The sequence below is a fragment of the Clytia hemisphaerica genome, unplaced genomic scaffold (genome assembly GCF_902728285.1).
Source record: "Clytia hemisphaerica strain Z4C2 unplaced genomic scaffold, Clytia hemisphaerica genome assembly, whole genome shotgun sequence".
Taxonomy (NCBI): Eukaryota; Metazoa; Cnidaria; class Hydrozoa; order Leptothecata; family Clytiidae; genus Clytia; species Clytia hemisphaerica.
Genome location: NW_027103794.1, coordinates 407,346 through 517,279, shown reverse-complemented (window position 1 = coordinate 517,279; position 109,934 = coordinate 407,346). Strand labels below are relative to the sequence as shown.

The 109,934-nt window shown below is 34.8% G+C and overlaps 8 protein-coding genes and 3 long non-coding RNA genes across 12 annotated transcripts in view; 7 read left to right on the top strand and 4 right to left on the bottom strand.

Annotated features, from left to right (window-relative positions):
- Positions 1-9,928: 9,928 nt before the first annotated feature.
- On the bottom strand, positions 9,929-68,568 carry LOC136806299 (uncharacterized). The gene is made up of 4 exons (XR_010846550.1): positions 68,497-68,568; positions 22,542-22,614; positions 10,804-10,846; positions 9,929-10,144 (listed from the first exon to the last, which is right to left on the bottom strand). It is a non-coding gene; the product is annotated as an uncharacterized lncRNA (long non-coding RNA).
- Positions 9,934-14,040, top strand: LOC136806297 (uncharacterized). Its single transcript, XM_067062853.1, has 5 exons — positions 9,934-10,237; positions 10,922-11,047; positions 11,807-11,872; positions 12,485-12,589; positions 13,338-14,040. The coding sequence occupies exons 1-5, from the start codon at positions 9,934-9,936 to the stop codon at positions 13,379-13,381; spliced, it is 645 nt and encodes a 214-aa protein (XP_066918954.1). The 3' UTR covers positions 13,382-14,040.
- Positions 15,351-17,812, top strand: LOC136806298 (uncharacterized). Its single transcript, XR_010846549.1, has 3 exons — positions 15,351-15,416; positions 15,730-15,834; positions 16,932-17,812. It is a non-coding gene; the product is annotated as an uncharacterized lncRNA (long non-coding RNA).
- Positions 35,674-36,840, bottom strand: LOC136806309 (uncharacterized). The gene is made up of 3 exons (XR_010846553.1): positions 36,773-36,840; positions 36,441-36,543; positions 35,674-35,909 (listed from the first exon to the last, which is right to left on the bottom strand). It is a non-coding gene; the product is annotated as an uncharacterized lncRNA (long non-coding RNA).
- On the top strand, positions 38,131-41,865 carry LOC136806308 (uncharacterized). Its single transcript, XM_067062862.1, has 3 exons — positions 38,131-38,215; positions 38,938-38,995; positions 41,536-41,865. The coding sequence occupies exons 1-3, from the start codon at positions 38,147-38,149 to the stop codon at positions 41,817-41,819; spliced, it is 411 nt and encodes a 136-aa protein (XP_066918963.1). The 5' UTR covers positions 38,131-38,146; the 3' UTR covers positions 41,820-41,865.
- On the top strand, positions 51,303-57,806 carry LOC136806296 (M protein, serotype 6-like). Its single transcript, XM_067062852.1, has 7 exons — positions 51,303-51,493; positions 52,071-52,208; positions 53,198-53,281; positions 53,916-54,014; positions 54,387-54,512; positions 55,586-56,404; positions 57,093-57,806. The coding sequence occupies exons 1-7, from the start codon at positions 51,358-51,360 to the stop codon at positions 57,560-57,562; spliced, it is 1,872 nt and encodes a 623-aa protein (XP_066918953.1). The 5' UTR covers positions 51,303-51,357; the 3' UTR covers positions 57,563-57,806.
- LOC136806295 (uncharacterized) lies at positions 59,923-67,406 on the top strand. The gene is made up of 7 exons (XM_067062851.1): positions 59,923-59,988; positions 61,062-61,107; positions 62,169-62,426; positions 62,921-63,132; positions 64,485-64,608; positions 66,469-66,631; positions 67,134-67,406. The coding sequence occupies exons 2-7, from the start codon at positions 61,065-61,067 to the stop codon at positions 67,333-67,335; spliced, it is 1,002 nt and encodes a 333-aa protein (XP_066918952.1). The 5' UTR covers positions 59,923-59,988; positions 61,062-61,064; the 3' UTR covers positions 67,336-67,406.
- Positions 68,569-69,279: 711 nt separating the features above from the next.
- LOC136806319 (uncharacterized) lies at positions 69,280-70,014 on the bottom strand. The gene has a single exon (XM_067062873.1). The coding sequence runs from the start codon at positions 70,012-70,014 to the stop codon at positions 69,280-69,282; it is 735 nt and encodes a 244-aa protein (XP_066918974.1).
- A 7,317-nt stretch (positions 70,015-77,331) lies between these two features.
- Positions 77,332-93,885, bottom strand: LOC136806292 (synaptic vesicle 2-related protein-like). 2 transcript variants are annotated; one of them, XM_067062848.1, is made up of 15 exons: positions 93,618-93,885; positions 85,685-85,776; positions 85,171-85,269; positions 84,783-84,854; positions 84,386-84,510; positions 84,066-84,129; positions 83,664-83,789; positions 82,956-83,087; positions 82,620-82,693; positions 82,063-82,154; positions 81,212-81,298; positions 80,896-81,007; positions 80,149-80,230; positions 78,938-79,141; positions 77,332-78,521 (listed from the first exon to the last, which is right to left on the bottom strand). In XM_067062848.1, the coding sequence occupies exons 1-15, from the start codon at positions 93,700-93,702 to the stop codon at positions 78,456-78,458; spliced, it is 1,512 nt and encodes a 503-aa protein (XP_066918949.1). In that variant the 5' UTR covers positions 93,703-93,885; the 3' UTR covers positions 77,332-78,455. The 2 variants fall into 2 exon arrangements, with proteins under 2 accessions (XP_066918949.1, XP_066918950.1); XM_067062849.1 differs by lacking the exon at positions 93,618-93,885 and adding an exon at positions 86,435-86,690.
- A 3,112-nt stretch (positions 93,886-96,997) lies between these two features.
- LOC136806293 (uncharacterized protein PF3D7_1120000-like) lies at positions 96,998-103,662 on the top strand. Its single transcript, XM_067062850.1, has 9 exons — positions 96,998-97,156; positions 98,410-98,558; positions 98,732-99,116; positions 99,338-99,454; positions 100,691-100,817; positions 101,060-101,111; positions 101,424-101,597; positions 101,944-102,048; positions 102,425-103,662. The coding sequence occupies exons 1-9, from the start codon at positions 97,111-97,113 to the stop codon at positions 102,518-102,520; spliced, it is 1,251 nt and encodes a 416-aa protein (XP_066918951.1). The 5' UTR covers positions 96,998-97,110; the 3' UTR covers positions 102,521-103,662.
- Positions 103,663-106,483: 2,821 nt separating this feature from the next.
- Positions 106,484-109,934, top strand: part of LOC136806318 (anaphase-promoting complex subunit 7-like) — a 24,144-nt gene continuing 20,693 nt past the window's right edge. Inside the window, exon 1 of the mRNA XM_067062872.1 lies at positions 106,484-106,659. Coding sequence (XP_066918973.1) covers positions 106,591-106,659 — 69 coding nt within the window. The 5' untranslated portion in view covers positions 106,484-106,590. The remainder of the gene's footprint in view (positions 106,660-109,934) is intronic.

Below are 109,934 nucleotides of genomic sequence, written 5' to 3'. Positions count from 1 at the left end.
ACTCCGTTTAAGTCATTTTCAATCTATGTTTTTTCCGACGTCTTATGACATTCCTGTTTTATATGACCCTGACTAGGACCCATTTATGATTGTGGTATCTTCCAACATCTGACACATCTTAAGCCTTTGGATGTTCTTAACTTTTTGAGTTTCAAGCCTAAAAATGTTCTTAAATTTTTATATCTTTCACCATTCTGAGAGTATTTAAATGCGAAGTTAGATGTTTTAGAATCTGCCAAGCCTTAAAAATATTCTTAACTATTGGCCGTTCTGTCAACAGCAGCTGTTCAAGCAACAGGCCTGATTTTTTACACATGAATTTTCAGACAGTTAATCAAAGTTTGTCTGATCCCCCGGGGCCCGGGTCTGATCAGTGGTTATGAGTGAATCCCCAGCTGGCACACAACGTTGTTTTAACGTTCAAATAACGTTATTTGGACGTTATGAATGTCAAATGGACGTTGTTTTGACGTTGTGTGCCGGCTGGGTGAGAAACTAAAGGGATAAAATATAGAATGAAGAAGTAAACACTTTGAAAACATATAAAGGGGATTTACTGCTTTGGTAGTCCCTGGTAACTCAAAGTAAATTGGGATTTCTGAGTATTTCGTCGTCAAAATTTCAAGTTTTGATGAGTATCGCAATTTTAGCCATGCCACTTTATGTATCATTAGTTTTTTTCGATTTGGGAGGGGTTTATCAGCTTCCAGGCTATATTCTAAGCCCCCAACGGATCACTGAGACAGGGGTGTTTTACCAATCTATATCTTATCAATGTTAAATGTTAAGATTGCTCTACAATACATAGCATCCTGGTAAGATAAAATTAGCTTGCAGCCAGACGTCCTCAATTTTGCAGGTCAAAACTGCGCGGGTTATTTCACAACGCCTCAGTCACCCCGCTGTTCTCAAAAGTTCAAATACATAAAGCCACTAAGAGGATTGCTTGCCCTGCCGGCACACAACGTCAAAACAACGTCCATTTGACATTCATAACGTCCAAATAACGTTATTTGAACGTTAAAACAACGTTGTGTGCCAGCTGGGTGGTCACAATTTAAAAAAAGACCAAGTGTCAAGGAGTGTAAGCCCCTTCCTTTAATGTACAAAATCAAAAGTACTTAACCCTCGTACGTTGAATTTCTACACGTGCAAAGTCTCTCAAATATTTTAAGACTCTTTTAAAAAAAATGTCTGATATCTGCTGATTTGCCTATTTTTATAGGCTATGATTACGAAACGGGCTCTTTATATGTTATGAGCATCTTTAAGCTTAAAACACTTAAATGATTAACTATATCTTACTAAATACTATCAAGGAAGGGAAAGCGCCTTAACATAACTCTTATAGGGGAATTAATAATTTATCATTCAAGTTACAAGGGGGTACTCATTGCAATGACTTAATCAGCCTTAAAATGGTAATATGATGCCATTTCATACAGATTAATTAATGGAATAGGGCATTTTAGATGCAAAGGCATAGCAAAGCTCTAAAGAATGATCAGTTGCGAAAGTTAACTGCTTGTATTGGCATTATGGAAAGACTTGTTTGACATCGGCCTCAAAAACTTTTTCCATGTCCAGTTGACGCTCTCTAATTCGATTTACAGGGGAGTGGACTTTCATCGAATAAGCCCAATTGGCACACAACGTTGTTTCAACGTTTATTTAACGTTCAGAACGTCCATATAACGTTAAATGGACGTTGAAACAACGTTGTGTGCCAGCTGGGAGAGAGCTTATCGTAGAATTGAATTTTCGAATTGAATTTGGTTTTTAAAATATTTTATAGGAGAATTCTTCTCGCGACTTGTTTTTTTCCTGGACTGTCTTTATTACCATCTTTAATGATTGTCTAGTTCAAGGAAAACTGTTTGCATGTCATTTTTTGTCGCTTGAGTTCAATATCAAGCTCTCACGGTGCAAAAGAATGATGATATAGGACTACCGGTTTGCTTTAGGAAAGGTGTCAAAATAATCATGAGGGGCGGTCTAATCAAACATCAAGGAAATTTGTCTGATAAACTATAAAAATAGGAGCGTACCAGCCTCTTAAAAGTACAAAAAGGTTGACCTTTAACGTCAAATTCCACACATACGTCAATAGGTCAATGAAGAACCCAGAATTATGAAAATTGCGAAGGTTTAACGTTTTTCTGTAAATAGACGAGGAAAACAGAATTTGGATGATATGAATGTGTAAGCAAATTCTCTTGTGCGTGAAGTATGGTTTCTTGGTTATTCAATTGATTAGAGTTTTGTAATTAATTGGGTTACAGCAACTCAAGGGTTTTTTTTGTAATAGGAAAATTGCTCTCTAAAAGGGAAAATGAGATTTTCATGTTACGTCATGTTTCAGTACTGGTTGAAATATAAAGCTTCCTCTCTGCGTAATTCGATCTTCAAGCAACCATGAGTTCTCTTTGAATAATAGAACGATTCGGATTGCGGAGATTATTTTATTCGATTTTCCAGGTTGAGGTGACCAATCTTTTAGTTCGAATTACAGAAAAATTTGATTAGTAGAGGTTCGAATTAGAGAGAGTCCACTGTATTGTAAATTGACGTTTTTTCAAAATTCAAAATTCGGACGAGAAAGGCGATCTGAGTAATTTATTTATTTGGATATTTCGTTTTGGGTGAGGGTTTATTATATTATCTTACAGCCTGATATGATGACCATCTTTTGAACAATCAGATCCTGAGATAAAAGTTAAGGCACTTAGGAACCACTTGCGATTTTAAAATTTCGTGAGAAATTCCCCTTTTTTCCCAAATACTGTGCCCCATTGTAGGCTGTTAGGTCTATGGAAATTAAAGAAAATAGTTTGAACCCTTTCTAAGTTCCAATGCTCTTGCCGACGTGGATTTCAAATTGTTGCTTGGATATTTATTTATCGTGTGCTATGTATTGTTTTTAACCGGTTTGCTTTTTGACGCGGTGTGCACGAGTTTTCACCCAATGTATTTGGTTCTTTTCGCACAATGACAGGCTTACATATAGCGAGCACCTCACTAAAAATCGGGATTTTTTATCTCAAAACATTCGAAAAAGTCGCAAAGTGGAATAGACGTTAATTGCGTAAAAAAAGGGGGTGACGTCTAGTATAGGCTAGCTTACATAGCACAGAGTTGCCCGTCGTCAAGAAAATTCATTGTGACGTTAGTTACATATTTGGGTCAACGCAAGACCTCACAAGCTCGATCGTTACTTGACCTTGGGCAATATTTCTCAGTACAGCCCTCACTAACCGGTCATTATAGTATTGTATTAGAGTAGCATTGCTGATATATTGCAACATGTGACTTTTTCTTGTGGTTGGTTGTTGTTTATTTTTGTTTATGCTAGCTAATTCATCACTGAGGCAACTTTAGTAATCTAAGCTCATTAAAATGCCAATTAATTTGTAATGAATATTGTTTCAAATATTTCATTAACGAGAGATCTTTATTGGATCTTACCCCAATTAGTCTCTTGCGAACTTAAAGCTCTGTTAAAAGAACATCCAAAGCCTTAGAATGTTCTTAATCTTGAATATTAAGCCTTAAAATGTTCTTGAAATGTTCTTATTTTTTCAGCGTTTTTGTGCGTATTTTTGCGTCAATTTACTAACAACATATTGGGTGTTTTAGAGTCGGGAAGTCTTAAAATGTTCTTAAATTGATCTTAATATTTTGACCATCGAAGCCTTATATTCTTAGATAGTTTATCCTTATAAAAAACGTCTGCCTGGGAGGGCACTTGTATTAATTTCCTTTACTAGATTTTATTGCTCATGTCTACAAACGTCTAAGATGGATATCTAGCAGGGGCGTAGTCTTAGGTTCCAAACACCCCCCGCTTGTTAATTTTTCGAAAATTTTCCAACCCCCCGGACCTTATTAGGACTTCCCCGTTTATTAATCTCTAAGAATATTTTCAGCTGTCAAAGAGAAGGCCACTTATTTTGCTCTAAATAGCGTGATTTTAGCCTATTTTTACCTTATTTTTGGGTTTCAGAAGTACAATTTCTAACCCCCCGGCAATTAGGCCCCCCCGTTTATTTGGAACCTAAGAGTACTCTGACTGCCAAGAATCATATAGAAGGGGTAGAGACGCGCTTTAATTGAAATTACTAACTAATTCGTTTGCAACTGACGCTTTTTGGATTACAAAGCTGTAAGAAGACGTCCCCTATAGCTGTGGGCTATTGGCTCCTTCAAAAAAGTCTGCATGACTAACGAGATAGAAGGTTTTATCTTTCGAGCTACTTTTAGGCGAGTGTCAAGCAGACATTGTTTTCTCACGTTTGTACATAACGGCGTTGACAATATGATTTTTTATGTAATACGGAAAGTGTCCCTCTTATCACTTCGTTATCTACGGAAAATTTTAAAATGCGTGATCGACGAAGTCAAGACATTTTCTTTCTTGTGTTATTAAATTGTTTTTTCGAAAGCATTTCATGAGCCAAAAAAAATTGTATCATGTTGAAGAACTTATCTACACACTTTTAACTACGTCGGTCTAACCATCATGTGGTTGCTATGAAAGGATCTTAAACAAACCAAAAGCTAGACGATACTATTGTCCTCTAGGAGGGGGATAGTAAACACAGGGAAAAGCGCAAACGCTTACATCCTTAATGGGTGGTAGACGGATAAAAATAGGTTCAGCATTGTCTTCTTTGATTATTATTTTTCGGCATTTTAAGCCTGAATAATCTCATAAAATTATTCTCATGAAAAAGAGCGTAATATCGAGTGCTTCGCGTCTCTCATGACTAGACATCGCTCAGGTAAAGCAATGTATCAGACCCGGGGGGAGGCACTCAGGCAAAATTAAGTACGGGGGCGTCCCGCTGATTTTCAGACTCTATATCTGACAGGGCCCCAAATTTACTAATTTTCAAGATTGGACCACGTCCCCGTCGGTCGCCAAGGTCATTCCCCTCCCTGGGTTTCAGATTTATGGGTTTGTAAAAAAGCCCTACATTATTTCTTAAAAAGTTTTCAGATTTGAATCGATGTTGATCTTTCGAATTTGAATTAATAAAAGACTATAACGTTTAAAATCGAGATATGAATTTCCGATTAAATTTTTTTTATCATTCATCAACATTTCTTACGTAGGTCAATTAAAAATATATATCAATATGCAATGCAATGGAAGTTCTTTTTTATCCCAATACCGAAAATGTTCAGAATCTGTATTCAAAAATTTGTTAACTCTGCATCCTTATCAGTCACTATCCACGCTAGAAATAGACCTTTTAATGACGTCCATAGGCCGTTCTGTGTCCACGGGTAACCTCGTATCCTTATAATCGGTTTACGACTACGTCAATTTGACGAAACGAAACAATTAAAATAATTTTACAGTATCTCGTATATAGAATATAAAGGGGAGGTAAAATTTTGCTTACTCAGACAATTGGATTACTTCTGGGATAATGTGTTACTTATAGAATGAAATGGGCAAAACGAAGAAGTCACTTTGACCAGTTTTTACACCCCTTCTCATAGATCCGGTGGGATTTCATCAGCCGGTGGGGGTGTAAAAGATAACGAACCAAAAATCGATAGGGATTGATATTCCTATGTTTTTTCATGGCTAGGGATTTGAATTCCATTGTTTTCAAGCCAGAAAATTCGGTGGAGATGGGAAAAATAGCCCATTATTTCGCAGTGAGGGTTTGCTTATCTGAATATTTTCAGCGGTAACAAAAATTAAATAACGGTATAATTCTTTTAGTATAATTTTCCACTGGCGACGATATTTTGGCCAATTTTTCCAGTGGGAAGGGTGAGGAGGTGTGTTTTTCATATGTCTAAGAACACCATTTATAAAAGGCTTCCCCAGGGCTGGTGTGTAACGGCTGTCTTTTGAAATAATGGTATTAATTCACATGAGAAGTTATGAAGACCCAATAAATGCCTCTCCGTTTGGTTAAGTCTGTAATTTTCTTAATTTGTTTATCAAAAACCTATAGACAGATATCAGGTCGATAATGAAATTTCATTTGAACTTAATTCAACATTAATGACTCTTAATTTCTTGGGCAGTACACAACCAATTAGCCTTCGTTCTTATCTATAATCAGTTTTTCTCTGACGTAAGAAGGAAATTTCTGCAAGGGAAGGTACATTACTTAGAAGTTTCGCCATACCTTTTTCTCCTCATTTGGAATTTTGGTCTTGACTTGAAAAGTAAAAAAGAAAAATCAGCTTGGACATCAAGATTCAAATATAAATTTGATTTGATTGGTCAAAAATGACTGGATAGAACCAGTATTATAATAGTATAAAATTGACTCAGGTTTTGTACAATTTCAGTTCACAGTGACGACTTGCTTTTGTGCAACTATTGCGCTTGGTTTTTGAGTTGACAAAAATGCTGGTTGTCAAATTTATTTAATAAAGTATTTTTTTAAGTATTATGATTTTGATGGGTATCATAAATCTGACATAGAGAAGTTTGTTTGGACAGAAGTTTGACAGGAATTTATATCATTGAAAATATTTACTTGGAAAGTTAGGGTGCGTTTACATGACATTGATCCAGGAAGTATCTTGGTCTTTAAATTATACGGTAAGAAAGAATACGAGAGAGATAGAGAGAGTCCTTCCGATGAAGGGAGCAGGTCCTATCAAGGATATAGCACTCACTATCGTTTGATAGAGAAATCACTCCGCCAACTCATGCTTGCGACACACAGAGCTGCGAATGTAAAGTAACTTTACTTGAACGAATCGGGTGGATATACCTTCCCACACTCTTGTATAAGAGTAATGCATGTGTTGACCCGGGCGAAGGCGTTCACTGGCCAAGTGAATCACAGCACAAAGTGGGAATCGAACCCAGACCTCCTGTACCGAAATAAGACTTTTACACTACTGCGCCTATAAAAAATTAATCTAGCGAACAAATCATTGTTAAATTTAATAATTTTCGATGATTTCCTGGGTAAATTTACTTAATTTCAAGCAATATAATTGGACACACATTATCAATGAGCGGATACATTTCAAAATGGGTAACGGAAGGGGTTGTTTTATCATACAGTTTTTTTCTAATTTTGAACGGATTTTATATTCGAGGAAAATAGTAGCACTGTTAACCAGAGTGGCTCCCACTGACTTTTTTTATGTATTAGTAATCATATCATGGCAAGAGAATCTTTTAATATGGCTTATTTGAATGGGACGAAGTAGGAGAAAAACCTTGGTAAATTAAATGTTCTGGTCAAATGGAAAGAAAGGTGGCAATGATATAACTGCAACACGCACGGGGGGGGGGCACAAATTTGTTCGAGATCTATGGAAATTTTGAGTTATGAAGACTGTTTTATAAGGTATTGGTACTTATGAAGGGGACAGCTTGCTCGAGTTTAGGAGATATTCAAGTTGTAGACGTTCGAGTTCTACAGAAACTCCATTGCTCAATATAAAAAGTTTTATTTTAAACTAAAAAATCAACATTTTTTTTTTTGGCAAATAGACACGAGTGAGTACCTTCATGGTAAAAAGGTTGGTACAGTTGTCTACAACTATAGAGAGCTTCAGCTTCAGCAATTACTCTGACTTTGTTCTCAGTGGCCAATTTCTTTTTAACTTTCGTTAAGATAACTTATGATACGATACGATCTTAGGAATTTTCTTTTAAAGTTCACGGTAGTTTTTTTTCAATTTTTCTGGATATTTTGTGTTTTTTGGTAAGGTTTACCCACTCTATGGTAGACACAAGACCTTTTTCTGGATTTTTTAACATACTTAGAAAAATAGCTAGGGCTCACTCCGCTTTTCGCGACAATAACTAAAAAGGTAATAACAAGTTAAGCTGTTTTGTTGATACGACGTTTGATTTACCGATGAAATAGTTTTTAATCAGGTTAAAATACTTTAAAATTAATAATCTTAATGTTTTTCCTGTAGATCCAACCCCCGGTTTTTGTTTGAAATCGATGTATCTTATACTGAATTTTCACATTAAATCAGGGGGTTCTATGTACGAATTATCATTTCTCGTTTAAATTCTTTTCACACGGTCTTATGCAAAAATACTTGAGTGTAAAAAAGAGCGGCAAAAATTTTAATGGGTTTTTGAGGACGCCATGTGAGGGCATGGAAATTAGATGGTTTCTATTCTTATGCACGTGAGGATTGAAAGATAGTGTTAGCGCTCTCTAACTCAATTTTTAAGGCGAATTAACTTTTTATCGATTAAGTGAGCGTACCGAATAGTAGTGCTTCATTTCTGATAGTTTCTCTTTGACGGTAACTATCAATATTTTTGAATAATTGAGACTATCGAATAGTAGCACGTTGAATTAGAACTGTTTTTTTTTCATCTAGAAACCGTACGGTTCAAATAGAAGAGAGGGTAGGTCTGACGAACTTAGCATAAAAAAGGTTTTCTTTAGATCTGGTTGAAAATTTCTGTTACTAAAACAGCCGTGATACTCATGGTGAATTATCATATACAGAAGCACCCGAAAAACCGGGTGTTTGCCAACAATTTTGAATTTAAACAATAAAACAAGTGGCAAACACCCGGACAATTTTGGGTGCTTCCGTATAAAACATTACGTAACAGTGCCGTAGCAACTGGGGTGGGGGGCAAGGGGGGCTATGCCCCCCCAATAATTTCTTCAAAAATGGTTATTTTGCAAGATGCAAAGTTTTTCTTGTTTTTTCTTGAAAGCATTTTGTTTTGAGTGCATTTTCAAACAATCTAGAGCTTAAATTTTGAAAATTTCCCCCTCGGGCCAAACCATGGTTGGCCCTCGCGGTGTCACTAAACTTCAGCCCCCCCCCCAATAAGAAAATGCTTCCTACGGCACTGCGTAATGAATATCATGAATCTTAGTGCAAACGCGCCTGCGTGTTTTGCTATCAGGAATAGTTTATGTATCTTCTTTAAGATAATACAGGAAGTTCTTACTTTCCATATGCCGCAGTTCCTCACATGGGGCATTTTCTGCGAATAAGGTACTTATTGTTGAAATTTGATTCGTAAGCAAATTATTTAAATCTCAATTTTTTAGAATTTTATATCTAGACAAGTTCACGCGCGAAGGTCAGACGAAAGTAAAGATAGACGCCTCATTGAATTTCCAAACAAATAAAATATATAGAAATATGATTGTATTTGAAAACATTTTGACCTTACCTTTGAAGGAAAGCCAATTTGCAGAGGCTCGTGACCAAAGACTTTAGTACATGTGGACAAAAAATATTTGTCATTTCGTTTATAACTTTAATCTTTAAAAGTGGGGTAATCTCATTTCTTTTCCTAAAATACTAATTTCGAAATTTTTTCTTGTCATGCAACTGGAAATTTTTAATCGAATTTTCTTATCGAAACTTTTTACTAGACTACGTGGGAGTTTTTTTCAAAATCTTTCTTAGATTAAAATTTTGATAGCAAATCTTAAGCCCAATGAAAAGAATATTTCACTTTGACATTTGACCACTCCCCTTGAAGGGTTTTTTTCAGAGTGTGTGCGTGTTTTCTATTTGTGTTATACCTGGGGGATTGAATGCTGAATTGGAGCACCAACATGGTCGGGTAGCTCATTTGGTAGAGTCTTACAATATGTATAAGACTTGTAAATTTAATCCCAGTCACTGTCAACCCACTCACGAATGAGTAGCTTAAATTGGGTAATCTGATCTGGATATAATAAGTTATTGGGAGATAAACTAAAACTGGTAGAACCCAGTGCAGAATGGCTAAGAAGGTAATGACACCACAAGTGGGCTAAAGGGTGGTGTGCTGAAATAATAGAAACTTAAATACTGAAATCGAACTATAGTAACTTATCTTCATATATTGTTCTTTAGGAAGGTAATTCAATTTCTAGGCAATAAAGTACCAATCAGAGATATCTAAACAAAGTTCAAAAGTATCAATATCGTCAAAGTCATTTTAAATTTGAGCATACCAATATGAATCTCAATCATCTTTATATCCTCCTCATCAATTTGATGACATTGCATCTTGCATCGACCGTTTTCGTATCTACTTTTCGATCGAAGCCCGACGCTTGCCGATCAATGGTTTGCCCGATCGGGCATAAATGCGTAAGCTCGGGAGAAGTTGCCGATTGCGTTTGCGATCATCAATGTTCCCAAACAAAAGACACTGGTCCAGTTTGTGCTGATGGAAAAACGTATAAGAATTTGTGTCAATTGAATATGAAAGTTTGTCAAGAACAAAGAAATATATTGGTTCAACATTATGGGAAATGTAGTAAGTAAATTTCTCAAACTCGAATACAGTCCCTTTACCACGGGGGTACTAGGGTTGTGAGCTGACGGGGAGGGGGGTCTTTTGATCATCGGACCCTTACCGGAACTAAAAAGGAGAAAACAAAGGAAAATTTTGTGAATTTTACGACGAGTTTTACGACCCTTACCGGGACAAATTTGACCAAATTTCGATCTTTCTTGGGGTAAAAAGTTGAAATTTTCCTATTTCTCCTACCCTTAGTGGGACTGAAATTTGATTTTCTGATTTTTCCGACCCTTAGCGGAACTTCAATCCAAAAAATGTACCCTTAAGGGCGGCACATACCGTACCCTCCATTTGCCTTAGTACCTTCGGGCCCTTTACTCACTTTTCGGATAGCTTACGAAAGATTGTATCACGTCTATCAGTAAAATCAAAAAGTGATGCAAGTGACTCTTGGTACGAGATTGTAAATTCTAACTTAGCCTGCACCAAATTTTCCTTTACAGAAACGAAAGACACAGTTCAGGCTGTTAAGATATCTGAATGCTTCAAAAATTTTGGATGTTCTCATAAAAAACGTGTACCTTTGAGACGTATCTAATCCCAGGGAAGACATTGCATAGATACCTGAAAAATAAAAATTATGGTATTTCTTCTTCTTCTTGGAATGAAAAACTAACTTCGACTTTTCAATTATAACAGGACAATGCGCAGACGCCGAGCGTGAATCAAAAAATGGCTTGTGTAAAATGTGGCAGAAGATGAGATTGTGTGAAATCAGACCAAAAATTATGAGCATTTACTGCAAGAAGACTTGTGGATATTGTAGTAAGTTATTATTATGTTGTTGACGGCAAGAGGTTCTAGATCCATTTGTGTTCTAAAATTCTTGCTCCGAGGTACATTTTGTACTAGAATTGATACAGCAACTTTGAAAAATCCCAACAAAATCAAAGCTACTACAAGCTTGTTAGGCCTGTAGATTTATAAAAGACATGGTTATCGAACTTCTAATCACAACATTGTCCGACGGGACGAGGTCTAGTTAGGATCTGAACTCTTGAGTCAATGTCATAGAAACTCAAACACAGACTCATATTCATTCATATTATGATTTGATTTTAAGCTTAAAATTTCAAGATGAAATTTTTTCTCTTCCCTCCTCTTAGCAACAAAGTTGTGGTTCCTAAAAGTTAGAAAAAAACATGATTCGAAATGTAACAATTCCCACCGTAATATTTGGCGCAAAAGGGGAATTCTCTCAAAATTTGAAAACCGCAAGTGCTTTAAAGTACGGTTGAGTTTTAGCTCTGAGTTTTTAACATGAGATTTAATTTAGAAATTAGGATCTCAGGATCTAAAAGCTCAAAAATGTTCCAATAAGGCTGAGAATATAGCCTTGAAGCCAAAAACCGAATGAAACAAAGTGGAAGTACTAAAATCGAAATTCTCGTCCGAGCTTTAAATTCTGACAAATATTAAAACACTCAAAAATGTCAATACATGTCAGTGTTGATTGAATGCATGCTGAGTATTTAGGCTGACATGAACAAATATTGGAATTTCGTTTCTTCTTCTCTCGTGTAGAATTGGATGCACCAGCACGTCACAGATGCGGACGACAAGTTCTTTCTTCATTTGGATGCAGTAAAAGTAAGAACATTTATTCTCAAGAAGTAACAAACCATATAAGAATATGAGACTTAGCAAAATATTAAGAACAAGTTAGTAAAATATTTAGGATTTTTAGATTCTAAAACCCCAATTTCTTAGGAAATTGGTCAAAAATACTCAGAAAAAGGTGAGAACCCGGGGGGGGGGGGGGGGCAGCTGGGCAAAAGGACCGACGGGTATGTGCGGGTCCTAAGGGTACCTTTTCCAATATGTTTAAAATGCACTGTAAGGGTCGGAAAAACTAGAGATGCACTGTAAGGGTAGAAATTTCAGAAAATTCTTGAAAAATCTAGATATTTTGACCAAAAATGCTAGAATTTTGACCATTTTTTGCACGAAAGGGATCAAAAATTTGGGGGAAAATGCACTCTAAGGGTATGATTTTCACTGATTTTTGCTGCACTGTAAGGGTGCAATTTTAAAAGCCAGTTTTTGGCCCGCACATACCGTCAGTCCGCAAACCCAGTGCCCCCCCCGGGGGTGAGAATAAGAACATTTCCATAACATTTTCAGGCTGAAAACTCAAAAAGGATGTCCTTTTAAAAAAACGTGTATGTATTTTAATATCCAATTTTTGTTCCACATTTTTAGAATGTCACGACCTTCGTTTCTGTAAACATTTCGCAAATTCATGTGGTGATGTTTTGAATCAAGGAATTATGAAATTACATTGTCCTCAAAGGTGTGGATATTGTGGTAAGTTGCGTTTGAACGTAGTTTGAACCCTTCTTTTACGTCCGATTTTACTCCCCGGACTAAGGATCGAAAGACCTTTTTAAGATTCTACATTCTAGACTAAGGGTCCAAAAACCTTTCTAATATTCCACTCTCCGGGCGAAGGCTCCAAAGACCTTTGTAATATTCCACTTACCTGGCGATGGTTCCAATGATTTTCCGAAAAAGATTCCTATCCTGGACTTAGCTTCTGAGGACTTTTCTGGGGATAACAATATTTTAAAAGAGCCCTTCACGGGGGGGGGGGGGTTCAGGGGGTACCCGATTCCGCGATTCCGTCAATCTTTTGTCCAATGACCGTCACACCGTGAAAATAAAGACTGAATTTCAATCAATGAAAATTTCTCGGAAATTGAAAATTCCGGAATTTTGACTTTTTGGTGTCAATTCCAAAATTCCAGCCCATTTTCCGTCTCCGGCAGCGGACCTAAATTCCGCAAATCCGTCCAAACTTTTGACGTATTCCGCGATTCCATACGAAAAGAAAGAACATTTCCACCACTTCGTTAACCTTGATAACCCTCCCTTCAAATTTTTGTTTAGATAATCTAACCCAAGCAAACGAAAGCCCTTCACCAAATAAGCATATATAGTATAATGTCAGTAGTTGTCAAAGCAAATCTTTCAAAAAATGAGCAATAATGCTAAACCCCAGAACTGATCTGAAAATCTGAGTTAATAAAAAAAATTGTATTCTTTTCTTTTACAGTGACACAAATTCTTCCCACATTCAACGTACCCTACAAACAGTAAAGAAACTCTGACTAATGCTGAAGCTTGAAAAAAAAACACAAAAATTCAAAATGGTAAAAGGAGACCTGAAACAGATGGAAAAGCACATGGTTGTGCGTGATACTAATCACAATAGCAATAAAATTGTTGCCGGGGGTAACGGTGACGTTGCTGAAAGTCGTTTTTCCCGCCAATTGTTGGGAATCATCATTTATATTTTGAACAATTACCTGCAGAAAGGAGAAACAATGTAAATATTGAATTTAGAAAGGCGGTGAAAATGATGTTGGATATATGCAAACCTCTTAAACACCACAATGTCTATACTGCTGCGAATTAGAATATCAGACAATATCAAACATTTCTTCGGGACACCGTGTCTAGTTGAACTGAATATATACTAGCTGGCACATAACGTCACACACCCTTCTCACAGACCCGGTACCCAGTGGATCTGTGAGAGGGGGTGTATTGTCTAATGTTCACAACGTCCATAAAACGTTAGATGAACATTGAAACAACGTTGTGTGTTAGGTGGGCTCAAACTTTTGAATGTATGTTTAATATCATACATCAGTTTTTTAAAGGACTAGGATCTAGTTGTGTTCGTCAAAATAATATGTTTCAAAAACAACTTACCTCAATGAAGTAAATCATTTCTTAGGTTTTATTCGTTTGAAATATTTTCAGTTTTTTTCCGGACAAACTGCATAGCCCGCGAAGAAAAAATGTTTCATTGACACAACTAAAACCTAGACCTAGAAATGTGAAACGCATTCTCTACTTTCAAAATGTTAATTCTACTAGTTTTAGATATTTTTTACTTATTTAACGAAACCATTTTATATATCATATACATAAAGTCGTGTAAAACTAAAATTAAATTTTGTAAATATATTATGAAAATAAAACTCTCTTGAATATAGTTCTGATAATTGAAATTTTAATTTTTCCTTCCCAGGCCTTTTCCTTTGTCTTGGATACACGCAAAAGTAGTTTGTACACAGACTCGATTTCTTCGGCTAATTTTAAAATTCATTGTCGTAGAGGTACTACGAACGATATACGTGAGTGAGATCTCTGGTACAGACTACACGCTTTTTTTATGAGAATGGTGTAAATCCATTTCATCATGGATATTCTTAACTTTTTTGGGAAAATCATCCTAAAATATTCTTACAGCATTCTTACGTTAAGATCCTTATTGACAATTTATAATTTAAAATGGTCTAAAAATAGCATTCTTAGCTTGAGTAGCAAAATTCTATGATGTGATATTCTTAGCATATTCTTAATTGTTGGCCATTTTCATCATGGACATTCTTATAAAGTGTATTCTTATAAAAAATAGCATTAGTCAGGAGGAGACACTGAAGAGAATATGGGTGCGGAATAGCCTGGAAATATAAGCCAGTTTGATTGAGCCATTAGGATAAATCTAATGGTCATATACCTTATCGGCCCTTTTTTTCGCCGGCCCTTATTGGCGTTATTTTTAGGCTCGTGGCGTAATAAGAGCCGGTGTTAAAAGGGCCGGACCCATATTCATTCATATTATGATTTGATTTTAAGCTTTCAAATTTCAAGATGAAAAGTTTTCTCTTCCCTCGAAATGGAACAATGCCCACCGTAATATTTGGCGCAAAAAGGGAATTCTCTAAAAATCTGAAAACCGCAAGTGCTTTAAAGTACGGTCGAGTTTTAACTCTGAGTTTTTAACATGAGATTTAATTTAAACATTAGGATCTCAGGATTTAAAAGCTCAAAAATGTTCCAATAAGGCTGAGAATATAGCCTTGAAGCCACTTAAAGAAAAACCGAACGAAACAAAGTGGAAGTACTAAAATCGAAATTTTTGTCCGAGCTTTAAATTCTGACAAATATTAAAATTACTCGAAAGTGTCAATACATGTCAGTGTTGATTGAATGTATGCTGAGTATTTTGGCTGACATGAAGAAATAGTGGAATTTAATTTCTTCTCTCGTTTAGAATTGGATGCACCAGCACGTCACAGATGCGGACGACAAGTTCTTTCTTCATTTGGATGCAGTAAAAGTAAGAACATTTATTCTCAAGAAATGACCAAATGATATTTCTATTATATGGAACCCCTTTACACGTCTTTTATAAGAACAAACTATAGAAGAACATAAGGCTTTCGTTGCCAAATTATTAAGAGGTAAAAACATATTAAGGATTTGCGCACTCTAAAACCCGCCAATTTCTTAGGAAATTGCACAAAAATACTCAGAAAAAGGTGGAAATAAGAACATTTCCATAACATTTTCAGGCTGAAAACTCAAAAAGGATATCCTTATAAAAAACTGTAAATGTATTTTAACATCCAATTTTTGTTCCACATTTTTAGAATGTCATGACCTTCGTTTCTGTAAACATTTCGCAAATTCATGTGGTGATGTTTTGAATCAAGGAATTATGAAATTACATTGTCCTCAAAGGTGTGGATATTGTGGTAAGTTGCGTTTGAACGTATTTTGAACCTCTTCTTTTACGTCCGATTTTACTCCCCGGACTAAGGATCGAAAGACCTTTTTTAAGATTCTACATTCTAGACTAAGGGTCCAAAAACCTTTCTAATATTCCACTCTCCGGGCGAAGGCTCCAAAGACCTTTGTAATATTCCACTTACCTGGCGATGGTTCCAATGATTTTCCGAAAAAGATTCCTATCCCGGACTTAGCTTCTGAGGACTTTTCTGGGGATAACAATATTTCAAAAGAGCCCTTCACGGGGGGGTTCAGGGGGTACCCGATTCCGCGATTCCGTCAATCTTTTGTCCAATGACCGTCACACCGTGAAAATAAAGACTGAATTTCAATCAATGAAAATTTCTCTGAAATTAACCTAAATTGATTGCGGACCTAAATTCCACAAATCCGTCCAAACTTTTGACGTATTCCGCGATTCCATACGAAAAAAGAGCACATTTCCGCCAATCCGATAACCTCCGATAACTATCTCGTAAATTTAATTTCTGTTTAGTTGATCTAACCAAAGCAAACGAAAGCCCTTCACTAGTCTAGCAAGCTAGACGACTAATTTATACATAGTAGAAATAAAGCAAAAAGTAATGAATGGAACAATTTTAGTCGTCTAGAAACCTTTGTGCACTAACTCCAAACAAAAGAAAAATGTCAATATTGCAATTATAATTTTTTCCTGCTCAAAATAATTCTTGAGAAAAAAGAATATGTGTGGATTTGTGTATTGAAAGTTTTTCATTTGAGTAGATTTCGTTTTGAGAGTTTGTTGTTGCTTGATAAATTGTTTTCTCGCTACGCAAGTTTCTGCGTAGCTAGCCCCTGTATCTATAAGGCTGGAACACCGGATTCTTCCAGTCGTTTATACAAACTAAATCCCGTATTATTATTATTAGTATTACACGCGTTATAAACGACTCCAGTCTAGCCCTTCACCAAATAAGCATATATAGTATAATGTCAGGAATTGTCAAAGCAAATCTTTCAAAAAATGAGCTAGAATGCTAAACCCCAGAACTGATCTGAAAATCTAAGTTAATAAAAAAAATTGTATTCTTTTCTTTTACAGTGACACAAATTCTTCCCACATTCAACGTACCCTACAAACAGTAAAGAAAATCGGACTAATGCTGAAACTTCGATAATTCAAAATGGTGAAAGGAGACCTGAAACAGATGGAAAAGCACATGGTTGTGAGACTAATCACAATAGCAACAAAATTGTTGCCGGGGGTAACGGTGACGTTGCTGAAAGTCGGTTTCCCGCCAATTGTTGGGAATCATCATTAATATTTTGAACAATTACCTGCAGAAAGGAGAAAAACAATGTAAATACTGAATTTAATAAGACGGTGAAAATGATGTTGGATATATGCAAACCTCTTAAACACCACAATGTCTATACTGCTGCGAATTAGAATATCAGACAATATCAAACATTTCTTCGGGACACCGTGTCTAGTTGAACTGAATATATACTACATGTCCCTTCCCAGCTGGCACATAACGTTGTCACACACCCTTCTCACAGACCAGGTACCCAGTGGCTCTGTGAGAGGGGGTGTATTGTCTAATGTTCACAACGTCCATAAAACGTTAGATGAACATTGAAACAACGTTGTGTGGTAGGTGGGCTGAAACTTTTGGATGTATGTTTAATATCATACATCAGCTTTTTAAAGGACTAGGCTCTAGTTGTGTTCGTCAAAACAACATGTTTCAAAAACAACGAAGTAAATCATTTCCTAGGTTTTATTCGTTTAAAATATTTTCAGTTTTTTCCGGACAAACTGCATAGCCCGCGAAAAAAAAATGATTCATTGACACAACTAAAACCTAGACCTAGAAATCTGAAACGCATTCTCTACTTTCAAAACGTTATTCTACTAGTTTTAGATATTTTTTACTTATTTAACGAAACCATTTTATATATCATATACATAAAGTCGTGTAAGACTAAAATTAAATTTTGTAAATAGATTATGAAAATAAAACTCTCTTGAATATAGTTCTGATAATTGAAATTTTAATTTTTCCTTCCCAGGCCTTTTCCTTTGTCTTGGATACACGCAAAAGTAGTTTGTACACAGACCCGATTTCTTCGGCTAATTTTAAAATTCATTGTCGTAGAGGTACTACCAACGATATACGTGAGTGAGATCTCTGGTACAGACTACACGCTTTTTATATTTATAAGAATGGTGTAAATCCATTTCATCATGGATATTCTTAACTTTTTTGGGAAAATCATCCTAAAATATTCTTACAGCATTCTTACGTTAAGATCCTAATTGACAATTTATAATTTAAAATTGTCTAAAAATAGCATTCTTAGCTTGAGTAGCAAAATTCTATGATGTGATATTCTTAGCATATTCTTAATTGTTGGCCATTTTCATCATGGACATTCTTATAAAGTGTATTCTTATAAAAAAAAAGCATGTAGTCAGGAGGAGACACTGAAGAGAATATGGGTGCGGAATAGCCTGGAAATATAAGCCAGTTTGATTGAGCCATTAGGATAAATCTAATGGTCATACCTTATCGGCCCTTTTTTCGCCGGCCCTTATTGGCGTTATTTTTGGGCTCGTGGCGTAATAAGAGCCGGTGTTAAAAGGGCCGGCGTAAAAAGGGCAAAAATTTTGCAATTTTTACCTAAACGCAGCGTTAATTTTTGAACATTTCTTCTCAATTTAAAGGATTTTAGGCATGAAATTTTTAAGGATGAAAACTATCCATTTTTTTACTCTATATCCAAAACTTCACGAAATTCAATGATTTTCAATAGAACTTTTGACAGTTTAATACTGAAAAATGACATTTTAATGTAAATTTTAGTTAATACTTACTGTTTTGAAGCCTGAAGAGCGATTTTCACAAGTTTTGGCGTTATTTACGGCCCTAATTGGCGTAAGCCCAAAATTAGGCTGTGGCGGAAAAAGAGCCGGCGTAAAAGGAGCCGTAAAAAGGGCCGATAAGGTATGTGATAAGACTGAAAAACCAAAGCAAACTTCAAAATCCGTAAATGTAAAAAAATACTTTAAAGCACTGAAAACGCTATATTACCGTAAGCCGAGTGTCTTAGCTTTGTGAATACAGGCTTAGCTCACTAGGCTAGGTGCGGAGAACGCGGCAGATTATAATGATCGGTTTTCTCATCTTCAAAGTCGTTTGAAGGGCACCCATTTCATTCTTTTAAGTCTTTTAAGTGTAGGAAATTTTTCAAAAAGTGTCTTCTTAAGTCTCATTTTGTCAACTTTTTTTCCAAGGGTCAACTTTTTGCTTAAATTCTATGCAAATTTTATGCTTACATCAGCATTTTTGAGAAAATTTTTGACAAAAAAATTACACTTGACAGATGCGTTTCGAAGAGTACTATCGATTAGAAATATAGTTTATAGGGGTTTCCAGGGCTAGATTTTGAGTGAAAGTCAACTCTCTCTAATCCGAACTTCAATTATTTGAGTCTTTCTGTAATTCGAACTATTACATTCCCCTCAGCTAGGGAGTAGTGTAAATTAGTCCCCATAACTCGAACTTTCTCTAATTTGAATAGAATTTTTGGTCTCTTGAAGATCGAATTAGAAAGAGTCAACTGTATTTGAGTTTGAAATTCTGCTGATTCGGCAGAAAAGGGCCAAGAACGCCGAAAGACGTCTCTAAACTTCAACTCAATTATTCCTCGCAAATTTATCCGCACACCATTTCAATTTTGGGCTTAGAAAGGTTCGTCCACCCCCTTTATGAATTCTAAATGGAACAATTTAAATTCAATTACTGGGTTGCTTAAACAGAAATAGAGAGAAGCAAAATGAAATTCGAAAAAAAAAATATTTAATTTATGCGAATGATAACTTAGCAAAACTACTGGAAACACACGGGAACTAATTGAGAATTATGTAAACAAAAATTATTCCTCAACATAGTAAATATTATATGGAAAATAATTTATCTTTCTAATCAGCATTTACTAACAATGATTAATTTTGATTGTACAAACTGTGCAAAAAGATTTTCGGTTTATAGAAAGATCAGAACAATCTGGCACAGTACGAATTACGCGCTTTTTTTAATAAGAACATCCAAATTTTTGAAACCTTCGGATGTTCTTAACTTTTTAAGTTTAGCCTTAAAATGTTCTTTAAAACATGTTTTTATTTTCACCATTTTTTGTGTATTTTGGCCATTTTTTTTTGGGCTAAAGAAAAAGGGTGTTCTAGTATCCGCAAAGCCTTAAAATGTTAATTTGTTGAATTTAATTTTGGCCATCGAAGCGTTAAGTTCTTATATAGTTTTTGTTCTTATAAAAAACACGCGAAATCTAAATCATGTGCGTAGAATATTTGTAGTATAAAATAAGGGAGAAAATAATTAAATATTTTTTGAATTAAATATTTCAGCAGTAAAAATTCCATGGACAGATAGAGTTGATAATTGGAGTGGGTAGCACAGTAATCTATGATTTCTTAGACAGTCTTTCGGTTAGGCTATTTATGAATTAAACGAGACATTGCAATGAGATGGAGTTTTTATAAGATACTTTAATCATTGGTCATTTGAAGTAATAAAAATGACGCGTTCTTTAGAAAAAGTAAGAAAATTGTTTTATTACTGGTTAACGACCAACCAAATCAAATAAGAGCTTGTAAAAACTCCATCTCGCCTCGGACATTGGATCGGTAATTTTACGGGCATTTTCAGTTTATGACGTCATCAAAACAGAAAAAACACGATATCTCGAGATAGGAAAAGGGTTTGGAGATGGTTAACCCCTCTTTGGATAGTAAGATTTATTGAGAATACAATGAGAGGGGTTATGAGGCTTCAGGACGACTATTGGTTGAAATTTTGAGTATTTAGAGTCCAATGGCGTCTTTTTTATCAATTTTGCTCGATTTATAATCGTATCTTTATAGCAATTTCTTACAATCCATTTTTGGAGTTTGTTAATTTTATGTGTGTCCCAAAAAAAATTGGACAAATTTTTGTATAAAGTAAAATCCTGATACATTATTCCAAACTTTATGACTTGTTTATTGGGAGTTTCTAAACATCGACTAGACGATCCTATCGTCTACACAAGACCACTAAAAAAGGGAATAGTTTAGGAGAGGCGTGATAAATTCGGGTGGACTAAGCAGTGGCGGAGATGTTTACAGTGTTCCAAAACTCTACCGCCACTTTTTTCCCGTAAACGGCCCTGACGCCCTAACTCTTTCTCGCATTTACTTTAAACGGACGATAGCATCGTCTAAACATCGACCAGAAATGGCGACCACGACCAGCGACCACGACCGGCGACAAGATAAATTTGGAAAATCGAGTTTATCTGCTCTCTCCACCGTAGAGAATGTTTAAATCAAGTCCTCAGAATACTAAAAAAGTGACCTTTGAAGTAACCAGTCATTTTCTTGACAAAGTGACACTATTTGACAAAAATATTGACAGGGTCATTAACATCATTATGATGTTTGTAAGCTTTGTTACACCAAATATTTTAATTATGCTGAATGAGATGCCTTTAGTATGAATAGATCTTGTCAGTAGGAAAAAATTGGGAAGGCCAGTTTTAGAGATATGAATCTAATCAATTATTCTATTGTCTTTATGCTAACAAAATGACTAATTTTGACACTGAGAAATAACAATTTGATGATGAAATACAAAGCTTCTCAAACCCTTTTCAAAAGATCTTGTGCCACTATATATTTTGATGCTGATAATACAAAAGGATAGAAATTGACACCATAATCAAGGGTCGAAATGGTTGTTTTACGCATTGGGCACGTGGCTTCAAATAGATGAGACAGCGGGTGAGCTTACTCTTCAATATGGTCAAATGATAAGGAGAGACACTCTACGTTGGAGAAAGGGAAAAAACTCGATAACCCAAATTTATCTGGTCGCTGGTCGTGGTCGCCGGTCGCGGTCGCCATTTCTGGTCGACGTTTAGAAACTCCCTTGTTTATTTAATATTTCAATCTCCAAAACCTATTCAATCATCTCGAAAATTGAATATCTACTTATTGAATGGAAAATTGTAATAAATAACTTTTATTATTCTAAGCACAGTTTACATTATGAGTTTTAAGGATTTGTTTTTATATGAAAATTGACCATCTTTAGGACACACTGTATACATAGTAACCGTCATTTTGTTGAATATGTATTTCCGTTGGATATTGCTGGTCTTGAGAATGTTCACCTTGTGTTGTTCTCATAAAATTCATATCCAAGGTGAGAATAACGATTGATTTTTACAATCTGAAGTCTTTCTTAACTTAGATTTAGTTCTACTTCTTTTACATGGCACTAAAATAAACGGACCGTTCTGTAAAATACCAGCCATTTTCACATGTTCTTAGATGGTCAATATCTATCACTGGTGTAAAATTCAATTCAAAAGACCCAGTATTTCCTGAGTTATATTGGGGGTCGATGTGTAAGTCTGCAAAGTATCTTAAGTGGATTAATTTTCGCGAGGATTATATTTTGGTACCAACTTTAATTTTTTCCCTTACCAGCCTCCAAGAACAAATTTCAGTCAAATCGGGCAATTACGCGAGTTTAGCCAAATTTATATTCTGGTCTGTAAAATACCAACCAGACAGGTTGCGGAACCAAAATTTGGTTCCGAGAAAACGGGGTAAATTTAAACAAGAAAAAATACTACTACTTACTCACGTTTGTTGAACCCATTTTGTCTTGTATTGATTGTTATCGTCATCAAATCGTTTGCATAATTTTACACAGCTAGAGATAAAAAGATAATCTACCTTATCGGGGAAAGAAATGTCGGGGGAAAGTGACGAAAATTTTGAGGGGGTGACGAAATTTCCCCCCTACAAACTTTTCCCGAAATTTTATCACCCGACCAAAACCTTTACCCGATTTTTTCATCCCCGACCAAAACTTTTACCCGATTTTTTAAACCCCAACCAAAATTAAAATCTGAATTTTTTGCACCTTTATTAACCAAAATTAGTGCTTTAAACGTCGAATTACAATATCAATTTCCGAGCTAGTGAAGGAAACTATTTCATTTGGACAATTTAGTTGGGTGAAAATGACTAAATTGTAAATTTCGTCGGGGAAAAGTGACGAATTTGAAATTTTGGTCGGGGGAAAGTGACGAAAATGATTCTAGGTGACGAAATTTTTCCCCGACGAAAAAAAAACCCGACTAAATAAAACTCTGATATTTTTTTACCCTATAAGGAATATACACTCTGTTTTTATAGGAACAATTTTATAAGAGCAATGAGGCTCAAATCGCCAAAAAGAACAATTTAACAACAATTTTTTATTTTATTTTATTATTTTATTAAAGGATTTACAGTACAGGCACACTATAGGGCCTCTAAACCGGTCTATCTACATAATGATTACAAAAGTGATCTTGAATCGTAACGTAACGGGTGCTTTATCCATGCCTGAGTCAGTTCTTCTTTAAATGCTTTGATTGACTTAGCATTAACAACATTTTTTGGGAGCTGGTTCCACGCCGGTATGCATCGATAATAAAATGATTTTGTTTGCACACCCTTTAATCCATCATCTGAGAAATTAGGGATCAATTCGTAATCATGTTTACGATGGGGACGAGTTCGGCGAGAAAACTTTTTGACGATGGTATTTTTGTCATAGAAGTGAAGGTGTTTGTATATTTGAACCATGTCGCCAAATTGTCTCCTAAATTCAAGAGATGGTAAGTCCAGTTTTCGCAGGCGCTGCTCGTATGTTAAATTTCGTAGACGACGTACCATTCTTGTTGCACGCCTTTGAACCCCTTCAAGTAGGTTGACGTGCTTATGCAATCTAGGTGACCATACAGATTGAGCATATTCCAGATGAGGTCGAACAAAGGTGTGTAAAGTGTCCTGGGACATAATTCCTTGAAGCCTCTTCTGATCACACCGAGAATTGAGTTTGCTTTCTTGACCTGTTTCGATATGTGCTCTTCAAAGGTAATATCGGAGTCGATCAGCACACCTAGATCCTTTTCAAGGGAAACGTGTTCAAGTTGGTTTCCATCTAACGAGTATGGGTGTGCATAGATGATGTTCTCGAATTTCCCGAGAGTTAGTACATGGCATTTATCTGGATGGAATTTTAAAAGCCATTTTCTCGACCAATTTTCCAGTTCATTGACGTCCTGTTGGATTGTCAAAGAATCCTCGAATGAGTTGATCTCTTTGACTATCTTCATATCATCGGCAAATAGGAAAATAGATGAGATGACGTTGTCCGGGAGGTCATTGATATAGATAACAAAAAGAAGTGGTCCAAGGTCCAATACCACTTACAACGGAGTTTGTACTTAATCGAGCTTCATCGACCTTTACGAGTTGCTTTCTGTCTGTCAAGAAAGACTCTATCCATCGTAGACAGTTTACCTGATATTCCATATCCTTCAAGTTTCTTCAGCAAGCGACGGTAGGGAACAGTATCGAAGGCTTTAGCAAAATCGAAATATATCGTATCAACTACTTTACCATTAGCAATGCTTTCGCAGCACTTATCCAAGTAGTTCAGGAGTTGAGTAACTGTTGATCGGTGACTGATGGAGCCGTATTGTTTATTTGACAATAGTTTTTGATCTTGTAGATGATTCATGATATGCCTCCTAAGAAATGATTCCATCAATTTACAAACAACTGATGTCAGGCTGACTGGTCTATAGTTTATTGCTAGATTTTGAGCACCCTTGTTCTTGTAAATTGGTGAAACGTAAGCCATCTTCCATTCTTTCGGTATGATTCCACGCGACAAGGTTTTATTCATTATGATCGCCAAAGGCTCGGCTACGTGGTCGACCAATTCTACCAACATTTTGGGATGAATTTCATCTGGACCAAAGGATTTGTTGGTGTCAATCAGTTTTATCTGTTTCTTCATCATCTCCTCGGTGACGAGTAGATCACTAATCTTCTTATCTGTTCGTGCAGGGAAATCTGGTAATTCACCCTCTGGCTCATCAGTAAAGACACTACAAAACTGCTTTTGCAAGATGTTTGCCTTCTCGTGGTCGTCATGTTTAAGAGACGATTTATCGTCAGGGTTCTGAAGAAGTGGCGAAACTCCAATTGTTGATTTGAGTTTACTTCTTACGTGAGACCAAAAGATCTTGGGTTTCTCTTTGGATTTGTCACAGATACTCTTCTCATATGCCCGATGTGCCTTCACCAGCATTCGATTTACTCTATTCCTTGCGAGTACATAGTTGGCGCGTTGATGATCTCGGTAGAGAGGTGAAGATCTTAACCACCTTCTATTCAGCAATTTCTTTCTCTTGATTTCATCTCGCAGGTCCTTTTTGATAGGGATTTTGCCTTTATTCTTCCAAAAGCTGTTACCTACTTCTTTCAGTGGTACAAACCTATTTCTGAGGTCGAGTATAGCTTCTTTGAAAGTTTCCCAAAGATCATCCACTGATGTTTCCACGGATGCTTTCTTGTAACTTTGTTTCCAGTCTCTTAAGCAAATTTGAACGCTAACGAGCTATGATCACTTTTACCAAGTGGACTTAAGTAATCTAGATTCACTATTTGATTTCCTTCCCCTGCTGAGCCTTACTCAATATCAAACAATTTAGGGGTCAAAGTAGCACCCTTTCACCCTATAAATAAGAACACGATAAGAACAATTTGAGACTCAAAGTGTCAAAAGAAATAAGAACAGTCGAGCCTCAACAAAAAATATTCTTGTTGTTATAAAAAAAGTGTACGATTTCTTTATCTAGATTTGGTCGATCATGATGGATTTCAGTATTACTTTTCACTTTATACTGAAACATGGTACAGTGCAAAGGATTTTTGTCGAAAATTTGATGGTTTTCTTGCCAGTATCCATAAGAAAGAAGAAAGTATATTCATCACACAAGAATTAATCAAAAGGTATTAATTCATTACTCCTCTTTCCAATAACCTATCAATCTTTAGTGGCGCGGTCGGCGTCGCGATCAGCTTTTACGGAAACTAGTAATGAGCTTACAAGAAAAAATTTTCGACAACGGTATCAAAAGCCAAAATGGTGTAAGGTATGTGCAACCTATAAGGGTCCCATGCATTTGAGTATTACGTCAAATACTTTTTTGCATCAAGACGTCTTTTTTTAAGTTGGTGAATCTCGCAAGGAAAATGGAGGAAAAAATCGATGAAAATGACCAAGAATTGCCGCTTGAAAATGAGGTTTGCACCCCAACAAAATGCATTATTAGAGAAGAAACGACACCAAAAGACACTCTGACCTGCAGGAAGTACCACCGAGATGTTCATTATAACTGTTCCCAGCTACCAATCTACCAAATACATATTTGCTTAACGTTTAAATCTCGAAGTTTCCAATGTCAAAGTTGCGTTTAGATCTCACCAGAGCTGATGGAACGAGTTGAAACATGCAAAAACACCAAAATCGAAGGACTTCAAAAGGAAATTAAAGCATGTGAAAACGTCATGAAAGTACAAAATGAAGAAATCTCCCAACTGAGATCAAAAGACGTTAACGTTATTACAAAAGAAATCAAAGAAAGCATCGAAGCAAAGATGAGCATACTCGAGAAGAAGATAGAAACAAAGATCGAGAACATCATAATCGAAAAGAAGCACGAGCTGAAAGAGGTTAGTTATGCTGAAGCTGTATCCAAACATATGAATCAACAATCGAATAAGGTGGAGAAAATAACTCGAAGTAAAACAGTCGGCAAACAACAATCCACAGCGTGCAACCTAATTTTCCATGGAATCAAAGAACATTTGGAGGATCCCGAGAATACAACGAAAATTTACGACGAGAAATTTATCAAGCACAGAATCCTTGGATTACAACGGGTATCAAGGACATAAAAATTGTAAACACACAGAGGATTGGAGTATTCACGGAAGAGAGAGAGGAGGAAGGGAGGTATCGACCAATCAAGGTAGTGTTTGAAAATGAAGAAGACAAGAACAAAGTCTTGAGAACCATCACGACATACAAAGGCCATCCTTCACCCTATAGAGCAACAGAAGACCTCACGATTTTGGAACGATTGACAATCAAAGAATTTTGCAAGAGAGCACGCGAGCTCAATGCTCAAATGAAAGACAAAACTATTCAATTTAAAGTCAGGAGAAGCCCCAGAACAAAACTATACCTAAAGAAAATTATAACAACAAGCATTTGTAAAAAAGATAGGTTCTTAGAGGCCCACGGCGCGCCTTGAACCTCAATCCTTTAATAAATAAATAAATAAATTTTCACACCCCGGAAAGTAATTTGTTTTTTTCATCTATTTTCGTTTTTTGAAAAGTGTTTGTGAGATGGGGGAGACGACGAAAGAAGTGTTTCTATTTATAAATCATACTTCATCACAGAGGTCTCCGTACGGCAATTTTTTTATCAAACAGACAATGCGCACAGAGTGTACTACGAAGCTTTAAACGCGAGACACACCCTGGTACAGAGTACTACATTACTTGTATGTATAATGTTAAAAAAATCTAACAGTTTTCAAAAACACCCTTTTTGTCTTTTTAATTTTTCAGAAAAATTGGAACCGCCTTTATTGGAGGTACTGACGAACCGCATGAAGGGAAATGGGTGTGGTTAGATGGCACACCTTGGTCTTTTGAGGCCTGGGCCGGAATAGAACCAAACAATAACAAAGGAGCTGAACATTGTCTTGCAGTAACTAACAGACATGAAATATATAATTGGGATGATATACTATGCAATCAAAATGGATATTTCATCTGCAAATTCAAAGATTTTAAAGGTACAACTAAAATGGAGCTACATGTTTTTTTTATGATAACAAACTATATAAGAACATAAGGCGTCGATGGCCTAAATATTAAGAACAAGTTAAGAACATTATAAAGCTTTATATTCTAATACACTCAGTCTCTTTGAAATCGCACAAAAATACTTACTTTGGTGAAATACACTCTTCTCGAGATGTATAAATTTATTGTTGTCCTCGTTTTCAAACAGATTTCATTGCTATAAAATTACATATTCACAATGATAGTTGTGTTGTTTACACCTCATGAGACATTTTGAATTTCAAGTACTTTTGTTTTAGAGTTAATGTTTGCCTTTTGGGAATTTAAATTGGTTTAAATGTATAATTTTATAGCAATGAAATCTGTTTGAAAACGAGGACAACAATAAATTTATGCATCTCGAGAAGAGTGTATTAAGAACATTTTAAAACCCTTCTTAGGATTAAAACTCAAAATGTTAAGAACCGGAGGCTTCAAAGATTTCGTTTTGACCTGCTCATATAGTTTCGTGTTTGTTTTTATTTTGTAGGTGATATTCATGTCAGTTAGGAACAGCTGCAGCTTGCTAGAGATTTGGTTTAAGATTCCTAAGTAGATTAATCCGAATCTGTGTATACAATAAACTCTCTCTAATTCGAATCTCTCTGTAGTTCGAACTAAAATTTTGGTCCCCTTAGATTGTAGTTTAAATTGCCCTCTGCAATTCGAATCTTTCTCTAATCCGAATAAATTTTTTGGTCCCTTGAAGATCGAATAAGAGAAAGTCGACGTTATATATACCTTAAAGGAAGAAATTTTGGCGGAAAGAAAATTTGGCCAAAATTTCTTCCTTTAAGGTAGTTTTGGATATCCGATATCCTCAACAGGGGGGGGGGCACGGAATATATCTGGAAAAGCCCATTTTAGTTGAAGACTATGGAAGAGTATCACATTTATGTTTTTATATTTCAGGTGATGGTTATATCATGGAAAGCCAATTACACCAACGGCTCTCTTACCCAATACAAATGAACGGCTGGAATAAAACGTTTGGTAAAATACCGTTAGTTGAATGTTATGATAAATGTTTCGAAGATCGATGCAAAATGCTTTACCATACAACCTTAAAGAAATGCACGATTTTTGAAAAGAAGTTTTTGGACAACGAGTTGTTGGAATCACCTTACAAGGAAAATGATCCCGAAGAGATTGTTTTTATCTATTGGCTGAAGCCCTGAACTCACCGAGAGACCCTAAACTCACCAAGAGGCCCTTGACTCGCCAAGAGGCTCTGAATTCAACAATATTATCGATCAATTACATTTGGGTGCAGTTCCAACAAAGAAAACGCTTGGTCTAAGCGATAGGAGTAAATCACTCAAAAAATTCTCTTACGCCGTTCCAAAAAAGTTAAGAAAAAGTCATCAAAAAAGTCAATAAAAAGTAAAAAAAAGTCTGGAAAAGTTCCATCCATCTCTTGAGTCAGTGGTTGGGTGGAGGGATATAGGGCGGTAATCGTTTTTGAGCCTTGTTGGGCGGATTATTAAAGTGCTTGAGGCAGTTGGTATCTTTTTTGAGTAGTTTACATAGGAAGGATTTCATTAAATGATGACGTGAAGTTTGGATCCAATGAAAGGGTCTCCTGCTGAAAGGTCGGGTGGAAAAAGTACGTTCTACGGCAAATCATTTTTGTGACTTTGTTTATAATATTTTTATTTAGTCGCATAAAGTTTTTATTTTAAGCATTATTTAAGGTCATTTTGTAAGTGCACGCTTTTTTTGTAATGATATAAGTACTCTCCAAAAATATTTATAATGAAATTTATGATAGTTGAAGTAGTGAAAATTATTGTATCAATACTGACAGTTTCATGTCTTTTCAAACAATCTGAAACAATCTTCACTTGAAAATAAAATTTCCGTTGCTCTTACAAAAAATAACATTGCGGGGTATTCGTCAAAAAATTTATTCAAAAATATTTCTTTAAAAATTTTATTCAAAAATATTTCTTTAAAGATTTTATTTAAAAATTATTATTTATTTAAAAAAATTTATTTATAAAGAATTAGGAATGGTCAAAAAGTATTAAAAACTTATTTAATTTCTTCTGCATAGTTTAGATAGTAATTTGGATAAATTGAAGAACTGAGAAAAACTAAACTTTTTTTGATCATAAAAAAAATAAATTAACACTGCTTCAAAGCTAAAGCAAATGTATCTGTCCAGAACAGTTACAGGGATAATAAGATGGTTTGATATTTTCGATTGCAGATTCACCTTATGGTTCTGGGCAAAACCTCAATTTTTTTTGTTTGACTATTTTTTTAATTGAGATGATCAAGTTTTGAAAGAGTTAGGAAATATATTTTCTAAAAGTAAACTTCATTATTATATGTCAGAGTTCAAAAAATTTCATAGTTGAATTAAACTAAAACTTTGCCCAAAAAAACAATTTAAGAGCACTATTTACCCAAAATATCTCAATGGTCCGCTATTTACCCAAAATATGTCACTGGTCCATCGTTTACCCAAAATATGTCACTGGTCCACTGGTCACTATCCAAATAAGCCTATATCTAGGCGTATGCCAAAAACTCTTGAACCTTTCCGAGCTTGATTTAAGGAGACTGATTGTTTGTAATTTTTATCTCTAAGTAATTTGGGCCAACACGCGGTGGCTTAGAATTGACTCAGAGGTTTTATTGTCCGTATACTTATACAAATGCTTCGTGGAAAGGCCAAAAGAGTTCGAAAATTTGATGTTTAAAAATAGATTTTATAGTGGCGTTGAAGGTTTAATCGGAAAGAAATGGATGAATCAAGCTTTAGCAAATAACAGTAATAATTATCTTTTTTGTTTAACAGAAATCAAAAGAACAATGAAAAGTACAAACTGGGTTACCTATTTACATAAACTTATCCTTCTTAAGAACACACATCAGGAGGATCACGACACAATTTTGACAAATAAAAGCTCTCGATTTGTATGTTAGACATAACTGGATTTGATAGACGGGGAGCTTTATACAAATTTAGTGTACGATTCGGTTGCACTTCTTATTTATGTTACAATAAAATTTGTTTTGTGCTTTGCTGATTTTGCAAGAAAGTGGAAGGCCATGCTCCCGGTCCTGAATAGTCAACATCATCCTTGCTTTTGTTCAATGAAAGAAATTAAAACATGGTTTGGGCCGACGGACGAAGAAAATGGTCTCTAATTGTATTGCAGCGAAAGTCTATTATGAAAAGGTTTAGTATCAGGCCATAGGACCTATGGTATAATTTTTCACGATCACGCTGAACGGTAAATTTTATGCCATCACGCCTCAACCTCGATCCCATGACCATTAGCTTTTTTATATTGATAGACGCTAATGGACGTTTCTCGCTTCCATCAGATTACACGATCACGCCACGACTCTATTTAACGCCATCACGCCGAATTCTTTGAATTTTCACGCTGTCACGCTGTAAAAAACCCTTGATCATGCCACGCCAATCGCGGGGGGGGGAGGGGCTTCTCTGAACACTAATTTAAATGCAAGTAGGCGAGAGAAAAAAAGATTCTCTCAGAGCTTCACTAGCTTCTGTATCGGTGTCATCTTATATCCAGTCACATTTTCAGCATCCTGTTAAGGATGATGAATATTTTTGGTGTAGTCGAGTTGACAGGCTTTATATTTTACGATTCTGTCAATATCTATGTCAATATACAACATCATTTTGTCAAATTACGCTACTTTTGTCACAGTTCATATCAGATCTTAGTTAAACGCTTACGTACCATTTCCGATACATTTTAGATTATTCATTGAAACAGATTTGATTATAGTCATTTTTCATGTCTCGATTATTCAATTCCGAATAAAAGAAGTTCAGTGAAAAAAATGAAACACCTGAATAATCTAGTTAAAGTAAATGGTAGAAGGAGCCTAGGCAAAACAAGATTAGCGTACGTATTAAAGAAACCGCCTCCGGCGGTCTAAAATTAGAATCATAAAAGACTAATCTTGAATTTTGTAATTTTCAAAGATTTTCTCACACCTTTTTATTTTCACCTAAGGAAATCATATGGGATTTGTTTGATTAATTTAGATAAAGTAATTATCTCTATAATTGTGGAAGTAAATTTCAAACACTAACAAACATGTCCTTTTTTAGAGGTGTTGATTAAACAAAATTCGTTAAAGAAGTGATCAATAATTATCACTTGATTGATTGATGTTTGAAACTTCAGGAGTGCCGCGCGCTGAGCCGTCCAATGTTCAAACCTTTTGATCTTGGGTATATAATGGACCAGTGAGACAATTTGGGTAAATAGTGGACCAGTGACATATTTTGGGTAAATAGTGGACCAGTGAGATATTTTGGGTAAATAGTGGACCAGTGAGACAATTTGGGTAAATAGTGGACCAGTGACATATTTTGGGTAAATAGTGGACCAGTGAGATATTTTGGGTAAATAGTGGACCAGTGAGACATTTTGGGTAAATAGTGGACCATGATAGTGGACATGACCAGTGAGATATTTTGGGTAAATAGTGGACCATTGAGATATTTTGGGTAAATAGTGGACCAGTGAGACATTTTGGGTAAATAGTGGACCAGTGAGACTTTTTAGGTAAATAATGGACCAGTGAGACATTTTGGGTAAATAGTGGACCAGTGAGATATTTTGGGTAAATAGTGGACCAGTGAGATATTTTGGGTAAATAGTGGACCAGTGAGATATTTTGGGTAAATAGTGGACCAGTGAGATATTTTTGGCAAATAGTGGACCAGTGAGATATTTTTTTAGTGGACCATGGAGATATTTTGGGTAAATAGTGGACCAGTCGAGGATTTGGGGTAAATAGTGGACCAGTCGGGGATTTGGGGCAGATAGTGGACCAGTCGGGGATTTGGGGCAGATAGTGGACCAGTCGAGGATTTGGGGCAAATAGTGGACTAGTCGAGGATTTGGGGCAAATAGTGGACCAGTCAAGGATTTGGTGCAAATAGTGGACCAGTGGTAGTCTCTGGTCTGTAAAAAAAAATTTGGTCAAAATAAGTTATTTGGATTACAAATGGACCAGTGAAACCCACTGGTCCACAATTTAACCAATGATACCGTCAACTGCATATGATCCCTTAATTTCGCAATTTTTTAAGTCAAATTTCGCGAAATTAAATCCACGCGAAAAATTTTCAAAAAAGGCCGAAAATCGAAAATACTTATTTGATACACTTAGTTACTATTTTTGTCACTAGTTTTGTTACTATTTTTGGTATGTTTACACCCAATACGTTGTGTTTCAAGCGAAATCAGTCAATATCTTGCTTTATCCCCACTTTTTGAAAATGCCCAATTTAGCGAATCGCGAAATTTAATACACGCAAAAATTTCCAAAAACTGGCAATCGCGAAATTTTGTAACCCGCGAAATTTAATACCAATAAGGTACCCTGACATTGTTATCGGGAAAGGAGATAAGCGTTCTCGTGAAAGAATTTACCAAGTCATGTAATCAAATTAGTTTCAGTTTTCAAATCTATCAATTTTTAATTATTATCATAATAAAAAAATCTAATAATTATTAAATATTATCAAATAATGTTTACATTATAATTGAATGATATTTTCATTAAAGGTGTAGATCTTTACATACTGATTGCTACATTTTTTAATTAAAAATAGTCAAAATTTTCCAATATTTTTAAATGATACAAATGATACGATGTGAATTTAGCTCAAAATAGGAAAGATTTTTCTTACAGACTTTTATTTAGCCAGCAATCTAATTTCGATCTCAATTTTGATAATCAGTTGAAATAAAAATATATCTTAAAATGATTTTCTTTTGAGTTTTGGAGACTACTAAGACTTAAGTCACTTCAAAACAACATTAGTGAGTTTATGTATGCGTGTTTTTCTGCGACGGAGACGGTTAGCTTCTGATTTGACTAAATCCTGATCAACTAAGGACGACGATAAATCAGCACTTTTACCGTCCTCGATTTTGCGGGTCAGTGCAAATACATGAACCCGCTATTATCATTTCTAGAGCTGTCTAGAGAGGGTTAAGACGGGACTGAAACCATCTAACTGATGTCTGACTCATAGTTAACTTGCGAGAATAATTGACAGCAATCCGAAAGCTTCCTTTTCTTCAGCTGTAAATTTTTTGGACTAACTTTCTTTTCAATTATAATTGGGCAAATAAAGGCTTGGAAATTAAGAAATTAAGTCCAAATTGAGTCCAAAATTATCATTTTATTGACATTGAATTATACCTTGGAAAGGCTAAACATTCTCATTCCCGGTTAAACATTCCTGGCAAATTTCCGGGGTCTATCAGCCAACCGGTACACCGGCAAAAAAGATACGGCCTCGGACTTATCGCCTAGCAGGTAGAATATACTTTTTTTTACCTACCCAGAGTCTCGGTCTTTTTCTGTTGGAAACTTGCAATCCAGGGTGGCACTGGGCGAAATCATAGATTTCTAATGTAGGAAATATATAGGAAATCTAACATTTTCTATATATTTCATACGTTTTGAAAGACCATATTTCCTACGAAATGTAAAGATGGAGAATTCCTATTCAGACATTTCCTGACACATGGAATTATCATATTTACTAACTTTACATATAATGAAATTTCAAGTTTAGAAGTTTTCAACAAGGGAAATATTACATTTACTAACTTTCCATGGAATGTAATGTCAAGTTTAGAACATTTCCCAAAGGAAAATTTTCATAATTATTATCTTTACACAAGGATGAAACATAAAGTTTAAAAGATTTCCAAATTGCAAATGTTAAGTTTCGATGTATCAAAATAGAGCTAAAAAGGAAGGAAGACACAGGTTACTTTTTAGTTTACATTTCATTTTACTGATCTATTACATCTTTATTATTTTATTATTATTATACAGTATACAAGTTCACAGGCCCGAGGTGGGCCTCTACGAACCGGTTTGATTACAATTCTAATTTGTTAAATATCTAAGTTTGTGTCTTTTCCACGCTTCATTAAGGTTTTGTTTAAACAAGTGAATGGAGGTCGACTCGACGACAAATCGTGGCAATGCATTCCATGTAGGGATTGTTCTATAGTAGAATGACTTTGTTTGCGCTCCTCGAAGACCATCAGCAGCAAAGTTTGGAACGAATTCGTGATCGTGAAATCTGGCTGGACGAGTTCTTTTAACTAGCTTGTCCCGAGTTGTTTTTGGATCATAAAAATGGATATGCTTATACATTTGGACCATATCGCAGAAAAGTCTTCTAAACTCAAGAGATGGAAGCTTGAGTCTTTGTAAACGCTCCTCATAGTGGAGATTACGATACTGCGGAATCAGTCTTGTTGCCCGTCTTTGGACCCCTTCAATCAGATTAACGCTGCGGCGTAATTTCGGCTGCCATACTGATTGTGCATATTCTAGATGCGGTCTGACAAAGGTCGTATACAATGTGCAAAATGCCGAAGGACTCAGGTCACTGAAGCTTCTTTGGATGACTCCTAAGATAGAATTTGCTTTATTGACTTGTCTAGAGATATGTTCCTCAAAAGATAATTCAGAGTCAATCAAGATGCCTAGGTCTTTTTCTTCAAAAACATGTTCAAGTTCGTTACCTCCAAGTTGGTATCTGTGTGCATGCTTAATATTAGCAAATTTACCTATAGTCAAGACATGGCATTTGTCAGGATGAAACTTTAGTAACCAATCTCGGGACCACTTTTCCAATTCACAGATATCTTTTTGAACAACTAGAGAGTCTCTAATAGAATTGATTATTTTCACTATCTTCGTATCGTCGGCAAAGAGAAATGCATCGGAGACTACCTTTTCTGGCAAATCGTTTATGTAGATAACAAAGAGCAGAGGCCCAAGTACGCTTCCTTGAGGAATTCCACTTATGACATGGTCAGTAGTTGATTTAGCTGAGTTAACCTTGACTAGTTGCTTGCGGTCTGATAGAGATTAGAAGAACTAAAAATTCATATTAAATAAGATAAAGTAAATTTAATATTTAGATAACATAAATTACAAGGTAAAAAAATACAGAAAAATACAAATGCTTTGTATACAATGTATGAGGGCAAAAACTTAAGAGTATTAGTCAAATAAGTTAAACTTTGGTCAAACTTTCTTTATTAAAATTCCAAGATCAGTATCCTATTTCAAGCAACTTTTAGCTCTTGAAACAAACACTCAAAACATCAAAGAAATCAGTAACCGTCACTTGCCAAATAACTCGATTTCAGGATCATAAGTCAATCAGCTTTCTTCAAAGATCGTGTCAGTTCATGGTGTTCTCTGAAGAAAAATTGAAAATCGATAATAATATGGTCAAACTATCAAAAGTAAAAATATGAATCTTATCACGAAATTAACCCAAGGGCTCTGACCTTGACGGTCAACGGGGAAGTACCACTGGAGACTGAAAAGTTGATCCTATCAGATGTGAACTTTTGGCAAAATTGGAACCCTGTCAGAATAAAAAATTAAAAGATCTCTCATTTTCACCCTGGAATGGCAAAAATTAATAAAAGTAGCCGAAAAACTTTCAAATTTTCTCATTTCCACCCTGAAAAGTGTCCAAAATAATCAAAACATTCGACCCTATAAGAAACTCATCTTGAAAATTGGAAAATTTTGCACCCTGTTAGATATAGTATAAAAAAGGGACCCTGCCCAGCAAAACGTCCCCATACCCAATTTTGACTAAGTGCCCCCCCCCCTCCGGGAAATTTTATTTTATCTCTAGTTTCGAGAGAAAAGGTTACCTTGTAAAGCAAATGGACTAAGAATTGTTGAAAAAAATTAATTTAATTCTGTGATAAATACCTTTCTCGTTTTGTCTGTCAGATCATGTGGTGTAGGCTATCTGGATTTTTCCTTTATGGTGCAGAGAGTTGTACAGTTTCAGTGATTGATTAAGTCATTTAACCTGCGTAAAAAGAAACAAAACTGATGTATATTGCTCCATCATTCATTCACAAACAAAGATAATCATTTTAATCATATCTCAGAATAGTCAAAAATTGAGAAGAAAGCTTTGCCAAAATCATTTCATTGCTCAAAAAAAATTGAAATACCTACATATATAACAAATTATCTAGCTTATAGTTCTTTTAAAAAAAGTAGAATACAAATAAGCAGATAATTTCCTTACTTACCCTTGATTTACTTGACGAGAAATGGTTTCGTGGAGTTTATGTTATGATATACAGCATCACGTCACGACCTGTAGTGTAGAAAGACAAAAGAGTCAAACATTTTGACAACAATAACAAATGAACAGCAAAGGAAAACAACATTTACAAAAAAGTAAAAAAAAAGTAGAAAATATACCCCTGATCTGGGTGAATGACATGACAAATCGCAAAGGCAAATTAAAGAAACAAAATGCAAAAAGATGCAAAAAAATCCTTAAATGAGTGTTGTCTGATCGACCCTTAGTTTAGGATATATAGAAATAGCAAAAACTAGATATAAATCGGTGAAGTAATACTTACACATCATGATTTTGTGGTTGAATTAAGTTTCTCCTTTCCATTTTTCTTACACCAGACTCCAGATCAGCTTATCACTTCCACCACTCCAACTTTTTAACACTCAAATCAAAGAAACCACAAAATTGAAAACTTGTTTTGAATGTTTTGATTTCGTAAAGCGAATCTGGCATCTGGTCAGGGGGTTACATTATTAAATTTTGCTTAAGATACTCTCAAAAATATAACATAGACACCATACAATTAGGCGTTCTTCGAATTAAAATTATTCGAGTGAATTCAAAACTAAACTGGAGTAATCTTCTAAAACATATTTACATTGTAAATACTGATATCATACGAATCATATTGGTTTTCTATTGACCCCCGGTTTAAGATCTATGCCGCCATTTTAGATTGGCGCTCTCATATTTCAAAAATTGTAAATTTAGTGAAATTCATATTTCAAGAGATTTTAACGACATGAAAATTTCATATTTTCAAAATATTGAAATATAGTAAAGATCATCTTTCAAATAGATGGAAATCCTTGAATTATCATATTTTTTCAATATATTTCAGATATTTACACGTTCGAAAGGTGGACTTTCAAAGTCCGCTTGAAATTCATTGAAATACTGTTTTTTATATACAGTTTTACTATATTTACAATTTGGGAAATCTATGATTTCGCCCAGTGGGGGGGGGTACTTAGGCAAGAATTGGTGCTGGGTATGTGCGGACGGTAAGGGTAAGTTTTTTCACCTTTCAAAGTCTCTCTAAGGGTCGGAAAATTCACGAAATTTTTTTATTTAGAGTGAAAAAATTGTAAAAAATTCTCTCTAAGGGTAGAGAATTTTTCAAAAGTCAAAGTAAATTTTTCAAAAAATTCTTTCTAAGTGTCACAAAAATCATTTTCTCTAAGGGTCGGTTTTTGGAGGCCCCATCCCCACATATACCCCTCATCTGCCAAGCCCCGCCAGGCTTCCAATAGGAAATTTTAGCCAGGAATTAAAAAATTAAACCATCCTACGGTACCTCTTAGAGAATTTATTGACAATGGATTTACATGATTATTATTGGTTATTATTGGTCACGTGTTTAATTCCCACGGTAGCAATCGGAGATGTAAGAATTGTTTTTCTTGTTATGTATGTTTTTATCAATGCTTCAATTCTAACACATAATATACCGTTGAAAAGATAATTCAGAAAACTACAATACCTTAAGTGGATAAATTTTGGCGGGGATTAAATTTGGCGAATTTGGCGAATTGTGCCAAAATTCGCAAAATTAAATCCTCGCTAAAATTTCCAAATTCGGCAATTCTCCAACTTAAATCCCCGCCAAATTTAACAAAAAGAGAATTATGTGAAAAATCACAACTTTTATATTTTTGAGTAATTTTTACCCATTTCAGTGTCACAAAATTTCCAATTCGCCAAATGGTTAAATCCCCGCCAAAAATCCTATTTTGGCCAATCGCCAAATTAAATCCACGCCAAAATTTATCCAGTTAAGGTATCTTGTCGTTAACCTGATAAAAGAAAAAAATCATCTTAACCCCTAGTAATTTTAGAATAACTTTAACTCATCGAAAATTAAATCAGATCCCTGGAAAAGTTGAAAAACTTTCCTTAAATCACTTAGAAATGTTCGTCTACCCTCTTGTATGGATGAAAACTAATATGACCCATTACGCGTCCGTTGTTGATATTTTGACCCTAAGTTAAGCATATCTATACCGGTAAAATGTGTTCCTGGAATGAAAAGAAAGAAAGCTACAATAATTAACTTGGGTTAAGAGCACGAAATTTCACAATAAAAAATTATTTTATTTTTCTGTTTAGGATGAAATACCTGCTGGTACAATAGGAACACTTCCCCGCTTCAACAGCGGAACAAAAGGTAGTTTTTCACTACAGTATACAATCATGGTCGTAATATTTGAGAAAAAAGGGAAATCCACCGGGGTGTTTTGAAACCACAATCGATTTGTAAGTGCTCTAAAGTAGGTTTGAAGGGTAAAGTTTTAACTCTGAGTTTTAACACTAGACTTAAGACTTACGACCTTAGGATCTCAGGATCCAAAAGTTCAAAAATAGTCCAATAAGGCTCAGAATATAGCCTGGAAGTCTGCCAACCCCTCCCAAATTGAAATATTCGATTAAGTTAAAGAGACTTAAAGTTAAAATCGACTTTCTCGCCAGAACTTTAAATCTTGAAAAACGTTAAAATAACCGGAATTCTCATTCTATTTCGACCATGATTGTAGTCTCCATAATTCGAGACCTCTACAACTCGAATGTCATCTTAACTCAAGCAAGTTTAATGGTCCCTACGGTTAAGGCCATAGAAACCATACTCCTTAACTTGAACAAATTTTTAAAAGTTAAGGAATCTGACTACAGTCAAAAAATTTGTTTAGGGATTTGAAGATAAAACCTTTGTTTTGGGTTCCTTGGTACTTTTAACCAAAAATTGCTTTTACAAGTTGTTTGGAAATTTATTCTATCGAGAGTAAATAAGAATTTAACTACAAAAATGACGTTATGTACTTTAAAATAACGTTAATCAAATGTTATATTACACTCTTATACAAAAAATGTTAAGCTTCAATGAGCAATTAACGTTTTTCTTTCGAGTTTTTTTTCAATTATCCGCAAAAAAATGAACTAATTGAATATTCGGAAACATTTTCTAAATTGATGTATCAAAAGTTATGATGACTCTTTTTGAACGAAAAATTGGGATGAAGAATTGGTCAAAGACTGCTGATTTTCAAGATTTTGAGACGAAGAAGCTTTAACAAAAATTTTCCGAAAATCTTTTTTTAGTTCGGTTAACGACACACCTTCTAACGCAAAAATCTTTTCGAAATGTTTTTTCTTCGCCGAAAATAAGGTCTTCAAAGTTGAAATACTGATCTTCGCAAAAGTCTTCATTTTCTTCTTCATCAAAGTTTTTCATTGTGATTCTTAAATTTTCAGACTAAAGGATGGTTGGTCTAACAGAAAATGTATAACATACCACAGCTTTGTTTGCTACATCAAGTAGAAATTTATATTTTGTACGTGGCAAATATTAAAAACTCACTATGGTCGGAGCCCTTAAAGAGACTCCAATATGCAAAAAATAGCGTAACAAAGTCACGCATCACGCCTTTTCCTTCCCCAGGTTCCAGAAAAGGCACTTATCCGTACCATTCACTTGCCTAGATAGCCCTTTCCGATAAAAGGCAAATCTTTTTGGACGGTGAGATTACTACCTTGAGGGAAATAATTTTCGCGGTAACTGATTTTCACGGGAACTAATTTTCGCGTTTTTTGGGTGTCAATCGCAAAAATTAGTTTCGCAAAAATTAGTCTCATACCCTTGCAACGCGAAAATTAGTTCCACAAAAATTAGTTAAAGTCTGTGTCAATATAAATTGCAGCGGAGACAAAAAAGGCTGTAACTTTTATAAGATAGAATTCAAATTAGAAAACGGTTTTGTGCTCGTTTAAAAGATAATCCAGAGTGGAATATTATCAAAAAAGAAAAAACTTTAAAAAATAGAAAAATGAAAATGAAAATGAAGAAGAAAAAAATCAACTACTTATAAAGATCCTATGATCTTCATTTTTATTTCAGAGATTCTTCAATCTTAGAAGGTCATAAATGGGAAAAAAATTCAAAAAATATCTATTCAGTCAAAAAATACAGCTTAAAACTTTGCCTTGGTCGACTTAAAAATAGACTTTTTTTTGTTGCTTTTTGGTGGATCTTTTTCACATGTACGTAAAATTTTACTTAAGACCTTGAAGAGTGTTTTAATCTGAAAAAGCTAATTAAAATTCAGAAAACGCGTGTCAAACTAAAAATCAAAAACATTCAAACAGAGCGAGAAATCATTTTCACCAACTTAACGCAACAAGGACAAAAGTTGAAAACCAACAAAACAAAACAGCGACAAACCTTAAAACCAACAACAATAACAAAATAAAAACAAAGGCCTTATGTAGAGTTTGCTTACGTTCAAAAAGTTTTGAACGGAAGGAAAAGTATAAAATACTTGAACGGAAGGAAAAGTCACTGGGACAAAAACTGTACGTAAGGGCGGGGAAATTCCCAAAAGACAACCTTAAGAACGATTTTCTGTAAGGTCTAAAGTAAGATTTTACGTACATGTGAAAAAAGCTTTAGTGATAAACTTTCGACTATATCTTTTGATTGAAAATTTTTTTTTAATTTTTTTGACATTGCTGATGTTCAAAGATCAAAGAGTCACTCGTGTGGAAATGATGATTATTGCACAATTTGTCTTTACAACAAGCACAAAACTGCTATCTAATTCGAATTTTATATCAAAAGTTAGTCTTTTTTGTCTCCGCTGCAAATTATATTAAGAGAGACTTTACCACAGTAATTAGTTCCTCTAAGGTACTTTACTTATTTATACCTTTAAGATCACCACTTCATGGACAGCAACTTGATACAGTACAAACATTACCCTATCCAAACCATTGGTTGGAATATAACATTCGATAGAGGAGCATATACCCTCATGCAATGTTATGATGATTGTTTTGCCAAAGGCTGTCGCATGTTTTATCATACACATTTAAACAAATGCTGGGTGTTTGAATTCAAGATTCACCCATCAACGCCCGAGCATATTGAAGAATTACCGCGACAAGAAATTGTAGAAGCAGGGGAGAGTGTTTTTATCTACGTTAAACGTTATTTGTAAAGTTTATAAAACACAGCTTTTTTCAGTAAAATTTTACTTTAGTGTCTTAGGGGAATTCCCCCGACATTTTGTAGAGTTTTTGTTGACGTGACTTTTCCTTCCGTTCAAAACTTTTTGAGTCTCGTTTTGAGTAACAGAGAGGGGTCAAATAATCCCGGCTTTTTTGGGGGTGTTTTCGTTAGAAAAAGGATTTACGCATGGCAAGAATTGAAAGACTGGGCTGAGTATGAATTTCAGTGGAAAGAATTAAGACGGCTCACTTTTCGACATGCCTATATTGTGAAATTAAGTCGGCAAAAAGTTGGCTGTTTAAAGTACATATATTGCCCTATTTCCCCCCTATTTTGACAATGCAATGAATTCTTTGAATCTTTGAATCTTTCTCGAACAAAGACTTTATAGGTTTTGTTTTTAAATAAGAGTGATATCGTTTGCATACTCATCAATTTCAATTTACAAGCTTTTTCACATTGAATTTACACGGATGTGGAGCAAGATTGGTCAGAAAGAGGAAATAAAAACATTTTTTTATTATATCAGCACAATATAACAATAAGGAGACACCATCCTTATATAAAATGTGTCTGGTATGAAACGGAACCTTTAACTGCCAACTATTTATTTGCCCGCTCTAAAGGCCTGTCTCCACTTACGCGCGCTGCCGGGGGGGGGGGGGGGCACTGGGTTTGCGGACTGACGGTATGTGCGGGCCAAAAATTGGCTTTTAAAATTGCACCCTTACAGTGCAGCAAAAATCAGTGAAAATCATACCCTTAGAGTGCATTTTCCCCAAAATTTTCGATCCTTTTCGTGCAAAAGATGGTCAAAATTCTAGCATTTTTGGTCAAAATATCTAGATTTTTCAAAAATTTTCTGAAATTTCTACCCTTACAGTGCATCTCTAGTTTTTCCGACCCTTACAGCGCATTTTAAACATATTGGAAAAGGTACCCTTAGGACCCGCACATACCCGTCGGTCTTTTTGCCCAGCTGCCCCCCCCGGGGCGCGCTGCGATCGCACCTTTTGGCTTCAATCCTTTTTGCTTGGAAAAAAGACTACGTCATAAAAATGTAGCGCGTGCTTGAAAAAAAAGTTGAACACATTTCAACTTTTTTCCACCGTTACCTCAGATCGCACCAATGGAGTTGCTTCGATAGCGTGGAAGCTTTGCTCGAAGAAGTGCGATCGAAGCGCGCGCAAGTGGAGACCGGCCTTGATAGCTAACTTTTTTTTCAATATATCATCAATATATATTATTTTAATATTTGAAAAAACTAATTAAGCAATTCCAACCGAATCCCCTTTTTAGGCACTTTTTAGCCCAAATTTACCCATCACTGGTGAAAATTTCAAGACTAAAACTCCAAAAGCTCCTGAGTTCCGTACTTTACAGCCCTGTAAATCAAGTTTTTTTTGCGTAGTTACTCTCGGGTACCTAATAATAGCCGTCCCCCCCGCTAATTAATTTTTCGAAAATTTTCCACCCAGGACATTCTTATTCCAGCCCCCCCCCCCGCTTATTAATTTTTGGGAAAATGTTTTTGAAAGTTCCCTCTTTTGTCAGCTTTCGTCCTAATTCTGCTGTATTAGCCTCCGTTTCAAAAATTTTCAACCCAGGACATTTTTATTCCAACCCCCCCCCGCTTATTAAGTTTCGAGAGTTTTTCCAATCCCCCCGCTTATTCCAATCCCTCCCGGCTATTTACCCGAGAGTGCGTTAAGTTGACTAATCCTAAATCTAAATCCGTTTTAGGGAAAGCAAAGGCGGGAAAATATACATGCCCGGAATTTACAGTTAAGAACAGACTAAGAACATTAAGTCTTCACAGACTCGGAAACACCCTTTCTTAAAGGCTATAAAAATAACAAAACAAAATGGTAAAAATAAGAATATTTTTAGGCTTAAAACTCAAAAAGTTTAGTCAAAAATTTTGGAGGTTCTTTTAAAAAACGTATCCTTTCGGTGACTCTTATCTCCGAAAAGAAAAATCAGATAAGAAATATGAATCAATGTTTGAATCTTTCTTCTGACACTACATATCACGTCAATACTTTGTTGCATTTGGTATTCTAAAATCCGATTTGATGATGATTAAGCTGAAGAGAATTTACGTTATAACCGTCTGGCTAGACGTTGTTATCGTCCGTTACAGTGATAGTAAAAGGCGGGAAAATATGGCGGTATACGGAAAAAATCGGCGGGAGAGTTTCGAAGAAACGACTGGCAATTCTAATTGAGACAGATTCATAATTTTGTTACCCGTTTTGTTATCAATAGAATCTTGATACATGAAATTATGCGGTAAAATACATCAACAGACAAATCGAATTATAAAATACCATAAGTTGCGTATTATGATATGACGTAAAATGATGCGTCATGTATAATACGACTGTGTACTATAAAAAGTTTGTACTTTCAACCAGGAAGTACTTGGTCGGAAGTTCATGTTTTTTTGACAGTAAGTTCTCTGATTTGGTTGGAGTTTCTTTTAGAGATCCAACATTGGAGATTTTTTTGTTGTGGTGGATGGTGATTACAGTTTACAGTTTACGGGACCGTAGTGCAGTGGTAGAGCATCCGGCTATATTGTGCAAGATCGTTGGTTTAATCCCCTTGGTTTAATCCATGGCTGGGTCATACCAAAGACTTCGTACTTAGTACACAAATGGTATTTTATGCTTCTCAGCTTGATGCTCAGAAATTAAGGGTATGTGGAGAAATCCAGGGAGAAAGAGTGGCCCCTCCCTTTACCTTCGGGTAGATAGCTATCGAAAGAGGAGCCTTCGAGTGGCCTCCGACTACGGCCTCCGACTTACTGATTTACAGTTTACATCATTTTTCCTTTTAGAGAAAGGTAAGAAAGTTCAAGATAATATATCATTGTAAATCACTGTTCATTGTAAATTGTTATGAAAATGAAAAAAAACATTTATGAAGACTCCCCTTTTAAGTTAGTCTTTAAGGGTCCACATTTGCCTTTGAAACAAAATGTTTTCCTGGGAACAAAATACATTGTACAGCCCTATCTGGCCCTATAGCTAACCTTAAAAGATTCATGTAATGCAAACTAGAGGAACTATAATAAGCTATAAAAAGATGACGCTGCCATATCAACACCTTAGACTAAAAGGATATTTTCCCTATTTATAGCTACAGATCATCCTAAAATTAGATTTATAGTTTTTTTAAGATTTATGCAGAATCAATTCATCCTTTTTTGTGTACAGTACTCTATAATTCTATACTATGGTAATTCTCGGTAAGAAACTAATCTATAATATTTAAAGATGCTTGAATACCTCGTGAGACACTCCATTGCAAAGGGTTGGACCCATTGAAGTCCAGCGAAGGGGACAGAATCGATGATTTTTTACTACAATTTGCAGAATGTCTGAAATAGAAAATTAATCGATTTCTTATTAAAATATTTTTAGATTTTCCTATTAAGATATTTTCAGATTCGATTGGTTCGATTTTAGGCATCGAACACCGTTGACGGATATTGATATGATAATGTTCGATAGGTTTGATACATTCCATATTCCATTCCCTTTGATTAAGATCAACTATACGTGTCCTATCAGCTCTGGAATCGTGATTTACCAGTAGTAGGTCTTGTTTATCAATTTCAAACAAAAGACCATTGGCATGACTGGTCAATTATTACAGCTTTACTCAAATTAATCGCATTTCGTGAAGCGCTTAAGAATTTGCGCCTCCTTCTAGCAGTCAGGCGCTTGTTGATATTATTATGGCTTCAACACATAAGGCACTTTAAATTTTGTTTTCGTTTTGAACCAGAAATGACATAAATAGCTAAGAATGTTTTATGTTTTTCCATTCATTACGTCTAAAGAATTTCTAAATTTATTTCAAATCATCGAATTTAAATAGCCTATTATAGACATTGCATATTGCTTATTTATACCACTGTGCCCAGAAACATATAGGTAATTCTGTCATATAGGAAGATAGGTAGTTAAAACTTGCTCAGGTTAAACTGTTAAGAAGCACTGGTTGGCTGTGAAGCTGTATATAGTATCAGTGATTTTCTTATTTGGATTTCGTGATTTTTTGAAAAATATTTTTTACTGTCGACGCATGAGATTTTATGACGTAGTCATTTGACGATTTTGTTTGGTTATTTTTTAGGACCCCTGCTTGACTTAATTATGATGGTAAAATATTCCACACATATAGTTCTTTGGACTCTCCACAACTCGAACACACAAGGGAACGCAAGTTTATTCGAGTTACGGAAATTTCGAGATATGGAGTAAGGTTTATGAGGCGTTGTTAAAGAGACAAGAACACTTGTTCGATTTAAAGGAGACATTCGAGTTATAGAAGTTCGAGTTAACGAGACTCCACTGTTTGTAGTTTGGAGCCAACTTTGAAGCCTAGAACTAAAACCTTGCCCTAAAGTCCGGTAACTTATCGTGAATACCCTTTTTTAATAAGAACCAGTAAAATTTTGCTAATGCTCGGCTGTTCTTATTTTTTTTGGCACTTTTAGCCTCAAATTGTTCTTATCCTTTTCTTATTTATAGCGTGTAGTTAAGGTTTTTTAGACGTTATACCCAATCGTTACTACTTTGACCCCTAAATTGCTTGAAATTGAGTAATTTCAGGATCAGCATTGTTCTCAAATTGTTCTTATTATTTGATAATTTTGAGCTTCATTGTTCTTATAAAATTGTTCTTATAAAAGAAAAAAGTGCATCCCCTCTCCAAGGCTGCTCCTTATCAAGTCTGGGGTACTCCTAAGGCTTTTTGATACTGGATGGCACAATTATTACTTAGTTGGACTCAAGGAACTCAACAAAAGTTCAGCTTTTTCGTGCTACTATACCATCATCTCATGAATGACTCAAAATGTATCTTTATAATATTTTGTAATATTGAAGAAATGATTGAAGCTCTGTGATACCCTCACAGCTGTGAAACATTCAAGTTCAACCACAAACGTGACCACAATCTCAGTTAACTAACAACATTAGCGGAAATGAAATTTTAAGTACCCATCTATAATTTCAAACAGGAAATAGTCTACAAAAAAAATCTCAAGTTATTCCCATATCACGATACTTTGAACATATCTTCAAACCATTAATATCAGACAGACGAAGGATCTACAATAGATCTTATCGGAGTTTTTGATTTTTCTAAAAAAGCGATGCATTGTGGGATTGTTTCGGGGGTATTACAATAGAATTCTCTTAGGAATTCCTCCAGGGAATTCTATTATAATACCCCCAAAACAATCCCACAATGCATCACTGTTTTAGAAAAACCAAAAACTCCGATAAGGTCAATTGGCAGAAAAGGTAATGCTCTTTTTACGTCAAGTCTTACAAGCTTATGACACATTGTCAGATAAATTCAAACAGGATACAGTCTACATAAAATCACAGCTTTGTCAATATGAATTGGTATGTTTTCCTCATGATTCAACCAATAAGTCAAAGGTAAGAGAAATTTGTTGGCGATGAAGGACATTGGTTCAAAGCCTAGATTGAGCTAGGAGCCCAGCTGGCACACTACGTTGTTTGGGGCCGTCCACATAGTACGTACGCACTAAGGGGGGGGGGAGGAGGAGTCTTCTCAAAAGCGTATGCTTGCGTACAGGGGGAGGGGAGGGGTCAAAGGAAAATGTACGTATGAAATAAAGATCAGAACTAAACGATTTAAATTCAAAATTTTCTTCAACTGAGGAGGGGGGGGGGGGGTGAATGAAAAAGTACGTACTTACCAGAGGGGGTATAGCCATTTGCGTACGCTTGTGTACAGGGGGGAGGGGGTACTCGATTTTCGACATTTTAGTGCGTACGTGCTATGTGGACGGCCCCTTTCAACGTTCATCTATAAAGTTATATGGATGTTGTGAACGTCAGATAAATGTTGAAACAACGATGTGTGCCAGCTGGGAGAGATTCTCTATTCGTAATATTCATGACAAAATGTTTTATCAATAAAACTAGTGGCAAACGCCCTGACATTAAGTGTCACCAATATCATTAATTAGAGAAATGTTACACTCTTAAACAAACGAATCAACTAGATTCAATCCGTCATAAGGATTGCGGCGCAAATCTTAAGACATCCCCTTCTCACAGACCCGGTAGGATTTTTTCAGCCAGTGGGGGTAAAAATAACGGATGCAAAGTCGATGGGGATTGGTATTCTCATGTATTTAATGACCGCGTATTTGAATTCCAGAAAATTCAGTGGGAATGGGAAAAATAGCATAATATTTTGCAGTGGGGATTGGCTTATTCGGTTACTCTCAGTGGGGACAAAAATTGGATTATACTTTCCCACTGGGGACGATATTTTGGTCAATCTTTCCAGTGGGAAGGGTTCCCAGTGGGTCTGTGAGAAGGGGGTGTCTTAAGATTTTCCTTTCTTGCAAGGAAAATATTTGTTTCAATGGGGCGAGACGATCAACGTGCAACAGCCTTACAATGTAAGTTTTCATTCTCATTTGATTTTACGTACCTTATCGGCCCTTTTTACACCGGCCCTAATTCTGCCACAGCCTAATTTTGGGCTTACGCCAATTAGGGCCGTAAATAACGCCAAAACTTGTAAAAATAGCTGCTCAGGCTTCAAAACAGTAAGTATCAACTAAAATTTACATTAAAATGTCATCTTTCAGTATTAAACTGTTGAAAATTCATTGATTTTCGTGAAGTTTTGGATACAGAGTAAAAAATGGATAGTTTTCATCCTTTAATCATGCCTAAAATCCTTTAAACGGAGAAAAAATCGTAAAAAATTAACGCCTCTTTTAGGTAAAAATTGCAAAATTTTGGCCCGTTGTACGTCGGCCCTCATTACGCCACAAGCCCAAAAAGAACAACAATAAGGGCCGGCGTAAAAAGGGCCGATAAGGTATCTAATCAACTCAGCCCAATCCACGCTACCCAAAGTTAGTTCCAAATCGATTTTTTCATGTCATGACTTTCGAAGATATATATAAACTGTATGTATATGTATATAAACTTAACATGTTAAATTGCGGGTTGTAATCCCTTAAAATGCAGGCTGAGTTTTAGGGGGTACAGTATGTGGTTTTAGGGGGTATTTACCTAATTTTCTAAGCCTTATTTTTGCGGTTGACATCCTATTTCTGCTGAAACTCTTTCTTTCACTGGAGGGTTTTAATGTAAGTTATAATTCACGGAAATAATTTTCGCTGTAGAGACTCAAAAACACCCAAATTATTAGCCAATTTAGTTAAAAACAATAACAATTCCTTTGAGGTGATAGCCTAACGTTTTGAAAACGGCGTTTTGTGAAATGTTAGACCAATAGGATTATTATAAGCTAGTGCTTGTGATTTTGAATAGAGAAGCACATAAACATACCATTGTAAGAGGTGCTTCACTGAGAAGTGGCATCAATTAGAAATGCAAAAAAAAATCCAATATTTTCACAAAGTATGTTTAGTATGGTTAGTTTTTGATGTTCTTTGAAAGGTTTTAGTAAAGAGCCTCTGATGGAGTTATGTAAATGCTACTCAGTTTTGTTAGAAACCTCCTCGATGTTGGACGGAGCAGCAGCCTATGATATTCTCTGAGTCTTCAGAGACACCCCTGACTCACAGGTCCGGTTGAAATTCTCTATTGTTTCTATTGTTCTTAGGTCAACACAGTGGGATGGTTTTTGTAATTCTTCATAAATGAGAATGAAAAGTGGGGCATGGGTACCACCGGGTCTGCGACACAGGGGTGTATAACGCTGGTTTATAATTTTAATGAAGACCAGTAAAAAAATAGCTACAAGCAGTTTAATATACACGTTTTTTTATAAGAGCAAACTTTGACGGCCAAAATGTCAAGAACAAGTTAAGAACATCTTAAGGCTTTCGGACTCAAACAACACAAAACACCTGATTGCTTAGGAAAAAGGACAAAGATAATCACAAAATGGTGTAAATAAGAACATTTTTAGGCTTAAAGCTCAAAAAAGTTAAGAACAACCGAAGACCCAATAAATTTTGCTAAGACATGTAAGTATAATTTTATTGAAATAACTAATCAATTATCACTCCAAAACTTTCACAAACAAACAAACAAACAAACAAATAGGTATTTAAAGTCAAAATAGGCTAATTGAAAGTACGTGAGATTTTTTTGTTCATTTTGGTATACTCATGGGTATAAGAACCGACCCCTAGCTGTGCAATCGCTATACCTTAAGGATATACAAGCGAGTCAGTAGGGCTTATTGAGAAAGTTAAGAGAAAAGAAAAACTCAGTAATAGACTGTGTTATTGTGTGTTTTAATTAGTTTTATCTTTATTTAATACCCTCGACTATTTCTTTTTAAATCTTATATATTTTATTGTCCATAATGGTTTCAAGTCAATTAAAATACATGTCAAAAGAGATTTCTATTCTGTCTTTTTTATGGGGAGCTTTACTTGATTTTTCTTATCAATTTTTTTTTTACTTTTTAAATGAGCTCAAGTGTGATAAGTATGCTTTCTGTCGTAATTTTTGTTGTGCTTGATGAAATACTCTTTGTGTGACGAGTTTTTTTGATAAGTGTTTGTTATTGATGATGATAATGATGATTCACATATCATGCTTAACTTGAGTGTTGATTTCAAAACCTAGATAAAACTTATAGAAGAATTGTTGCTTGACGATTTTTTTGATAAATATTTGTTAATGATGATAATGATGATGATTTATGTATCATGCTTAATTTGGTTGTTAATTAGAATTTTAAAGTAAAAACTAGTAAATTAAACTTATAGAAGAGTTGTTGCTTGACGATTTTTGTTAGTGATGATGATAGTGATGATGATTTGTATATCATATCATACTTAATTTGAGGGTTGATATAAATTTCAAAGTAAAAACTAGTAAATAAAAACACCCCTGTGTCACAGACCCGGTGGACCCCCCACCCCGGTGGAAAAATAGGCCAAAAAATTGTCCCCGGTGGAAAAAATACCCTACATTTTCAACCCCACTGGGAAATTGCCCTATGATTCTATCCCCATTGAAAATTGAATGGAAAAAATTGGACTCCAAAATCATCCCCACTGGAATTTTTGAGCTGGAAACAATAGATTTTCTATCCCCATTGGGATTTCGATAGAAATTTTCACCCCCACTGTGGGAAAAGGTTCCACCGGGGCACTGAGACAGGGGTGTATAAAACTTATAGAAGAGTTGTTGTTTGACGAGATTTTTTGTGATAAATATCTGTCAATCTTGAATGGGTGACTTTTCATACATGACACAAACCACAGATAGCCCTTGACAAAGATCTTATGACAAAACAAATGGAAAATAAGTTAGATCTTTTGTTTGATAATGGCCATTTGATTGGCCATCTTTCCTGAATTTGAAAATTTAGAATTTCGAGAGAATAAGCATTAGGACTTCCTAGGATTCACGGATGATTGGATGTTATTGGTAATAATTGAATAATAATATTTTCAAAATAATTCCTCTAGATAGAAAACAATCAAAATATCACAATATACTCAAATTCTAAACAAACACAATCACAGTATGTTGGGCAAATTGATATTATTTGGCTTGGTGTTCACCACAGCTTACGGATGGAGTACTTTCGACAAAACTGATAAATCCTACGTTAAAAATAAACTGGAAAATTCTGTTGATTATGCATACTACAAAAATGCTGGTAAGTTTCTTTTCTTTCAGACCACGTTCACACAATACGGTTCGTTTTTCGCTCCGAAACGAAATGAAGCCATTCTATTGGTTAGAAGTGACGTAATATCTGAACTTAACCAATGGAATGACTTCATTTCGTTTCGGGGCGAAGCAGAACCTTAACGTCTGTCTGAACATGGTCTCAATCTTTACATCGAGAATAGACAATGACATCAAGGGGATTGACCTATAGCCAAAAAAGGGGAAATGTTTGTTTAAGTGAGGCTAACCTCGCTTAAGTCTCCTAAACTACATAGGGTTGAAAGTGATTTTGAGAAATCGAAAATTCCAAATGAAGATAAACAAAACCATACAATTGAAGGGGCGTTAACACCATGGGGTTGGAATCCATCCAATGTTTGAATCACAGAAATCTAAAAGTCAAAGATACACACATTAAGTTTCAAAAGGGCAAATTTGTAAAGGAGCCTGCACGCAATCTACATTATTCCTATTTCAATTAGATATCTTGGACGAGCGAATTTGGATTCTGGTGTTGGTTTCATGACAACAACGATAATAAATTTTCGTTTTTTTCTTTTCAGCCAAGCCTTTCAAAGAATGCAAGGATAAATATGCTTCAATTTGTCAGAAAGCTTTGGAGATTGGTTACGACAAATTTTGTTATACACAAGAGTTTGAAGGATATAATGTTTATTGTAAACGAACTTGTGGACATTGTCGTAAGTCTTATCTCTTTTAACTACAGATGACTCTTTAATTTGGTCTTCCAAATCATGGTCGATATTGAAATTTTTGTGCATTTTAACGGTTTTTCAGAATTTAAAGTTCGAGCGAGAATTGTGATTTTAGCACTTCCACTTTCTTTCATTGAATATTTCGATTTTGGAGGGGTTTGATGGGTTCTAGGCTATATTCCAAGCCTCGTTCGAGCAAATTAGAGCTTTTAAATCTTGAGATCCTAAGGTCCTTTTAAGTCTAATGTTAAAACTTTGAGTTAAAACTCTACTTTCCAACTGTAGTTTAAGGCGCTTAAAAGTCACTTTGTGGTGCTTAAAATTTCGCAGGGAAATCCCCTTTGTCTCAAATATTTTGTCCATGATTGTAGATAAGGATCAAAGTTTTTACAGAGAGTCTGTGTAATGTGAAGTCTGTGTTTTTGACGTTTTAACATTTTTTTTTTCATGAAAGTAACACCACCATTAGGTTACACCAAAGCTTAGAAATTATACCATAACCCTACATTTCTGTAGACCAATGCGATCTACGATCTTAAAATTATGGTAATTTTAAGATATGCCATAGCTGCTATCCGAGTATTTCCCCCCGAGTATTTCCCCATAAAATACAATAGACCAAATATTTCTGCCATTTAAGGCTAATCCTGGAAAGAATTTTATCTCCGCAATGCGTCATCATTAGGGAAGGATCGATTTTGATTGGATTACGTAGATAATCATTCGTTAAAAAATGTCAAAAATAATCCCTGAAACGCATTTTCCTGATATATTTTAAATGAGAGTGGATTAAGTTCTGCTATGTGTAAGAATTTTGAAATGACCTTTTTGTTGTGAACTTTTCTTCATTTATATTAAAATTGCTATAATTGTGACCTACCTAAATCATTTAAATCCTAAATCATACCCCTAGTTCCACCGGATGTTGTGTGCCCGTTCGGTCTAAGAGATATATTTTCGAATTTCATATTTAGCGGCTGTGTCTCCACTATCATGCCATGCAAGCACAAAGGGGTGTTGTTGGGACAATATCACTAAAGTCTCTTCTGGATGCCCTGGTAAGTTACAATTCATTCTGATTGGTCAAAAATACTTTGGTTTGATTGGGTCAAATTATTGTATGGACTGATAGGAATAAAAAAATAAGACCTCCGCTATTTAATGTCTTTTGGTCATAGTCTACTACTTTCTATGACTATGGTGAATTAAATTGGCGGATCTGAGGAGGCTCAGCATAATTCGAAAGAAGTAAAAAAGTAAAACTTTGCTTAGCGATTCCTCTCATGGTCCTGCCAGTAACGCCACCAAATATTTTTATGGAAAAAAACATATATGTATATGAAAATTTAAGATTTAAAAATTGAGATTTTCGTACCTCATACGTACCTCACGTTGAAATTATATTATTCTATTTTATTATGAGAAACTAAAAATTATAAACCTAAAAGTCTTTAAAATGTGGAGATTCTGCTAAGAACTATGGTAAGAATATTTTGGTTGAATTTTATATTTTACCTGGTTATCCCTTTAAGTTTAAGTTGAGTTATTTTAGGCCTTATTTGATTGAAAGACTTGAAACTTAGCCATTCGGAGCTTTCTTTTTCAAACGATTCTTAGTTTTTGGCGTTTTTGAGGCTGTTTGTTATTGTAAAATTTCTCTTGTAAAAAATGTCTTATTTTTGTTCAATTCAGATTGTATGGATCGCACATCAACATGTCGTAAAATAGCATCCATGTGTAATCAAGCTCATTTAGCACGCGCATGCCCACAAACCTGCAAAATTTGCCCAGGTAAATGAATATACTTCCTCTAGAAAGAATATGACCTGCTACCATCGATGTCCTTCCATCACAGGAAAATTTAAAATAAGCTACTGTAAATTTTAGGTAATTCAGGGCAGCAATTCCTTTTCGAAGACTTTAGCTTTTTATAAAGGCTTTTTTAATGCAACGACTTTATAGAAATAGAAATTCTGGCAACCTTGAACCCGACCCCTTTTATAATTTGGTGAGCATAATAAATAATCCAGCTTGATACAAAGCATAGTTGGCTCAGTTGGTTAATACCTTGCGATCTGAGAAAACCAATATTTTAGTTCGAATTATAGAAAGATTTAGATTGTAGAGGTTTGAATTGACTGTATATGTTTTCTCACCAAACAGCTAACCCTTACTGCAATGATGATCCACATCAAGCTGAATGGTGCCCATACTGGAAAGAAGCTGACATGTGCCAAATTGATAAGGAACTAATGACTCAATATTGTCCAAAGACTTGCAACCTTTGTCGTAAGTTGTAATTTAGGGGTAATCCATATAGTACGTAAGCAAAATTTTCCGAATATTGGACATTCCCTCCCTCTTGTATACAGAGAATAGACGCGCATGAATGGATTAACGAGATTCCCACTGTCCCTATCTACTATCTAGCGAAACCATAGCCAAGGGAACGGGCTTGGCAAAATCAGCGGGGAAAAGACCCTGTTGAGCTTGAAAATAGGACGTCTTTCAAACAATAGACGTATACTTTTCTAAACCCTCTCACCCGCTTTACTGTGCGTACGTACTATATGGATGCCTCCTTATTGAAAAGTTCGTTCTAGTTTTAATCTATAAATGGTACTTCAATTGATATAACTCAGTAATATTGAGTCCAGAAAAAGCATTGAAAATTTATTGAGATCGACCGTGCTTTATGGGCCTTGTGATATTGCCTGGTTAAGTTTTTTACAAAAAAAAGTCATAAACTCAAAATTCACAAGTTATTATTGAGTTTTCTTTTCAACAGACTTGGCATAAAAAAGATATCGCGAACCCGAACGCTTCCGTAACGTTTCTTCAATCTATTGTTTTCAGTCGCAGAGGTGGATCTGAGGGAGGAAATTTATGGCGGAGGGTTTTTCATTTAGCTATATCCCTTATAAGGAAATGAAGACTCTCCATTATAAATTCTGCACCCGCTTAGATCTGCCCCACTACTAACAATTATCATGAATTCATACTTCATAGACAGATAAATAAGACAAGGTAGCCTTGCACCCAAACATATGCTGCGCCCATCCCGGAAATTGATCTTGATATAGGGGACGCGATCGTGTATAAAATTCTCGTCTGAGAGTTACCTCAAATTTTAATAATTGCCTCTGCGATGAAGTCTTTTTATTTTATTTTTACTAAAATCAAAATGGCAAACAAATATACTGTACCGCTCAAAATCATAATGACGGGGGTAAATCTCGGGTTGGAATTTCACACGCGATACGCATCCCCTATATCAAAACATATTAAAGGGACGCGCACATCAAAATACTAATGAACGATCAAATTTTCATAAAGTATTAAATTAATTTCTTTTTTTCCAGCACCGCTCAGTGGCAAAGCTCTTGGCAACAAGGTGGTTGAAGTTTTCCGTAAAGGAACTGCTGAAATGTTGGACCTTCCAAAAGACAAACGCCTTGAATCTGAAGCTGAACTCCTTAATATCTTATTGAAAGACGATGAGAAACGAAAGACTATTGATAGTCAATCAAACCAGATTTTAGTTCACCAGAAAAAATCAATTGATGATGCAGAAGATGAGGATGAGGACAAGATTCGAGTTGTCGAGAAGGATTCAATGTCAAATGAAGCTTTTGATGCATTGGCTAAACTCATAACTGCCAAATCCAGTGGTGAAAAACGAAGCATTACTGGTTCAGAAAGTTCAGACGCTCTTGCAAAGCTTGTAACCGAGGAAATGGCTATTAAGAAAAGCCAGTTAAAAAAGAAGGATGTTGCCAACAAAATGTCGGAGGAATCTTTCAAAGCTTTGGTGAAATTGATGGTTTCTGACAGTACTAACCAAAAACGTGAAGTAGCTAAAACTAAGAAGGTTATGAGTTCTGAATCCTTTAATGCTCTTAACCGTCTTTTGACGAAACAACGTGACTCCAAGAAAACCGAGACGAAGAAAGAATATACTGCAGCTCAGTCCCTAGATGCATTGAACCGCCTGTTGCATCAGAACAGTAAAAAGGAAGCTAGCCAACAGACCCCTCCGGCTACAACGCAAACACTTGAGGCTTTGTTGGAGGCTGTCAATAAGAAAGAAGTTTCTGAGAAGAAGAAAACTGTCACCGACAACGAGATCGACCAATTAATCAAATTGCTCACTGCCGATTCAAAAATTGCCAAAAAATCAGGTAAACGAAGATTTATTTCTATATGTTATTGAACCCAGTCTGAGCGGTGTAATGTTTTCAGTAAGGTGACAAAATGAGCAATTTCGGTACATATCAATACCCAGTAGCGTGGTGGCAGAGGCGACAGTGCCCTCAGCGGCAGATTGTTTTGGTAGCGCCGAAAAAAAAAGAGCGCATAAAGGCGCCCCTGATTACTAATTTTGGCGCCCTTTACTCTTTTACACCTTAGATATGGCAGTTTTTGGGCCTAAAAGAGAGAAAATACCCCCAAAGTTTCCGTGTTCGCTTCGCTCGCATAATCTTTACAAAAGTATTTACTTTTCAAAGGGGGCGCCAAAATCATTCTATCGAAATCTAAATATGGGAATAGAAATTCTATTGTTCCCAGCTCAAAAAATGAAGTGGTGATGGTTTTGGAGCGCAATTTTTAAACATGGAATTTCGAATGGAAACGAAATAATAGTCCATTTTTCAGTGAGACTGAAATTGTAGGATATTTTTCCCATCGGAGACGCATTTTTGACCATATTTGTCAGTTGGATTTGTCGCACCCCCATGGGTGCGATCGGGTCTATGACACAGAGGTGTCTTCTGTAACACAGAGGTGTCTTCTGTGAAACAGAGGTGTCTTCTGTGACACAGAGGTGTCTTAGTTAAATTCTATAAACTTTAAATTTTACTCTTATAGTGAATGACGTTGACCAACAGAAAAAGGAGGCAGACAAAGTTCTTATCCAGCTTATATTCAAAGATGTTACTGAAAAGGATTCTGGTGATGAAAACAAAAAATCTTTCCAAGTTAAAAACCAAGATGAAAAGAAGAAACGAGACCAAAAAACCATCGATGATGTTTTATTCAAGATGATACAAGCTGAAGGATTAAACGCTAAAACCCATATTGAGGTCGTGCCAGCAGTAGCAGAGCCTGTGAAAAAAGAAAATGCTGACTCAGCAAAAACAGCTAAAAGTGCTGAATCAGCTGAAAATAGGAAAGAGATGACAATAGCTAAGAAGCAAGAAGCAATGGATCATTTAGTTGACTTGGTGAAGAAGAATAAGCGAGAGAAAGAGTTACTGGATGGTGGAAGTACAGCTGTTGAAGAACAATTGATTCGTTTGCTGAAAGAGCGATCACTGATCAAGGACAAGAAAGCATAATTAATGATGTTTTTTAGACTTAATGAACAAAAGGCTGACCTTTTAGTGAGCGGATGTTCTGGTAAAATAATCTTTTTCGCAAAAAGGTTCTATATTAGAAAGTCTTGTAAAAAAAGCCCTACCCGAAAAAAGATTTTTAAGACCATGTTTAAAATATGACGCGATCTTTTAAAACATAGCTGATTCAAAAAAATACCTTCTCTATAACATGACCTTTGTACTAAATATTCTCAGATTCTCAGAACTACGTAATCTTCCATTGATGTTTCCCAGGTTCTTAATCCCGTCCCCTAACTCAATCTCTGGTCACTGGTCTGATCATTCCCTTAGGTAGGCTCCAGTACAAATATACTCCCAAGTACCAATTCTCAACTTTTTTCCAATCACCGGACCTGAATAAACTATTGCAAATATTATCAGCTTTCAAAGAAACCTTTCATGGGTTGCTAGACTGGAGTCGTTTATAATGCGTGTAATACTAATAATACCAATACTAATAATAATAATACGGGATTTAGTTTGTATAAACGACTGGAAGAATCCGGTGTTCCAGCCTTATAGACCCTAGATACAGGGGCTAGCTACGCAGAAACTTGCGTAGCGAGAAAACAATTTATCAAGCAACAACAAACTCTCAAAACGAAATCAACTCAAATGAAAAACTTTCAATACACAAATCCACACATATTTTTTTTCTCAAGAATTATTTTGAGCAGGAAAAAATTATAATTGCAATATTGACACTTTTCTTTTGTTTGGAGTTAGTGCACAAAGGTTTCTAGACGACTAAAATTGTTCCATTCATTACTTTTTGCTTTATTTCTACTATGTATAAATTAGTCGTCTAGCTTGCTAGACTAATGGGTTTCTCTTCGTATCAAAGACTAAACATTTTGCAATATATTTGGAGAAAGGTACTAACTGACTGGCTGGTATTTAACAGGAATGATGATTCTGGTTTAAGGGAGATAAACTTACAGCAATATACACGCTTTTTTATGAGAACAATTTTATAAAACCACTTTGCTGAAAATTGGCCCAAACCTAAGAACAAATTAAGAACAATCTGAGTCTCAGAATTCTAAATTACTGAACAAAGAACATATTTATACAGATTTTAACAGATTTAAATTTTTAATGGATTTAAATTTGATTGTTATAAAAAAGCGTGTAAGGGTTCGAAGTTGTGCTATTATTTTAAACGAAACGAATATATTTTGAAATGACACTGAAAAAACGAATGTAAATAAATAAGTTATGTTATGCTTTAATATTTTTATGTTTTAAAACTGTTATAGGTGTTGAAATTTTATGCCTGCCACTCGAACATTTTGTAATTATCTTTTAATATTTTTTACCAATCTTATTCCGATCTTTATAAAAAGTGCACAAATCCTTCTTTAGAAATACTAAAAAGTTAATCAACGGATTAGAGTTAATTGATTTCAGAAAAAAAAATTAAAAATTTGTTCTGAAAAAAATTCATGTATCTTTTAAATACATACAAAAGTGGGGTGACGTCATTGTCACTCAATAGTCCAGGAATTTCTTTAGATCACGTGGGCTCCGAAGTGCCAAGATTTTTCTTATGAATTCTATACTTCTACACGTTTTTTTTTTTATTAGAACCTAGTTTATAAGAACATATAGGCTGAAAATCGTCGAAAAATTAAGAACATCTTAAGAACATGCCCAGCCTCAGTTTGGAAAAAAATGACAAGAAACTACAATTTTTTTCTCTTTTTAAGCAGTTTTAACCAAATTTAGGGGTGGATCTTCAAAATTCAAGAGTCAAATATTGTCCAAATTTTGTCAAATTTAAGTGCTCTTTATTTTGTATCATATTGTCGATTTAGAGTAGTCTGAAAAATTAAGAACGCATTTAAGAACATTTTAGGCTGAAAATTGCTAAAAAAATAAGCACATCCAGGCTCAGCCAAATTTTAGGTGTTCTAATAAAAAAAAAACGTGTATTAGTCAATTTGGGTATGTACTCTCTGGTACCTGATAGCCGGGGGGGGGTTGGAATAAATCTCAAAACTTAATAAGCGGGGGGGGGGCTTGGAATAAAAATGTCCTGGGTGGAAATCTACTTTTGAGTTAATTTTCATTATTCAATAAAAATTTCAATTTAAAATAAAGCTTTTAAACAAAACAGAATGTCCCCAAACGATTAAAAAGAACCGCTCCTTTTACTGTTCAAACCCACCTGTATGTAAGTTATTACGAAAAAATTATGTTGCATTTTCATTGCTAAAATTAATTACCGAACATTTGGAAGAAATATAAATTTGATTGATTGGAAATGTAAATATTAAGTCAACTGTTATCAAGTTATATGCCAATGACATTTCATTATTGATATAAAATTGGATATAAATTGTGGATGAAATTTCTCAAGGAATCATCTGCGTTTTTAACGAACGGTAAGTCGCGTTTTCTTATATAAGAACTTCCAAGATTTTTGAAGCCTTCGGATGTTCTTAATTTTTCGAGTTTTAAGCCTCCTTATCATGGTCTCATTTTCACCCCTTTCTGAGTATTTTTAACCATTTTCCTGAGAAATCGGGTATGTTAGAGCCTGCAAAGCTTTAAAATGTTCTTAATTTGTTCTTAATCTTTTGGCTGTCAAAGCCTTATCTTATTGGCATTATCTAAATGGCATAAAACCTATTGGCTATAAAACCTTTTTAACAACTCAATCTAACTATGTAAAGGTATTACACATTATTAGTCACAGTTACACGTTTTTTTTTATATAAGGAACACGTTTATAAGGAACTCGAGGCTGAAAATGGTCCAAAAAATAAGGAATTGTTTAGGAACTGCTCAGGCTGAGAATAAGAAAACAAGTTTTAAGGAACAGTAAGGGCCAGTAAGAGCTGGTTATCCAAACTTAGCAGCTATATGTAAATAAGGAACTCGATAAGGAACTTTGAGGCTGAATTTTTCTGTAAAAATAAGGAACTCCAGGCTCAGAGCAAAGTTAAGGTTCCTTATAAAAAAAAAACGTGTATGCCCAAACCGAGAATTGAAAATTGGCCAATCGATTGTGATTTCGGGAATCATATTCTCGAGGAGTAGTCCCTAGGCTGCTGGCATCCAATAAAGGATTCGTGCTCCTTTTATACTATCTGGGGTTTTGTAGAGGTCTGCGATTCAGACTAAGGAGTCCCAAATGTTAAAGTTTTTATCAGAACATAAACGTCTTTTCAGGAAGAAGACACAACAAGAACTACTCTTACAAGAAAAAAAAGATAGTATCCAGCGTAAAAAATGCTCTAAAAAATAATAGCGCATATTACGCATACTATGGTCACGACAGTGAACTCATTAAATATTTAACACCGAAATCACAATCAATTGGCTAATTTTCAATTCTCGGTTTGGGCACAACTGTGACCTCAAACCTAGTAAAATGAGGGAGTGGTCAGGGTTGAAGAGGGCCAAAGTTATACTGCATGTAAATCTTGATATAATTTTTGTTGTTATTTTACAGAAGATGTTACACTTGATTTTCTTGCTCGTACTAACTGCTGTTAAAGGTGAGCTAGATTATTTCAGATACGTTTAAAATAGTAAACCTCGGGAAAATTAATGCGTGTCCAAACTTTCGTTAATTCTTCGGACCCATCATCACCCCTCCTAGCATAATAAATTATACCTTTAAAGAAGCACATTACGATGTAGAACATGAAAATCGGTGTTACTTAAATTTAGGTTTTGCCAATTTTGCGAAAAACCGCAAAAACCAAAAAATGCTGACGTCAGCAAAACTTGTTTTTTAAATAACTCCAGTTTGGCTAATGGTATAAACATGAAATTTGGACCAAAGTTGCATATCAGTAATAAAAACATTTTTACATAATCATTTTTTTCAAATTTTGCTGACGTCAGCAGAAATCAGCAAAATACGAAAATATGCAATAAAGTGCAGACATCAGCAAAATTTCAAAAACATTTTTTTTCAAAATTATCTTTTTAATAATGTGCAATTTTGGTCCAAATTTCACGTTTATACCATTAGCCAAACTGGAGTTATTTAAAAAACAAGTTTTGCTGACGTCAGCATTTTTTGGTTTTTGCGGTTTTTCGCAAAATTGGCAAAACCTAAATTTAAGTAACACCGATTTTCATGTTCTACATCGTAATGTGCTTCTTTAAAGGTATAATTTATTATGCTAGGAGGGGTGATGATGGGTCCGAAAAATTAACGAAAATTTGGACACGCATTAATTTACCCGAGACGAGTCACCTAAAATCTGCTTCAAATTCATTATTATATATCTAGACTAAAAACCTTGTAAAAACTTTCTCCCGGGATGAGCTGGAGTTTTTACAAGATAACTCACTAATTGGTCATTTGAAGTAATAGAGATGACGCGAAATGTTTTATTACAGGTTAATGACCAATCAAATCAAGTGAGAGCTTATAAAAACTCCAATTTGTCCCGTAAAAACACATGTGAATTCATAAAATGTCGATTAGCTGTTCCATAGGAAAAGTTCCTTAAAAGATGAAAAAAGGATGAACAGAATAATTTTTAATTCTACAAATACATGAAACTTGAAACACAAATATTAAGAATCCGATTTTTCACTATAGGTCAACAATGGCCGGAAGACAGTTCAGCCAGGTGTACGCATACATCAAAACAGACAGCTATGTATGGTCGATTTGCCTTCCAACCGCCCCTCAGTATTAAACCAATGACCTCATTTGAAGTTGACATTAAATGGGACGAATTGAAATTCAACCCCATCTCCAACCCCCATAAGAGAGGAGGTGTTTATATCTCTTATACCACGCAAGTTACAGGTGGACCACCTGGATATTTTGGTATTCAAATTGTTAACAATGGAGGTAAAGATATTTCTCTTTTAATTGCGAATCGCATTGAACGATATTGCTAAAAAACGAAATTTCTTGCTCTAATCTGATTCACAAGTATCGACTTTCTGCATGAAAAACTCCCAAATTCTAAAGTAAATTATCCTAAATTATTTTCCAACGGCCAAATTAAATTCTGGAAAATTCCCTTTTTGTACGGGGAGATGAAAAGTTATTGACACGGATGTGGGAAGAAATATTTTGTACAAGAAAACTGCCCTTCCAGTAAAAAAAACAACAATCTGCCAACGAGGACATCAGCATTACTACACCCCTGTCTCGCGGCCCGTTTGAATATTTTCACTGAATCTGGATGGTTTTGGAGTGTCATTTTTATCGCGTATTTTGTATGGGAATAAAATTGTAGGTCAATTTCCCAGTGGGGTTGAAATTTTAGGGTATTTTTTTCTATCAAGGAGGAATATTACTATGTAGAGAGAGAATAAAAATAATTGTATCTTTTCCAGGTAACTTCATTTTCTCGTTCTGGGATGGCGATCGCTTCACAGGTAAAGGACACGACAAAGAACCAAAGAAATCATCTAAACTTGTTTGGCCCATCAATATGAAAAATTGTCAACGAAATTGCCAAGATTGTGGTCTTCCACAATTAAGAGAGTTGGCGAAAAAAGGGTTTACAACTGGTACCAAATGTTTTGTTAAATATCCAAATATGAGGGTAAGTTAAAAATTATTACAGTTGAGTCTCCATAATTCGAACACGCAGGGGGGGGGGCACAAATTTGTTCGTGTTAAGGAAATTACGAGTTATAGAGTACTCTTGTCTCCCGAATAGACGCCCCCCCGCTAATTGCTAAGAGAAAAATCCATCCCCCCGCTCTTATTAACGAGTTTATGTATGTGTGTTTTTCAGCGACGGAGACGGTAAGGTTCTAATTTGAGTAGATCACAACCAGCTGAGGACGACGGTAAATCAGCACTTTTACCGTCCTCGATTTTGCGGGGCGGAATTGCGGGTTTTTCCAAATCGCTTCAGTCACTCTATCGTCCTCAAAAGTGCAAATACATAAACTCGGTATTAAGATCCCATCCCTGCTAATTAAATTTGAATAAGTCAATATTTTATTACAGAGTAGATAGACCTTAAACTTGTTAAAATTTTCCTTTTTGTTAGTATTGGTTCTTACAGTATAAGTTTCTTTTTTATTGCTGAAATTGATATCAGTTAAAAAAAATTCGGTCTTCAAATTACCCCCCCCCCTCTTATTCCATCCCCCCCCGGAGCTATTTGAGTTATAGAGATTCAAGTTATGGAGGTTCGAGTTAAAGAGACTCCATGGAGTCTCAGTGGATCTCCAATGTAAGTTTTCGTCGGATAGTAAAATTGGAACAGACAAATATTTCAAGTTTTCCTTTTACTCTACGGGCCCAAATAAACGTCTCCCCGGTTATTAATTTTTAAAAATATTTTCAGATATCAAAAGCTGAATTGCCCTAAATACCTAATAAGGGGGGGGGGTTAGAGGTACAATTTCCAACCCCCAGCTACTAAGTCTTTCTACAATAAAAGGAACGTTATAGTCCCAAAAACTGATGGAAAAAAAGGGAAATTCCCCACTTTCTGCATTAATTTATGCAAAATTAAACAACTTTTTGGCCACAATTAGGCCAATAACTTTTGATCTAGAGAAGTTGGGAAATACATACATACATTTATTTGCTCAGTTTGAAGAGCTCTATCATGTGATATAGGTCTTTTTTTAATTTGAAGACCCTCCAAAAATCATGAATTTCCAGGCCTTGCAATTTTGCCTGGAAACGCAAAAAATCCCTAATTACTCGTTACTTGCACGAAAATATCGTGGAAACTTTTTGATTTTGGAATCTACATATGCTAATTCGTGAGTTTCCACCAAAAAAAGTTAGTTCTAAGATGTGTGTCACGAAATGAAACATTTATCGATCTCAGCAGCGGGACTATTATGTTACACTAATTTTTTACTTAATACCGGCACTAGAAACCTAGGAGCACCGGTTCTCCGAATCTCTCAACACTATTATTTTCTTTAGGTTGGTGATCGATACAAGATAGGTTTTCGTCGAAAATCGAAAGAATTTACAATCAACACCGCAGATTACGGTGGTATGCCAAAATCACATTCAATTGTCGACGAGTATGACAGAGAAGTCACTGGTTAGTATTTTCTAGCTTACACAGCATTTTTAAACTAGTTGACTCTCTCTAATTCGATCTTCAGAGGGCCAAAAACATTTTCTTCGAATTAAAGGAAAAATTTGGATTGCGGGGAGTATCCTATACAACTTTCCAGCTCTGGGAACCAATATTTTAGTTCGAATCTAATAGAGGTTTGAATGACAGAGAGACAGAGACACGCCATTCGACCCCCGCCACGCAAACACAAATTTGGGGAATTCTTTTTTGTTAATTCACATAACATCATCGACAAATATGACAAAAAAGTCATACTGATTAGTTATCTTTCATGAGAATTTTTGTGTGCCTTTGGAACCACGTCACTCAGTTCAGTGACAGTTTGCCCGACGGGTAGGTAGGTCTTTGTTCCATTGAGTTCAAATCACCGAAATGACTAAAATTGAAACTCTTGGATGGAAAAAAGAAGCCAATTATTTTCCATTTATACTATCCCAAGATTCAAAGAAAACCCATTGCCAGAAAACAAAGAAAGTGCTAGATTATATTCGTAATAAAAAAGCAGCGCAAATCTTAACCTTTAGACACCGCTGTTTTTAAAAACAGCGCGCGCTGCTGCCGCTGTTTTTTTCATGGAAATGGAGGTTTCGCGGAAAATGTCATAAAATCTAAACCGCTAAAGCTTAAGTAAAAAGTAAACCCATTTTGAAAAGCTAAGGATCTATTTTTTCAGATAATACCAAAAAGACGCCTCATCACCCTTTTAAACCTGACTACACAGCCTCAAATCAAAACAGTAAAAATTCCATGTTTACGATTTTTTCACTTTTTTTCTTTTTTTTGACAAATTGAATGAAAAAAGTGGGTACAAGGTAAAGATTGGTCCCAGAAAAATTATTTTGTTTTAGTTTATGTTATAAGCCACCATTGTGTGAAATTTCAGGGCTGAAGAAGCTCATTTCATCTCAGAATCTAAGTTTCGGTGAAGCACACTTTTCCACCAAAATCGACACTCTGGCCACAACAGGTAAAATAAGTGGTCCCGTTGCCCTAAAATTGGCCCTGCACTTACCCTAAGCCTGTAAATTTACTACAATAATCATAACAGACTCTCTATCATGTAAATTCAAGCAATAAAACACCAGAATAGTGGAAAAACTGAGGCAAAACAGCCCTGAGTTGTTGGAGCTAGAGATAGGCATGTATGTCAGGAAATACCCCCTAAAACCCCTTAGAAAACCACATAGAAACTGCCAATAAAGGTTCTCTATCTCATATAATGATATTTATATGCTGAAACCAAGAAAAAACCAGACATAAACATGACTTTTCAGTCCAAAAATCCATCAAACACCCTCTGTCCACCACTAAAACGATGTTTTGTTGACATTTGAAAAATACACCGACATTGAGTTCCGATATCTCGAGATGTATAAAAGCAGGACCCGTAAAATTTTTAAAAAATGAACCTTCACCCCTATCCTGTCTGCTAAATTTTACAGAATAGAAAAATTCAAACTGGTCTTTATTTTATTAAACTTTGAAAGGACCCAAGTATCAAAACGTACGTGGTACGTCTCTCGGCCTGTATATATGACGTACGTGGTACGTCTCTCGGCGGCTAAAGGTTAAGGCTTCACTTTTTCTTGCTTGGTAGAAATTTCCCTCTGGTAATTCATGCTATAAGCTCAATGCCTAGATGACATCGGTTTCGTAACGGGTTCAGTAGTGGTATCGAAACCGGCTTTGTTAATCTTTCTGGCAGCTTTGGTAAAACGACCTTGAACGACCCGAACCAAGGCCCCATCTTTTATGCAACCTTTAAATTAGTTTTTGATGCACGAGCTGATGTAGTAAAAATATTATCTCCTTAAAACACAGGTGGATTATGGGAAATGTATGTAGAAGATGTCGATCGTGAAAGCAGGCATTTGGTGGGACAGATGCTTATGGAAGGAGATGGCAATGGGATGAAATATATCAGAACTTTTGATGAAATGTTGGGATGTGTCAAGTGTAATGCTATCCAACATAAAGATACAAGGTCAGTGTTTTTAGCCGAGATCTTAATTAAAGGTTCTTAAACTTTAACAAGGACGCCGTTTTCAGTTTCTTGAAACGTTCGTAAGGACAGCTTAAATGGATTAACTTTGGCGTGGATTTAATTTTGCACTTGGCCAAAATGACATTTTTAGCGGGGATTTAATTTGGCAAATGACTAATTCTCTTAAAAAAATTTTGAATTTCACGAATTTTTAAATTTTCGTTTTAATCCTTATTTAAATTGTTTCTATTGTTTCATCGTGGATTTGATCCTTATTTTAATTGTTTCTATTGTTTCATCGTGGATTAGCTTAGTGTACGTGCTTTGTTTGTGTAATGCTTACATTTTATTATAGTGGTGGTTCTGAGAGGGGTTCAAAATGTATGACTTTTCATATCCTTATAAGGAGTATAGAAGTACGGTAAAAGAAACCCTCCTTCAGATCCGTCATTGTATTACATTCATGACCCTTTTTAAATATCCTCAATTATCTTATTTGTAGATATGGGCCATACATTGGAGGTGACGGTATTCCAGTAAGAAAACCACTCAAAATGGAAGGACTGACAATAACTGGTCATACCACGTGTAAAAAGTCCTTTATCAGTGGAGAGAAAGATGATATGAGTATTTCTTTTGAAGCAGGTCCATTCACAACAAAAACATTCCCTCAGGACGGTAAAAAATACCAAAAGGTATGGTGAAAGTAACTAAAAATTTCAACTGTATATTATATCAAAATTTCTAATGAGAATAAAAATAGCACACTCGATGACACATTTCTTTGTTCTTGCTTCCATTTTACCTCCCTAGGCTGTGGAAACCTGGCGATGAAAACCGGTTTGCTGAATCCAACCTTTTTGATTTTTATGATGGCGATGGCCTAAGCAACGGATTTGGTCGCAAGGAGAGACCTAGCATACTTTTATGAGCTCGTTTTTTGATTGGCTTTATAGAAATCTCGAGCAAGCTATCATATCAGGAGTTCTCTATATCAAGTCAAAAGGATACGGTAGTAAGAAAATAGAATAAAAAGGCAAACTTAAAAATCAGGAAAAACCAAGCCAATCGCGAGAAATGTTCATTTTTCCTACAAGTGACAAAAGGGAATTTCCCCAAATAGAAAATCCGATTTTTACGGCCAAAATAAATTTTCCCAAAAATCGGCTTCAGCCAGTTTTTTGCCCACGATCTTTATGTAAAAAATCTGAAAAAGATTATGAACCAAATTTGCCCAAATTTGCCGGAAAAAATTGTTTTGTTTGCCATTTTTCAAAAAATGCTTCGGTTCAAGCATATTATGTACTGTTGAAACGGTACACAAGGTATAGTATTCTCTCATTTGGAAAAGTCTTTCAAGAAGTCTTAAAGTGAAACACCATGAAAATCTTTAGCGATTTTACTGCTAAATTTTAAAGAGCAAAATTCTTTTGAAAGCCTTTTAATTCATAAAGCTAGAAACCATGACACGAAGACACAAAAGAAAAACATCAAACATTTCTTATGCTGCACAAAAGGCATTCCCTATCCTAAGACATGGTTTACAGTGTGAAGTCATTTATTAGCGAGATTATGTATGTATCGGAGATATTCTACGGCTACGGTTGCAGGGCTGCCCATGCAGGTCGTCACCAAAGGCGACATGTCGTTGTCTACTTTGCTCTGTATATACGGGAAAAACACCAAAACACCGTATAAGCAAAGTCGACATAATGCCGTACGTCAAATATCGAACTTGCTTTCACCCGTCATTACTTGCCTTACTCGCCATTTACCTCGCCGCTTTAACCGTAGCCTTAGAGAATTCCAGATACATAATCTCGCTATTATCAACGATAGTCAACGAAAATATATAAAATGCATACCTTGAGTGTACATCCTTTTGGTATGCTTTCAAACCATTTCAGATAAAACCATAGTTGTTTTCATTTCTTTTGTGATTTAGATTCTCGCATTTGAAGGCATATTTTATCTTTTTTAGTTAATAAATTTCTAAAACGAAAATGGAAAGTAATAAAAGCACTGTCTATTTAACTTCTAATGTCATGAATTTTGTGTTCAAATAGATGCAAATGGTTATTCTATCTTTCTAGATATGGGTATCAAAGTATAAGAAAGCTGCGGCTGGATTGTTTACTTATAGAACTCGGAATAAGAGATAGAACATCAATAAGAACGTCATCTTTGCCAGTTTATTCTTGGTAGATAGTTTTTTGAATTTCTCTCTCGTTTTCCTTCGCAACAAGATTTTTTGTTAGATATCTTTGAATTTTGACCAAATAGAAAACTATTAACTAATATTGGACGTATTTTAGGGGTGTTTTGCGGAAATGATACTTTTAAGCAAAAATTAAAATTATAAGAGCTAAATTCAAAATGAAAATTGGATAAGGAGGGAAATCTTGTTTTATCTGAAATGGTTTAAAATGGTTTAAAAGCATACCAAAAGGACGTACACTCAAGGTATGCATTTTATATGTTTTCGTTCTTGTTTTGAGTATAATTAACATTGAATCTAGCACCAAAGTAATTTTTAACTATTCAAATATATATTCTTGAATCCATAGCAAAACTAGATTTTCGTGCAAAAAACTGCAACATTGATATACAAAACACACAACAAAATTTTTAAAGGTAGTCAATCAACTTTAATGAAACCGTGTAGCCATATCTTTATAAAGTTTTAACCAAGCATTTTTCCCACCAATATCATTAAATAGAGAAGCATCTGCATTTTTTATACCTCTCCTAAAAGCATATTCAATACAGTCAGTAACTTTCTGTTCAGCTTCATTCATCTCATCCCCAGAGTATTGGCAAGATGTACCATAAACATGCTCTGCCATTCCACGCAAGGGCATGCCTACACCAAAACCCCATTTCTCTGTAGCATCACTTTTCTCAAAAGCAAATCCTAAATTTTCTTCGCCAACTCGTAAACATTTCTCGAAGTTGAATCCAGTAGCAGGAATGACACCATTTTGAACAGCCAATTTCATAAAAACCATAAAATCTTTAATAATATGTTGTTTTCGAGCATTGGTTCCTAGATCCTGAATTTGAACATCATATAAACCATGTAAATTGCCACCACCCCAAACATAGTCATCATCTAGTCTTAATCGATAAGCATCAATGAGCCATTCATACTTTTTATCCCCTTCAGAACTTTCAAACCAAGCTGTTTTGTTTCTTATTAAATCAAACATTGAAACACCTCCTTGACAGTGTTGTTGGGATTGGTCTTGCTTTTTCCCACATGACTTTTTATGAGCTTTCCAGTCAGCTACTTGGCAATCTTTAGAGCAATAGTTCTTGTTCTTACATCTGCTGCATCTTTGCTCAGCTTCTTTGGTACAATTATTTACTCCGCAAGTAACCATCTCCAATACAGTACTGAAAATGAAAACTCCCTAAAAAGTAAAAAAAAAATTGAAAGCAGGAATGACACCATTTTAAACAGCCAATTTCTCATTTCTAAATTTTTCTTTAAAAACCTTTTGAAATGATTCTCTGGCTATTCCAAAAAATTCATGATTACCAAAAAAATCAGATTATTTTGTGTTTTGTTAAAATTTTCAAGTAAAAATTGGGCGATTTGTAAGATTTTTTTCAGCAAAAGCTTTGTCTCATAATAGATCATCAATTCTGTTACCACACCCTACCTTTAGCCTGAAATGTGATTTTTTTGAATGGAAACTGCTAGACCTAGACATCTGGTGACATCTGGAAATACTGTGTCACCAAAAACCTTTAATCCTCACCCACACCCTCTGTGGATAAATATTCCCAAGTGCCTAATAAACGCCCCTTGTTAATTTTTCGATTTTCTTCTTCAATTCAAATTCAAATTCAAAACTTATTTATTCGCCTGCATATCATTAAAAATTTACATATTTAAGTTTGTATAAATTAGGGGAGGGGATGCAGGCCAGGAGTCCATCCAATAGACGTTTCCGTCTAATCATATGGAATGGCTACCTGGACGCAGATTTTTTTTCTGTGTGGTTGATATAACTATTAGAGTAACAATATTTCAATATTCCAAATAACAAAGTAAAAAAAAAACTCAACGTAACTATCGACAAAAAAAAATATAGTTATATAAGTAATCTTTTGTTTTAATAAATCAAATTAGAGTATTTTTATATCTATATGGACTTTCATTTTTCTGGTATGCAAGAGGTCAATTTTGAAGGAACTCGCTTATCTTTTTTTGATCATATATCCAGATAATGGTTGTAGATCGATTTTAGTATGTAATATTAGCTGGTTCCAGTTTAAAAGAGATTGGTACTTAATCGATTTCAATCCATAGTTTAATGTTTTGGCTTTTGGGCGCTCCAAAAGTTTCAGTTCGTTATTTCTAGTAAGATAATTATGAGACAGAGTTTTGAAGTTTAAAATGTTCGTAACAGCTTCAGGAGAAAGATTAGTGAGAGTTTGATGTACGAGTCGGATATTGAACTTTGTTACAGTATGTGGCAAAGTTGGAATATCCAGGTTAATGAAAAGAGGAGCAGATTCTGCATTAAAATCTGAAAAAGTCAAGATGCGCACGCATCTTTTTTGAAGTTTGCCTATTCTAGAGTTTTGAGTGAGACTTTGCCCCCATACGATTATTGCGTATGACAGATGAGGATGAAAAATAGCATAGTATAAAGTTTTAAGAATGGTCTGTGGAACAAAGTGACGCAGTTTGGATAAAATGCCATTTGACCTTCTAAGTTTTGCGGATAAATGGTCAAAATGGAAATTCCACGCTAGGCATTCATCGAGAAAAAGACCAAGATATTTGACACATTTCGAAAATTTCAAGACATGCCCATCAAGATTGAGATTCATTGTATATGGTACAGGTTTATTTTTACTTCTAAACAGGATAACCTCAGTTTTTGTAGTATTAAGAGAGATTTTGTTGGCACGAAGCCAAGAGGAGAGTCTGATTAAGTCAGAATTCACTTTCGTCTCAAGTGAATTTAGATTCGAATCGGAAGAGAGAAGACAGGTGTCGTCAGCAAAGAGGTTTGTTTCGCTATTCAGAATGGCTTCAGGAATGTCATTTATATATATTAGAAAAAGTAGAGGCCCTAGGACAGAGCCCTGGGGGACTCCGTGTCTGATAGATCGTTTTGAGGAATCATGCCCAGAAATTGAAACATATTGTTTCCTCTCAGTCAGGTAAGATCGAAACCAGAGGTTCGCAACGCCACGTATGCCATAGTGATGAAGTTTTGATAGAAGAATTTCATGATCTACTGTATCGAAAGCTTTTTGAAGATCAATGAATACCCCGCAAGAATACAACCCTTTGTCAATATTTGACCGAATTTTTTCTGTTAGATTTATTAATGCGTGAGAAGTAGAGTGTTTATTACGGAATCCAAATTGGTTTTTGAAGATGCTGTTGTTAATGTTAAGAAAATTTACAACTCTGAATTTAATTAATTTTTCAAAAATTTTATCAATATTAGAGAGGAGCGAAATTGGTCTAAAGTTGTTAGGATCGTATGGGGAACCTTTATTTTTATACACGGGTATTACTTTTGCTACTTTAAGAGTTGTTATGAACTTGCCTGTCTGTATTGATAAATTGAAAATTTTAGCAAGGAGTTGAGCTACCTCACCAAGAACCGATTTTAAGATTTTTGGTGGAATGCTGAATGGTCCATTTGCCTTAGGTTTAAGAGCATTGATAATTTTTACGATTTCCTCAGCTTGTATCTCCTCGAAAAACAGAGAATTTAAGTAAAATATTTATTCAATTCCTCGCTTGTTACTTTAGGATCAGATGTTACATGTCCGTCAATATTTAGAGATATTGTTGTGCTACTACGGCATTTTTTTCTTCTAAGCCCCAAGACCTTATTAGGGTGACAGGATAATTGCCCCAGGTGACAGGACAATTACCCCCAGACAATTATCAAAACAATTGGTAAAAAAAATCTATTTATGTAAATAGAGACAAAATGTTAATTCGATTTACAGATAAGGCTGGACTTAAAAAATTGTTGGTTTGCTCGCTGTCACCCGACCGACCCTACCTTAAAACCTGCCGACCCAAAAATATTTATTGCCATTTTAAAGAAGAAATCTTTTTTCTTCAAAAACTTCAAACAATCAAATCAAAACTCGTATCTAGTCCGTCTCAAGCATAAGAATTGTGAATTCCCTGCTAGCACTCTTCTGTTTTCCATTCAAAATTACCTAAATGTATGGTAAACAAACTGTTTTAACCCTTCCATGTACGAAAATTTCATAAATCGCCAAAATAAAATAAATTTCCGACTGACCGACCCACCTCCAAAATCTAGGGTCGGGTGACGGCAAACTAACAATTTTTTAAGTCCAGCCTAACTGAAAGAATTGCATTTAAATTTACTTTTTTTCAACATTTTTACAGAATTTTTAAAGATTTAATGAGTGAAATTCAATCTAAAGGAAAATCCCGAGACACTTTTATCAATATATATTGTATATATTGAGAACATAGTTCCAGAATTGTTTATCCAAAATTCAAAAGCTATGGCATGGATGACTTTTACTTCTTTGAAGTACGGTAAGTTGGTCTAATGTGGACATCCCTCTTCTAATTTCGACACCCTTCTTTAGAGATAGGAGCAATAGGAACTGAGGAAGGTCTGTCGGAATCTGTCGGAATTGCTGATTGAAACTAATTTTCTTTGATTAGCGATCAGAGAGGATAAAATCTTTAGTCTAGCAGTGATTCCGACCTTTCTATAATCTCCTACCTTAAAGGAAAAAATTTTGGCGGGAATTTAATTTGGCGGATGGCCAAAAAAGTTTTTTCAGAGGGAATTTAATTTGGCGGATGGATGAAAAAACTAAATTTGGCGGGAATTTAATTTGGCGGTCACTTAAAAATTTAATCTTAAGATGCCGTCAAAACAGCGAAAAAATAGCAAAAACACCTTAAGAGAGATCATAATTTTCAAAATGTTTAATTTGGCGGGAATTTAATTTGGCGGATGGCGGAAAAAAGAAATTTTGGCGGGAACTTTATTTGGCGGATTTCAGTCAAATCTGCCAAATCCGCTAAATTTTCTTTCCGCCAAAATTTCTTCCTTTAAAGGTATCTATAAAGAAGGGTGTCAAAATTAGAAGACAGATGTGGACATTAGACCCACTTACGGTAGGTAATGTTAAAATTCTTAAGATTTTGATTATATCCTGCTCAGTTTTTTAAATTTAACTAAAATTTTTACCATTAGAAAGAAAAATTTACTGGCTTTCAGAAAATATATACTTTGGCGTATAAAAAATTGTTGTTTTAAATATATGACCAATTAGAGAAAGCGAATGTGTCAAGACACAAGAAGGGTGTAAACATACTTTAATAAAACAAAACATAAAAAACAACTAAAAAGATAACCAGCCAGGAGGAAAGCATCCACTGAAGATGGACTTCAAAATATCTGTCCTGAATGCACATTCCAGCTGGCGGTTTGTACCTAGCAAACTAAAGAAAAAAGTCTACTGGAAAAAGTGGCCAGCTCTACTCTGCTGATGGGGACAAGCTGGAAAAAATAATCTGTTGTCTGTTCTTATGATTAAAAAAGTACAGTTGACGCTCTCTATTCGATAGGCTCCCTTATGCTTACGTATTCCCTGTCAACCAAAAACTCTCATAAACGACGCTCCCTTATTGGGCCATTCCAGAATTTGTCTGTAAAAGGGAGGTGGACGACACAGAATTTCCAAGGGCAAAAGTTTTCACCAAAATTCGAAATTTCCAAGGCGAGAGATTAGAATGTATGAATTTCCAAGGCAATTGAATTAAAAAAGGCAAAAAGAGTGGAATTTCCGATGTATTTTGCAGAAGTACATGGGTTTTCATCAGAATTTCTGACCACCAGCACTGGAAAAGCTCCCTTATTTGACAGTCGGGTGTTTAAGATAAAAACTGCAATTATTGCATTTTTCGGAAATTATTGCCGAAAACGGCAATTTTTTTAACGATGAAATGCTGAATCAGCAGAAAAATAAAAAAGTAAATAAATGAAAATTGCCGTTTTTGGCAATTATTACCGTTTTTGCAAATAAAAATTGATTTTATTATTGAACACGTGGTATTTGACACCCTCGCGATAAGTAGGCCCACTGTGCCTCGTTTAGTTTTGTTTTCAACTGGTTTTTGTTGGAAATGCAGATAGCAAAATCGAGTCATATGTAAACAAATTTACAACGGGGGTTTTGTTATCTCTTTCTGGCTGTGTTTTGGCATCGATGCAGGATCTTTTAACTTATTATTTTAGAACTTGCCATGTTATTGACCAGACCTGATCAATCAAACTTGTCGAACCAATCGAACAATCAAACTAATCGAACTCCATCGAACGATTAAAGTTCGATTAAAAAAATTAATCGAACTCTAAGATTTTTTAAAGATTGTGAGTGTTCGATTAAGTTCGATCAATGGGTTTCGGTTTGATCAGTTCGATAAACCAATTTTGTTCGACAACTTCTTTTCAAAGCCAAATTAGGAATGTAAATCGGGAAATTACTTCCGATAACGGATTACACACTTTTCCTATATCCTTTTACCGCCAGAGGTGGTTTGTTGGGGTGGGCGTAGTATTCCGCCACTCGGCCGCGCGCGAAATCGCAACAGAGGGGCTGCGGACTTTATTCCGGATAGACAAATATCCGGGTACAATAAACGTCAAGCTGTTAAGTCCGGGAACTGTCGAAATTGGCAATCGCGTGCCAGGACAAAGGTTTTGCAAGCGAGGGAAGATAAGATGATTTTTAATATCATCGAACTAATCGAACTTTTTACTGACCGAACTAATCGAACTGCTATTGCTTCAAAAATTGTGAGTGTTCGATTAGGTTCGATTAATTTTTTTAATCGAACTTTAATCGTTCGATGGAGTTCGATTAGTTCGATTGTTCGATGCGATTGGTTCGACAAGTTCGATTGATCGGGTCTGGTATTGAGCAACGAAAAATTGAAAAAATCACTTTTGAAAATCCGAAAAACCTTTTTCTCGATGCAATTTTACTATTTTCAAACACCTCTGACATCTTTGCCCTTTAAAGGACAACACATTTTGCTGATACAGCATTTCATCGTTAAAAAAATTGCCGTTTTCGGCAATAATTTCCAAAAAGAGCAATAATTGCAGTTTTTATCTTAAACACCCGACTGTTTGATGAAAATCCGATTCCCCTTGAAGATCGAATTAGAAAGCATCAACTGTGTAGACTGATATCCAAAAAATAAGATGTTTAAAAAGAATTTCCTACTTGTTCTGAGGGAATTTAAAAATTTCAAAAGACAGAGCTGGCCAAATTAATCTATCTTTTTCACTTCAAATGAAACAGTCAAGTTACCATGCCTTCTTTGATGACAGTGTTTTGTTTTTGTTGGAGAAAAAATAGTAGAAGCCAAACGCCCAAAACAAGAAATTTAAAAATGTGACTTTCCCACGTTTCTTGTCCTTAGTTTTTCCCGCGGTTATAGAATAACAAATCCAGCGAATTAGTTTCCTTTTCGAAACCGAATCCAGTGAATTGAGGAGATAACCCGGAACTAGCGCAAATTTTGCCACTAGTTCCGGATTATTTTGTGTGCTTCCGTATAAAAGATTACATCATGAATATCATGAATCTCGTTCCCTGCTAGCCTAGTTAACTAAGCCCGTATTCACAAGGCTAGGACACACGACTTATGGCAATATAGCGTTTTCGGCGCTTTAAAGATTTTTTATATTTTCGGATTTTAAGTTTGCCTTGGAGTACTGTTAGTTATTCAGTCACAACTTAACCATCAGGGGATTTATCCAAGTGACTGAATCAAACTAGCTTAGATTTCTAGGCTAGTTCCGCCAGATAATACCCTGGGCGTCCATATAAGTTAACGTAAATAAAATTTTGATAATCGAAAATCGACCCTTAAAGAGAGATTGGCGTTTTTGGGACCCTGAAAGAGACTTTTCTCAAAATTTTTAATGATTTTCACTTGTCTTTGTCCAAATTTTTGAAAATTACGAACCTTTGACTTTGAGAGTGAAAATTTCGATTTTCGTGAATTTTGGACCCTTACAAAGACTCAATTGCTTTTTAATAGTTTTTGTACCCTTTTGAGGTGTGAAAAAGGAATTCTCGTGGCTCGCACATACCCGGCACCCATTTTTGCCTGAGTAACTCCCCCCCCCCCCGGGCTATGGTCAGACCCCCTTAAATCAACTCGTTATCGTGGTTTTTATATTCCATTTTGCACAAAAAAGAGTCTGGTAGAATATATAATTTGTCGATTGTTTGACGGATATTTGAAAAGAGAACACATTAAGTTATAACAATAGCAGTGATAAGGTATGCTTTTCTCAGCCGTTATAAGTTGTAAACTCGCTCTGCGTTTGTTAACTTCAATTGAGCCTCCACAACTTGAAACAGGGAACACATATTTGTTCGAGTTAGGACATTTCGAGTTGTCGAGTAAAGTTTATAAAGGCATTGTTAACAGAAGGGGGGAAGGGACGAGAAAACTTGTTCGAATTAAGGGAAGAAGAATAAAAAATATGCAATGGTCATATTCGTTTTTCCTCGAAAAAACGATCACTTAAAAATTCTAACAGTAACACAACAAAAAATTTGTACAAAAATATTACAAAAATCAAACAACGAAAAATTCTAAAAAAACATACAAAAGCGAATTTATTAAAGTGATGATGTACAATGAAAAATCAACAAAAATGGGTATTCACGAACCTTAGGATACGAGACTTAAATTCTTAAGTTTTCGATAGACAATTAATCGCGGTGATCGCAGTGTTACTGAGGAGAAATAATGGATTCTAAAAACATGAAATATTTTTTGGAGATTGCTAAGTTTTGAGAACGTTGTGAAAAGGTAATGGATGAAAAAGTGATGCTTGTGGGACTTATAGAGATCATAGATAAAAGTGCGTAGCGTTGATGTCTGTGCATTTAAAGAGTGCCGAAAACAAAAAATAAATACAATAGAAAAACCTATATAAATAAAAATTTTCCAGATTCGAGAAAAAATACATATAAATTCATATTCATATAAATATTGTCCATTACATTATGTAGTAGAAACATTGATACCGTTATCACCAACCATTGACAGATAAACAACACTATGTCAAGATTGGACACAAAAATAACGATTTCTTGTCAATTATTGGGCTATTCCAGAAACACTTTGTACCCCCTATGTCGAGGAGATCTTTTTTTTTAAGTCCAATTTTTCAGGACCCCCTTGGATATTTTTCTCCCATTTCTTTGGACCGCCCTGGATTTTCAACCCAATTTTACTGACCACCCTGGACGTCACACCTCCTCAAAATAGGGGGTACAGACTATTTCTGAAATAGCCCATTGGCCGAGATACGAAAATCAAGTCATTCAAACATTCATAAACACCAGGATTTAGATTGTGATTATTCAATCTAACATTAAGTATTAATCCATTTCTCAACTGACCTTATTCCTTATTCCATTATATTGATCGGAGTTTTTTATTGAAACCAATGTCCAACGGCGCTACATCACAAGTGCGCAAGGAAATATAGCGCTTTCAATGCATTCAACCGCTATTGAACAGTGCTGACATCAGGGTACAACTTTCAAAAAAAAACCCGATCAAAGAATTCGGTTTGCTGGGATTAAGGAACTGCCTATAGGGATTAAAAGCTCAGGAGTTAAGATCGTCAATTTCATTAATAAAAACCAAAGGAATGTGAAATGCCAGCCGTCCATCCTGAGCCAACGTAACGAGATGGTTTGATAATATAAAGTTCAATCCATTACATTTAACACACCTGATAGAGCGTTGTTATTTGAAGTTCTGGTAGCCTTCTCTCGTTTGACTGTTTCTCCCACTACTTGTTGATGTTGAATCCTGTGTAAAGAAAGAGGAAAGAAAGGGACGTCAATCATTTAAATAAATTGAAGTCGTTTTCAATCATGCATGAAACACCTATATTCAGAATATTTAGATGGCAAAAAAATTTCTTGATACCACCGCATTGAAACTGCAGCCCCTAAACTTTTTTGGTGTAACTTTTTTTACCATTCATTGTATAGCCATAAAGTCTTCAACATTAAGATCCAGCTAGATTTTTAGAGCCTACGTTTGAATAAATATGTATTTAGTTTTTTTTACTACCATACCGGGCAACTCGTTTTTAAATTTAGGCGTCTAGCTCTCTACACTGCACTATTATATCTAGAAAACTTGAAGAAACTTATCAAATTGAGATTTTCAAAATAAAGAAATTATGTATATAATTATGTATTCATTGATAGATTACTTACAGATAAAACTTTTCCTTTTGTTTCAATGGGTAAGAACAATGCAGCCACCACGCACAGACTAATCAAAGTGGCGTACACCCCAACCACCAAGTAAAACGACACGTGAATAAGTACTTGCGCAACAAAGGGTGTGGTCATTGCACCGATCCTTGCAAAGGTACTGCATGAACCCAAACCTACCGCACGGACATTGGTTGGTAAGACCTGAAAAATGAAATTGGGAATTATTGATAAAGGAGTTGTAGTATACGGTTGATGTTCTTTAATTCGATTTTCATCAAAAACGCTTTTCATCGAATAAGGGAGTGTATCGAATGGCAGAGCGTCGTTTATGAGAGTTTCTTGTTGACGGTGACTTTCAATACTATTGAAATAGTAGAGCATCGAATTAGAGAGCGTGAACTGTACTTTTCCAAAGAAACCATTACATTTCTTGGTTACAACCGAGAACTTACAAACTGTAAGTTCAAGTTTAAATTTTAACAGAATACCTTATCGGCCCTTTTACACCGCCCCTTATTGACGTTATTTTTGGGCTCGTGGCGTAATAAGGGCCGGCGTTAGAAGGGCCGATAAGGTATTACGCTGTTATATTACGAAGAAAACTGAGCTCCTAAGTCTGACTTACACGTTCATTTTAGACCAAATTCAACTTATCAGATGACCCCATTTACACCAACCCATTTTCAAGCCGAAATTGCCTAAAATGACGTATTTGTCCAAATTGATGTCAAATAATTTTGTATGAAAACACTTTTTTTTCAATAGAAATATCATTCACTTGTCGGGAAAAATCAAAATATAATAGCCGGATTCTTTTTCACCGTTCAACATATTACAAAGAAAAGTGTATCTTAAACCGTTTCTGTGAATTAAAGTGTTCCCTCCCCTAGAAAAGAAATGATTCACGCCGGGTTGATAAAATCTTCAGAAGAGAATGTACCCAACTTAGGATTGTTATTCCTGTTCCAGCCCTGACAGCTAATTATAGCGAGTTTAAGCATTTACACTTTTAAGAACGGCAGAGTGACTGAAGCGATTTGGAATAACCCGCGTTTTTGACCCGCAAAATCGAGGACGGTTAAGTTGCTGATTTACCGTCGTCCCCAATTGATCAGGATCTAGACAAATTAGTACTAACCGTCTCCTCCGCAGAAAAATAGAGATACATGTTCTCGCTAATAGAAGTGACAAAGGGGGTATGGTCATACCTCAGGAGTATACACGTAAGCTACTTGGAAACTTCCGGTGACGAATCCACGAACTGCAAACACAAATATAACTGACATTGTCCTGAAAAGCGAAAATAATACAGACATTTAAATGATCGATTTTCACCATCAATTAAAATCAAGTTTAAAATACTTTACCAATATAGGGCTTGAAGAGACGTAATCTATTCTTTTTTACATCCATCCACTTCTCGGATTAAGATTCTACTGACTTTTCTAGAATATTTTCGCTGTTTTCCCCGGAATAATGGGCTGGGTATTGTAGAGGCACAGAGCTTGTATTGAAATAGAAAACTAGCCAACATTTCGAAATTCATTTTTCAACTAGCTGGAGTTTTGGCCTTTTTAGCTGCAAATTGGTAATGAAGTCTTAGTCCAGAATATAGAATCTTAGTCGAAACAACTACTAAGCAATTTACATGGACCCATTATTATAGAGGTTTTATTGTTTCGATTTGCGTAAGGGACCACCTCCTTAGGACCACCTCATTACGCTTACTTAACCATAATGACGGAAACTGCATAACTGAACGAAACATGCAAACCTATCTATTGGGTTCATGTGAATTGCTTAATAGTTGTTTCCGCTAAGATTCTGTATTCTGGACTAAGATTACACTATCACTTTGCAGACGATCAACGTGGGTGACTATATAATCTAAATGGAATAAAAAAAGAAAAGGGGATCCATGACGTTTAGGATGACGCAAAAACTACATGGGATACCTTCCTGAACATATTGCCAGTAGACAGAATGAGACTGCTGCCGAACCAAAGAGTATAGCCAGCGTTTTTTTCCTTCCAAAATATTCAATCAGAAATATAGCTAGCAGCAAACCTACATACAAGAAAAAGAATTTTGATTTGAAATTCATTGCCTGGTCAACGTTTCTCTGTACCAGAGTACCTACGTCAATGAATTTCCGTAGATATAACATATCGGGTCTTTTAACCATGCCAACAATATCATAAAGCAAAGTGTGATAATAATCGACATGATGAATTTTATGAGATTTTTTTTATGGAAGGAAAGAAAATATACCAGGAAATTCAGCCAGTGTGGTTAACATGAAATCTGTATAATCTTTGTTGGTTAAGTGATGACATCCTCCTAATGCTTGCTTTTCATCTGAAAAGAGTAACAAAATTATCGATAAATTCGGTTTCATTGAAGGAAGAATTTTATCCCTTTTGAAACGAGGTCGTCACTTCTACAGTAGCACGTGACGCAAGAAGGAATTTGAATATTTGACGAACTCCTTGAGACCGAACAATGTTTACGCTTTAAATTCGGCCACGTTGGTTTTAAACTTTTATAAAGATTTTGAAGCTGAGTTGTAAAATTAACTTCAAAATTAACTTCGAAATTTTGAAATAAATTCATAAATTCGCTCTAGCACTCTCTCTTAAGTGATGTTCAAAAACAAAATAAACGAAGTTAAAAATTCGTTCTTCAGAAGGTGTATCATTTATACTTCAGCATACGAGCCTCAAAGCAGACAGTAACTAATTTGTTAAACAGTAAACCTCATAAATAGTTAAATGGAGCTCACTCAAATTAAGCTAGTATCATTACATTTAAACATAAAAGGTTTAAGAGAATATTTAAATACCAGAATAGCTAGAAGTGACGTGAAGGTTCGAAAGCCGAGTGGCCTAAGGCGCTAGTCCAGGAGGTTACGGAGGTCCAGGTTCGTATCTCCTGTCTTTATCAGGTGCTGTTTAACTTATAACTATGGAATCAGTGAAAACAATTACAGCGTAAAATATCGGCTCTGTTTATATACATCGTCTTGAACTTAGCAGTCGTTTCAATTTTTGTTTTGTTTTATCAAATGGCTGCTTCTACACTTTAAAGTTTTTTATATGTATTGTCTATAACAACAGTCTTACGTTTATTATAAGGGTTACAACCATCGATTTCCGTTTGAAACATCTCGGTTGTTAGAAGAACGATTCCGTAATATGTGAATGCTGAGGTGAACCTGCAAATAGAAGGGATAGATTATTGTTATAAGATCACTTTCTCTTTTAGCCTCTTTTACGGTTTCTTGTCACAAGTAATTATCTTCGTTTATGTGAAAGTTTACAATATAAAACGTAGTCAAAAGAAACACATCATCTTTCTAATGAATATTTCGGCCACCGGCCTTTTTCAGCATAAAAATGGATTTATTTGAAACCTTAAACCATATAATGGTTGTATAATTCATACAAGGTCAAATAAATCCATCTTATGTTGAATACGTTGAAAAAAGCCGGTGATGAGATGTGTTTTTCGGACTAGATACGTATTTTAATGTATATACGTTTATGTATTTAGCTATACTCTAAATACTTATTCATTCCCCTCACAATTCTTGACTGAAAAATGATCAATTACAGGAAATGTAGAAAAGTTGATCAGTTTGTTATTTCAAGGGTGGTAGAACAAACCAATTACAATTTACCAAATGACAAAAAGGAGGAGTGTGGTTCTTATCCATTCGGGTTGAAACAAATCGATCGGACGACCACGACGAGTCTAAATAATATGTGAAATAAAGTTAACTCGTGAAGTGTAAAAAATCAGTCTTGTGCATATGCCAGAAGCTAGAACCAGTGATAATGGTAAAGCTGTTAGGATTTATACATGGATTTGGGACAGCTTTTTATGCAGATAGAATTATCAAAAAGAAGACCAACCACTGAATTGTTCTCATATCAAAAACTTGAAAAGAAAAAAGGTAAAACATTAGACCAACACATTTTCCCCATGTATGGAACAGAAATATAAACGCCCTTACATTAATCTCTTGTTTCATTAATGTCCCTTCTGGTAGAGTTTTCCCGTTCTCTGCAGCCATCTTCTTAAGAAGTTTCATAACTTGGTCAGTTTTGCCAACTGTCATCAAATATCGAGGTGATTCTGGAAGCCACTGAAAGGAGAAAAGAGAACAATAATTAAATTAAAGAGTAAAATTTTGTTGCTATTCCAGGCCTAACAAATATTCAATAACCGAATTAAATTTTAGAAAAACTATAAATTCATTCAAGTAATCCCCAAAATTGATTTTCCTCTGCAGAAAATTGACCATACACCATATCAAATTCTCCCCAAAGTTTCTTACTCTATGACTTCTTAAAAGTTCATGTTTTCAAGTTCATTAAAACCATAATCATTAAAATGAAATTATATCATTAATATGATATATTGTACGGTGGCATGATAATAAATGTCACAATTACTCTTGAAAAAACCATGCCGTGTAGAAAAAAACCCAGACAGTATCTTGAACTAAGCAAATATCCAGGGGGCGTATCTCTAAACTTTAGACGAAAATCTGGAATGGCCCAATGCAGTTATTTTTGAACAGAACATGGAGGGTGTAAGGATAGTAAACAGCCACTGGTGGTCAGAAATGCCGGTTATCCAAACCACTTCAGTTACTCTGCTATCCTCAAAAGTGCAAATATGTAAACTCGCTATTGTAGAAAAGGACAGTAAAACTTACAAAGCCAGTGAATAAGAAGAAGAACATGGGTAGTGTGATGATAACAAGGTACCATCTCCATTTCAAATGTTCGATCACTCCAATGGCTATGGCTGCTGCAAACACTGATCCAAGTGCCCAAAAGAACTGAAAGTTGATAGAAAAGTTATGGGTGACTTAAAAATTAGATCAATAAAAATTCAGCTTACATCAAGAAAATTATTGACAATCTAAAGAAAAATAATAGTGAAGTTTATAACGCCCTTAAATTGGAATTGCTTTACAACAGATGCATGTCAATGCAGCATAGAGCTTCAATAACGTGAAAAGAAAGATTAAATCGAACTCATTGTGAAATCTGTTGTATAATTGTTGATTATCTTCTAAAAGAGATGTGTGGAAATATAAATTTTAAATTATCACCTCCAAAATGACAATAGCACGTCCTCTTGAACTTAATGGCAACACTTCTGTAACTATGGTGACACTAAGGAAGAAAGGAAAACAATGGTTTTATGGCTATCTCATGAAATGTGTACCCATATCCATTTCATTGAAGCGACATAATTTATACAATTATTAGATAAATAAAGATTCACTTCAATTTGTGGGATGGTTGAAGCGCCCTTAAATCAATAGTCATACACAAATGTTTGCTTTTTAACAACTATCATAATATTTGTGAAAGCCAGGGCGGAGAAAGTTATTTTTTCTCAAAATGACATCTTATTTCTATAACTCACGCTTGAGGAACACCGCCGATACCAAATCCTACTAAAAGGCGCAATGCTAACATCCAACCATAACTAGGAGCTTGTGATGAGCAGATACCAAAAAATAATACAAGACAAACACTCAAGTATAAACCCTAAAAAAAAACAATTCATCAGAGTTTTGGATTGTTCAATAGTTTATATGTTAAATTTAGTTAAAAGAAAAGTACTTCATAAAAAATTAGTAAAAGAAAAGTACTTCATAAAAATTTAGTAAAAGAAAAGTACTTCATAAAAATTTAGTAAAAGAAAAGTACTTCATAAAAAATAACTTTATACTGTAGATCGGATTTTATTTTAAACATGATACAGAGTGTTTTCTAAAACCTTGTAATAAATTGAATCTACATTTAGCAAAATCTTTTACCTTCTTCCTACCAAACATATCGGAAACAAAACCCCAACTAATGGAGCCAAACCCTTGACCAAGGAAAACAACCTAAAATGAACAAAAAAACATTGATATAAAGTAAAGAAAACAATTAATTAGCAGACTCTGTCTTTGGCATGACTTGTTGTTGAGGGGATGTTTTTATACGGTGCTGTAGAGGAATAAAAAAATCTGTTTTTAGTGGGAAAATTATGAGATAAAAAAAATCAGTTCAAGAGTTCAAAAAATATTTAAAAAAAATGATGGAATATGTATTTGGTTCAGCAGAGAAATTCAAGTAGTTGTAATCCTCACAAAAGGTTTTAACTTTCAAAGAATATCTACAATAGAGGAGTATAATATAAATAATCATAAAGTCCCATACAGTGGTGATGAGAGCTTCTTCATAGTTCATAAGACCCCATTCACACATTAGAATTGGTGATAATATGGAGAGGATCATCATTTCCATAGCATCTGCCATCTGTGAAATAAAACATGGTTAAATGAGAAGAGCTGTAATATAATGTGACTTTCAAAAGGAGTAGGTTTTCACTTGAGGTAGCAAAATAACCTAGTTTTCAAATGTGTCGGATAAAATACTGTGGTGGTTTGAAAATGTGTTTTTGGCTAAACAATGTTAAATAATGATACTGCCTAAATTTTTTAATTACAATTTTAAAGAAATTACAAAATATCTTAAAGAAATCTAGAATCTTGAAACAGATTTTATTTTGATTCCCGTGCAATTACTTATTATAGGTATTATTTAGCTAAACTCATAACTTAACAAAACTTAATTCTCAAAACTTAACTCTCACAAACTCTCACAAGAATTGTTGAAAGGTAAAAACATGGAAACTATATGTTTCAAAATCAATTTAATTTTATAGTATTACCCATGATAAGCCAGCAATGACAATGACTTTGACATGATATATTCCAAATCCAATGTGTTCAATAGCTTCATCTAGTGTGTATGTCTGCTCACCTAAAAATGAACGAGCAAAGAGGGTTTCATGTCAAACTGTTAATCTTTGTAAATTTTCTATCCCTAAAAGTCTGGGGCTACTTGAAATAAATTTCATCAATATTAAATATAAACAAGTCGCACTTCAATTGCCAAACTTTGTTTCAAGTGGGCCACTCACTTCAGAGAAACCTCAACAAAACAAATTTTGTCACCGTACAGTGAAAAGTTTCAAAAGTTTTTTCTTAAAAAGTTTTTTTGACACATTTTCTGTGTCAGAAACCAATTTGTATATGTTTTCCTTTCGTCATTTGAGGTGGGGCCACTAGCAACTTTTTCATCAAAGTGAAACTTTTTGCGTGATTTGGTTTTCAAATGTTTCTATTTGATGAAAAATCAAGTGGCCCAAGACCAACCGATTTATTTACTATGCTTGGTAGATCCTGAATTATAAAAAAGCAAATTATGTGAAATGAAAAGAAATTTTTAGGAGTGGTTTTTAATTTCCAACCCTAACAGACTATTAAAAGACGGTTGCACAAGTTTTTGTGCATAAATTTGAGCTGAAATCTTTCGTTAGCACACATACATGAGTTCTATTTTAAGCTTGGGGCTATGTGGGCATAATTATAAGAAAGCTAAATGCTCTTACAATTCAGCAACAATTAGGACGTTTTACCTTCGTTATTTTCTTCTTCATTTGTATAGGATTTTCTATCTTCTAGCATCAAAGACATGGTAAGGCTTTACATGTAATATAGCCTCTTGATTTTGACAGACTATTCTTTTTAATGCATAACTTAATTATATCTTTCAGAAAAGCTATGGTATAGTAGAGAAGTTAGGTCAAAATTTGGCAACAAATATTATCAATTAAAAAACATTTTTATATCCATCTGAATTTCACTATGTTAGAGCATACTAAAATTATTATTGAAAATACATGTAACAGTTATATGTATACAAGTATTTAAATATCTGTATCTATCAAAATCATCATTAAAAAATTCACAGTAGGATAATTTAAGCAAAAAGAATGGGTATAATTATTGTTCATCATAATTATCATCTTCCACAAGACTACTCCATATAACTGTTGAACCTCTCTGAAACAAAAACAAAGCATTCTCGTCAAAAAGTTGTGCTTTATAGGAGCTTTATTTATCTATAAAAGATAATTCATAAGTCAAATACATGAGATAAATGCAAGCAAGGCAGAGCTAACAAGATCAAAACTCTAGATTCATTTGAGATTGAAGATTGCAAAGAGTAGTAGAATAATCTTGTCAACACGCTCATGCAAAGCAAACACTAAAAAGATGTTTAAAAAAAGTTAAAGTAATTTCACTAGAGTAAACTAAGAGCTAAAGTAAACAATAATCATGAAGTACAAAGTCCATCAGTTATAAAAGGGAATGTTAATAAAAGACCTTCTACGTTTTAAACTTCATTAAAATGAGCAAAGAGCAAGATTTAATTGTTTTTTTAATTTGTTAATTTACAAGAAAGTTATGTATATATAATATCCATAAAAAACATGAGAGTCAAGTTTAGAGTCAAATTTTTAATTCTGACAGAAAGAAAATACCATTTTATATGTTTGTATATCAAACTTGTTCAAATAAGCATTTAATACAATGTTAGAAACAAACAAAATAGAACAGACAGAAATTCTACTTTATACTTGATTTTCCCTAAGTAAAAAATAATTTAAAAAATAGAAAAACTTTGACGAGCACTTTTTTACTGTCAAGTGTGAGACTTTTTAGGGAAAACATATGGCTTGGAAATCAGTAGGGTGTCCAAATATTTCTATAATTAGCGAAAAGGGACTAAAAGTCTTTTTTATTTCTGATCAATCTGGATCAATATCTCTTTTATCACAGTTATATTCTATTGTGAAAAGTTTCCAAGCACATTCTGTGATTGTCTTATTTGATAAACTCAATTTGATTTTTATATACAGTAATAAATAATGAATTAAAAAAATGTTTAGAATTTTGCCTTGAAAGCAAACATAGTTATACAGTACATAAAAAAGTGGCTTTTCTAAAAACCTTGAATGTTAATACTCCAAATAACAGGAGAAAAAATCTATAAACTTTAAAAGAGCCAATAAATTGTAATATTTATATATACCCATATAAAAAAAAAAGCATTTTATTGCTAACTATTCTTATTATTATATGATTTTTCATGAAATTATTTAAGTATTGTAAGGAGAAATGAAGTCTAACTTAAATTTTAGTTAAATTTTTTGAATTTAGTAAAGTGCTTCAAAACCTATCTAAGCTTTTTAAGTCAAAATTTGCACATTCAAAAAATTAAAATCAACGCTGTTCTAACCAGTTCTAACAATAACATGATAATCAGTTTTTCCAGGTTTTGATGACATTCACAGTTCTATTACATGATCCAAGCTGCTCTATCCACTAACAAGACCATAAAGGCAATTTTTCAAAACACTTTCAATAAAATCAATCCTGTTCTTTATCAAATGTTCACCCAATCAGATTATTACTCAGAAATTAACAAGAAACAGGACTAATCTGACTTGTTTTCACTGTATTCTAGTAAAACACGGCACCTTTAAGAGCCATTTTTTTTAAGAGTCTTCAGGGTGTGATACCTCACCCTCTTAGATTTTGATGAAATTTTGACCAAATGATCTATCACACAAGAAAGTAAGACTCTGAAAATTTCACCTTGATATCTCAAGTAGTTTTGCAGATATAGTGTCTCAAAGATAGGCTACTAAGCGAAAATTGACCCCTAAAAATCATGAACTCTTGTGGGGAGCAGATTTTGAAAGCCAATGAATTTTTATTCAAGTACATTAGAAAGCTGATTTATAGTGGATTTCAAGAACTTTTTGTAGGGAATCAGAAAAAATCAAGTTGAGTCTCCAAAATTTTCCCCAAAAATCTCTAGCACCTCCTGTAGAGGGCTTCAAACTTTGCGTAATCTGGGTTTGGAAGCAATTTTAGCTGGCTGCTGATGGTCCTTGTGACTTTTTTGAAGTAAACTTTTGACCTGGAGTGGTTTACTGGTGGGTTTTGGCCACAAAAATAACATTTTCAGGATTTCCATCTTTGCATAACCGTCAAAAATGGCAGAAAAAATTGCTATTTTGGCAAACCTGGAGCAAAATTCAAGATGGCGTATCTTTTTAAGGCAACACCAAATTTTTTTGAAACTTTCAGCAAGGCTTCCTTAGTAGGTCTAGTTTATAGCCTCAAAAAAATCTCAGTGGGCATTTGAAGTCTCTCAAAGATATGATCGATTGAAAATTTGCTTAACTTCGTTGTTTTCTCCCTCTTAAAATGCTAAATCAGGCCCACTTAAGGGCTCTAACAGGATAATTTTTCTCAAAATATTGGTTGATCTTCTCTAGCCAACTAATCATTGGCATTAGGGGAACAACTGAAAAAGATTTCAGGTCATTTCCATTAACAGATCACATTTTATGACTGTTTCTTTATTTTTAAGTACAGAATATGTAAAAAAATGAGACTGGCATCTGGCCTTTCCTACCATTCCAGAGCCCATATTTCCAGGAAACGCCTCGACCTTTCACAGTTTGGTGAATAATAATCTTAAATATAAGCAGGTTACTTCAACTTAATGGGTTTAACAGTATTTAATTCCTATTCAAAAACTTTTTAGACTCATTCAGAAATCCTACTTTGACAATAATTTGCGCTTTACCCCAAAATTTCTAAGTCTAAGTGTTGTGATTAGCTTTAGACTGTCCAACATTTCTTGTCCAGAAGATTTAAACAGCATTGTTTGCAGTATCTCATAAATTATCACCCTAGTAATGTTGCTTAGTTATTTAAGAATCAACAAGTAAGACTGTCAGTGTACACTATTATAGAGATATTGGACAGTCTAAAAGCTAATCACGACACTTGGACTTAGAAATTTTGGGGTAAAGCGCAAATTATTGTCAAAGTAGGATTTCTGAATGAGTCTAAAAAGTTTTTGAATAGGAATTAAATACTGTTAAACCCATTAAGTTGAAGTAACCTGCTTATATTTAAGATTATTATTCACCAAACTGTGAAAGGTTGAGGCATTTCCTGGAAATATGGGCTCTGGAATGGTAGGAAAGGCCAGATGCCAGTCTCATTTTTTTACATATTATGTACTTAAAAATAAAGAAACAGTCATAAAATGTCATCTGTTGATGGAAATGACCTGAAATCTTTTTCAGTTGTTCCCCTAATGCCAATGATTAGTTGGCTAGAGAAGATCAACCAATATTTTGAGAAAAATTATCCTGTTAGAGCCCTTAAGTGGGTCTGATTTAGCATTTTAAGAGGGAGAAAACAACGAAGTTAAGCAAATTTTCAATCGATCATATCTTTAAGAGACTTCAAATGCCCACTGAGATTTTTTTGAGGCTATAAACTAGACCTACTAAGGTAGCCTTGCTGAAAGTTTCAAAAAAATTTGGTGTTGCCTTAAAAAGATACGCCATCTTGAATTTTGCTCCAGGTTTGCCAAAATAGCAATTTTTTCGGCCATTTTTGACGGTTACGCAAAGATGGAAATCCTGAAAATGTTATTTTTGTGGCCAAAACCCACCAGTAAACCACTCCAGGTCAAAAGTTTACTTCAAAAAAGTCCCAAGGACCATCAGCAGCCAGCTAAAATTGCTTCCAAACCCAGATTACGGAAAGTTTGAAGCCCTCTACAGGAGGTGCTAGAGATTTTCAGGGAAAATTTTGGAGACTCAACTTGATTTTTTCTGATTCCCTACAAAAAGTTCTTGAAATCCACTATAAATCAGCTTTCTAATGTACTTGAATAAAAATTCATTGGCTTTCAAAATCTGCTCCCCACAAGAGTTCATGATTTTTAGGGGTCAATTTTCGCTTAGTAGCCTATCTTTGAGACACTATATCTGCAAAACTACTTGAGATATCAAGGTGAAATTTTCAGAGTCTTATTTTCTTGTGTGATAGATCATTTGGTCAAAATTTCATCAAAATCTAAGAGGGTGAGGTATCAGACTTTCTTTATTCTGAAGATTTTTAAAAAAAATGGCTCTTAATCTTATTTATTTTAAACAGCTATTTCAAGTTTGAGTTATTTCTTTTCTCTTTACAATGAAAAAAAAAGATTTACTGTAGTAAATTTACATTTTTATGTACCCAGTTATATATGGAGCCTCAATTCTTTTTCATGGGTCACTTAGTAGTAACAGCTTAAAAATAGCACTTGATATATTATAATCAATGTCAAAATATTTTATTGATTATCTAAAACTATCCCCCGGCGATGAACAAGGGACTTTTCTAGTAATATTACTTACATATGAGCTCCCTGTGAAACATGATAAATGTATTTATTTTTCGATGTCAATTTTTGAGTGTCATACAGTGTCATATTTCAAAACAAAACCTACAATTTCAAAGTCAAGTCATATTTCAATAAGTTGTTGACGTATTTCTTGTTATACAGTAACTAGGAAATCAGAGTCTTACAATGATTGCTGGCACGAAATCATTATGTAAATTTTCTGAACTTTTAATTAGTCATCTTCACCATCTTCACCCTACAAATGAGTGACTGGCTGTGAAGACATATGTATTTTTTCTTTCTTCTCTGATCTTCTTTCTTGAACATTTTCAAAAGCACTTTGAAACTGAACACTTTCTTTTCTTATCTATTATTTTTAACATTTTCAAAAGCGCTTTAAAATTGAGCAATGAATCGTTTTGAAATATATATCAAATTTTCAAAGCTATTCAACAAAGGTCACACCTGGCAGTCTGTGCCACTAGAACTCAATCTGGAAGATTCTTCCGAAATGGGAAGAACCTTCCCGAACGGGAAAAACTTACTTTTTTTTTTCTGCCCGTTTTGGAAGATTCTTCCTCTTTGGGAAGTTGAAAATTGACTGAATCTCGGCGAAGCTGTACGATGACCGGCGAAAGTTGAAACTTTTTCGAGGTGAAGAAGCATCAAATTTTAAGGTTTTTCACCAAAAGAAAAGTAGACTTTACTGTAGAAATCTTGTTAAATTGTGAAAAAACTGCATAAACTTCCCAAACGAGAAGTTCCAATCCGATAGAGTTTTCCTTAGTTTCTCGCTTATTCCTGATCTGGAAGTCCGTTAACCCGTTTGAGTGTTAAGTTAATTTCCCGTTCGGGAGGATTCTTCCCATTTCGGAAGAATCTTCCAATTCTGGAAGAATCTTCCGGATTGAGTTAGTGGCACAGACTGCCCGAGGATGGACCTTTTTCTTCTTTAAGTTGGTCTAATATCCACACCCCTCTTCTAATTTTCTACACCCTTCTTTAGAGATAGGAATAATAGGAAGGTCAGAACCATTGATAAACAAAAGATTTATTCCTCTCTAATCGCTAAGCAAAGAAAAATAGTTTCAATCAGTGATTCTAACTATTCCATTATTCCTATATATAGTGAAGATATGTAATATCTGTCATTTTAGAAAGGAATATGCTGCAGATATAATACCGTGAGATCGGGTAATTTGCATCAGTGGAGGCTAATATGCATAGCCCTCAAATGAATGACCTGTCTGGTCCTTAACATACAAAGTTAAATCAAAACAAAAATCCAGACGTAATTAATCGAACAGTTCGATTACCGAACTAATCAAACTTTGTCGAACTTAATCGAACGACAAAAGTCGCTAAAATTGACAAATTCGACAAAAAACTCCGTTCGATAAAGTTCGACAACAAGAAAGGTTCGACAAATTCCACAAAAAACTCCGTTCGAAAAAGTTCGGCAACAAAAAATGACCTCATTTTGGTACTACCGTGGACGGCCCCTGGGGTCCGGGCCGAGGTCCGGGGGGGGGGTCCGTTTGGTGGCCACTGGTCAAGGGGATGTAAGGGTACACATCTGCACCGTTGGAGGTCCTTCAAAGTGTCAAAGTGTTGTCAAAAGCCGGCAAAAATTGGAAAATTGGGAAAAATGACCTCATTTGGGTACCACCAAAGTGTCGTCAAAGGCCGGCAAAAAGTGCGATCGAATTACGCGCAAGTGGAGCGGCCTTCAGTTGCTCGGGTTTTCTCAAATTTTTTGTTCGATTAAGCTTGACAAAGTTAGATTAGTTCGATTAATGTAATTGAACTAATCGAACTGTCAAGGTCTCTTCCAGATGTCCGCGCTCGATAGGATCGATCATCGGACCGGCTCGATGACGGATCGATATGTGATCACGTGATCGATGGATTACTTAAGGATCCGGATTGGAGATCGATGGAAGATTCAGCCATTAAAAAGTCTTGAGTATCGATCCTTCGTTCGTTGATCCATTATCAAGCTAGTATTTCAATCGAGTATTACCGATTAGTCATCGATCGTTAATCGATTCGTCATCGATCGTTAATCGATTCGTCATCGATCGTTAAACGATTTGTCATCGATCGTTAATCGATTTGTAATTGATCATAAATCGAGTATGAGTTGATAGGGTCAATAAGATGGATAAAAGATCGATGATAGATCGATAAATAATCGATAACTAATCATAAGCTTAAAAAAATCTATCCGGATTGTTAAGTAATCCATCGATCACATATCAATCTGTCATCGAGCTGTTCCGATGATCGATCTTATCGAGCGCGGACGTCTGGTCTCTTTAAAAAAAGTTCGATTAAGAAGTTTGATTTCAGTAATCGAACTTTGTATTTTGAGAAATTTGTGAGTATTTGATTAAAGTTCGACAACCGAACTTAGTCGAACATTAATCGGCCAACAAAGTTTGATTAAGTTCGACAAAGTTCGATTAAAAATACAGTTCGATTGGTTCGATTAATTACGTCTGGAAAAATGGTAGAGTTACCCGACTTCACATCACGGTATAACATATAATTACCTATTTCTGTCATTTCCACTTGTTCTTGCTGTGGTGTGGAAGCTTCTTGATCTGCATTTGATTCAGTCCTATCCACATCATCCATGGTCCTCAAATTTTTATGATAGCTGCACTTTATATACTGTATACTATACTGCTGACATGTCTTTCTCACTTTTGTTTTGATTGTTTCCTGTTTCCGTGTTTCTTTCTCCTGCCGTGTTCCGAGGAGTTCCGTGGTCTGATCATCGGAGTCGTGAAATTGGAGATTTTCCACCCGTGTTCAGTTCAAACGCCCTGCAAACAAAATATGGGCGGCAACTCTAGAATTATCCGCCAAAAGAATTATTTTTCCAATCTTCCAAACTTTGATTTCGTCTAGCCTGGTTGTTTCGATTTGAGTCAAATTCAACCTATAAAAACTCGCGAGTTAACAATAATAACCGAGCGACGGATGATATATATCGTTTATTCTGAAATCAAAAAATTATCAAAAACGAGAAAGAGGAAAGGAGCATGAATTTTGATTGAATAACTTTTTTTATGACCATTCTTAATAATCCAGTTTGATTGAAGTATTCAGCGTTTGACTAGTGTATATGTATAAGAATTGCGAAGCGATCCAGGCAAGTCACTCGATTCGCAAGTTGCAAGCAAAATATTTACAGGGTCACGCACTAGAAATTGCAAGTTAAAATAGATTCATAATCAATTCGTAAATGTAAACCCCGCGAAACCCCAACAACTGCTCAGGTTCAGGAAGACCGAGCATCTTTAGAGATACACTCAAACACTTCAGGTGTACAAACTTACGACGTTTACTTCTACGGATTTGAAGAAAATTATGATTTTTTTCATGAATCGTTGTGAAAAGTTCAATAATCATTTGTCCACCCTGAGCCTTGAGTATTTTTATTTCTTAGTTTTTGTTTTAGTCTCGTTTTACTTCCGGTTTCGAACTCCTTGCGTTGCGAACTTTCGAATCTTTCTAATTTTAAATTTCGAACGTTCGAAAAAAAATAACATTCGAAAACTTTTCTCCTAACATAAACACCCCTGTGTCATAGACCCACTGGAAAACTTGGCAAAAATTTCGACCTCTCTAGCCTCTTCAAAAGGTCTTCCTTGCAAAGAGCCCAGAGAATCAAAAAAAAGTTAAACAAACTTTAAACATCACTGGCTTATTGAGACAGGGATGTGAAATACAGAGGATTTCAAGACTAGAATTTAATAGAAATAAGTTGACTTATGTAGTTTCAAAATTCAATAACCATATTAATTAGGAATATTGTATCATTGCATCGTAAATTCTGAAAAATTTTACAAAGTTCTGAAATCATATCTAAACTATTAGCGCTGTAAAATACTGAGATAAAAATAAAGAAAAACCAGATAAAAAAACTGAGATATAGAAAGTATTCTTCAACGATTCTACTAAGTAAAAACTCTAAATTTTACTGGCTGTGATTTTTTTCAAAGAAACTCTTATCTTAAGTTTGCTGGAGGCAAGTACTTGGCAGTCTTTTACCCTCTTACTCGAGTTGTTGACAAACAGGAGCAAACTCTTCACATAAAAAGTAAAAAATCTGTGACTTTTTTCTAGGCTGTAGCACAGGACTTCAAAACAATTAAAATGCATCCATAAACATAATGTCATGTTTTGTCGTTGTATTTCGAGATTTTACAAGCCATTAATTACCATTATCAGCAATATAATCCTTTATAATACAGTCACATGTCAATGTTCTATATCTCTGACCATCGTAGTAGGGGGAATTTTGTTCGATTTTTTGGAATCGCTTGACTGTTTTGTTAGAAGCACTTGTTATACATTTTTGGAAAGCTAAGGGGTAGGGGAATCGAAATTACTATGTTTCCAATTTTTTTTCGGACACTTTGGTGTGATTTTCGGACAAATATGACGGTCTCAGGCAAAAATCATAGGGTTAAAAATTAATGAAAATTTTAGCTCGAGAAAACGGAGACCTGTTGTATATTTTTGGAAAGCTCTCAAAAAATTAAGATTAGAGATATATTGCAAGTATAGGTGATTTCTGTACCTAACTCGAGATATTAACCCTTGAAAACCGTGTTTTTCAGCCAGAAACAGCTATTTTGTCCAGTTTTTGCGCTTTTTGAAGCTCAATATCTCGAGTTAGGTACTGAAATCACCTATACTTGTAATATATCTCTAATCCTAATTTTTTGAGAGCTTTCCAGAAATATACAACAGGTCTCCGTTTTCTCGAGCTAAAATTTTCATTAATTTTTAACCCTATGATTTTTGCCTGAGACCGTCATATTTGTCCGAAAATCACACCAAAGTGTCCGAAAAAAAATTGGAAACATAGTAATTTCGATTCCCCTACCCCTTAGCTTTCCAAAAATGTATAACAAGTGCTTCTAACAAAACAGTCGAGCGATTTTACAAAATGCCCTCTACTATCGATGCGTATTCATAAAAAACAAACAACCAAAGATCCCACATCATCGTATCGAGGGTTGGTCAAGCCAAAATTTCATAAACAACGACAAACAAACATTTCTCCTTCCACTGAATAAGTGGAGGAATAAATTCTTCCAGGTTAGCCATATCCAAAAGCGCAGAATATTTTTGTTCCCATCAATTCAAAACATACAAAAAGTCCAGTGATGCTCACTTCAACATACTACCAAGATTCAATCTAAACCAAAAGGAATGGCTTTCCCACCATATGTATACAGTTCATTTCTTCAGCTTAGATCCTCTTCTTGCAATGAAGCGACAACTCTGTTGAGCCTTGCCTGTCGATGAAAGAATAAAAATTCCATCTTCTTTCTTCTCATTCCGCAAGTTCCTCTTCATCAAGCACCATCTCTTTTCAAAACACCAATTTATCTTTTCAAAACAATAAATGTTTGTTTGTTGTTTTAGTCAACATTCGAATTTGGAAAAGTTCGAAAGCCCTTCGAAAGACTGTGCTCGAGTCAATGCAATGACTTCTTGTAAAATGAGCGCCATTTGAACGCTTCTTGAACGCTTCCAGCCCGCGCTGATTTTCCGATCTCTTCTTTAGATTTCCTAATTTAAACCTTAAGGAGATAAAAACAAGGCGCATTTAGTACCGGTAACCACGCGTATTATCTCCGTAGCTTTTAAGAATTGGTATATCTAAACGCACGAGGCGACACTTTTTGAAAAAAACGAATTTAACCATCCGTAATTCCAGGTCTCTCCGCCGCGATTCTAGGTTTGATCTAAGGAAGGGCGGACGGCTTTCTCAATCATTTCTGCGTTTGAAAGATTGGATATATATAGTAATTTTTCATTTGCGCTCCCCAGCGTAGGTGAGATTTAAAGGTACATATACACGATAGCAAAACTGCTTCGCTCATGTATATTCGCTTCGCAACAAAGCATTCAGGACTTTTTTGTTTCAAATTTGTCATCTTGGTAACTTTTTGTTTTAGATATTTAATAGTTGGTTCTTGTAGGAAGAGTGGTGTGTTACGTTTTTTGAAGAGAGAAAGAAACATGAAGTTTCTTAGCATTTTTGGAATTTTCCTTCTAGTTTCTTCAGGTAAACCTTCTTTAGAATTAAATTTTTATCACATAAAACGATACAGAGCGTTCTTGAACAGTCCTTTAATAATTGACCCCTTTATCAACTATCGTACCGTCAACTGCTCTAACTACTTGGGATGATTGGTTGAAACATGGGACTCTGTTGCATATCTGGTCTGTATTTATTCTCACTACACTGTAAAATCGAAAGAGAAATCGTGTATTTTTAAATACACCGTTCCTTGACTCAAATCAAATGGTGGCCGTCCCATGTTTTGTCAGATAGTCCCAAGTTAGAGCAGTTGACGGTAACTTGGTGTAATGTCAACATCCTTCATCTAAAATGCGGAGACCCTTTTTAATTAAGAGCTGAAAATAAGAGAAATGTCAAAACTATTTTTCTTTGCTTAGTGATCAGAGAGGAAAAAACCTTTTTCAATCAGTGATGGGAAGGATGTCGGAATTAGATGAGGGATGTTGATATTAGACCAACATAGGGTAGTTTAAGAGTGTCTAAGAAAGTATAGGATTGTATATCAACGTTCTTGAATGCTCCTAATCGTTCTTATTGAGCTAGATATTAACCACTAGAAACAAGGGGTTGAGCGTTCACAAACGTTCCTGGGTGATATAGAACGTTATTGAATTTTCTGAGACATTTCTGACCATTATAAAACATTCCTGTATACTCTGGAATGTTAGAGAACAATCAAAGATGGTCCAGCAAATCAAGACCACTCAATTTCATTTCGCTTGTGATGACACTTTTTGTCTCTTAGTAGCAGCTATATTATAAAAGACAAATCAATTCCATAGTTATCAGCAAAAAGTAGTAGTAATTATTTATTTAAGAGACCGTCGCATTCTCCTAAAAAACTATTCTAAAAGGGTTTTTGGTGAAGCTAGGAGAAGACAATCGAAGTGATTCAAAACTTGCTTTTCCCAATTCCTAAATTGTTCATTCTATTTCTTTCAAAAAACTCAAAAATTATCTTCTATTATATACAAAGGACAAAAACTACATCTAATTTTGATTTGAATTTTCATCACAAGAACCATACAATGAAAAGTTGAAATTTCCAGCTTTAATTTGTTTTAGCTACTGTACCATTTTAAACTCAAAAGCAATACGAAAGACTATAAAATATTAAGGCCCATAATTGTGAACTAGGTGAATTAAAAAAGTAGTGTATATTATGTATTGTTATTCAGTGACATTGACAAATACCAGTTAGCACTTTTGATTAAAACTCTTTTACTTTATTACAGCTCAAGGAAATTGGTTGAGCAATCTTTTCACTGGTTTAAGTGAAGTTGTCGATGATGCAAAAGTCAAAGAAAAAATGGATACTTTGGGAAGTCATATCAAGAAAGTCAGCGGAAAAATTGTAAAGAATTTCAAAACTGACTTGCCAAATGTGAGAGTTTTATCTTTCAAATTTATCTTTTAGATTCTATCCCCCTTTTTTAATAATTTCCACTTGCCTTGTTTTATTGTACAATGTAGCAGGTTATCGATCATTTTATTAACATATTACACTTCATTTTAAAAGGTATTGTAACTGATTCATTTTGCCTCCATGTCTTTCAGAATGATTGGGTTGAGGTTACCAAGGATTATTTACAAAACATAACATTTAAAGATATTCTTCAAGAGGAAGGAGATGAAAAAATGGAGGAACTTGTCGAAAAATGGAATCTCATTCTCCAAGAATTGAACAACCCAGAAAAATTTGAAACTGCTGAAGCAATGTATAAGAAAATCAATGGAGATCTTAAAAGTCTCTTACCAAAAAAATTATTTAGACAATGGAAGAAAAAGGTTCACAATATTGCAATGAAAATCAAACAAAGTGTTCAGGCTGAAATGAAAGGTATGAGTGTTGAAATTTTAAAGAAACAAGCCAAAAAATGGGTTGAACCAATCTTCATGCAACACAAAGAAAACATTGAAGAGGAAAAACAAATGGTCAAAGGTAACTTTTTAAAAGAATCTGCATTATTTTCAATTTTTTCAACTCTTTTTCCTTGATAGCTTTCTCTGATTTCGTTGGAAATTCATTGAAGTTAAATTTTGCCAAAGTGTGAAGATAACATTTGATAACGTTTGATAACGTTTGATAACACTGGTCAGTTGTCTATCTAACTTAAGCTTTCCATAATCATAAACTTGAGATTATAGTTTTTCCTCTCTTAGAAGCTATCAAAGCAGCAAATGAGGAACTTATGGGGAAAGCCAAAGAAGCTCATGAAAAAGTCGTCCCTGTATTGAAAGGAACATTTGAAGATGCAAAGGAAATGAAAGAAAGCCATGGTAAGAAATTTTCGAAAACATTATAAAAAAGTTCACTTTTTCCCATTTCAAAAAAAAGTCTCTAAGATTGATCCACTCTTCAGTAAGATTTAATTAAATTTGTACTTATCCAATGAAAGTTCGAAGCTAACTTTGGCTATCATTCATTTCAAAATACTGGATTTTATTCAAATATGATGCAGCCTTTTTTGTCTTTTTGACAATTATCAATATATTAAAGGTTTTGTTTTGATTGAAGGTTCCAACGATTCCGAGTTTGCAATATTGCAGAAACACTCACGCATGTGCACTAGCCAGGCATTAATATGTGCATGCATATAATGTAGAAACAAGTGCGACAAGATTAGAAAGAGTTTTTTGAAATGTAAATTTTTAGTAAGTGTTTACAAACGCAATAGGATGTGAGGTCATATCTCGAAACAATATTCGTTCTTTCATTTTGCTTAGAGGTTAGCGTTGCGTAAAGAAGTAGCTTTTATCTATCTGACTCAGCACGGAAGTGTCGCCCTTTCTGTGGCTTTTTTTACCCCCAAATATTGTCTTTAAGTTATAGCAGAGAATGGAATGATTGCTTTAAAGTCAAATAGTCCCAATCTTTTTTCCCAATCACATTTCTAAAGGTTTTCTATTTTTAAAATGAGGAACAACTCTTTTGATATCGTAAAACTAAGAAGGTTTTGTTTTGAAGGAAAGAGCCATGGGGTTTTTGGAGACAAGTGTTATTCATAAAAGCTAAAATGAAGCAAAGATTATTTTTAAGATGTTTCAATCCACATGGGGTGGAAATATGAATAATTGATAAGTGTTTCAAATAATAACTGGGATTCTGAAACTGCGTTTTCTTGATTCTAACAATACTATTTATGGAAATATCATTTTCATAAAATATTGATGTTTTCACAAATTACAATGGATTGTCAATGCTCATTCACTTATTGAAAATATCCAACAGTTCAAATAAAACTAACACCACATTTCCATTTTCAATCCAATGCCAATCTTTAAAGTTTTATTATTTTTAAATATTTTAAGTAAATACTCAAAAAATTCTGTAATACTTTTAATCATTAATTATTGTGCTCAAGGTCTTAAAAAGTCAACCAAAAAAGCAATGTGTAGAATGATTTATCTGTCCCATATTAGGGATAGAATTTTTTTATCTAAGTTCAAGGTTCTTATTGTTGATGCCAATTTTAACTTATTTTGATTGCCATTTTGATCTATTCCACATTTTAGAAAGCAAAATCCAGAAATGGTTGGAGAAGACATTCACCAAACCACATCATGCATCTCGATGGTTGACCAAAGATTCTTTGAAAGAAATCCGCAAACAATACCCAGGATTCCCTGTAAAGAAAATCAAGTATGAAAAAAGTTTTTTTGTAATTGACTTTTACTCGATCCAGTCCATATTTTATGCCATGTAAAGTCTGCAGTCTTCTAGGTTAACTAGTCATGATAATCATTGTTCTGATTTTGCCTACAGGTTTTCAACTACGAACCTAGCTCTAACAAGAAATTAAAATGGCTACAAATTTTCTTGAATTTGTTGATTTTCAATGCTTCAATTTATATTTTCTAACACATCTCTCTTTTTTTCTGTAGGAAATTGTTCAAGAAAATGGCCAAGAAAAACAAGAAGATCATTGTTGTCACTGTAATGAAGATTCGTTATCTTATATTTCTGTCCTTTTTCAATTATATCAAATTTTGTTATCATCTATTTTCAACCAGACCTATTAAATTGTGCGGATAGACTCCATTTTAAAGGAAATTCTAATGTGAAACTCACAATATCTTGACAAAATCTGTTTACTTTTTTTGGGGGCACCCGGTATAGTGTTGTCAATGATTGATCCCATCTTCTATCTTAACACAGTGCCGACGTTGTGGATTTAACTTTATAGATTCCAACTTATTTGCCAGACTTCTTTTGTCAGATTTATCATTGAATTGATTTATTCTTTAGAAACCAATTGAGACCAAAATTGAAAAAGTTACCAACAACGAGATGGACGAAGAGAAACTGAGGAAACTTGCTGCTTTGACACCACAAGAACGTGCTGAGTATGAAAAAGCTGAAGCTGAATGGGAACAACGTATGTTGCAAGAAGCAATGAAAGTGAGCGAAAAAATGACCATGGTTAGTTTACACATTTTTTTCATAAACAACTTCAATTTTCTGATCCGGTCTGGGGTTGCTTAGCATTCTAGCTCATTTTCTCACCCCTGATATTATATCATATTTAGGCCTATTGGGTCAAGAGTAATTATTTTTTTGTCGAATGTAGTTTTATAATCAATTGATGCAGTAGTCAATCTTCATGTGTGCTGAGGAGTCCCAATAAGGGCAGAATGCATACACCTGCTCTGCCACCCAATGAGTGAATATAGTTGGACAGAAATTCTTAATTTTGTCACATATATATAAAAGGATACTGGTAGATAGTCAAATACTGTAATAACTTTTTTTTTAATGTTTCGTACAGAAGAAAGAGAATGGGGAGAAAAAACCAATGATGACTGGCAATGAGAAATGGGAAGATGAAGAGGATGATGAGGATGATGAGGATGATGAGGATGACAAAATTAAGGTGCAGTGGAATCTTTTTTATTGGAACCTCTTTTACTCGAATGTCTTCTTAGCTTGGACAAGTTTTCTCGTCCCTATAATTAACAATACCTTATAAGACCTAACTGCATATCTCGAAATCTCCTTAACTCGAACAAATTTGTGTTCACTGTGCCTGTTCGAGTTATAGAAACTCCATTGTATTTTGATTTTGATATCCCTAAATGACTGATCAGGAGGCTATTGTTTTTTGCCTCTCAAAATATAACCAAATGTAACCATTAAGCATAATATCTTTAGGAGAAATCTACTAGCCTAACTAACTATAATCTATTTAGCTAATAATGTTCTCTTAAAGTGTACATATTTTGAATATAAATTCTTTGTTGTATTTTCAGGTCACCAGCCCCTTGGGTAAGGCATTTACCGAAAAATTGGCTGCAGAAGAAGAAGAATGGTACGGATTGAGAAAGAAGTTGAAAGCCATGTTGTAAATTGGTCGCACCTTTTACTTCATGTGGCTAATTGGTCACATTTAACCTTTTTCTATATGTCGCCACATCCTTTTCTATGATGTTTAACACTGAGAAAAATGGTTTTAGATAAGAGTGCTGCATATGCAGATATTGTGTATAATGAGTAATTCTGATGTCTACAGTTCTACTTTTTTGAAATTTCTTTTTGAATAAGTATATTTTTAATTGTTTATTATAAAGTTTGGCACTATGTTTTTCTGATCATCTTAGGTTGATGGTTTTTGAGAAAGCCCTCATTTTTTTCTGGCGGCTTATCTGTCAGGCTAATTTTACTAACTTAAAAGCTAATTTTAGAAAGAACAAGAAACTGTATGTTTGGCAGAATTATGAAGCTAAGCTTAAATGTTTTGTATTATGAAAAAAAGCCAGCATCGATGTAATCGTCAGTATATTTTTAAAAAGTTTTGCACGTTTTTTTATGAAATGTTTTTGATATCTGGTAACTTATTATTTTTGTTATTATTTTTTATCACTGTAGTTTTTGTTAGATCTTAGCTTTCTTAAGTTAATTATTTTATGACGCTTTTAGATCATTTTTCCAGTGCCCATCTATCCCCCCCCTTCAATACAATGATCTTGTTCAACTAAGTGTAGAGTTTTGATGTGTTTACCTTGTCCTATTAAAATTGACAACTCGATGTCTAATGATGGATACATTTATTGTTTCCATTTCATTTGAAATAAGTCAAGTTTTTATTATAGAGAGGCCTTAAAATACTTGACCCTGTATTTGGTCAATTTCCACATTTTTTAATCATAAATTCTTTTTCTAAACCTACAATGGTTTTACCCCAAACGTGCCCATTATTTTTTGTTATGTTTTATTTACTATTCTTTATCATTTTTAACACATGTGTTTAATAGTTTTTTTTTCACCAAAGTCTTTCTAGTTTCTGATATTTAAGTTCTACTCCAAATGTCCTTCATCTTGCCCTGGGATATTGGAAGGTTGGCTGTTTAAGTCAATGCATTGCCCTCTTTTGACGTCAATGCAATTGTCTTCTTTCTAAATCTGAGATTTATCTTCTAACTTTCTGCCAAATTTCTACCCATCCTAACATTGAAATAGACAGGACAGAAAATGGGCTGTCTAAACTAGAGCTAAGTCTCTTGCCTTATGTATGGTCTACCCCAAAGAAACTATAACATTATAAACAATTGAAGGATTTTTACGTCATAACTTATTTGGCACTCCTTTCTTACGGAGTTAAAAATTGTATTCAGAAGGTGTTACCTAGTGGCTTAAACTGGATTAACACATTTGATCCAAAAAAACTATTTGTCAGTGTTTCGCAAGCTGGCAGGCAATATAAACCATAGTAGACAGGGTATTCTCTGTAAAGGTTGAAACCGCCCATTATTCGTTATGATATCATGGTAACACGTTAAAATTCTATTTATACTGAATTGGCTCTCCTTTGTACGGAGATATAAATTGACTGTAACTCGTGGCTTACAGACCTCTAAATTTTGAATATGCTTTCCTGACCTTTTATAATTTATCTATACTGTCTTTTTAGTTAGATTTCTTTCAGGAAACATGTAAAGGCATTCCGCCATAGCTAGGTTAAACACCTATCTAGGGGAAACAAATGTCTGGTACTGCAATGTTTTGTCGTTAGAAATTATCACTCCCCCTCTCAAAAGCAACCCTAACTTGCAACTCCAATAGAAGACAGGATAATATAAACTTCCAAAATTTTAGCCATCGTATTATTTTTATACAGAAAGTTTGATATTTCACCTACCCTTATTGCAAATCTATAATCTAACCCTCTTGGTGTACCCGTTTTTTTTATAAGGAACTTTAACTTTGCTCTGAGCCTGGAGTTTCTTATTTTTACAGAGAATTTCAGCCTCAAAGTTCCTTATCAGGTTCCTTATTTACATAGCTGCTAAATTTGGATAACACAGGGGGGGGGTACAGCCGCGGGGTACTAACCCATAGCCGGGTGGTGGTGTCTAATTTGGAAATTCAAAAAAGTTAGTACCCGGTACTAATTTTGGGGTGGGGGTGGGTATATTTCCAATTTTAAGTTAGTACCCGGTACCAATTTTAGGGTGGGGTGGGTATCATTTCAATTTTTCTTCAAGTACTCAGGCCCTGAATATGGTATATTTGTTTAATTTTTTGTCTTCAACTTTCAGGATTTTGATGAGAATAGATTTCCTTGTTATGGCTTACAGTATCTGACAGTATTGAAAAGTTTCCCCTTCCAATTGAAGGTATTTCCCTGCTTATCAAGTATGTAGGGAAGTTTGGAGGTTGTTAGTTTCAATAGTTTTCAGAAAAAAGAACTGTTATGCTTCTATCAATAAAGAATTATTTTATTCAAATTTATGGGTACTTTCCCTACTTTCTAAGAGGAGAATTTTATGACTAAGTTATACAAATATTGAAATAGCTAATGTAAAGAAAGCTATTGTTCAAAATCAGTATTGTTTTAATTAGTGAGAAGGATAGTTCGTGTCTTTGATATCTCAAGTTAGAACGAGGTATATGTTTGTCATTGCCTTCTGATGAAAAGAATTACAAGCTGTTGCATCCAAAGTGATACAATCTGTCTTTTAAACAATAAAATTCTTATCCAAACTGATGATTCTACAGCCTGGTTTTTGTTAGAGGGGTTAGTTTACACGTTTTTTTTTTATAAGGAACCTTAACTTTGCTCTGAGCCTGGAGTTCCTTATTTTTACAGAGAATTTCAGCCTCAAAGTTCCTTATCGAGTTCCTTATTTACATAGCTGCTACGTTTGGATTCGCAAAAATTCCTTATTTTTTGGACCATTTTCAGCCTCGAGTTCCTTATAAACGTGTTCCTTGTAAAAAAAAACGTGTATTTTAGCTTATTGCAGTTTATATTATACCCTATAGCTTATTTCTGTTTATATTTGTTTGTTTGTTTGTTTGTCTGTTTATGACAATTAAGACGGAGGCAGGTCAACTAAATAAAGCCGACCAGAGCCAACAATGCAACTTTTTTCTATTTCAACTTCTTTCATAAGATTGACACAGTTTTGAATAATTTGAATAAATTACCAATCTATTGAAGAAAAAAATAAGGAAATCCATCCAATCCAAGCTTTCATACTATTCTTCAATTTTTATCAACTTGATTTTTACTTCTTCTGATAGATATATACTTTTATTGCCGTTATTACAGCTATATAATATTTTACTTTTGCCAAGGAATTTCCTTGTTTTACCTTTGTAATTAAAAGTTGTGTTTGATTTAAAGAACTTTTAAGAGGATCTGAGTTAGAACATGGTATATACAAGTCATAATAACAACAAAGAGCTGCTTTTGCTGGCTTTTGAAAGATTGGGACCATGCTTGGCAAGTTTTAAGGGTGGTGTCTCCTATTTTCCTTGGTAATTTTAAAGCTGGTACCCGGTACTAAAAAGGGGGTGGGGGTCCCTTTTTCCTTAAAAGAAAGTAAGTACCCGGTACTAAAAGGGGGGTGGGGGTCCCTTTTTCCTTAAGAAAAAGTAAGTACCCGGTACTAAAAAGGGGGTGGTGGTACCTAAGACAATTTTTCTTAAAAATCAGGTTAGTACCCTATGGGTTAGTACCCTGCGGATGTACCCCCCCCCCCCTGGATAACAATCTCTTACTGTTCCTTAAAATAAAACTTGTTTTCTTAGTCTCAGCCGGAGCAGTTCCTTAACAATTCCTTATTTTTTGGACCATTTTCAGCCTCGAGTTCCTTATAAACGTGTTCCTTATAAAAAAAACGTGTATGTCTCAAAAGTGTGAGACCCTCCTTTTTCTCATACGAACCAAGCAGAAAACCAAACAAAATTCTACACTAATTATATCCTTTGCGTTTTCATATAATGACCCTTTAGATTGTTAATTTGGATTAACCTGATCTAACACCTTGATTAATCATGGCATACATATATTTCTTTTATTCTTCAGGAAATACTGAAAAAAATATATATTTTTAAAATAAAAATAATTATTCACCACCCCACACCTCCGGTCCTTTGGTTGTGTTGACTTGTACAGCAAATTTGAAACGACATGACTATTTCTTTGGAAGACGTTGCACAATTGCATTCTGATGGTTTGCTTAGCAATATCAATTCTTTGGTAGGTTTAAGTTTTTATAATGCAAGTTTTCATGATTTTTTACACACCCCTGTGTGACAGACTCATACTCATTCGAAGATTCAATGTCTGAAAATTTCACTCCAAAACCATCCCCAAATGGATTTTTTAAGCTTGGAAGAATAAAATTTCTATCCCAATTGGGGCTTCGAGAATAAGTTTCACCGGGGCTGTGAGACGGGGATGTTTTTACCATGAATGAAGTTTGTTTAACGTCAAAGTTTTTCATGTATCATTGTTTTGAGATTGAGGTCCCTTTTTCATGCTTTTTAATGTTAGACTATTTTGAGTATTACTAACCAGTTTTGTAAAAAACATCCATGTAATCAGTGACCAAGACCAGCGGATATATAATAATATGGTAGGCTAAGATATCTACACTTTACACTATATCTTTATTTAGACTAAATTGTTTTTTTGTAGAATATAGAACGTTCTCTCATAATGCCGACGCTCAAAGATGATATCCGGTCCGGTATATTTTTTTCACATGAGTTTTCCATCTAATTATAAGAATCAACATAATTCAACTGGAGAGTCTTTTTCTTATAAGGTTTATTAAAATTGAAGTATGGAATGCTTTTGTTACGTTTTAATTACTGCATCACTAAATAATAATCAGTCAAGTGTTCATATAATTTGATAAATATCATGTGATACTTAAATTTGCAGAGCTCCACCCAGATTGTTCTTGATCTAGCTTAGCTTCATAATTGTTCGACCAAAAACGTTGTTTTGCTCTTATAAAAAAGGAAAGCTCTTTTATGTATTACAAATTTATAAGAATGAAAGGCTCAAATTCGACAAAAACCTAATAACATATTGAGAACAATCACAGCCTGTGATTTCAGAATGACTATAACGATGCTCAGGTGATATTGATCTAGCCCCTATTAAAGCCACTAAGTGAATAAAAAAAAACATATAAAAAAACATTTAAGAAGCCCTCATACGCGAAAAAATAGAACAGTTGAACCTTTGTCGAAGCTAACTGGTTCTTATAAAAAAAAGTATATTATTAGATGTGGATCTGTGTGGATCGTGTTTTCCGCCGTTTAATCACTATGTTTATTACATTGCTATGAGAAATGCTGTGCGATTATCAAAAAAGAACAGCAGTGTTCAAAACAGCTTCTTCTCTATGGTATTTCATTCTTTCCTCTATATTGATCATGTTTATATTGTATTATATTGGTGTCTCTTCAATGCCAAAGTAGTCTTTTATAAGCATTAAATCAAAACACCAAATATATACTCCTTAACGATCTTTGATCTTATAATAAGTGGACCCTATTAAGATTATTTACACCTATCAACCCTTCTTGCGCTTAGAGCATTATAATGAGGGTTGGGTTCAAGTTTAACAGGTTTAAAGCACACTGGCGCGACCTTTGATACGGGTATATTGTGACGTCATTTGACCAATCCCATAAGGCTTTCATATGTATATAAGCAAAATGATTAAAATTGACTCTCTCTAATTCGATCTTCACGGGACCAATTTTTTTTTCAAATTAGAGAAAAATAGGAATAATAGAGGTTCCAATTAGAGTAAAGTGAGTTGATTGTACATGTAATCTTTCTGCGAAAGAGTGTACAATTGTACAATCAAAATCACAATTAAAAGTTAATTATACTAATTACCTTTAGCATTTTTCACAGGAGACCTCTTATCTCGAGAAACTAGAAGATTTATTTTGCTCTTGTAGTTTCTAAGGTCCAGGACCTTTATCGGTCCTACTGTGATGGTCACCCCTAACACATTAGCAGCTTGCCCGCAACGTTGTTTCGCCGTTCATGTAACGCTATATGGACGTTGTGAACATAAAATAAACGTTGAAATAACGTTGAAACAACGTTGTGTGCCATCTGGGTTACTTTTAACCTTAAAACTACTAAAGGTGATTGATTGGCTTGATCATTGCTTATGTAAAATTTGTTCTTATAAATTTATTGTATGAAAATGACGACTGTACAGTCATGTGAGGTCAGATCTATTTAATTGATTTCACAAAGACATTTCATAAAAAGTCAATTACACTTGTAATTGTTCGTCCATTTTAATCAGTCATTGTTTAGCAATACTCGCCATGCCTTACTCGAATTATTTGTAACTCGCCAAACTGTTCCCCTTTATTCTCTTTCTTTATTGCTATTACTATAGCTAACTATTGTAAAATGAATTAAAAATCTCATTTTAACAAATTGAATCTCTAGCCTGTGAAAGCATTAACGTTTTTTTATGTTGGTATTTTTTTCTCTCTTGAATTTTATTGAATCAAATGTGTCCGGTTTCGATGCGGTATGTGTTCATACGCTGCAATTTCGCTCGCTACGCTTGTTATGTACGACATTTCAAAGGCTCTTGGCATTGAGTTTAAAGGCCCGAAGTGAATGGAGTTGAAACTCTTGGATGAAACGCGTGACCCGCGTGGTTTTCTAACAAACGCCATATTAAAAGTAAAATCCATAGCCACATTAGCGAGCACCTCACTAAAAACCGGGATTTTTCATCTCGTTTCTTAGTGAGTTCCAATTTGACGATTTTCGAAAAATAGAAGCCTTTCAAGTGTTTTGACGCAAATTCGATTATTTTGCTACTGAAGGAGCTTCGAAAATTAAAAGTGACATCAAAAAATCGAATGTCTAGAGCCCGAAAACCCGGGCTCAAAACATTCGAAAAAGTCGCAAAGTGGAATAGACGTTAATTGCGTTAAAAAACGCGGGTGACGTCTAGTATAGGCTATAGCCACATATGAAAAAAATGCCGCGTGAAAATAAATAAAGCGAGCTCCCTACCTAGTGCTTCTTCAATTCCAGCCTAATTGAAAGTTTTGAATTAAAAAAAAAAGATCGGCCTATAAAGGGAAATGAAGCCTCTTATTTTCCATCCTAAACGCGTGACCTGCATGGTTTTCACACAAACGCTAGATTGAAAGTAAAACATATCACCAGATTTTGAAGAATATGCCGCGTAAAAACAAAGAAAGTGCTAGATTCAATCTCTCATTCTAAATCTTTTCTTAAAAAGGTCGAAGATTCATTTCTAGCCCCTTCGGGGCTTTAAACTCAATGGTTGGTCCTTGTCCCTTGCTTTTTTACGAAGCTAAGCTTTTTCGAAAATCTCTAATTATATTTTCAATTGTTTCTTCTCAGTTTTACTCTAAATGGTTTCTTTATTAAAGCTTCGATAGCTCCCCATTTTAGATACACGTTTTTTTTTAAGAAACTAGTTTTACCAAGCAGCCTCGATGTTT

What these genes read in the sequence shown, in the direction of transcription:
- LOC136806308 (XM_067062862.1), top strand. Translation starts at nt 38,147, where the DNA reads ATGGATTTACATGATTATTATTGGTTATTATTGGTCACGTGTTTAATT. An exon ending in CCACGGTAGCAATCGGAGAT is followed by an intron (nt 38,216 to 38,937) that starts GTAAGAATTGTT and finishes TTTTCTGTTTAG; the next exon opens with GATGAAATACCTGCTGGTAC. An exon ending in CTTCAACAGCGGAACAAAAG is followed by an intron (nt 38,996 to 41,535) that starts GTAGTTTTTCAC and finishes TATACCTTTAAG; the next exon opens with ATCACCACTTCATGGACAGC.
- LOC136806292 (XM_067062848.1), bottom strand. Translation starts at nt 93,702, where the DNA reads ATGGATGATGTGGATAGGACTGAATCAAATGCAGATCAAGAAGCTTCC. An exon ending in TTGTAACCCTTATAATAAAC is followed by an intron (nt 81,299 to 82,062) that starts GTAAGACTGTTG and finishes TACTCTTTTCAG; the next exon opens with ATGAAAAGCAAGCATTAGGA. An exon ending in CTTACGTGTATACTCCTGAG is followed by an intron (nt 79,142 to 80,148) that starts GTATGACCATAC and finishes TTCATTTTTCAG; the next exon opens with GTCTTACCAACCAATGTCCG.
- LOC136806295 (XM_067062851.1), top strand. Translation starts at nt 61,065, where the DNA reads ATGTTACACTTGATTTTCTTGCTCGTACTAACTGCTGTTAAAG. An exon ending in TCAAATTGTTAACAATGGAG is followed by an intron (nt 62,427 to 62,920) that starts GTAAAGATATTT and finishes TATCTTTTCCAG; the next exon opens with GTAACTTCATTTTCTCGTTC. An exon ending in TTAAATATCCAAATATGAGG is followed by an intron (nt 63,133 to 64,484) that starts GTAAGTTAAAAA and finishes TATTTTCTTTAG; the next exon opens with GTTGGTGATCGATACAAGAT.
- LOC136806297 (XM_067062853.1), top strand. Translation starts at nt 9,934, where the DNA reads ATGAATCTCAATCATCTTTATATCCTCCTCATCAATTTGATGACATTG. An exon ending in TCAACATTATGGGAAATGTA is followed by an intron (nt 10,238 to 10,921) that starts GTAAGTAAATTT and finishes CAATTATAACAG; the next exon opens with GACAATGCGCAGACGCCGAG. An exon ending in TCAAAGGTGTGGATATTGTG is followed by an intron (nt 12,590 to 13,337) that starts GTAAGTTGCGTT and finishes TTTCTTTTACAG; the next exon opens with TGACACAAATTCTTCCCACA.
- LOC136806319 (XM_067062873.1), bottom strand. Translation starts at nt 70,014, where the DNA reads ATGGTTACTTGCGGAGTAAATAATTGTACCAAAGAAGCTGAGCAAAGA.
- LOC136806293 (XM_067062850.1), top strand. Translation starts at nt 97,111, where the DNA reads ATGAAGTTTCTTAGCATTTTTGGAATTTTCCTTCTAGTTTCTTCAG. An exon ending in AGAAGATCATTGTTGTCACT is followed by an intron (nt 101,112 to 101,423) that starts GTAATGAAGATT and finishes TTTATTCTTTAG; the next exon opens with AAACCAATTGAGACCAAAAT. An exon ending in ATGAGGATGACAAAATTAAG is followed by an intron (nt 102,049 to 102,424) that starts GTGCAGTGGAAT and finishes TTGTATTTTCAG; the next exon opens with GTCACCAGCCCCTTGGGTAA.
- LOC136806296 (XM_067062852.1), top strand. Translation starts at nt 51,358, where the DNA reads ATGTTGGGCAAATTGATATTATTTGGCTTGGTGTTCACCACAGCTTAC. An exon ending in TGCATACTACAAAAATGCTG is followed by an intron (nt 51,494 to 52,070) that starts GTAAGTTTCTTT and finishes TTTTCTTTTCAG; the next exon opens with CCAAGCCTTTCAAAGAATGC. An exon ending in AGTCTCTTCTGGATGCCCTG is followed by an intron (nt 53,282 to 53,915) that starts GTAAGTTACAAT and finishes TGTTCAATTCAG; the next exon opens with ATTGTATGGATCGCACATCA.